The sequence below is a fragment of the Rhinolophus ferrumequinum genome, chromosome 4, assembly GCF_004115265.2.
Source record: "Rhinolophus ferrumequinum isolate MPI-CBG mRhiFer1 chromosome 4, mRhiFer1_v1.p, whole genome shotgun sequence".
Lineage (NCBI taxonomy): Eukaryota > Metazoa > Chordata > Mammalia > Chiroptera > Rhinolophidae > Rhinolophus > Rhinolophus ferrumequinum.
The window spans coordinates 83,340,822-83,485,000 of NC_046287.1; the positions used below are offsets into that span (position 1 = coordinate 83,340,822).

General features: G+C 35.5%; 1 protein-coding gene across 3 annotated transcripts; it reads left to right on the forward strand.

Annotated features, from left to right (window-relative positions):
• Positions 1 to 2,592: 2,592 nt before the first annotated feature.
• Positions 2,593 to 111,166, forward strand: VEGFC (vascular endothelial growth factor C). Of its 3 annotated transcripts, none has more exons than XM_033103842.1 (7): positions 2,593 to 3,142; positions 69,431 to 69,644; positions 71,077 to 71,267; positions 96,863 to 97,014; positions 106,396 to 106,502; positions 106,814 to 107,147; positions 110,651 to 111,166. In XM_033103842.1, the coding sequence occupies exons 1-7, from the start codon at positions 2,999 to 3,001 to the stop codon at positions 110,757 to 110,759; spliced, it is 1,251 nt and encodes a 416-aa protein (XP_032959733.1). In that variant the 5' UTR covers positions 2,593 to 2,998; the 3' UTR covers positions 110,760 to 111,166. The 3 variants fall into 3 exon arrangements, with proteins under 3 accessions (XP_032959733.1, XP_032959735.1, XP_032959736.1); XM_033103844.1 differs by lacking the exon at positions 2,593 to 3,142 and adding an exon at positions 59,453 to 59,473 and having other exon boundaries at positions 110,651 to 111,026; XM_033103845.1 differs by lacking the exon at positions 2,593 to 3,142 and adding an exon at positions 63,361 to 63,380 and having other exon boundaries at positions 110,651 to 111,026.
• The last annotated feature ends 33,013 nt before the right edge of the window (positions 111,167 to 144,179 follow it).

Consider the following 144,179-nt stretch of genomic DNA (forward strand, 5'->3'; position numbering starts at 1 on the left):
AATCTTATCTTTCCTAGGGTAAAGTTTCCTAGAAGGAACAACTAAATCACACTGACATAAGTAGTCTATCTTTTATCTAAGTCATGATCACTTTTTGCCAGCATTTCCTCTACTTAAAATAATAACAATGGTAGAAAGATAACATTTTGAGAGGAAAAAAAAAGAAAGTCCATCCACGTGCTTACTGCTGTAATTCAAATAAAACAAATAGCACAGTTAATGCTACATTTTGATCTGGATGGTTTCTCAGTCTTTACACTACGCTAGGCCCCACGAGTGTTGAAAATGCCTGAAATTCTCCACTTGGTTGCCCATTATGATCATGAAGTCCATGTCTTACCCCAGACCAATTAAACCAGAATCTCTGATGGTGCACTTGTGTGTGTGTGTGTGTGTGTGTGTGTGTGTATGTGTGTGTGTGTGTGTGTGTGTAATTACAGTTGACGTTCAATATTATATTAGTCTCAGGTGTACAGCCTGGTGGTTAGACATTTATGTAACTTACAAAGTGATCCACCTATAAGTCTAGAACCTCCTTGACACCATTCATAATTATTACAATATTATTGACTATATTCCCTATGCTGTACTTCACATCCCCATGACTAGTTTGAAAATGCCAATTTGTACTACTTAATCCCTTGAAATCTTCTTTTGGTGTTCCAAATGCAGTCAAAGTAGAGAAACACTAAAACGGAATGGTTAAAAAGAAGTTCCAGCTTCTACTTATCTCCTACTCTAGTCTGTCCTTAGCTCTAGCCTTTTCACAGCTTTTCACAGTATCCGAAGACAAATATGGCAAACTGGTCAAATATGCATATAGCAGGAAGACAGCAAGAAGATGATACACTGACAGCATCAGCATCCCAAAACATTTCAGCAAGCTTGGATCGTGGACTGACTCTGAGAGGACATATTTAATAAAGATAAATGTCAAAGCTCAAATCTTGGGCACAGTGAATCAACTTCACAAATTCAGGGTAATATAGACGTGACTAAACAGCAGTACACATGAAGAGTTCTTGAGGAATTTAGTTGAATTTAAGTGTAATGTGAGTCAACACTCTGATTTGGCTGCCAGAAAATAAACTCGATCGGAGGCTGCATCAACAAATGCATAATGTCTGGACAAGGAAGATCCTTTCTTCATGCTTGTTGGAACACTTTAAGTACTGAGTCATGTTGTGAGCAGTATGCTAAATGAAGAACATGGAAAAATTAGATTATGGTTCATGAGGGAACTTGGAGCTGTCATTTTTTTTAAAAAAAAAAAAGGATATTTCTCTGGAAGGAAAGCCAGCATAGGGAGACTATAACGGATATTTTCAAAACATTTGAAGAACTCACACACGGAAGTTAGATTAGATTTATCCTGTAAAGTCCAGAAGTCAAAAGCAATGTTGGCCATCAAAAAGGGAATGGGCAGCCATGCAGAACACACAGCTTCCCGTCCCTGGAGTTATTTAAACCTTCAAGTAAATGATGGGTAAGGGGAATTTCAGAACTTGTAGAGAGTTGACTCAGAAAAGAAAATATTTTCTCCATCTAAGATTTGATGATTTGCATATCTAAAAGTAGCTTGTGACTAAAAGGGAGACTTTTCGTATCTGTACACTGCTGAGAACCTGTAGCCTGGTCAGCAACCTGCCCACTCTGCCCCCAGGAGGGAGACCGACAGGTCAGCCCTGCGCACAGCCCCTGGGTGATTTTCCCACGGGGAAATGCACTCACTTTTCTGCAGATGTCACTTCCTACAATATGTTGAACACATGTCTCTCTCAGCCCCTTTCTCATTTAAACCCAACTTCTTGCAAACGGACACCATGTCTCTTTGGAGTCCATGAAGATTCTGGCCCTTCTTTTCCATGGGCCAGAAGTTTGGGAGCCGCATGGGATCATACGTAGCATCCATCCCAGTAGCCCCCACTACACTCTGAGGAACCCTGTAGTTCTTGCTTCACCTGGCAACTCTGAGTTACCAGACCAAGGGAAAGAGGGGCCGCTACTGGTTCCAAGGTCCCTACGGGGTCTTCTCCATTGTGATGACTTTCTCTTGGATCATCTTGCACTCCGGGGCGATTTCCAAACCTTGAGCAGGGCACTGAGCGCCAGGCACGCGGGAGTCGGACAGGCACCCGGGACTGCCAAGGACAAAGGGTGGCTCTCTTCTCCCCAATAAGCCTACTGCGCCCGCAGCCACTCTGACCAGCGTGGTCATGCCGCCTCAAAGCTGGGCCCGTAGACCGCCAGCCCCGGGACTGAACTTGCTCCTCCGGCCGCGGGCCCCGGGACGGGAGGGAGGGATGGAAGGGACAGGAGGGGGGAGAAGGTGGGGCCGCGGAGGCGGCGAAGGCGCCGGGAGCTCGAGGGAGCGCGCTTCCGAGGGAAAGCGAAGGGGAGGGCAGCCGGGCCCGGCACGCTCCCTCCCTCGGCCCTTTCTCTCACATAAGCGCAGGCAGAGGGCGCATCAGCCATGCCCTGCCCTGCGCCCGCCGCGCCGCCGCCGCGCTCCCGGCCTCGCCGCCCCGCGCCCCGCCGCCCGTTGCCCGCCGCCGCGGCCGCCCCGCTCGCTCTACTTCGGGGAAGGACTGGGAGGAGGGGACGCGGGCCCTGGGGGGTTGGAGGGGCCGAACATCGCGGGGTGTTTCGGCTTTGCCCCCCTCTTTCCAAAAAGCAAAAGCAGAAACGCGGACCGAGGAGCCGTCCGCCCTCGCCCCGGCCTCACCTCGCTGGCCCCGAGTGCGGGGAGCTCGGATGTCCGGTTTCCTGTGAGGCTTGTACCTGACCCCGTCGCCTCTGGCCAGCACTGGCTGGGACGGCGACGAGCGACTTTGGGAACGCCGAGTGCCGGCCGCGCTCCCGCCGCCTGCGGCTCGCCCTCGGGGGGCAGCGCGGGGCTGTCCGAGGAGAGGGCGAGGAGGGAGCCGCCGCGCCGGGCGCCCGCGCGCCCAGCCCCGCCGCGCCGCGGACCGGCCGCCGCGCTCCGGGTCCTTCCACCATGCGCTGGCTGCGCGGCTTCTCTCTGGCGTGTTCCCTGCTCGCCGCCGCTCTGCTCCCGGGTCCGCGCCAGGCGCCCGCCGCCGCCTTCGAGTCGGGACTCGGCTTCTCCTCCGACGCGGAGCCGGACGCGGGCGAGGCCAAGGTGGGTGCGGGTCGCGCTCTCCGGGCCGGGCTGCTGGGGGACCGCGGGGTTCGGGCCGCTGAGGACCCAGAACCTGCGGTGATCCGTGTGTGTTTGTGTCACCGTGTGTACGCTGAATCCAAAATTTCTCAGTGGAGTGCACACTTCCCAGGACAAAAGTTTCCTTCCCTCCCGCCAACCCCAGAAAGTTGTTACTAAATAGAAAAGCAAGTTACAGGAGTGAAGGGCCCAGAAAGGTGGCTGGTGTCAGAGATCTCGTAACCTGTGTAGGAGCAGTCCCGGCGGGTGCACGGAGCGGGACTTGAACCTGTGCAGGGAGCGCGGCCCCAGAGAGCCGGGGTTCATTCACTCCGGTCCCGAGGCCCTTTTCTTCCCTGGCAGATTAGTGGGAGGCAGACAGCTCTGGGGTTAGTGCGACCAGCCAGCCGAGGCATATTTTCCTGGGGTGTTCCATTACGCGGAGCGCTAGGCGCTGCGCGCGACTTTAGAAAAACGTAAAGGAATTTTAATAACCTAGCTGGAAGGTTTAAGACTTCAGAGTCCCTTGGAGAAGATGGTCAGTGCCACAGGATCTCATGTAGATCGCAATCAGGCATGACTTGTCAATTTCATAAAACTCCGCATTTCTGAAATCTGGTCGTAAGATACTGAAAGTAGGGTGGGTTTATTTATTTTTTAAATGAATGATGTTTAACTCTGCCTAAAACGTTGCCAAGAGACTTTTAAGAAACTAGGAATTATGTATTAAAAAGGAGTTATGTATTTGTGCCTGCTTCTCACATGCTTCTCTAAGAGTATATGTGTATTGACCTGAAAAGTTCAGATACGACATACGGGTGGATAGTAATGCTTACTAGATAGAGTTCTTGAACTCCTGAAGAAGTTTCATATTCGACATACTATGCGAAGTCTGCGTGGAACTGGACTGCGGTGCTTTATTTGAACGGATGGCAAGAGGAGAAATTGTCAACTTGTAGTTGACTTTGTTAACATATACTGGATGTGTAGGAGTTAAATTGTCTTTTCAGTTATATTTTGAAGGACGTTTAAGATCCAGAAGACTACCTTAAAACCAAACTACGTTTGTCTTTAAATTTGGGAAAACAATTTAAAGGTACCAGAACATGTAATTCAATAGAGGGGTCAAGGAAAAACCTTTTGAGTAAAAAACAATGTGCATTAAATTGAAGAACAAAGTGTATTATGTGAATTGTAAAATAATTTTTATGCAAATATTTACATAGGTATAACTCTTATAAGAATGTCTTCCTGTCCTTATAAATGCCACAAAAATGTAGCATGAAACCCACTGACACTTCCTGTAATTTGAATGCCTTGGGTTTCACCATATCTATTTACTTTCTGTTACTGTAAAGTCAAACTATTAATAGTATTGATTATGATAACTCACTTTGATTTACAGGAAGAACGTGGGAAGTAGGAGGTAAAACGAGAAGCCTTTCCTGATAAGCTAAGAGCATGTATGAGTGTCACTCACTGCTGGGAACTGTCCTGTATGAAAGTGCCTGTGTGTGCACATGTGCGTGTGAGTGAGTGTATATGTGTGTTATGTATAGGTGTGCGGTTGGAGGGTGAAAGGTAATGTATTTTTAATTTTCAAAATTGCCTTCATTGGTGATGTAATCAAAGTTTCCTTTTGCCATGAAAATCTTTGGGCCATTTTTGTTTGCTTTTCATATTTAACCATCTTTTATATTCTATATGGTGAATATGAGTTGATATTCTGTATGTGATACCGTGTTTCCCCAAAAAGAAGACCTAGCCAGACCATCAGTTCTAATGCGTCTTTTGGACCAAAAATTAATATAAGACCCAGTCTTACATATTGTAGTAAAATAAGACCGGGTCTTTTTATTAATTTTTGTCCAAAGACGCATTAGAGCTGATTGTCCGGTTAGGTCCGGCTAGGTCCGGCTAGGTCTTATTTTCGGGGAAGCACGGTATGTGGATTTTTTCATATGCTGAGACATCACTTTAAGTCTCTGAGTTCCATGGACCACAAGGCAGTGTTATTCCTGCACTAAAGTGTTTTCAGGTCGTTGAGTAGAGGCTGGGCAGGGCATATGTCCTTAAAGCCCTCGGTGAAGCTGCTATGTCTTTGCCACAGGACTGTCAAGAGACCTGGTCCACACACTCCACGGCTCTCCCTACCGGCCTAAACAAGGGCCTGCTTTAGATGTAAGCCCTAGAGAGGAGCTGGTGGTTAATTTTCTATGAACTACATAAGCCCCAAGAAGAAATTTCAGAAGACTCTAAATATACATAGTCCCCAATAGATGCAAATTTTTGATAATTTACCCTTAGAAAGCTTTTTTAAAATTTAAAAACTACAAAACAGTTCACCTGCTATGAACCAAAGTTAGCCATCCAATCCTTCACCCCATCCCCAAAGCCATACAAAAATGGCAGGTAAAATCACAAAGGGAAACAAGATCTCCTTGTTCCCTCAACTTATATTTGAATTTATTAGATTCCTCTTTCTAATTATGTATGGTTTAGTATGACTTACTGAAAAATCCTGGAAGTGTTTCTCTGAAGAATGTGAACGTGCAAGCAAGTCAACATCAGAAAAGTAAGGCGAGCAAAGTATTGCCTATTATATAACTAAAATTAACTGGGCATGATGGGAAAAAAAAGAGGAAATATTTGAGTTATTAAACTAAAAGAAAACTACAAAACCTAGGAAAAAGCACTAGACTCTTAACTACAATATTTTTTCAACATAAAATTAAGGAGAGTTCACTTTGGTTGATTGGAGTTGGTTGGAGTTGAGGACTTTGATTTGAAGAAAAAAGTTGGTTTACTACAGCAACAACAACAAAAGGAAGAATTACTTCCTATCATGAAATATACTTACAGAACTTTTATTCCATAAAGTGGGTTGGAGTAGAAGTATACATACCTACATACTTAGGTTTTTAGAGTAATAAATGCAAGCAGAGAATATCTTACATGGGAATGCCTTTGTTAAAGATCGAAATCAATAAAAGAAAGCTTAAAGATTACAACTTTGTGTCAATTAAATGAGTAATCTAGGTCAAATATTGAATAAATACGTATAACTTATCTTATTTTCTGTTTTACACAGATAACTTCAAATATCCTTACATTTACAGTTTAAATGCAAAAGAAGTAGATTAGCTTACTATTAACATTAGTTGTCTTAATGAGAATATATTTTAATTAACATAATAAAAGCACACATGGTTTATTATAGTGACTCTCACAAAAAGCTTCCTGATAATGGCAACTAGTTTGCAACATACCAGATTTTCTTTCTCCATGCCTTATAATTTGGCATACTTTTGTACTTGTTCGATTTTTTAATTTACTGTTTCAATTAATCAGTGGCGATGTTTTCTAAAATACCATCTGTGTATTAACTGTGGCACAATACCCTAGAGGTTTTTATTTTTAGTTTTTCCTTATCTGGCATCGACCAAATCTCTATACTTGGTTGGAGGAATGTACATTTCTAACTAGCATCCTAAGTCATTCTCACGCACAGTGAGTGTGTTAGACTCACTGATCAATGGTGTATAATAATGACTCACTTCATTGGTTTATCATATTCATTCTATAATTGTTGAGTTTGCAAGGTAATCTGTTAGGTATGGGGCATCTTAAGAGACATAAACGATTTTTCCTCTCTTCAAGGAGCTTACAACTTAGGTAGAAGAAAGAAAGGCTTAAACACAAAAATTCTATGAGATATTATGGGAATGGTACCAAAGCATTGTCTGTGTTCTGAAATTTGGGGAAGAGAATCATCTGTGAGGCCTAGTTGGTCTGGGTGCCTTGACATATGGCAGAACTTGAGTTGTAACTTGGATGAGAATTTCCAGCACGTGAGTCCCATCAAGCACAGGGAATCCTTGTGTGTCTTGGATGGGGGAAAAAGGCGAGCAGGTAAGTAGAACTGTTTGACTGGAGATGAGGGACTCTATAGGGTAACGGCTATGGCTCTTAACTAAGAATAAATTTGTAGAGATGGATGGAGTCACACTGTATATGGCCTGAGCCAGTTTAAGGAATTTGACCATTACGATATGGGTCATGGAGGGTTATTCATACTCTGAGCACCTGGGAGACATAGTTAGTGAGAAGATTATTGAAATCACTTGTGGGGTTGCTTGGAGGTGAGAAGGATTTTGCTGGGGGAATAGTCTAGTTAAGAAGCCACAATAATAATCTGGAAGGGAAGTGATGAATAGAGCAGAGTGAGGACAGGAGGAACAGAAGAAAAAGGTGGTAGAGGAAGAAGCCATAGACCTGGTGACTGATAGTATAAAAAGTAAGGGAGACTATTCCTTATCATCAGTATTTTAATCATAGGATAATGTTGGTCTTACTTGTCGGATTAGGGAATTTCAGAAAAGAGGCTGGTTTTTGTGCATGAATGATGGGTGATTAAGGCATTATTCCATAAATCACTTAATTTGGTGATTTGGTGATTTATGGAATAATCACCATTATTCCAAATTAAGCTTTAGAAATTCACATCCCTTTAAAGGAAATAATTGTCTAGGATCAGCAGGACTTAAGCTGTGTAATATACTGAAAATACTTACGTGTTTGACGAGTATTATTACAATCCCTAAAGGAAAATTAACAGTATGCATATCCCATTAGCCTGAATTAGAAATTAGAAGGTAAATTTTATACAAGTGAAATAGGTCATAAATGTGTAATATTTAGCCATTTAGTCACAGCCTCCTCTGTGCTTTTTGCTGCAGTACCGGGACATTTCTCTGATGTCCTTCAAATTCCCATACTTTCAGGCAGCAATCAAACACCAAGCTTTAGATAGGAGGTTCACCATTAGGGAAATGTGAAATATTGGTGAAAGGTGGAAACCTTCCTCTCTTTACATCACTCTGCATCAACTCATGTTAGAGACTCAGGGTTTGACTCCTTAAGAGCCCGTTCTGAGGAGGGCAAACATTTCCTAACTGAGGGATGGAATTCTTGTCTCCTTTTCCTGGGTATCTAACCTCCTGTCTTTTAAGAGATTTCTCACACCACTCTGAATGATGCTGGGGATTTATGGCTTTGGGCCATAAAGAGCTCAATTCATTGTTCATTTTGGTTTCACTTCGTTATATTCTTTCCTATGAACTGTGAACACCTGCTTGGCAGCCATTTGTTCACGAGACAGTTATCAAAATTGCTTTATTACTGAAACCAGTGGCATATCACTGGGTGTCTATTCATGCCCTTCCAAGTTGATCGGAGGAGATGGATTTGGGAGATTTCTTTCTGGCCTTAAGAATCTGGAGAGGGGTCTCATGACCTCCTTGTTCTCAGCATGCATCCAACCTGGCATGCTGTTTCCTAGTTCTCACCTGGATGTTTGGAGACACAGGAATTGGTATGAGAGGAATGAGGGTTTCCTGTGCCCCCAGCACTGTCATCTCTGGCAGCTATAGGGGTCTTCACAAGTTCATATAACCCTTTATATCCCATGCACACCTCTGTATATGGAGGGAAGGTATTTACATAATAATTAGGTTATATCTGCAACATCCTGTGCACCTATGTGTGCCATGCACTGCGTGAAGACTTTACAAGTTTACTTTCTTTTTCATGACACCTCCATGAGATGGGTGGTACTATATTTCGTTAAAGATAGTGAACCTAAGACTCAAATGACTTAACCAGGAGCAAGAATACAGCTTTTTTTTTCTTTTTAAAAAATCTTTGGCAGCATACGTTTTAGAAAAGTGTGATAATGGGTTAGGGCCTTTAGCGTTTGCTAAAGATCCCAAATCCATACTCCTGTCCTCCTGCAAATGGTAGCAGTGTGCCAGAAGGCAGAGAAGTATTACTCTCTGGGTAATAGTGAGGGCCCCCTCGTGACATTTACTCATGTCCCAATTCCCCACAATGGAACAATCTGAAATAAACTTGGACTTTCTTCCAGGGTTACCACACGGTGCCCCTCTGACTAAAGATAGATCATAAATGGTCTAATCCATAAGGATGGCTGTATCCCTGGAGGCCTAACAGGAATTCCTGACAATAATTAAACATTCTTCTGAGTTGCAGTAATATAACTTCAGTGAAAGACTGTGATCGTACCTATGCCAAATGACCTTTCACAAATAATTGGATTTGGAAAGGACAGACTTTAGCTGGCAGAGGCATCACACCTCCACCAGCTTCCAAGCCCATGTTGTTTCACCTTTCACCAGTTACAGTAATCCTGGTATATGCACTTTATAAATACCACGGAGGCCTACATTTTATTGCAAAACACATATTTGTAACTTCAACTATGTGTAAATTGTGAAGTAAGGTATCACTGATTTTTCATAGTAGAAAAAAAAAGATGTAGCAGAAACCTTTAAACAAGAGATGACCATTTGATTTGTAATGTAATTCTAAAATTTACTGTAGGTATTTTATATTTGTCTGTGCAATTGTTTTTTTCTAAACCTTACTTGCAGAAATTATTTGGGCGGTTCCTATGCTTGATTTACTGTTTTTCAGAGTTTGTAGTTTAACTATGAGAGAGAAAAGAGATCATTATTCAGTTTATTGTGCATCCATCACAGAATACCTGCCTTTAAATACCTTTCCATCGTAGATTCTTACTGTTTTCTTGTGCTGATAGCACTCTAGTGGCTTTCCAGTGTTGCAAGGGATCCGCGATTTCTTTTCTGCAATCCTGAATCCAAGAGCTCAATTTCATAAATTATTTGGTGCTATAACCCTGATCTGATCTGACATAGAGCTATTTATAGCCTTAATGTACCCTCTAAGTTTGAATATTGCTAAACTTTGCTAAAGAAATAGTAATGTATTTACTTACAAGATGCTGCCACAGACCCTGCTGGGGACAGGGTGGGTGGTGAGTATTAAAGTGTATACCCACTGGATTTCCTGAAAACTTCTGGGATCTGAAGTCCATTCAGTCCCAAGGACTATGGTAAGAGACTTGACTATAGAGCTGTTCTTTTCCAACTGAGCCGTCCTCAGTTACTTGATAGGCCATCTGAAGTTGCCTGATGGCCTCAGTGACTGCCTGGAAGGAAAATTTAGGGACTCGTGAAGGAGCCGTGTGGACACTGCTAACTTCATCTTACCCATTAGTACCAAAGTTTATATGCTTTTGCTCCAAATTCTCATATTTAAATCGACTTCCATTCAGGGGCATTTTAATTAATTCTCAGTAGCAGTAGCTTCAATTCTAGGCAGGAAATTACAACGCAGTGAGTGATGAAAACATGTAGAGTGAGTGATTCCTGTCTATAACAAGCATGTAATCTGTTTTGAGAAACGAGAAACTTTTTTAAAATGCCAGAAATGAGTTAATCTATAAATGCCAACAGAATAAAAGGTTTTGTAAGAGAGTCTCCTGATTTAACAGGCATTGTTGGCTAGCCTTCTGGGGATTGCACTGGCAGGCATGGGAAAGGTGGAATGATGGTAGGTCAGCTGTGTAAAACGAGTAGCTGCTGTCACAGAAACAAGGGAAGGAAGACTGGTTCAGAGGTGCAAGTGTGAGAGCGAAGACCAGAGGTAGTCATGTCAGTGCAGTCAGGGTGTTTGGGGAACTGGGTGCAGAGCTGTGCAGGAAACAGAAGGGGATGTTGTAGAGAGTGTAAGAAACCAAAGAGCACGGCCTAAATTTGAGTTTGGGTTGAAAGCAGCAGGAGTCACTAACAATTCTTTCATCATATGCTGAAAGCGGTATTTGAAAGAGTTTAATCTGGCATCATCCTGCAGATGCGTCTTACAAAAAGCGGGTTAGAAGCTGGTCAGAAACTTGCCTAAAGCCATTTTCAGCCGCAGGCTTCCTTGGAGAGTCTGGCAGTGACTGCATTCCGTTGGCCACCCATATATGGTTATTGAACTCCTCTATATGCTCCTGATTTCTGATGATGACAGTGATGGCCACTTCTGACTTACGTAAACACCCATCACTGTACTATCTGAAAACATTTATAACATATTAATAACAGACATCTTTGCTATTAGAGTGCACATTCCACACAGAGCAAGCAGTGTAAACAGTGGCCATGCTCAGATACACACACACACACACCACTCACCTCTTAATGGTTCTTCAAGCAGCTAACCATGGTTTATTTATTTGCCTAGCTAAATATTTTTAGACAATCCATTAAAAGAGAGTATAAAAAAAATCAGTGTGTATGAGATTAGATTCTTTGTAGTTCATACACTTAAGTGTAAGTCCGCTGGCAATTAAGTAAAAACAGAGCTAACCATAAAGTGTCCTAGCAATCACTTCTTTTAAAAATGTACTTCCAGGCATTCTTGCTAATAGTTAAGACTAGAAGGGAGGAGCAGAAATGAGTGATGAAATAAATGTATAATTACTTTGTAGCTCCTGTGTTTTTTTTTTGTTGTTGTTTGTTGTTCTTGTTGTTTTTTTAATGTGGCAGAAAAATTTACTCAAACTCAAAAGACACCTATTAGAAAATGGGCATACTGAAAGAAGAAATACCCAGATGTGCAGTGTTGAGTAAATAACAACACTTGAGAGTTTAAAAGGCCAACTTCTCAACAAGTTCAGCTTTAACACTGTCCTTGTTTGGACAGGTGGGCAGTAGACAAATATTTTGGATGAGATCGAAAAGATGTGGTTTGCAATTTCTATGCTTGTGAAGGTTTTAATTAGTCATTTATATTGTCATTTATTTTACTTTAAGACTTGGTCCCCAAATTACCATTTTCTCCACCTTTTATGCAACAATAACGCATGCACTTATAAGTGGTGAAGGCTGCAAACAAAGCTAGCTCTTTTTCTGACTGCACTTTGCTTTACACTTCCTCTGATAGTGCCTAGGAGAACTCACTGTCAATATTTCTGTTTGTTTCCATCACATAACTGTCTCTTGCTTCAGTGACATTAACTGTTTCAATGTAGTGGATAAGAGCACAGGCTCTGGAATATGACTTTCACTATTCACCTCCTGGCTGTGTGATTTCACATCCTGCCTCTGCTACTTACTACCACCTGTGTGACCTTGGGCTACAGAGAAGTTAGTAACTTCTCTGTGCTTTCTTATGTAAAATGAAGACACTCATTACCTCATAAGGTTATTTTGAGGAATAAACAACATATATATCCCTTAGAACCATGACTGGCACACAGTAAGCATAATGTACATTTTTGTTAAATAGATAGGCTTCAGCATCTGAAAAAATACCGTAAACGTAAATACGGTGTCCCGGACATAGGAGGTAACTGTGATATTCTTCAGAGTGATTTTCCAGCACCTTCTACCTCATTTATTACATTTTTTATTATAAGCTTCCTGACAGTTTTCCTGATTTCTAAAATGTGAAAGTAGGATGTTATGTTGATGTTTGATTTTGAGACCATTGGAAGCAACCCCGTGTGTTTAATAACTCGGTGTAGGGAGGCTGTGTATTGTAGGTCTGCTTATAACGTGTTTTCGCTCTCCTGTGTGCCTGGGTTTGTGTCTGTCCTTGAGGGTAACAACCCTGGCCGTATACCCCTGAGACAAAGAACAGGGGTTATGGCCCGCCTTGAGCTCCATACGTAAGTCACTGGCGAAAAGACTTTGGTCCACACAGGATTTTCATAATGCCATGTAATTTCATGGGAACTCATCCTGAATACTTCAAAGTCTACATACTTTCTGATTTAAATCTCTATTAAAGAAGCAGGTTAATTAATGCTGCTACTATAAGGTGTAAACATTTCAAGTCTTTATGTTATTAGTTGGCACAGGAGAAATACAAATATGCATTCTAAATTTACAGTGAAATCATCCCAGAATATCTAAAAGATGAAAACGTACTTTCCCTGGATACAATAGGAAGAAAATGTAATGGTAGGATGTTGTATACAAGAGTTAAGCTTGTGTAAATTTGTTTAGAAAAATGTGATTGCACTGCTTTGTTGGGCGGCTCTTCCAGAATGGCCACCAGCGAAGTCTGTGCTGTCAGCGAGACAAATCATGGAGTAGATACTTTCCTTCTCATAGAGTAAGTCTGGTTTGAGTGCCCTAATTTGCTCCCAGTGGTTGATTTTGTGTGACGTGTTCTGTGATGTGTTCTATCTGCTGGTTTACCAGGCAGTCAGTAATCGCTATGAAGTTCCTGGTGCTGAACACTAGCGGTGAGCCTGGCGGGGCACAGCGGTGGGGTGAGGTGGGGTGGGGTGAAGTGGGGTGTTGCATTGGAGGTGTGTGAGCAGAAAGGAAGGGGAAATTCAACATGAGTGGTAAACACAGTTCCCTGCTCTTCAAGAGCTAACTATATGTTTTTTATTCAATAACATCTTGGAAGTATTCACTTCCGTAGGATTCCAATATATATGTTAGTTGGAGTATTTCAGGAACTTTTATCATATACTGTATTTCTAAAGAGAGAAATTTTTTCCTGGCTGAATCTGGAATAAAGGATGAAGCACTAAATAGATAAGTAGTGGGCCCATGTGTAAATGAATAAAGAATTAGATAATACACTCTCGATACAAATCTATACATGCTCATGTACATTATCCATACAAATCTCTATGCAGATACTGGTATGATCTTTTTTTAAAGTGATTTTCATATTTGTTATTTCAGGATTAAAACTATATGTAATTATATAAAATGAAGCTTTATATTTAAGCACTGTTTATTTCCCAGTTTACATTTTAGTGTAAAGTGATTCTCTTCACAGTAATTTCTCATTCTCATACTAATTTCTCTTTCTAAGTAAAAGTTCTGTGCCTATTTTGGGGGGTCAGAAACAGGATTAAAATAAGATTGCTTAATATTCTTTTATGTGTAGAGGAAGTGTTCATGAATTTAATAATACTTCTGCTTCCAACTTGGTGAAATACTTGGATAGGATGAAAAATGCCACCCACTCCCTCCCCCAAAAAAGCAAACTTTGATATTGTGTTTGTTGGGGAAGATTCTTGCATATACGAGTGGGTGCTGCTTGGAGACTGGCCCCCCCTTCCTCCCTCCTGGGAACTCTCTGGGAATATAGGAAGCTGATTGCTTATCTCCTCCTCAGCCAACTAGTGTTCAAAGCTTCTGTGCCTTTTTCTTAAATGGAGAAACATAATTACCTTGTGTTGGTAATGCCCTATAACTCTTCCTCAAAAATGTAATATATTTCTCTTTTCTTTGTTTATGCTTAACTAGGGTCTTTTCTTCCCCCCAATATCCACCATCCCTGCCACCAAACAAAGAGTGGGTAAATTTGGCAAATTGAGTTACACTGAAATCTTTAAGAAAATGGTCTTGCCTTTCTTTGAACTGGAATGACCACAGAGCAGCCATGAGTCCTACAGTCCATAAAGGGACTGTTAGTATTTCCTCTCACTCCAAGTTCCTTGGAAGTAGCCAGTTAATATCAAATACCAGCTGTGAGACTCCTTTAAACCACTACGGTTTACTTTACAACAATATCGTTGCCTACACGGAATATTTTTAATTCTTTCTTTTTTGTTTGTGTCTGTTGTGTATAGTTACTTTATCCTTTTCAAGTTCTCTTCCAAGTTTATGTTTTGAAAAATGGAACACTTATTTAGATTCATGTTTGCTTATGGGTCGTGATATTTATGACTTCCCTAAAAAACAAACTAATTCTTTTGTCTGAGAGCCAGATTTTAGTTTTGGGATGATAGTGATTCATTGTTTGTTCTCTTTGAATCCTTGGTATTTCTTTTAATTTTGGTGTCCATCCATGCCAAATTAGAATTTTATGAAGGCCAAAATATTCATGAGTCATGACCATCACACTTAAAACTGGGTAATTTGAAGCTGCCTAAAATACACAGAGTAAGCAAATAATGATGTCATAAATTTTAGTACAGATGATATTTCTTCCCTCCTAAACACTGGCAGCAATGAGGCCTTCTCTGTTGGAGACCCATACTGTTCTACGTTAGAAAATGTACCTTTGTGTCATGGCCACATGAGTCCAGCATAGTTATATAACTGTAGTATAGCATGACATGACATGTAAGTTAGTGAGTTTAAAATGAAAATATTTAAAATCAGCATTACTTTTTTGTGTCACACTTACTTGACAGTGCAGGCTCTTCTGCAATCTTAACTGGGGACAATGTTACGTGATGGACTCAAGTCACACTAAGGACCCTCAAGCTTCCTCTAGCAGAAAACACCTGAAATTCCAATTTTTGCCTTCGTATGCCAATTTTAATATTAAAGTTGCCCTTGACATTGATTTTAACTGGTCACACCTCTGTAAAGTGCCTACAGTATGGTAGGAGGGAGGAGAATACATCTGATTTGTCTCAGATATTTGTTCTACACTCTTAAGGCTAGTTGTGGGTTTCCTCCTCCCAAGGCTGACTTAGACTAATATAAATTCGACATCCTGTTCAAAAATTGAAATGGTAACTTGTAAACTAAGACACTTATGTGCTAAAATTGAATCTGCCATATTCAGATGAACTGTATGCTGTGCCATATGTACTGTGTGTTGTACACAAGTATTAAACATTTGCATAGTGAGTGGATTATAAATGAGTTTTAATAGATATCTCTGTAAAATGCCAAGCAGTCAGTTGCCATTAGTCTGAACTTTGAAGAGTTCCCATGTGAAACTTTTCAGTTTTTAATGCAGTGTCACCAAGATATCCTAAACATTATTTCAATACGTGTTACTATGGGTTTCATTCGGACCTAATGGTATACGAGTGTTTGAAGCACGATTTCACTGGTAGTATTTTGGAACATTGCTTTCTATCCATATTTAAGTTCAGACTTTTCCAGCACAGTTTCTGGTTCTCTGAGGCTAAAATATTATAATTTTAGTTAATTAAATCCAAAGGGACCATTTAGTTTTTGTTCTATGTGGGTGCTTGGCTCTCTCATTACCTGAGCTGGTCCTGTCCTGTGTGCAGTCGGGAAGATGTGCAGGAATTCCAGGATAACGGTCTCCCTTGAAGGTTAAAAGGATTCCTGATTTAGGGAATAATGTCTTACTCCAAAGCAAAGTATCCCACCGATGACCATGCTCCTGGGTGCTGATAGGTATGGTAGCAATCTTTATAAACCAAAATTTCAGTCACATTACATATAGTACTTCTTTATAAATTACACGTTCTTTTCTTTCCCTTTATGCCATCTTTTTTACTCAAGTGTAATATTTTGCAGTTAAATATTTCTAAACACAGTTCAAACAACTTTTGCTCATTACAAAATACCTATGTCCACACTGCCAGGAATTATTCATTGTTTATACCACTCTGTATTGTAATATATAAATGTCATCCTACAAAGAATGTTAACATTCACATTGAGATTCAATTTTCTTATAGTGCATTTACATTTGAACTTCAATTCTTTTGGAATATCAGGTCCCACAAGCTCTGTTGTTTTTTCACCTCGATACCGTGTTTCCCCAAAAATAAGACCTAGCCAAACCATCAGCTCTAATGCGTCTTTTGGAGCAAAAATTAATGTAAGACCCGGTCTTATTTTAGTATAATATAAGACTGGATCTTATATAACATGATATGATATAATATATTAATTAATATAATATGTCAATATTAATATTAATTAAATTAATACTATTAATTAATATTAATATTAATATCATAGCATATCTTATAATACGAGATCTTATATTAATTTTTGTTCCAAAAGATGCATTAGAGCTGATGGTCTAGCTAGGTCTTATCTTCGGGGAAGCACAGTATATTTTCCCACTATTTTGCTGCATAAATGATGCTTTAAATTACAGTGGCTTCAATTTCATTGTAATATTACCTGGTTTATGGCTTGAAAAACTTAGTACACATACTGCATCTGTAAATACACACTATATGTATATGGTATATGCACTTAGTGTGAAGAACTAGAATTTTTTCTGAAATCTCTTAAGTTCCCTTCCTCCCTTCCTCCCTTCCTTCCTTCCTTCCTTCCTTCCTTCCTTCCTTCCTTCCTTCCTTTTTTCCTTCCTTACTTCCTTCCTTTTTTTGGTGGTGGAGAAGTCATTCTTTGGCAACATGCATAAATTTATAATAATTTTGTCAGATTGATTTATTCCATTGGTACAATTTGAATTCAGACATTTTAAGAGGTTTATGAGGACAGAATATTTGAAAATGAGACACTCAGGAAATTGAGACAATAAGTTCCTATGAGTGTAGAACAGAGAGTGTTTTGAGTCAGAGCAAATGTTTTGCAGCAGGGGGTTGAAGCATGGTTAAAATATATCTGGGTCATGTTTAGTTATCAAAACTTGACTTCTATTCAATGAGATTGGTAATTAAGAGATGAGTATAGTATACAGTAGCCCTTATAAGTCTTCATTTGTCCAATGTCTCAGGGCCAGACGATTTAGTCAAAATTGTTTACTTAGGTAATTCCTACTTGAATCACCATTTGATTAGAATAGATGTCATTGTGCTAAATAATTTGGGATTGCTGTCTTTGATTCCTGGAGAAAGAATATTTTTTTAGGGCATCTTAAGGAACAATTTTCCCTCTAGTAGAATTATTTGCTAGAAGAAGGTCCTATTTATTTATTTGCTTTTTTCCTAAATATATATTTTCCTTAGCTTTTGGCATTGTCTTTCTTGCTACCAATCATAAAAGTGAGCAAATATCGGTAGAAATTCTTTGTAACTTCCAGCCTATTTTAGTTATCAGTGCTCACCAGAAAAAATACAAGTACGTCCACCATGAGAAAACTGAGTTGGCCACTACTAGACCATCTGTTTGGGAAGTTATGTGGTCCTCTTTTCCCCAATTGTTTTTTATGTAGTGTTCTGATTAAAGTTCAGTATTTTGGTGATTATAATTGTGGGCAAAATAAAAGTCTATTTTATTTTGAACTATGAACAGAAAATACATCATGTTCTTATATTTGAAAAATTACTTAGAATTTGATTATAACTTCAAGCAGAATAAGCAGAAGAACTAGATTTTGAGGCACATTGTAACTATAAAATAGATACCTTACATATACCAAGATTTTTGTATCTGTATGTATCTGTCACACTTTATAACATTTATTAATTTGTTCACCAAGTAGTTATTGCCTTCTGTGTGCCAGTGTTTAAGGTATTAAATAAAATCTGAGGAAAACAATTCTATAAAATTCCAAGATGTAAACTGTTTTATATATTTTAAAGTTTCATATATACATAATAGTAATTAATTTTTTAATGGGACATAAATATAGACAAGAAGTTAGACTTCAGAAAAAAGTAGCAACTAGTTGTCCAGACCAATGAAAAAGCTATTACAAAACCCATGCAGCAGTTTTTAAAATTCAGCGAATTTACAGTAATGCCATATAATAAGAATCAGTATAAAATATTTTTAATGAAATGAACAACACTACCTGTGTTATACATAATTTAAAACATTGATTAAAGATAAATAATCTAACAACTAGAAAAAGTAATACTTTACAAAACTTTCATAACTTAACAAATCCCAGTTGTTCATTTTGATATATACAAAAAGACAAAACCAAACAAAATAAAACAAAACCCAAACTTGTATGAATGTTAATGGTTTTCTATTTTTGCCATGATCATTGGGTAATAGCCTCACATTTTGCTTAATAAAAGACAGCCCTGGAGCTAGGGTTTGGTCCGCTGGGGGTAAGGATCAGGCAGAGATGATTCTTCTCTGTTTCCCTGTTCCCCTATCCTTCTTGCTGCAACTCTTGTAAGGTTAGTCTGTAGGTGGCCTTGGCAACAACTGTGAAAGATCCCAGGGCACAGAAGTACTGCTTTTTTTCTGGTCACAGACTTGATCATGTGTTGTGTCTTGTGCCTTGTGATTGTGCCTGTGTTCTGCTGATTCTTATTCATTTCCTTAGTGTAATTCAAGGGGTTAAGTGGACATTTTGAATATAGTTAAGGCCAAATGTGTTCGAGTTCTTGTGTGGTCAGTTAGAAAAAAACTAATTTCCCAGCTTGCATTGAAGCTGGTGTTGCCATAGGATAGTTCTGACCAATAAGACCAAATGTAGTACGGATTTATGGGAAAACTTGTTTTTCTGATAAGGCACTACCTTTCTTCCTGTTTTATTGTCTTCCCTGGAAATCAGAAAGTCCCCTATAATTAAAAAATTACTTTATGCTTATCAAAAGAACATGTTTAGACTTATGTGAACTAAATTTTTTATAATTATTAGTGTCAGCCAGTGAGTATGGAGTGACTTTATAAATTTTTGCCATGTCCTTTATCTGTTGCCCCTAGAGTTAAAATAATTTAATATCCAAGTTGGATATAATCTTTAAAGCCAACAATCTTTCTTTGGCTAATGGATTCTTTTAAAATGTTATGTTTATAGTTTGTAAATACTTTAAGAAGTAGCTACATTTCAAATAAATAAAAGTTCTGTTTGTTAGGAAGGCTATACTTTTTGTCCCTTCTTGCTGTTCAAAGTGTTAATAGCTTGGGAGTGACCTCTGACCAACTCTTAATTGTTTTGAAAATGGTAACTAGAGAGAACAGAGAGAGAGAAGCTCACAATATTTAGAGAGAATTAGAAGTCTCAGAACGGACAGGAAAAAAATGTTCAAACAAGAGAATATTTTCGTATTTTCATTCAGGTTAATGAATAATTAAGCACCTGGACTATTAAAAATGTGCTTGATTCTAGGCTTTCGAAGCCTGATGTTGTCATCGTAGCGTCAGCGTGGGAAATTAGAAAAGCATGCTAATTTAAACTTAAAGCAGCTGTAAATACATGGCTGCACTTATCTTCTCATCTGTCAACAACTGCTTACAGATGCTGCATGAACTGTTTTAATTGCAATTCTAAAACTCAATGGAATGTTTAGAGGTGATTCTAAAAGTCTGATTGTCTAACATACAGCGTAGTCATTCTTAAGAAATGCTGTGCCCAACAGAAAATGTAAATGTAATACAAGCCCTTCTCTATTCTGATGCACAGTTTCAGGCAAACATTTGGGGGGAGAATTCACCATCAGAGAATAAATAAAAGGTGTATAACCTTAGTTTAAGTTACTTTTTTAAAATAATAGTTTATTTATAAACACATTTCCCTTTCAGTTAGATTTTATTTTTTCCTGAGCTATAAAATTTTGGAACTGGAGTCCACAGGCCAAGCTGCAGTAACCTGGAATGATTAAAGATTTTATGCTTGAGAAGCCTTTTCCCCCAAGGTTACTTGCTTCTCTTTGGAGCTGTGGATTTATTTCCTCCCCTCCAGGGTAAATGCCTTAAGTTCAGTTCTGCCATGTTAGTCTCCATCTGGTGGATCGTTAGACTATCTGTGAGGCAGCAGTATTTGTGCTATGCTCTCCCCACGCTCAAGACACTTTGTGTCACTTATTAAAATCTGATCAATCTTGGCTCTAGTCTGAGGATGGACCAATTGATTTCTAGTAAACTATTCATCCATGACTGTCTAGAGAATACAAATCAGGGCGTGTCACGTGCAGGAAGCAACATTAAATAAAGCATATGTTCTAATGTATTCCTTCAAGACAAAATCTGGACCATGAAGTGTAGTTTATATGGAGAGATCATTTTCATTTCTAGACTTGGTCATATTTTTCCATTTCTTGATTCTTTGGTATTTAAAGTTTCAGTTTTATATTCTGTTTTACATGCTGTAGCCATTTTATATATGAAAAGATTTTTTTCCCCCACAAGCATAAACATCGGACAAGCTCAGCATATGTAGGCTACTTGGCATAACTAAACACAGTTGTTCATTCCCAACAGAAACACCAGGTGACAGGAGGAGGCTAGGCTTCAGGTGGTGAGTACACAATAGAGTGTACAGATGTCATGGCATAAAGTTGTACACCTGAAATTTATATGATGTTATTAACCAATGTTACCCAAATACATTTAATAAAAAAAGAGAAAGGATTCTTTGATTCTGGCTTCTGAAGTTATTAACTACATATTACTTTATCTCATATTTAAAACCTAACACTCATAAAGTTAATTTTCACAGTTATTGTTGAGTTTAATAATTCAATGATATCAACCAGAATTTTTATTTAACGTACAGTTTCATTCTATTAACAATAATGTGCTAAATTATATATCGAGCAGTCCTATGACATATATTATTCAAGAATTGCAAATAATGACATGACATAAATCAATTGTATACCGGTAGTCTTTATCACCAATTTTATTTGATTTTCTTTTTCCTTGCAGTATGCTGGGAACAAGTGAATTCCACAAGTAAAGTATACACACTTGTCATTTATTCAGTGTTCTAAAGAAATGAGATTGTCTAAACAAAGGTTTCTGGATCCTGAAAATTAACATTTTTAAATGTAATAATTCAGATTTTATTGTGTTCAGTAAAGTATATGAAACATAACCTCATCTTAATGACTAACTGTAATTTAAACAAGGATTACTGCTATTACCTACTGCTTTTTCTACCTTCATTATTTACCAATGCCCCAATTTGCAGTTGTCTTTGCCCTTTTTTAAAATTTGCTGTTATTCTCCCATTTGCTTCCTTTCCCTAAAGCTTCTCCTATACTTTTGTTCTTTGATACGAGGGAGGCATTTTGTTGTTTTTTGTTTTTTTGTAGCTATTGCCACACCATAAAATAATTTTATTTCAGCCTCTGGTGATCTTACCAGCTACTTTGAGAGCATCAGTCAAAATCTAGCTGCAGTGGCTTAAGCAAATTTGACTTTGCTTTTCTCCCTAGTGGACAGTTAAGGGTTGGTGCAACCTAGAACTCCAATCTGCTATCAATGCCCCAGACTCCTGTGATTTTCTCCCCTCATAGTTGTCACAAGGCTGATTCCTTCCTAGAATTGTGTCTTGATTTCAAGAAAGGAAGAATAAGAAGACAGGAAGCTGGTGCCTTAACAGGAAAGCAACTGCTTTCTCAGAAATCCCTAGTGGATTGCACTAACACTTAATGCACAGAACTGTCTTTGACCATCTAGCTGCAAGAGAAGCTGAGCAATGAAGTGCATGCAACTTCAAACAATATTGGAACTCTCTTTGTACTGAAGAAAAGGAGAATGGATTTTGAGTAGCAGTGTTTGTAACGTTGTGTCAATGATTTCTAGATTTCCTCCTCCTAAATTTCTCATCTTTTTCTCTCAGATTTGCAGCAGTGGTATGTTCCTTGTACACTCATCTGAAATATTAATGTTTTTAATCCAAAAGATTTAAAATCTAGTTTGCAGAGATAGTTCTTATATGAAACATTTACAGAACATGAGAATTAAACTTGCTAATTTTATTGTCTGAAAAATAAGTGCAGTAACAGAGAAGGGAAAAACTTAGAAAAGTTAGTGCTCTTGAAAAGTATTCGAGTAATTTCAGTAGAAGACAAATAATACCAAATAAAATAAATATAACATTTTTAAAAACTTTAATTTTTTAAAATATATTGATGCTGATTTTCCTTTTACTCTATATTTTCTGTATGGTTGGAAACAAAATTTTCAATTTTTACCTGACATCTTTCTGATAAATTCATCTCCATTACTTAATGTATAAACTGTAATAGGGCTTTCTTCGGCCATTATGTGTGGCCATTTTCCTCACACAAGTGTCTGTATGGAAAATGTGGAACAGCTATTGTCAGATCACAGGCTACTCTGATAACAGAATACCATTATAATCCTCACCTTAGTGTGTTGATTTACAGATCACACATCATGTGATAATGACAAAAACTAATCATAAGAGGGAGATGGATGAGTGAAATTTCTTCACACTACCATTAAAATACATGGTACAAATTCAGCCATGTTGTTTTCAAAAAGGAAAAATAGCAGTCACTTCTCTCAGATGGAATGTCCACTGTCTTTCTACCTTATAAGAGCATCTTCATGTGTGCCTGGCCTTCCTTATATGTCTTCACATTTACTCATTAAGAAAGAAAAATGGAAAACATAAGCTCATAAAAATGTATTTAGTGCATTTCTGATGCTAATGGAAATATTTCTCTGTTATTGCCTCATCATCCTTAAGATTTTATTATTCAAGTTGTAATCAGATATATTCACCCTGATTTTATTATTCAAATTGTAATCAGATATATGTTAAACACATTTTTGTCTGTAAGTTGACCATGTATCAAACATCGTGGAAATTTGACATTGAAAGATGTTTTAAAGAAGGAGAAAACAGCTATTAAGAGTATTTGAACTTCAAGTATTACCTTGTTTAATTTCCATAGATCATCATTTTATACACTGATAACATTTGACCAGTTTCTGTTATTTTTTAAAAATTCCTTTGCAACTGAATTATTTGTCCTTAATGTTTTGAATTATTATTCTTAATGTGCAGTATGGGCAATTGTTAACATATGCTGATGTTTCAAAGTAGTTCACAATTAGAATATAATTTGATTTTAAGCATTAGATTCCTTTTTTTAAAGTAAATTTTCTTGAAAGGAGTACATTTAGCATGTTTATTGGTTATTTGCACTATCATTTGAATGAAAGATGAGAGTACACGTATTGTATTAGGGCAGAGGGAGAGAAGCAATGGATAGTCCCATGGGTACCTCAGAAATGAAATCAGAATCAGGTGCTGTATGGACGGTAGAGGAGCAGTGGAGAAGGTGCTCATCATCTGGAAAAGCATGATTATATAACAGGTCCTAATGTGTGCCCACTGCAGTGAAATTCTCATAGCTTTTATTGAACTCATCATCACTTTAAACCAACTCAAGAGAGTGTCTGTTGCTAAAATAGGAGCTCAGTTATTTTTCAGGAGCAGTGGTCCAGAGGACACTATGATAGAAACAGATAATTTCAAAGTTGGAAGTATATTAGATACTACTTTTATTCTTTTTGGAAATTCTGCATTGAGACTTTATTCCATTTGGCTTTCTCAGGGAAGTACGCTGCGCAGGTCACTGGAAATAACATGTCAAGTTTGAAAAGAGACTTAATATGTAGCCAGTAAACCTGCTAAATATATTTTAAAAATCATTCTAGTGACTAATATCTTAAATAGTTTCCACAACAATAATGTTGTAATATTAAGTTTTACCCTTTTGCTTTGGAAATGACTTGTCAAGTCTGAAAAGAGATGTAATGGATAGCCGAATACACTTACTAAGTGTGTTTAGAAAAGATTTTTACTAATAAAAAGTTTATTTAAATAGTTACTAATTTAAGCAATACCGTGTTTCCCTGAAGACTAGATCTTATACCGTATTTCCCGAAAAATAAGACCTGGTCTTATATTAATTTTTGCTCCAAAAGGCGCATTAGGACATATTTTCAGGGGATGTCTTCGGTTTTCATGTACAACAATCTACATTATTCAAATGCAGTCATGTCATCTTCTTCTGGAACGTTGCCATAACATACTAAATGCGTCCGTCTGGCTGATGATCTTAACTGGGGCTTATTTTGGGGGTAGTACTTATTTTCGGGGAAACACAGTAGTACTGATTGAAGTCATTAGGTAGGTGGGGAGAGAAGTTAACTTGCTTTTTGTCAGTTTAACTTTTCTAAATATTTTCAGTTTAATGAGAAAAAAGGAGTAGGATCCAGCTACAATTGCAAGTTTGAATAGTAACCTAGTTGAATTTTGTTTTTCAGAATTACTGTTTTCAAGAGCGTATATAACTAACTATCAGATATTTTTTAAATTGTCCAAAACTTATTTCTAATAGACATTTCTTCCCAAGATTTGTAGGAATATGTTTTATTGATATGTTTTTAGCATGGATTATCAGGAAATAGGATTGTCAGGGAATACAGGGGCCCAGATTTGATTCCCAGATAGTTAAGTAAATTAATGAAGTACGCCTGCTTTAATTACTCTATTTTATTTTATCGTTAGATAGCACAGGGTGGTTGAAACAACATGGAATTTGGGTCAGAACTGGATTTGAATTTAGCACTTCACCTTAGGAACTGTATGATCTGTATGCTTCTGAGTCAGTTTATTAAGTAAATTGGGGAAAATAGTGTTTACCTCACAGCATTGTAAGAGATCTCATCTAAAGCACTGCCTCTTGTTAGCTACTGATAAAGCATCATTTCCCTCTCCAGGGCCTGTCAAAATCATTAACTCTGTCACTGTGGTTCACACACTTTCCTTCAGAGACCTTAATTAAGGTTTTGTGATTAAATGCCCGCAGTTGGAATAAAGTTCATCTGCACACCCGTTGGTTAACGTAACAACTGCTAGCAGTGACCCCCGTGTTGCTAAAGCCAGTGTACAATTATCAGAACTCCTTGTTCTGTGTTCTTTTATGTGGTGGTCAGTCGGGTGTGACCATATGAAGAGACACAAGAGAGGAACAAGAAAACAAACTCTCTTATGCTCACAGAAAGGGGTCACCACATGCCACGCAGGGTCGGTCACAGGAGAAGGTTTTGGTGAGGAGGCAGAAAGCGGGAGCAAGGGGAAAGCTGAGGCTATAGCCCTTTTGGGGTTTCTGAGGGAAAGACAAAGCACAGCAGGGTGAACAGTTGAGAATTGGGAGTGAGAACAATTTCTATGGGTTCTAAACTATAGGAGTGGTCTCTAGTTGCCTGGTACCTGGCCTTAGGTGACTAAGGCCGAGGAATATTGCTGCCTGGAATGTATGGGCCAGATAAAGAAGGTCTGTGTACATATCAAAGGCTGCTCCCAGCTCTTCCCTATCTCTTAAGAGTTGGCCAGCCTCAGAGGGGCAGTATCTTCCTGGCCAGAAAGGTTTTTTAACTTTAAGATGTCAAAACATCATAATATGCAGAAAATAAAAATTATATGCAATACAGCTTATTACTTGACTTAGCAACATCTATAACCTTTGGTCATTCCTTCTCCTTGATACACTGACTTCATTGGTTTTCTTTACCTCACAGGTTGCTCTTTCTTGTTCTCCACCCTGGTTATTCTTCCTGAGTTTGCAATATTGAAATGCCAAGAGCTCCACCCACTGTCCTCTATTCTTCTAATATCCACTCATATTCTTGGTTCTAAAGGTCCTCAAATTTATGTCTTTAATCCAGATCTCTCTTCCGAACTTTAGAATTTAACCTACTCTCTTTTCAGTTCCCTATTTGACATTTCTACTCAAATGGCTAATAGACATTTCATACTTAAAAAAATTGAACTTCTGATCTCTTCTGCCCCTGATCAAATCTACTCTGTCCAAAGCCTTCCCTAAGTCCGTCAATGGCAACAAGTTTCTTTAAGTTGGTCAAGTCAAAATCCATGGGGCCATCCTTGACTTACCTTCTTTCGTACCCCATATCCAAATTCATCAGGGAACCCAGTTTTTTTTTGGTAAACCTTCAAAGTTTAATCAGAATCTAACAACATCTACTGCCACTGCTCTAATCTGAGCCACCATAGTCTCTCACAGTAGTGGTCTGTTCGCTGGTCTCACTGGTTCCAGCTTTAACCATCTCATAGAGCATTATCCACAGAGCCCACAGAATAATACTTTCAGAATGTAAATCACGGTACAGCCCTCTCCTATTTAAGGCCTTAGGATCGCTCACTATTTCACAAAAACTAAAAGCCAAAATCTCTACAAGTAATACCAATCAGGCTCCTGGAAATGTTTTTGTTGAAAAATATTTAATGACTGATATATTTTACATAGGTGTTGGTGTTCATGAAACCCCTCGGGACTAGCAACATAGAAGTCATAACACCCTAGTACTGAGGAACTTTTTGGCCATATATATATATATATATATATATATATATATATATATATGCTTTTAAAATTGATTTTAACAATTTCTTTACATGATTTGGATGCCATACTTTTGTAAGATATATACATTGCAAATATCTTCTTCCATCTATTACGGGCCTTGTTTCTTCTGTTTTTTAATGGCTGGAATTTTAAAAATTTAATGTAGAGTGATTTTTCTTATTTTTCCTTATGGTTAATACTTTTTGTATCTTGTTTAAGAAATCTTTGTCAATCAAATGTCAAGGTGATAGTTTTCTAGATGCTTTATTGTTTTATCTTTCACTTTAGATTTATAATTAACCTGGAATTGATATTTACATAGGGATGAGAGTATAAATGAGGATTTTTTTTTTCCATTTGGATATCTAACTCAGCATCTTTTTCCAATGCTCTGCAGTGTTACCCTTGTAATAAATGATCTCTCTTTACATATACAGGTCCTTTCTACATTGTCTGTTTTACTATTTTACTCGATTTATCTTGTGTTAGTATCACACTGCCATAAATTCTATAGTTTCACTGAACGGTTTGATACAGACACACATACTCCCAGCTTGTTTGTTTTTAATATTGCCTTGGCTATGTATGTTGGGATTGCATTGAATCTAAAGATTGATTTGGGTAAAACTCACACATTAACAACATCAAGCCTTCTATTTAGATCTTTTAGATTTTCTCTCCATTACATAAAAAGTTGTAAGTTTTTTGTTTTGTGCAGAAGCCTTGTATATCTTTCTTACTGATACCCAGGTATTTGACATTTTTAAAGATATTGCAAAGGATATTTGTTTTTTTCATTTAATTGTTTGTTTTCTGGGTGCAGCATTCTAGATTGGCATTTATTTTCTTTCCATATTTTAAAATTTTCTTCAGGATCTTCTGATTTTCATTGTTTCCACTGTCAATATTTTGAACAAGAAATGATTTTTATTGTTGACTTTTAAGAATTTCTGTCTTTGGGTTTTAGTAGTTCTATAATATTTTTAGGTGTAGCTTCCTTAGTATTTAATCTGCTTTGCGTTCATAGCAATTCTTAAGTCTATAGCTTAAGGTTTTTTATTATTTTGAAAATTTCTAGACTATTATTTCTTCAGGCATTTCTTCTGCCCTGTAATCTCTATCCTCCAATTGATCGTATGTTAGACATCTTCACTGTCTCGTCTGTGTCACTTTGTCACTATTTTGTATTGTCTATGTCTGTTATGCTGGTTTTCTCTGGATGTGTTCTACTGACTAAGCTTCCAGTTCACTAATCCTCTCTTTTTCTGTGTCTAATACTATTTATCCAATCTATTGAGATCTATTTTCCGTTACTATATTTTGCAGTTCTCAAATTTCAATTTGTTTAATAAATCCCATTTCTTTGATAACATTCTTCATCTTACCTTCTGTTTTCTTAAACATGCTAATCACATTATTTTGCAATACCTGTTTCAATACCTGTCTCATCTTTTTCTTTTCTTTATTGTCAATGTTTTCTGTGTGTGTGTGTGTGTGTGTGTGTGTGTGCATGTTGTTTCCTTAGTCTTATTTGTAAGAATGGCTGAAAATTTTGGATTGAGTGCCTGATGTTGTATATGAAAATTTATAACTGAATTATGCTATTTTCTTCTATAGAGAATTTACTGTATCCTCTGGTAGTCAACTAAAATGGGGATAGATCACCTAGTTAAATCAAAATATGGTAGGGCCCGAGGCTTGTCTGCCATCTTTGTATGGGCACTTTGCTCTGGTTCACCCACATTTCTAGGGAGATGTGATTCAGATCCATCTGAGGGCCTATGGATTTTTGTCATCTTTTCCTCTCTGTGAGTTCTGAACTCCAATTTTTGTTCCCTCAGCACTATGATACTGCTGAAAACATCCTTGTACTTATCAGATTTTTGCTTGGCTATTGTGTTTCTAACCCTCAACAATTTCAAAATTTAGCCACTGCCTCGAGAGGAAAGTTGTGTCAACCTTGCTTCTTTTGTCTTACCTTATGTCCAGGACGTGAGCCCCTCAAATCCTGACTGCCTCTGCAGCCCCAAATTGCAATGCTTTGTCTTTCCAGCCTGATAGAATGCCAGAAGTATTGCTTTAAAAAACCAAAACCAAACAAAACAAAGCTCTTTGTTGTTCTTTGCCTGCATGCTGGCCTCTCACCCACCCATGTGCGGACTGGCATATTACCCAAGGAAAAAAAAAGTAGCTCTCAAAATGTCAGCTTGCCTTTCTGAGATTTTTTTTTTTTTTTTTTTTTATTTTCTACCCAAGATCTTGGCCACTAAAGCCTTGGCTGCCTCTACAGTTATATTATCAAATAAGTGTTTGTTGTTTTTTAATTTTATCTCATATTTTCTAGCTCTCGGCAGGAGCATTGTTTTGTCACAAGCTGCTCCCCAATGGTTAGAAGTGGAATTCACTAAATAAACCATCTTAATATTCATCGTGGGTTTAGTATGGCTTAGTGACTGAGTGAACAAAATTTTTGGATAGGCCCATGGTTTAAATTTCACTTACTGTGTTTGAGATACTTATCTACTGAAAGTTTAGTTTTGTTATCTATAATCAGAAAATCAGACCTTTTGCATAAGATTTTTGTGAAATTATTAGGAAAAAAATGTACAAATTTATTACAGTAACCATCACATAATAATTTAACAAATGTGCTAAAATAATACAGAAACCATATAAAATCTATAAAGTAAATCATGCATTTCTGAAATTAGAAATACATTTAATTTACTCCCAATGGATTAATATTGAAAAACTCATTAGAAGATGTTTCTATTAAATATTGATTACATTTGAAAGGCTATTTATAATGTACATTTAAGATTTATAACAATAACACGAATTCAAGTTAGAATGTGAGGTATTATCACAAAATGCAGTGAATGTTTAAATAAAAAAATGTATCAGTAAAAGACACATTGCTATCAATCCCCCTCAAAATGCTCCCCCTTTCTTCAAATACAGTTATCCCATTGTTCTTTCACTTTCTGAAGCAGTTCTGGAAGTCCTCTTTCGTGAGTGTCTTCACTTCATCCTCCATCATGACAATGCTCTGTGTCACACATCGCTTCTGTTATGGCAATTTCTGTGAAATAAAAGCATTACAGTGCATCCTCATACACCTTGTTCACCAGATTCAGTACCGTGTGACTTCTGGCTCTTCCCAAAATCAAAATGAGCATGAAAGGAAAACCTTTTAAATTGATTCAGGACATCAAGGCAGCCATGACAGCACAACTAAAGACGCTCATGAAAGAGGACTTCCAGAACTGCTTCAGAAAGTGGCAAGAGCTATGGGATAAGTGTATTTGAAGCGAGGGGTAGTATTTTGAGGGGGAATTAATGGCAGTGTGTCTTTTACTGTAATAATTATTTTTAAATTTGAGTATTCACCGTATTTATAGATCAAATCTCATATAACTAGCTCCTTTGAATGTTGAATATGTGTCCTCCTTATAAATATTTTGTTGAATTTTGCTTGCTTCTGAACTTCATATAATTGGAATGATGTTTATGCATTCCTTTGCAATTTGCTTTGTTCACTTAAAATCATCTCTGTGATTCATCCATGTTGATATTTTGTAGCGGTAGCTCTTTCATTTTCCCTCACTTTCCAAAGTAGTGAGATTATATAGTAAATATATTATCCCAAATACATATTTTCCTATGAATCAAAATTATCTGTTGTTTGATATTTCACCTTGGGCTCTTTTCCCCTGGAACTGTATTTGAGTGGATTGAAGATGAATTTCTCTTGAGCACTTTTGTATTGTTGTGTTAGACACCTGTGGACACGATAAATACAGACCACTTTCAAAGGTATTTTTGGATTACACCTGCTTCAACCACACAGGTAATTCTTTCATTGCATGTTTCACAGAGCAGCTTTAGATTGTAGGAAAAAGTTGAGGAGTGTGAGGAGTGTTTTATAAGAAAAGGAAACAGTAAAAGCTTCTGGAGTGGAATTCTTGTTACGTTTCCTTCTTACCTGCTACTCGGGGGAATCTTTAGTCAGTTTATTTAGAGGTGTAAATGTCTAATCAGTGTGTTGTTTTGTACACCTAAAACTAAAATGATGAAAAAATTGTATAGATATAGATATTGATATAGATATACAGATATATAGATAGCATAGTCTAAAAACATCTGAAGACATTTTACCTAATCTTAATTGGGTCAGATTAAATGCTCCAACCACTAAAAAGTGTTTTTGCTTGGAGAAATTGTTTATTTTTGGGGGGTGGCTATTAGAGAAAAGTTTATTGGTTAGTAACCTAGCTGAAATGTATGCATAAAATCCAATTAAAAATAGCCTTTAAAATAATTCAGTTTTTGTAAATATAGAAAATTTATAAGATCTTTGTAGGTAATTTTTAAAAACCAGAAATATATTAAAATAATTATCTGCAGCATTACTATCAGAGCTTTCCATTCTTTGATCTATATTTTCCCAAGCTATATTCAGAGAAAATAAAATCATGCTTAAAATATCATTTTATAGCTCACATATAAAATGTAGTACACTGTTTTTTATATCCTGAACTATTCTTAAGAATGTGAATTTAATGACTGCATTATCTCATTTATATTTATTTGTTTGTGTCCTCCTTGCTGTTATCTGTCTTCATTTTTCTGTGTGATACTTATTTCTTTACACATTTTCTCTAATGATTTGGAAGGTATGCCTTCTTCAGTGATATTAATATTTACCTTTTAAGTTTTAAAAACTATCCTACCCTAGTTCATTCTAACAATCCTAGTAATTATATTTATCTCACTGGCAAATAAGATACAATATTTGGTGCATCTCTCCACTCCAAAAAGCATGTCCGGTTTTGGTGATATAATTGGAGAGTCAAGTCTTGGATTATTTTAATTATTATATTTTCCAGTTTATAACTTCTTCATGAAAAATTGAAAAAAGTTTTGCAACCACATTGTATATGTATTTTCATGCACATGTAATTTACATTACAGGTAATTCACATGCAATTTACATGTAAATGCACTTAACAAACACATTGTAAATGTATTTACAACCAGATTGACATGTATTTAGACTCAGTTCCCTGTGAAATGATTTCTGAGCTCACTATCAATTATTTTATAAAATAAGTTCTTTATCTTACTCATTTTTGAGTTATCAGAATGACGTCATTGTTAAAAAAATAGGAATAGATGGATTACATTTTTGAATCCTTATACATATGAGGATATTATTCTGTTCTTTATTCACACATTAACGGCAAAGTAACTTGCAGTAGAATTCATAGCACAGAATATCCCTCACTTTACCCTGTCTGCCAACAACAACAGCAAAAAGGTCTATGAACATTTTTCAGTTGCTCTTTGGCAGTTATGTTACCGAACAGAAATCTAAAAATAGAACTTTATCAGTGGAATTATGCTATTTCCAGTTTTTGGATGTTTTCATTTTTATTTCTTTATGTATTATGGAAAACTCTTAGCCTTGAAGTTTAAATATTTCATTGGGACATATCTATTTATTATTCAGCTCTCATAAATTTTGACTGGTCCTCAGACTGATAAAAAGTGAACATTCAGCCTCAAAGCTTGGAATTTTGTTATTAGTGTTATTATCTGTAGTATTAGTTCCTTAAGTGATGCTTCTTTCCTAGCTCCTCTTACTTCCATGGAATTCTTATCATATGTATTGAATCTCCTGAGATTATTTTTAATATTTCTATGTTTTTCTTATTACTTTTATCTTTTTTCTTCTGAATTCTGAAAGAGTTTGCAAAGCTTATTTTTTACTGATTTTTTTCACAGTGTGCCTCTTTAAGCAATTTTGAATTAAGCAGTCTGATACTTATCTAAATTTCAACTTTTCTCATTTATATTTTTTTTCTGACTTCTTTTAATAAAAATTTTAAATACTCTTCTCTGTCATGCAGTAGTTTTATAAAAAGTCATATATTCTAATTTTCAAAGTGAATTTTTTGGTACTGTTGTTTTATGTCACAGCTAATAATTTTTCTCTGATCCCCATTCTTATAAATGAATGAAAAGTATTCCATAGCACAAGTTGAGGTGGATTTTGTTAGGGGATATATGAGTACCTGTAAGATAGAACATTTTAGGCCCAAAATATAGCTAAAAGAGTTTTGAATTCTTTCAGCTTTCTGTCCCTTGTTTTATGCAATTATAACTCCCTCTAGATTTATATCAAAGAGAAAATTAGAGGAATGGACTCAGAAATATGCACTTACGTCACCATTTATATGTGTTATGTATAACGTTGTAAAGCAAAAATAAAACAAAAAAACCGATACCGACATAATGAACTGTTTCAATATGCTACTCATTTTTAAATAGTGTTCAAAATATCCTAATGGTTAGGTTTTTCTACAACCACATCTTTTTCCTCATTCTCATAAACGAATTGGCTGAACCCCCCAAATATCAGTACTAAGAAATCTTTCCAAAGCCTATTAAATTTAATTTCTAAACATAAATTGTGGAAAATTTATCTCAACAATTCTAAATTTCAACAAACAGTATAACATTGTTATTGAGTTCTTACCTTGGTGAGATGTTATTTTAGCTTTTTGTGTATTATAAATTTTTACAATTCAGATGTGACTTTTTACTCTTTCCTTTTGGAATGAAAATTGTCCTTCTGGAGGGAGTTTCTCCTCATTTCAGAAAAGCTCCAAGTCATTTCAAAGGGAAACTCTCCTAGTGCATTTAAAATATAATTCAATAAAATAGACTTGAAGATGACTGATCTTGGCTCTGCAGTCACTAGACTTGGATGGTAGTGGGGTGAGCTCATAAAAGCTGGGGTATCACTTAGCAAGTTCCCATCAAGACTAAATTCATGAAGAAACCAGGGGTCTGTTCTCGGAATGTCCATGTAATCATATGAGCTCAGAGGAGGTCAGAACTTGAAAATCTAAGGAGAAAAGAAATTGACAGCTTGGATAGAAATATAGTATAGTATTTGAATGCAATATGGGGCAAGAAGTGGACATCGTGGGAAGGTTTCCAACTTTGGCTCTAAGTCATAAACTATGGCCTCTAATAACTAGTATTGGAAGAGGAACCCATTTTCTGGGGACAAGTTACCCACAGCAAGAAAAAGAAGCAAGTCCAGAATGGTGTCTATTTGGGAAGCTACTAAGTCACGTACATTATATCCTCCCTGACATGGATCAAGATTGATAACCACATTTAATTCAACTTTAGTCAGTGAGAAGGAGGTTGTCTAAGACCAGCTGCCAAGAATAAAAGGACGTGCATATCCTAACGCTAGAAAGTGTCTGGTAGTGATTGATGCTTTGTATTTGTTCATCTAAAGATATATTGCTACTGGGAAGAAATTTAACTGTGTGATCTTTATTTAGTATTTATGATCCACATGATAACTAAAGTGTGGCATCTCAGAACGATGAGGAATAAACCTTGATAAGAAATGCTTAGGCAGTTAAGCTCATTTGTCCTCAAATCCACAAGCCTCAAATATATGATAGTGTATCGTTTCCTACTGGTAACAGATCGTTCCTTCCTTCTAATAGCCATTACTAGAGAATATATTTTCATTTCTTGCTCTGATGGGACCATGTCTAAATCTTTTACCTCCCTCCTAGTAGTTAGAAACAGTTTTTACTCGTAATCAGATGATCAACAAACGTATGTTATTAAACGAATGATTAATTTACAAAAGATAGTGCCAAGACATAGAATACATAATTTCAGATTTATGAGCTACTGAAAATGTCCAATAAATTATGCTTTCAGTTTCATGGAAACTAAAGAAAAGACAATGTATTAAATATAATGAAATAATGTTTCCTATAAAGATACTGAATTTATAATTAGGTTAATTATCAGGTAGATTAAAGAGGACTGTTGCTTGTTAAACATAGAAATAATTATATTAGAATGAAATGTATGAAAAAAAAACAATTGAACCCTGATGAAAATAATGATGAAAACTAGCAGAAGGTATATTTAACTAGAAGAAATAATTTAAAAATCAAACTCAAAAATGATGAATAATCACAAGAAATGTTCATAAGGAGCATAAAATATAAAGTAATAGTTTGATAAAATTTTGTTTGTTTGATACTCTTTTAAGTCTTTAGCCTTGGTGAGGCATGCTTTAGAATTTTCATTAAAATTTAATTATCTGTGATTTCACTGATGTTATTATGTTAGTGGTGTGAGTCTTTCTTTCTAACATTGTCTATTTAAATAGTTGTTAACAAACTGAACTATCCATTAGAGTTGAATGTCCTGTACATACTATGGCATGACTTACATTAGAAGTGGATAATGTTATTTCTATACTAAGATTGTAAGTTTATATCACAGATCCAGAGACCTTCTGTCTTTTGATCTCCTGTGTGGCCATTATTGCCTATTCCATTCATTTGGCATTTAATGTATGTTACCTTCAAGACTGATACCATATGTATGACCCTTTATGACTCTTGACATTCACTCCCTAGTTATGTAGGTATGGATTATAAATGGTGCTCAGAAAAAAAAAAAAGTATTGTTAGTGAATAATTGTTCTATCTATGTCCTTATTTTCAATGCCTATTAACATACTTTCCATTTATTCCTCATTTTACTAGTGTACCTGTAAATTCTCTTGTCTATCCACCAAGGCTTATCATCTAGCTACCATTTGCTGAGTGCTTAATATGTGCTAGGTGTTGCATGAGGCACTTAATGTGCAATTTATATGATGAATTGAAGAAACATCCTTGCTTTTTCATTTCACCTCATTGTCTAAACTCTCCAGCAGTCTGTCAGCAAGTCAATCAATCTGCAAGTCCGCTTGTCTTCCTCTGAAATGTATCCTAAATCCATCTACTTCACTAAATTTCAACTGCTACCCTTCTAACTTAAACCATCATCATCCCTTGTTTTGATGATTGTAATAGAACCTAATTGTCCTCTTTCCGCTGGTTATACCCTTTGAATCTAATCTACCCTTGGAAGCCAGGATGTTTTCAAAATTGTAAATGAGATAATATCATCCCTCAGTCTCAACCCACCAATGGCTTCTTCCCATATAACATTTAGACTAAAATCCCAACTCCCCCGCATAAACTATAAATAAGACCTCTCATGATCTGGCCCTACTGCCTCTGGCTTCATCCCCACTACACTGTGCTACACGCTCTCTTTTTTTTTCTTTTTCTGCCGTGTAAGCACATTATTTCCACAGAGCCTGGAATGTTCGTCTCTAGGCGAGCATGGCTGGCTCCCTTTTTCTGTTGGAAGTCCCCCAGCTTCAATACCAATTTTTCAGGGATCGCCGTTCCTTAACTATCTCTTCCAAAGTAGCCACTTATTTTCTACCATGACCCTCAGTTTATTGTCATCACTATTTAATTTTCTTTTGTATTTATTGTTTTATTTTGTAATTGATTCTATCTTGTTAGTTGAAACTCTAGGGGCTTTAGAGAGGTCATCTGAACTGCCAGAACCTAGAATAATATCTGGCATTAAAAAAATGTTTATAAGCACTTAGTACATTTTATTAAATAAGAAAATATTATGTAATTCTCAGAATATCATTGTAAGTTTAAATCTGTTACTGCCATTTCATAGATTTTTTTTAGATCAAGGAATTTGGAGGTAAGTACCTTGCCCAGGATTATCCAATGAGTTCAGTGGCAAAGTCAGAATTTGAACTCAGCTGCCAGACATTAGAATTTTACCTATGGTCTTTAACCTCTGTACTACATTATATCCCAGTGTGCTTAATTATTCCAGTAAGTTAAAATATCAAAGAATGTATCTACACAATAATCTTTGGCACAGGAATATAGCATTTTTACAATAAATCATGCACAAGTTAACTGGATACATAATGCATCCATTTAGTTGAATAAGCAATCTAACAATATTGGACTGTCCATACAATAAGGTAGTAACACATTCATCATAGAGCTATGAACTTGTGCGTCGGGTGTTCATGGTTATATGACTACACATATGTGTCTATCGATGGAGTCATGCTATTTCTGTCTCTCTTAATTTGGATTTCCCTAGAAGTAGACTGTGAGATGGGGATTTGAGGCGAAGAATTTATTTGGGAGGTGATCGCAGAGTACACTGGCGAGGAAATGATACAATATAGGAGAGGACTCAATAAATGCTTTATTATCAAGCAAGATACCACCATGAATATCTGGAATTTAATTCCACCAGCAAACTCGGAATCAGCGTAGAACATGCACCTCAGATACCCCAAGCGAGGGGCGAGGGAGCTGGGCTGTTTATTTGTGCATACCCCATCTTATTCCTTTTAGGACAACGGCTTCTCAGGTGAGCAGATTCCCAGCACGGCCTTCCATAGGTGGGCAGAATGGGTTCTGGCTGGCAGAGAAAGAGGCCAGCAGCAAAATACAGATGCAGGTGGAAGTTGGACTATATTTACTGAAATAGTGAGGACATGAACATATAGGTGGGGTATTAGGATCTCCTAAGCCACTCATATGCGTATGGTAATTTATATGCCTTTGTGAATGTATACATCTATATGAATTGGGACCAACAGATGAAAAGTAGCTACGAGAAAACTGCAAAATACAGGAATTACTTAGATGTGATAATAGAAATAGACTAATTTCGATTTAGATAATTTTCTAAATCGGTTTCTCTCTGAATGCATATGTTGGTATAGACCTTGTGAAAGTCTGTATTTTAGGATTTGTAGGTGTATTTGATAGAGTTATTTATATAACAGTTCTCGTTAGTACAAGATATCCATAGATAACCTAACAAACATTTCTATATTTCCCTATATGTTTATCCACCCTCATGCCCTACTGATACAAATGCGTAGTTATTTTGATAATTTAAATTTTCCTGTGTGGTAGGCAGAATAATGACTCTCAAAGATGTCCACATCCTGATCCCTGGAATTTGGGAATATTTCTTATGTGGCAAAGGGGACTTTGCAGATGTGGTTAAGGATCTGGAGATGGAAGGATTATTATCCTGGATTACCTGAGTGGGCCCAAAGTAATCACAAGTGCCATGGTAAGCAAAAGAAGGAGGAAGTAGAAGCAGATTCAGAGTGACATGGTGAGAAAAAGACTCAACTGGCCATTGCTGGCTTGGAGATGGAATAGGGACATGAGCCATGGAATGTGGGCAGCTTCTAGAAGCTGGAAAAGGTCTATGGATTCTCTTTTAAAGTCTCCCAGAAGGAAGACAGCCCTGCCAATATCTTGATTTTAGCCCAGTGAGAACACTTTGAACTTCTTACCTCCAGAATTATAAGATAATACATTTACATTGTTTTAAGCAACTAAGTTTGTGGTAATTTACTCCAGCAGCAATAGGAAACTAATACGCTACCTAATCAAACACATAGATGTAAGGTCTCCCCAAGTATTAATAAAAACATGTTGACCTGTATTTTTAAAATCATAGCCATTGTTTCCATACAAAGTTATTATACTATTTGCTACATTCTCTGTGCTATATATTACATCCGTTGACATTTATTTTATAACTAAGTTTGTATGTCTGGTTCCTCTTTACCTTTTCACCCAACCGCACTTCCCTGTCCCCTCAGGCAACCATCAGTTTGTTCTCTGTATCTATGAGACTGTTTCTGTTTTGTTTCGTTTGTCCGTTTGTTTTGTTATTTTAGATTCTACATCTAAGTGAGATCATATCGTATTTGTCATTCTGTCTTACTTATTTCACTTAGCGTAACGCCCTCTAGTTTCTTCCATGTTGTCACAAATGGCTAGAATCACAATGTTGTACACCTGAAACTAATACAATATGGTATGTTACTATACTTTTTTTTTAAAAAAAGGGTAAAACAAAATCATAGCAGTTTTCATACACACACACGCACACACTTGTATATATACATATATACGCATTGATGAACTTTGGAAAGAATTTGGAATTTGAGAAAGCAGAACTGGTTTGGAACTCTGCCTAATTGCTCTGTATTTGATCTCAGTTAGCGTTTAATTTCTCTTAGCTATAAGTTCATCGTCTGGAATGTAATGGCAATAATATATTCTTGCTTCTCTCAGGAGCTTATTGTAAGTGTCATTTAAATAATCCATGTGAAAGTACATTGTAGACTACAAAATGGTACATGAAGTCTTATTTGGCTTTGTTAGCAAATAGTAGTGCCAAGGAGTTAATCTCAGAAATAAAAGATTCAAAAGATGTAAATTAAGCCACATAATTGTACTTAATTTATAGATTCCTTATTTTCTGAATCAAATTAGCAACTATACATTATATTGACAACAAAAGGAGCCATAACTCTGTGGTAAAAGATTGACTGTTTACTGAGAGTGAAATATGTCTTTGTTCTTTTTCTACCATACATTTTTAAATTCCATTTTTCTATCCCTTAGTTAGAAATGTTTTAAAACATCTCCTTTCTGTGGGAAAGAGACATGTCAGTGGATTATTCGATATTGAACTCTGTATCATGTGCTTTGGAGAAGTTATAAAACTGTCCTGATTCCAGCTTTTTTAAAACTTTGGCAAAATAGTGTTCTGAGTCTCCCTTTGCATTTGTCTTATTATTAGCAAAGATGCTTTGGGGGCACGGAAAACAACAGACCACGTCTGTCGGACGAGAGGGTGATCCTAGTCACCGAAAGAGCTGCGGCTGAGCAGCTTTGTAGCAGTCCTCGGGCTGCCGTGGACTCACGGGTGAGGAATCCACACAGCTAAATGAATTCCAGAAGGCGTGGTTGCTGGCTTCTCTCTTCTTAAGCCCTAAAGATAAAGCACTGGTGCTCAGGTTTTTTATCCCGTAGGTTATACATCATTCGTTGACAACCCCTGCTATTACCTGTCCCTACCAAAAATAAGCCCCAAATAAGACAATAATAAACAATTGGCTCTACCATCAAACAGGCCTTAAGAAAGCCACAGCTGTCATCTGTCACTGTTTCAGCAGGATCAGGCCAGACGTGGAAGAAAGGCAGGGAAAGGCCAGGGTATTTCAGAATTTCTCCTCTTACAGATTTTAGCTCATTGCTGGCAGTGCCAGCTAGCTGTTTTAATCCTGTCTCCAGGCATTTAGTTCTGCCCTCCATCGGTATATTGTAATGTAACTCATTCCTTGAACAAACTGTGCCGTGCACTTTAGTTTCGGTCCTTAAAGTAATAGCAGACTCTAGGTGTAATTATTTTCATTTTATAAATGAGGAATCCCAGACTTCTAAGTCACCAACGTATCTAGCAAGTGGCGTGGCTGATGGACTTGGAAGTCGGAGCTCTTTTGCTATACCTCCTCTCTTTCTATTAGCCAAGTCCCAGTTCTTCTGTGAGGAAGTCATGTTTCTTAGTTCTGTGTGAGAAGCACCCTCTGGGTTATATAAAATGGGCACATTTATATCTCACATGGAAAATTTTTGTTAGAGGATGTCCTCATCTTCACAAGACTCTTGAAGTGACTAAAGATCCAGAAGAAATTTCCATTTTAAGAGTGAGTAGAAGGAATGATTCCCTTTGCACATCATGCCTTCCTATCTAAATGACTTTAAGCTGTCGTAAAGTGTCAGAGTGAAGGGAAAGATGATTTTTTGTTGGCAGGGTCAGTAGTATCTTTAGAGCCAGAAGATCTTGTCTCCATTACTCTTTGAGGAGGAAAAGTCAGGAGTTCACTACAAGTGCCAGTGGGCGCTATGTGAAAGCCATAAGACCATGAGTGGAGTATTTTCCCTTCAGGCCTTTTTTTTTTTTTTCCTATAAATTGTTCCCTGTATTTCCTGGCACATCAGGAGTCTGGACAGTCTGTCTGATTTTTTCCGCTTGTTTAATGCTTTAAAATTCGAAGAACTTCTCCATTAATTGTGTGGAGGTCTCCAATTTAATATTGAGAATAGTGAAGTATCCATCCCACGAAAGATCCAGTTCAAAAGTTTTAATGTGATTTAATGGAAATTTTCCAAAAATAACTATTATATGTAATCATAATATCAGACTTTACAGAATATAAATTAAATAAATCTTATCTTGTTAATCTTATTTTATAGGTGAGACAACTGAAGTAGAAAGACATAAATGAAATGTTAAATTTATTCAGCTAATTGCTGTTTGTCTCTTTCTCTCCTTTTCTCTCTTTCTCTTTTTCTCTCTCCTTTTCTCTTTTCCCTTCTTTTCTTCCTTTCTTTCCCTTCCTCCTTCCCTTCTGCTTCTCTATCTCTCTCTCTCCCTCTCCTTTTCTTCTTTCAATGAATACTTATGCCATTTATCTAGTACCTAAATATCCAGACACTGTACTAATTGCTTTTTTATATTTAATTCACAAACCACTCAAATGTATGGATATTATTGTCTTTATGATTGAAGAAACTGAGATTTAATAAAGTTAGGTAACACCCCCAAGTATAGGAGATTATCTAACATGTAACCTTGTAAAGCTATAATTTGGATTCAGGTCTTTGTTTATTCAAGAACCATGCTCTACCTACAATGTCTATTTGCTTTGTTATTTATTACAGTCAAGTAATTATTTGCCACCTCAACAATTATCTAAGAGCTGTTTTTAAAACACAGGAAGCATTCTCTTATTTTAAAACAAATTACACATATGTCATCATGGTGTAATGTAACCCATCACATAATAATGGGATCCATACAAAACCAATCTGGGGCAGCCTTCGTCTAGTCTAAAATGTCCAGGATTTTTGGTTTACATATTTAATGCCTCAGTGCATATATAAAAAGCTTTTGCCAATCCCAAAATTGTTTTACTATTTAAAAAATATTAGGTTAAACTCAAGATATATTTAAGCAATGTAAATATTGTTTGGTCTAAGCCAGCTTCTCCCCACCTCCTGACCCTCATTTTATCCTCCTCCTTTGTAAGCTGAGTAATGAAGCAGAACGTGATCCTTATTTGCATGGTGTACTTAACAAGCCCAATCTTTGCTTCTATGTAGAGTTTGCAATCACATTCTTTATAGTTTTTGAATGAACAGTATTTGTGATGTTTCTTTTTTAGAAAATAGCAGGTTTGTTTTTATTATTTATTTTTAGTGTTATTAATTATCCATAAGATTGGCATTATCATTTATGTACAAATAATTCAAAACTTTTTTTTTTCTTCTTCTTTTAAGTGTGTTTTTTCAGGACCCATCAGCTCCAAGTCAAGTAGTTGTTTCAATCTAGTTGTGGAGAGTACTCACAGTGGCCTGTGTGGGGATCGAACCGGCAACCTTGTTGTTAAGAGCACCGCGCTCCAACCAACTGAGCTAACCGGCCGCCCCTCAAATCAGTTTATTTTAATACAATGCCCTAGTGAAGAAGAACATATTTAGTTCATAACTTCAATTAGCGTCCATCTTGATTAGTTTTTACATGCATCTCATTTCCTTATGCTTCCATTTTCAAAGCTTATATCACCATGCTGTTAAATTTTATATACGATATCACAGGATACAATCCCATGATACATTTTCATGATATCAAAGCTTTGAATTATGAAGGGGGAACCATGGACCAAAAGCCACTTATTCAGCATGCATTTTCATGCAGCATGATACACAGTCAAGTGATGCTGTTTATCTGCCTAGCTACACATTTTTAAGTACATGTCTCAGTGGTATCAGCTTTCGAGCAATAAGTTTTTGCATCTGGTTAATAAACTAAGCAAACAAGGGTTGATCAACACCTGGCATCTACCTGACTTTTGTGGTTTTGTATGAATAACTGATGCATGTTGACCATTGATAATTTTTGTGGTTGCTTGGAATTTCAATAGTGGTTTACTATTGTTTGTGAGAATCTCACTGAGGAGTTGAGTATTGTAACCAACCTCCTCTTGCTTGCTTTACTCATACTAGAAGTCACAGCATTGACTAACCAAAGTCTATGTAACTTGAACATCTTTAAGCACCAAGCAAGACAATAAGTCAATACAAGAATTATGAAAAGGATTGGGAGGTTTTCAAAAGTATATTATTCAGCAAGTAAAAGAAACTGAGTCTTAGTAACTGTTAAGTTAAAAGGGATTTTTTTGTTTTCCCTTAAAAAGAATTGATACTGGTATAGTCCAGAGAATCAAGTAAAAACTGCATAACCAAGAATATGGAAGGTTCCTGGCTGGTCCTGGATCTTTGCAGTAAAATTTCACATCTTTGTCTCTGACATATTTACATTTAGGGTGTTCGATTCCAAAGACCACTACCCTCTGTATTTTCTTTATAAATTTAGAATTTCCATAGGTTGAACTTACTGGTCTAGCATTGGATTTTCTCTTGGTACAGAGCAGAAAGGTAGCAGAGACTTGGTTTGGGGAGGGACATTGCTTTTGTGAACCAAAGAAAGACGCTGCCTGTCTCATTTACATACATGGTGAAAAAATAAAAAAGTAGTTACTCATAAATAGAAAATTCCCTATGATGTCATCTTCTGGTATTATTTTCAGCACCATCTCTGGCAAGGTATCTTCCCTACCATTTCCACTTTTATCACAAGTTACTTCACTTCTGTATGATGTTGACCTCATTATTTACTTTGCATTATTGGAAAGCCCTAGACATTAGAAAATTATTTTTTAGAATGAACCAAAAATTGGCCTTCGTACACTGGTTCTAGCTTTGTTCCCCAACTAATAGAACACAATTCTTTCGCGTGTCAATATTATAACTATTTGCAAAAAGCTATTGTATCTTCCTTTGAATTTATGTTTCCCGTGCTACCATGTCTAGTCCTCTAACAATACTTTCTGTGGCCTGATTTTCGGTATTCTTGCTGTCACTGTTGTCCTCATCTGGATGATTCCTGTCTATCTTAAAATGTGATGCCTACAATTGAACAGTGATCTCTGATGTGCCCAGGACAGACTCAAGAGGGCCCCAGTTTAGCGTTAGCAGGATATCACATTTTAGGCTTGTGATGAACTTGAAAGTACCTAAAATATCCAGACATTTCAAGTCCGTGATGAACTTATAAATACCTAAAACCCAGACCTTTCCACATGAGCTGCATTATTTGAGGCCATCCTGTACCATGGCGGTTTCTGGACGTAGATTTGGCTATTTCTATAGGCAGGCAACAGAGAGAACAGAAAACCCCACAGTTCCCGCAGGCTCAGGCTGAATACACGGTATGGGGGTGCTATTGAAAGGGTGGTCCAGATATACGAGTTACAGGCTGTGCTTCTCCAGTGATGAAGAACTAATAAATCATTCTCTATAGGAGGTGGCCCCAGGAATTCATATTTTTAACAAAAAGGAAATATATATGTATAATTTTAACAAATGCTTTAGAATCACTGATATAACGAAGGCGAAAGCAGTGGCTATTCATGCTAGTGATGCACAACGGGGTGACTCAAAGGAATTGATAAAGGGACTCAAGGAAAAGGTGACATTCAGAACACTCAAGGATAAGTGGCTGGGGTTTGAATCAAGGCTATTTGTCTGTAAGACCTTGGTCCTGCTTACTAGCGCTTATCAGAGTCTATGTATCTCCCACTAGCTGAACTGGGAGAAAAGCTGATTGTTAGGGAAAGGATTCACAGAGAAAGGGAAAGACTGGTATCCAGTAATCAGGACTAGGATACGACTGGAGATTATAAAATTATAAACTTTGGGAATTTCTAGAATTATATAGAAAAAATCAAATATAGTGCAAATAGCACACAGGCTATGAAGTCATAGAAATATGGATTTGAATCTTGTCTTTCCTACCCCCTGGATGTATACGCTTTGTATGTTATTTAACGTCTCCAAGCCCCAGTTTCCTCATCTGTAAAATAAGGTTAATATTATTGATCTTGAAATACTAATATAGGAGAAATGATATATGTTTTTCAAAGTTAGCACAAACTCTGAACTTCAACAATAGCAAGATTAATTATTACTATTATAAGCTTATGCTTCTTGATTATCCTCCTCTTCGTTTGCAACTTGATCATCATTATGTGAGTGTTACCAAAATATTGGGATAGAAATGCTGAAATCTCTCCTGCTGAACATCATATGTGATTCGAAGGCCTTAAACAAAGAGATGTCTTATTAAACTTCATACCTGTAGGCCAGTTACACCGCCTCACCCTTGGATCCTAAGATTTATAGGGAATAGAGAGTTATTTTTTCATTCAGAAAAGGACCTTGATATTTCATGAGGAAATATTAGCCCTATGCACTTTAAGAAAGTAGGGAATTCCTTTCTCTTTTAATCAAGGATATGCTGCCCTGGATTTTCTACATGTTCTGATCATTTTCTGTGTTCACGTTCAGAGCTTCACTCATCACAGATTCACTCATTCACAGTAAAATATGTTTATAAAGTACAGGTGGGTATTGTATAATTTTGTTCACTAAAATAGTCATATAGCCAGTGACTTTATGGCCAGAGTCAGTGAATTCACAGCAATGAAAACCCAGGATTAATCACTGTCAATAGTTTCCAACGTAAAGTGAGTTTTCTTTCTTAAGGTGAGATTTTTATTACATTCAAATTCTATTAATGCTCTAAGCATGAAAAGTTTTGAGTCAGATAGTAACTTTGAAAATGGATAACTAATCTTTTAATATAGAGTAACACATTTTTCTTGAAACTGTGGCTGTTGTTTTCCTTTCTGGAGTGTGACCAGCAGTTTTGGAAATCAAAATTTTTATAAATTTGTGTAGATTTTAATATAAGGTACAGCTTTGGGGGTGGTCACAGGTCAGAAACAGTATTTATTCCACGTTTATACTGATGTGGTCTGATGGAGAGTTCAGAAGGGTGATACTTAGCTTGCAGAACAAATGTTTTAAAATCACTGAATAACATAGACTATTAAATGCTTACACACATTTGTCATTCATATGAATAAAACAATAGACAAATATAAAATAATATTCCATTGCTACTGGAAAGATTCTCAACCCTGGAGTATTTCATATGCATAATATTTATCTCAATTGTAGTACATAACGCTTTATATATTATATATTACTTTATACATGTATTACTTATGTAGAATTTATAATTACATCACTGCGTGATACATCCTATTTGTAGTCTATTGTCATTATAAGGCTTTTAATCATTTATACTTATTTTATGATTCTATTTAATTTTTTTATTGGTATCATTTCAATGTTTTAAATAAGCAGGGTGTATCAATACTACATGTACACTTTATTACAGATTTTCTTTTCTCAAATATTTTTCAACATTTGTATTTTATTAAATGCAAATAAATACTTTGAAAACAAACTCTTACTGTCTGCTCTGCCCTCAGTCCTTTGACTTCAGATGGGTTTCGCTGGGACAGGAAGGGGAGCATGTGCAATGACAACGGGCAGCTGTGCTCATGAGGGGTTTTGCCCAGGGCCCATGTCCACCTTTTGACTTCCCTCTTGATCTGCTCTTACTCTTCTCCTTTACTTGGGTTGCCAGTCTTTTGTTGAGTAAATCTGGCCTTCAGTATCTGATTCTTACCCTTCCCTCCATCCGACACTCACATCGGCTCCCTTCTATGGTTAGCTGACCCCGGTTGCTTTGACATCAGCATCATTCTTGTCTCAAATTAGGAGACATTATCCACCTGCCATCTCCAGCACCTGGCCCAGTTCTGGCCAAATAAATGTTTGTTGGAATAAATTTAATTTGTGGCATTACACATTATCATGGGCAAGAGTAACTCCACCAATCATGGAAGGATTTGAACAGAACCGATTAAGATTAGAGTTGTTTTTAAAACTTGACAACCTAAAAATTAGTGTCAACAAAATACATGAAGATGGAGCTATGTAGCTATGGAACACATTGAGCATATTAATCTTCAGAACAACCCTGAAGATAGTTATTGTGAAGCACATTTAAACATAGTAACTGAGACTCTGAATGATTATTCATAATTATTTAAAGATAAATAAAAAAATAAGTACAACAAAGATTTGAACCAAGGTATATCTGGTCCCCAACTCATGACATTCCCTTAAAGTATATGGAGAAATAAAAGAAGAAAAAGAAAACACTGAACTAAATAAGGGAATTAATTTGAAGCTGCAACATTTTTAGCTTTTCTTCCTAATTATGGTTATATGCCATAGAAAGGAAAAGTATGCTGATCACTCTAGTTCACCTTTCTTTTCCTTATGTAGATAGTGAGTATAGTTCAGAATTATTTTTCTCATGTACAGGATGATCAGTAACAGTTGCACCAAACATTTTTGTTTAAAGCATACATTACATGATTTTCAAGTAAAGGTTATACTTTATCTTATTTATTACTCAGAACATAATGTATTTTAGGATGTATGGGACTGCATGCTCTGTTAGCTTAAAATTAGGAACTAGAGGTCTAAGGCATCACATGTACAGTGTAATTCAGTTGCAATTTGGCAGTGTCTCAATGGCTATGACACTAAAGATAACCATACCAGATAAATCAAGCCCCAAAGTAGACTCTGGCCTGGATTTCTCATGTTCAATGTGCCTACAGAGTGTCTCCACACAGTCTTCATTAACTTTGATTGTCCAGCTGGCATAGCTCTGGGCACTAAAGTCATGTATATAAACTAAGTTGTTAGCAATTAAGTCAACTGGAATTAGCATAAGCTTTTTTTTTTTGTTTTTGTTTTTGTTTTTTTTGTTGTTGTTTGTGAGTGTGTGTGTGTGTGTGTGTGTGTGTGTGTGTGTGTGTGTTTTAATAAGACTGTTTCTATGCTACAATGTTAGGATTTAAGTCAAATAAACACAACCTTTCCTGTGTTTTGTAACTTTCCAACTGCTATAAGGCAATGATTTTACATAAAGACATACCACCCAAATTGAGCTTTGGGTTTAAAAATGAGTATTTAAACTCTTCCATGGGGCAAAAACAAGCTAACTCATGAAAGATATTGAACAGTGACATTGATAAATTAAGAATGTAAAGCTAAATATTTATTCATTAGCTTGCTTTTTTCTGGTTTCTCAAATTCTGGGAATTCTCATTGACCTCTTTAAGTATTATTTGAGGTCCTACTACATGTAAATAATTGTTTAAAGTACAATAATAAAAAAGAAAAATTACCTGAACTTGGAACCAGTAAGAAGTTTGCTTTTGCTTAAGACATTTTTGGAATATTTATTTTTGAAAATGTCTCCATTATCTGTAACAGTTTCTTCCTCTGGATAATCTAAATGATGCCAAATATAATGACAGCCAAAGTCGTTTGGAGCCAAGTCTGATGAATATTGTGAGTATTCCAGTTATTAGGGAAGGCTGGTTTTGATCAAAGTGTCTATGTAGCTGTAAAATAATTTTTTGTATGTCCTGAAATCAATTTCAGACCTATGGTTTTGGCATGTTCCTAGCTCCTTTCACAGCCTCTGATGGCATCCTACCCTCCCCCCGCAACAATGTATAAGCAAAGAAACACTAATCCTGGCTTCAGGCTGACTTGCTTTTCCTGCCCGAGATTAAGGAGCCTTGAGGTCCAGCCTCACCGTGATCAAACTATGAACACATGGTTACTGCCACAAATCTGTGTGGAAACTGCCAAGCCACCACATAATTTAAATGTGGTATTTACCAAAATTCCCATGGCTGATGCGTTTTGTTCCACAAAGTGATTTTAAACTCTTCAAAATTTGATATCAGCTACATACAGAGGCACTTTGGCCCAGAGCCGAATTTGTGCATAATTTCTCTTTGGTTACCTGTCTATCCAAGTTACTAAAATCACAAAACATAATCTCACATTAGCCTGGCATCTAGATTCAAAAGCTTCAACCCATTACTTGTTTTATTTTATTTCTTAAAACATTTCAAAACCTTCTCATGATTTCAAGCTTAGTGTATTCACCATTTGCTTGGGTTTAGCATTATAGTCTGTCAAGTGGACATTAGAGAGACTTTTGTTCAATTTTTTATCATCCTCATAACCAACATACTTTTATTTATCAGCTAAAGAATGTGACACATTATCTCTCAAAGTTCGCAAAACATACTTGTATTCTGCTCATTTTCTGCTTTCTTCATCTGCAGCTTCTAAAGGTGGTATACACATATATATTTAAATTAAATTTGGTAATTACGTGTAATGCAAATCATGGATTATTTTTAAATTGTCACTAAGGAATAAAATATTACAAAATAAATTATGAAGCATTGCTGTGATGTTCCAGTTTTAGTGGGAAAAAGACAGTTATGTAAAAGTTTTCTAACTAGACTCTTTTTGTGATTGTTCTGTTCAGAACACTAATTTATATTGTTATTTGGGGCCTTTATTTATTAAGTGAAGAAAGGTATTTCTTCTTTCTAAAGTATTTTTTAATTATAAGCATTACATAAACCATATAAACACTAAAAGACAAATTATTTTTCAGAAACAGTAAATAAATTCTGGATTAATTTATATGTTAATGACCTGAAGACATTTCAAATTTAACATTTCTTTGTTAAATGAACAATTATAGAATATTTTTAGAATATTTTCAAACAAACTTCTTTTATTATAATAATTCCCTCCTCCTTTAACAAAACATATTTTTGAATTTTCATGGTAATAAATTTACATTTATTTTTCAATGTTGGTTTACATTTTGTTTTATGACATTTATTAGTTAATGTGACAAAATGGGTGGTCTTTTAACTGATATTACAACTCAGGTTTGTAAATAATGCATGTTTTATATAATCATTTAAAATTTATACACTGATATATTAGATATGTTGTTTAAGGATAGTGTTTAAAAAACAATTGTCACCATTTGTTGAACTAGAAAGATCATCATTTGAAAATGCATCTTTAAAAATAAAATGAGTTATACTCCACTGTGTAGCTCATTGATAAATATTTAGTCTATAGTTCCTTTCTATCTCTGTTTGTTTAGCTAAGAATTGTTTCTAATTTTATGAACAGTACCCTACTTATAAATATGAAAAACATTGAAGCAATTATGAAATGTTTAACTTTCGAAAGAAGAAACATTTTAAAAATCACAAGAGATATTCTCATTGAAATGAATATATATATATCAAAGATAGAATCTTTCCTTCCTTATATGTCTATAAATTTAACTTTAAACTGCATACTTCTTTTGGAGCCTCAGAGAAAATAATTTCACACTTATATAGTGTTCATTCTGTATACTAATAATTAGACCAAATTCTGTATACCATCTCTTTTAATCATCACAAGAAGTCATAAGGCAGATGTGTTTATTATATCCTCTTTACAGTAGACTTAATTGAGGCACAGAAACTAAATAATGTACATGCAGCAGATGTTTTACCTCTGAGGCTAGATCTAAAAACTAAGCTCTTCTATATTAAGTGAACAGACAGACTAATAGTTATTTAAAAATTACTCAAGAGAAAACACCATAAAATATAACTACAGGATAATTATACAAACTATGGTCACCTCATTTGAAATAGTGAACTTCAACTAATAGTGAAATTCAAAGCTATTATTGTCCAAAAGCATGCAGCCTTTTATTTTTTTATTAGTGAATTAAGTGCAAATTATTCCCATATTTTCCTTCTTATTCAAGATATAATGTTGAAGCTTAGAGAGAGCCCTTACAGAATTCTCTGTCAACAAAAATTAAGGCATGAGTCTCCAAGAGGGAGATAAGGCCTTTATTCCAGCAGGAAACAGTGGATGTAAACCCAATTTTGAATGAATAGGTACATGTATTTAAACTAAGGCCAATTCCAAAGCCTTTTGCTATTTCAAATATTATATAAAGCTGTTTATATGTGCCAGTTTACTTAAGATAGATTTCAAAAGATTATGGGAAAGAATTTTACATACCTCATTGAAACAATTCCCTAGTCCTTTCAAATAGTATTCTGAAAATGATGCAAATGGCGGCACCTCTCTGAAAGAGTAGGCTTGATGCTAATTGTCCCAATGCCCTCACACTTGCAGGTCATTGTTAGGTCCTCGAAGATTAAACCTTACACTGTTCTGTTCAAAGTGTCACCATCCAGCAGCCTGCATTTGAAAGTTCTTAAATGTGATGTTTCACAATCTCTTCCTCTTTTGATCTCTTCCTATGCATGGAAATAGGCAAAGTTATAGGCAAAGATAATATAATTTCTGGGAAGATTTGCTCTAAGTGACTCTGTCCAAAACATCTGGTGCTGAAAAAAGAAAAGGTAATGGTGGTATATATCTACTGAGATTTTGTGTGTTTTTTTTTCCTGTTTTATAATCTGTAAACAATAGAACTGAATAAAGGAACTAAGAGTCAGAATCCTATCTTTTTACATCCCAAAATGGACAAATTTGCATTGTTCTGAATGATAAGAGTTATTTTATACTGTCAAATAAATTGTTAAAATAAAAACACATGCAATCACTAATCTTACCATGGTAATCTTATATGTAACATAAGTATAGGATGGTATACATTATATACCATTTTAAAAGCATAAGTACAAGGGCTGGATAACAAGTTCTGGAGATCTAATGTATAGTATTGTGATTATAATCACCAATATTATATTCACTTGAAAGTGGCTACGAGAGTGATTCTTACCACACACACACACAAATTGTAATTATGTGAGGTGATAGACATGTTAACTAACCTTATTGTGGTAATCGTTTTGCATTATATATATGTATCAAATCATGTTGTGCACTTTAACTTGCACAATGTTATATGTAAATTATATCTCAATAAATCTGGAAAAGAAAATAAGAAATGAGAAAAAAGATTCACTTTAAGCACATTTAAATTTTATTTTAATTAAATAAAATATTTTTAAAAATTTTTTAAAGAAAGAAATTGTCTCTTGTCACTGAAATGGCACCAGAAATAGAAACTTTCTATTGTATATAATCTAATTTCCATTTTTCTCTTCTTACCACCTGCATAGTATTCAATTCCATCAATATTTCTTTTAAGGTTAAATTCACAAGCTTAATACCATTGTTTATAATAATTATGCACATTTAAATAGGGAAGGATATTCTAACCAGTCAAAAGAAAGGATGTGATGAAACAATAGTCATCACTAACAGATCTAATTGTGATAGTGTCTTATAAGCATCCATTCGTAGCTAGTTCAGCTCAACCATTCTAAGAGGTGATTTCTAATTATAGCATTAAGTCCACTGAAAGTCCTGCAACTGTATATGTAATATGCATTTCTGTGTGGATAATTTTACAGACCCCTCTTGTACATCACATTTGATAACATTGGAGCTGTGCATTGCCAAATTCTGAGAATATGGAAAATACAACTGAATGTCATTAAGGCAACTTTAAAGAATTTTGAATATGAAAAACAAAGATAAGTGAGAAAATAAGAAACCAGAATTCAGTAAAGACCATTATTTGCAAGTTTAGGATACATAGATATTGATGTAGTGAAATCAAATACTGAATTATAAAATTTTAACTCCTAACTTGTGAAAGTTAACATTTTATCTGAAAAGTATGGACTTTGAATCCTCAGGTAGCAAAGTGAATATGAAAAATGGGTCGGTGTATCCTCTTTGGTAGAAGAGAAATCACTCCATACATTTGCAACCCCTCCCTTCCAATATCCAACCACACCACTGGCTGTTAAGTAACCCCAGCTTTTTGAGATGGTAACCAACACACCTGCGCTGATTAAAGTGTTTCCTTATTGGATAAGTGTCTTCCAATATGGTAAGGTTAGAATTGAAAATAGAAATGAGAAACAAATCAAACCTAAGTTAGTCACACGTTGGTGTTAGGGATAGGGGTAATATATGTAATTGACATTTTAAATGTTTGTAATATTTAAGAGAATTTGGTATATTAGACTATCTGAGATTTTATTAGATTAAAATTTACATTTTAAATGCACAATTGATTTTAGACTTTTGATTTCAAGGTTAAAAATATAAAGGAATTTGCCAGTACCCTAAACTATAGTATATAGAGGTAATCAAAATAATTTGACTATCTGTATTTGTAAGTTTTAATTTACTAGATTCTCAAAAGTTATTTTTGGTAGTTGGGAAGATGTGGCTTGTTAAGTCATATATTTGAAGACCGTAAAAATAGTTATTAAACTTTTAGGTGGATTTAAATGTGAATAATAATAGGGTTGTAAAAATTTTTGAGAGGGGTTTAGTTTGTTTTGAGTTACCAAAACAAAGGAAAAGTGGGGAAAAAAGTGCTGGATAAAAGAGAATGATGTTTGAAAAATATCTGAAAGAAAATAAAGAATGGAAGATCACTTTTCATTTGTACCCAAAAAACTAATTTTGAGAAATATTAATAGAACTTGGGGATTTAAAAGTTGTACTTGAATCTGTTTACTGTTACTAAGTGATGTAGGAAAAGGAGCTCAAAGAGAAGAGAGACCTGTATACTGCAAGGAAAAAAGATTCCCAGTAGATTGAAAACAAACAGCAAAATGCTGTTACAGGGGAATCCACTGGAAATACTATCTTTCAAAGCAGCGAACGGCTCCTTCAACAGCTATAGATGACATCTTCAGCAAAATCAGAAATAGTTGCCTTGCCAATCATTTGAAGTAAAGAAAAAAATGAAATGTTTTCAAATTATATTTATTAAATTTCTACTTTTATACCAAGTCATAAAATTATCATTGTAATAGTTTCTTAAATTTATTATTATAAAACCACAATCATAGAGATTGGGTGAGTATTTCTCTATAGCCACTTTATAAATGAAATCCTAAACTTTGTATATAAGTATATAATTTATAATGAATATGTACGTATACGTACACACAAAACATATATTCATTCTTAACATTTTCTTTTCAAGTACTTTTACACTCTTTTACATTTATCCCACTGAACTTTTGCAATTTTTATGAGATTCTTAAAGTCTACAGATTCCTTTCGCTCAGTTTTCCCAAAAACAATTACTTAGTGGTGACTTCACATGAGGTTTTGATAACCCCATAAAAGTGAGTATTTTAGTTAAAGATATAAACATTACATTTGTTTTAGAAATTCTCGTGCAAATCCCTCAAATTTGTTTACCATGTCTACAAACAATAGTTTGAAACACACGAGGAAAACTCTGCAAGAATTTGTTGAATAAGGATGACAACAATTGCCACACATTAAAAGAGCAGATAATCAACAGCCAAGATATGAATTTTAAAATACTGCTTAAATGGCTGAATTAAAATTCAAGATGAAATTACTACGTAAACATGGACTTGAATAATGGGTACTATTTTGGTGGATGAGAAGAGGAAAGAAGTAATTTGAGGCGAGACATAGGTTGCAGTAAGAAGCTAGTTACACTTGTGGACAATGAGAATTGTTTGGCACAGATGCATGTTGGGGAACGGGGAGAAACATTGTTTAAAATGTTGGATCTTAATTATGGAGGATATTAAAACTTTGCTGCAGTGCAATTACATATGCTTAAATATTGGGTTATGCATTTCAACCAAATTATTGAATTATTGAAATTTTAATATTTTCTTTATTAAATAATACATGAGAATAGTAAGCCATAAAATAGTATTACAGAGCTACTAATGAAAATCTGTCCCCTGTCACAGCTTTTCCTATCCTCAAGTCCTGTGCTCCAGAGACAACCTTTTTAATTTGTAGTGTGGCAGGACTTCTATTCTGATGAAATGGGGATAGTTGTAAACTATTATTTTTTAGTGGTTGCTTTTGCTAGTCATCTTCATATTATACTTAATTTTTTGCATTTAGATTTTATGTATTGGTTTGTTATTATAGAAGATAAGGATCTGGCGTATCTCTTGTTTTATCCCACCTTTTGTTCCCTGACCCCACATACTCATTCTTCTCTGCCTCTTCCCAGCCCGTATACACACTTCCCATCTGACCATCATTTTAAAAGAGGTATGGTATATCCAAATTTGTGGGTAAACATATGTTTATTATTTGTTTTTATCATGACTCTGTATTATTTACTGTTGACTGTATAACTTTTTCTCATGCAAGTTTTTATGGTCTTTTTGGAACTAATAATTACTTATTTTTATTGCTTGTCCCTACTGCAAATATTCCCAACTTTTCAAAATAATTGTAAAACTCCACAGAAAACTGGTAACAAACACAGCAGTTAATCCATCTATTGCAGTCATTCTTTTCTCTCTCCAGGAGGCCTCTGTCTGCCTCCAGCATCTCGTTAGCTTCAAGCCCAATGTACAGCTCTTCATGTCTTTCCACTATGAGAGCACCAATTTCCTGGATTGTATGCCTTTCTCTTCCTCGGCGTATGCCCCCATTTTTTTTGAAGAATGCCATTTCTTAACAGCCTGATGGCAGTATAATTTGCATACCAAATAATATACTCACGGTACTTGGATAATGACTTATAGATAGACAACAATCACCATGATCCAATTCTCTAATACCATCACTACCCCCCAAAATTCCCTTGTCTTCATATACTCGATCCCTGATCCTACCCTCAGGTTCAGGAAACCACCAATCTGTGTTCATTTTCTATACTTTTGCATTTTCCAGAAATTGGTTATATGAGATTATACAATACACTGTCTTTTGTGTCTGGCTTTTTTCACTTGGGATAATATTTTTGAGGTTCATCCATGTTGTAATGTGTCAGTAGTTTATTTTATAGCATTTTATTTTATGACAGTCCATACCTTTTAATTGCTGAATACGATTCCATTATATCAATCTAACACATTTTACTTAGCCATTTAGCCATTTGGTGGATTTAATATTTTTTTCCCAGTTATGGGTATTATGAATAATGTGACTAAACAATCACATGCAAGTCATTGCATGGACATTTCACTAGCAGTGGAATTCCTGGGCCATATAAGTGTTTGTGTAATTTTCTAAGAAACTATCAAACTAGCTTCCAAATAGTACATATTTTACATTTGTATGAACTACGTGGGAGGATTCCAAGTTCTCCACATCCTCACAAATACTTGATTTGTTATTCTTTTGGATTAAAGCCATTCTGGTAAGTTTGTGTAGTGATTACTCATTGGTTTTAGTGTTGATGCCAGTAAATATTATTAATAAGCTGACAAAATGTGTGTATAAACTTCTGTAATCTAAGAAAAAGTAAAACCAATTAGATGAAAAGTTTTTATTACTTCACTATACATTTGTCATGATCCATGACTGCTATTGCTCATTAACTGATAAAAGAATTGTCACTTTAGAAAAATGTTATGTCAGTGGTGTTTTATCATCACAAAGATGAAGGACATACAAATTAAATATTCAATCCTGATGGGTACTGATCTCATATTTCCTACATCCAAATTTTCTATGGACTGTGTGGTTGGTTGTTGATTGTGCTTTTTCATTTGGTACCTTTTTTCTTTGGATCTTTTGCAACCACGTTCTCTACTATATTCCCTTCACCTTTAATTTGTAGTGTGGCAGGACTTCCATTCTGCTGAAATGGGGATAGGTGTAAACTGTTATTTATTTATTTATTTTTAGCTAATAACAGGTTGGGGTCAGGTAGGGTAAGTGACAATCCAATAAGACTCTGATTGCTGGAGATATGGAGATATAGACATAGACAAAGGAAGATGATTCTCCAAGGTCCTGGACTTTATATTCCAGAGTTTGAGGAAAAGAAAATATTAATGGCAGCCTTATAGAGCTCTGCAATCAATTTGATAGTTTCCCCCCCATGGTATGGGGGGAGGGAAAGCTAGAGGCGAAATATTTCAGTTGCAACATAACTGTCTTTCCCGATCATGCCCTAAACTATTGACTTTCAGAATGCAATTCTGAGGTCATGTGCTTTAATTCAGCTTGCATTATTACATAATGGAAGAAAAATACAAATAAGTGTTTAAAAAATTTCCACTTAAAATACAAAATGAATGGGGTCTTCATTTATACTTGTTAATTATTTTGCATTCTATTTTTAAAAGGTAGGATTTTTAAACTTTTCTTAAGAGCTGACCATCCATATTTTTGAGTGTGAAAATAAAATAGAGAAAGATATTCAGATTAAAGGGATGTGTGTTTCCTATGTTTATTATCTACTATTGACTTAACCTAGTCAAAGAGTTAGAATATTAACATGAAATAACTAGTTAAAATACAAGCATTTTACTGTTCGTTAATCTTATTTTTAAAGAGAAAATTGTGTTTATTTTCTTATATTTTCATTCAGACTAAATAGGGAACAACTTCGTAAATGAAACCTTAGTCACCTTAAGAAAATAAATACATTATTACCCATAGTTAATATTTGGAAATTTTAATCATATTTGAGTTAAATTACCTTTAAATATTTCCTAATGTTTCTCTTTCATTTTAGGAAAGCATTATTTGTGGAATTATTCCATGATACCAAAAAATGACAGGAAACTGCTTCTACCTGTCCTGCTCTTTAATTTATTCCTTTACTCAATACCATATGCCAGATATGCTACAAAGAGAGTATGTAAAACATGCATATAAGAGAATAAATATGATAAAGGGTAAATGAGCTCAGGTTTAGAAACTCTGAGTAATGTGAAAAAAAGCAACTAAAGTGCTAAAATAGATTGTGTGAATTAGGTTATTCAGATACAGTGGGTAGAAAGTTGCAGTGGTTCTGTGGCATTTCAGTTGAAACCTTACGGAAGAGAAAGCACCAGCAATGTATATTGCCAGGACAACATACACCTAGCAATGGAAACAGAGTTTTCTAAGGATTTAAATGAAAAAGAAAAAGCTTGGCATTTTGGAAATGCCAGCAATCTATGAGTGAGGTGGGAATGTTATGAGATTGGAGTGTTAAGAAGAGCAAAATCATCAAGGCCTTAGAGTTGGTAGTTGGACTTAATTTGAAGCCACTGAAGCAGATTAAATGGGCGAGTGGCCTCATTCAGTATGTGTTTATCAAGGATTCTTCTAACCTGTGTGTGGAGAATCAATAGAGAAGCTGAGAAGATCAGTTATGATGATAATTACGCAACAAATCAGGTAAGAGATATCGGTAGCTTAAACTAGGAGGATAACAGTGAATTAGGAGAGAAACTGCTGTGTAAGTAAGATTATTAGCACTTGCTAATAGCTTATATTAGGAGTAAAGAGAAATAATAAATATAATTCCCTGAGACTTGAATGAGCAATAGGTTAGTACAATTTAATGAAGTGGAGAAAACTGGGGAGGAAATTAATTTGGAGAAGAAATTCATAAATTCCTTTTTAGAAATGTAAGAAGGAGTTCTTGAGAAATCTAACAGCAGATACCTTTGAAGAAAAGTTTGGTCTGGATATATGCATTCGAGTTCTCAGACACGGGTCATCTTTGAAGTGTTGGGGATGAATCAGGGTACTCAGAAAGGAGTAAGAGAAACTATTTCTGAGCCCAGAGAACTCAAACATTTGGAATTCTGTGTAAGAGAAGTCATCAAAGGTACTGACAAAAAAATAGTCACTAGGGAGAAGCAGTAGCAGAAGAGTGTGGCCTCAGGGAGACAGCGTGGTTTTGATGCATTAGCAGGAGGGTGATCTGCAGGACAGAGGAGAAGTACGATGGGGCAAAGATCTCATGTGGAAGATTTGTGGGCTGGGTTCCAGCTGAGTAATGAGACAGAAACCAAGTTGGAGAGTGGGCAAGTGACTAGGAAGTGAGGAATAGTGCAGATTTAGACAGAGCTTTCAAAAATTGAAGCTAGGAAAAACAGCAGAAAATGGCAGTAGTTCAATAGCAATGTGACTTAGAGAGGGTTGGTTCTCTTCTGCTTGTTAATGTTTTTCTGATTGTATTTTTGTGTTTATTTTTTAAATTTGGGTGAGCAACAGGTTTGTATGCTGATAGAAACAGAGAGAGAGAGAGAGAGAGAAAGAGAGAGAGAGAGAGAGAGAGGGAGAGAGGGAGACTGAGGTTATTAAAAGGAGTAAAGCATTGCTACCACAGGGACAGGAACCAAGCACCTGTGGAATTACTAGCTTTGGAGAGGCTGAAGAGAAGCATTTCATTAGTTTTTCCTGAAGGAAGAAGGCAGATAGGGAGATCATGTGTATATAAATGGGTTGCTATTTAACATCTATTTTCTTTATGAAGTATGAAGCAAATTTGTCCACGTAATGCAAGAATGAGGGATGGAATTAAGGGAGATGGTTTGAAATTATCATGGAAATGAACTGGCTTAGAATAAATGGACTGACAGCGAGCATTGTTAGAGGAAAAACATCATTCTGATACTTGTTACAATGCTCAAAGGAAGACTGTTCTTCAGGATTTTACCAGGTTAGGCTAAGTTGTTCCTCAAGTAAGCAGTTAGGGGTGTGTAGGAGTACCTGGCTTCATAAGGGAATGTTTGTGCTTTCCCTAAAGCTGAGTAAGGCACTGCCCTCAGAAAATCTTTCTAAATCCTTAATGGTGATCTAAGTATGGCGAGTATCTTTCATCCTGTTTCTAGGTTGCCTATTAACTGAGTGTATATCCTCAGGATACTCCAACCATTCAACACACACACACACACACACACACACACACACACAGAAACACACACACATGCAAAACGATTTATAAATCAATGTATATATAGAATTTATGCTTTTGCCAATTTTGAAATAAATTCTTAAATAAGTTTTAATTATAAAGAGAAATTCAACAGCTCAAAGGTCAGTAAAAATGCAAAATGGAATTTTTGTGTTTTCAGCCACAGAACCTCTGGTTAAATAATTCAGCTTTGTTTTACTCAACATTGTTTCATAGCAACAAATTCCGCTCCCTGCCGCTTTAGTAAATAATCTGGAATCCTTTAGACACAGAAACACACAAGCAACAAGAAGTTCATCTGGAATTAATTTCAATATACAAAACAGGTATACCTTAAAATTAGCAAATTCCATGGAGAGAACAAATTTGAATCTTATAATTTATATTGTCAGGTTCTCAAAATATATATATAATAAATGTATATAATTTTCAGCATGTGAACTCAATGAAAAGAGAGACCTCATTTGCAAGTAGCATGCCTAGAATGGTCTTTGGCACATAGTAGTCATTCAATACAAGTTATAAAATTATAAAATTTTTCCCTCCTTTGCTATTTATTTAATATATCTTATTAGAGACAGGTGACTGTCTAGTGTACCAGACTTCTTCTTACATATTTTACAAATATTATTTGTATACTCAGTAGCTTTATAAGGTACATTTTATTATCAATATTTTATAAATGAAGAACCATAGTTTTGGGGTTTTATTAATATCATCATTACACAGTAAAAATTTACTATGAATAAGTACTGGTTATTTGCATACCTTATTTGAAAGTACCTCATTTAATTGTTACAGCAATGTTCATATTTCATATGGGACATGAACCTCAAAGATCACACACATAGTAAGTGGAGAAACTGAGATTTAACACAGGTCTATCTGTGCCCCAAACACATGCTCTTAGTATTATGTTGTACCACATATGTGTGGCTCTCCAAAACATGATTTCTCCTAGAAAACGCAGAATTCCCTTAAACATTTTATTAAAACATATCTCTGTGTATGCATTATGTGATTTTAAGTAAAATGTATGTACATATATGATAGGGCAAAATGAAATTTCACAGTGAACATAGATTTTAAGTAAGAGTCAATATTGAAGTTTTGAGAATTGAATCTTTTATATAGTTTAATGCATATCTCTTAACACAACTATAGCCCATGTGTTTACTGCTATTACCACACTGCTACTATTACTAACTATAGCTATCCTTGAGTGCCTAATATATGCAAGACACTTGACAATGTATTTGACTTATTTAATGCCAAGTACCTCAAGTTTATTGCAAAAACCATTAGTAAAATTAGTCATAAAAGAGGATGGAAATGAAATTGTAAATAGCATTTGTACATCAATGAAACTAAACTTTGGGGCATCACAGGTATAAACCAAATAGTATACTTAATATCAAGATTAATTATAAAGTTATCATAGTGTGGTACTGGCATAAGCATAGAGAAAAGGACCAATGGATAAATCCAAAAGTCCAGAAGCAGACCAAACATATATAGTCACGTGATTCATAGCAAAGGGATGAATGCAGTGCTATGGAGAAAGTATGAGTTTTTCACTAAATAGTACTGGATCAATTATATATGTGAGAATCTTGACCTCTACCTCACACTATACTCAAAAATCATTTCTAGGTTAATTGTTGGTCCATATATGAAAAGTAAAATAATAAAGATTCTAGAAAATAACAAAGGAAAATATTTTCATGAATTTGTGGTTGGGAAAGTTTTTTGTTTTGTTTTGTTTTGTTTTGTTTTAATACATCAGAAGCACTAACCATAAAGGAAAATTCAGACATCATTAATATTAAGAACTTTAATTCATCAAAAAATACCATTGAGAGAGTGAATATACAAGTTTCATAGTAGAAGATGATTATAATACACATTCTTCTGATATTCAGAATACATTAAGAACTCTTACAAATCAATAATAAGACAGCCAACAGAAGCAAATAAGAAGCTTTTAATTGGTACTTCTTAAAAGAGTGACCAAGTAACATGAAAGTGCTCAGTGTCATCAGTCATCCAGGGACTACATATTAAAACCACAACGAAATATTATCACATACCCATCAGATTAGCTAAAGTTAAAAAATAGATACTACTAGTTGTTGGCAAAGATATGGAACCAAGGGATTTTTATATACAACCCTAAGGAGTGTAAATTGGTAAAATTACTTCAGAAAATGGTTTGGCCATATCTGTAAAGCTAAGTATATGAACATCTCATGAACCATCAATACTGTTTCTATTTATAGACCCCCCAAAACTTATCCTATGTCCTTCAAAAGATGTATACACCCATAGATAAATAAATTGCAGTGGTTCATACAAAGAGAACGAGACAGCAGTAAAACCAATTGCTTCTCACAACAAAGATGAATGTCACAAAGATTAGGTTGATAAAAAGGGCCCTACATGAAATAGTATATGCTGTAGGGTACCATTTATGTAAAATTTGAAAAATAGTAAAAAACTAATTATGTTAATAGAAAATAGAAATATAACAAGGAATGTAACATTTGGTGGAGAGTTATAATTGAGGAGAAGAAAGAAGGGTTCTGGAATGTGGTCAGTGCTCCATATCTTGATCTGGTATAATTACAAGGGTTTATTCACTTTGTAAAAATTCATCATACTGTGTCCTTATAATTTGTTTGCTTTTCCATGTGGATATTATTCATTAATTAAAGATTTTAAGAAGCATTATTAATATTACTTCTAGTATTAAATAGCATTGACATAAATTGATCTTTAGAATATCAAAGAAGAAAAGACATTTTACTAAAAAGAAAGATAATAAGCCATTACATTTTTAATTTCAAAATAATGTTCTGCATAAGCATTTTTTAAAAACATGTGTAACTTGTTTTTATTGTAAAATTAGTTGAATCGTCAGCAAAAAAAATTATAATCCATCAAAGGAAAATAGTTATAAAACATTTTTAATTTACTTACCTAAGAAGGCTGTGTCTAAACTGCTACTACATTCTCTTCTTGTTATGAAAACAAAGGAATGCTGTTGAGAAATGCCTGTGTAAAAAAAAAAAAAAAAAGGAAAATACTAAGTTATCCCGGCCAGTAAATAAATCTCCCTAAGAATTTTACCATTACTAAATCCAGCTGCCGGTGGTACTCTCAATCCATTCATTCACTCACTCTGATGTCTCTATGGTTTTCATTGGTGAAAGTCATGCAAATTTTCAACTTTCTGGAGATTCATAAATGACAGAGCCCACTCTTACTCAGCTGCAGTGTTTCCCCAACAACATCACTATTGACACGTTGGCCTAGTTAATTCTTGTTTGTAGGGGCTGTCCTGTGCATTTGAGAATATTCAGCAGCATTCTTGACCTCTATTTGCTAGTACCAGTAGCATCACCCCCACAGTTCTGAAATCGAAAATGTCTGCACACATTGCCAAATGACTAAGAGGGGAAAAAGTCATCCTGGTCGAGCGCTGCTGCTCCATAATATGTATATAGGAATATTTGAGTAATAAATTTTAGTTCCTTGGCTTTTCCTCAGTAATCAGTAAATGCAGTCGTTAGTTTTGGCTTCACCTACCTGGTGCTGTTTTTGCAATCATATCTGGAAAAATATTGGAATATGTCATATTTTAATATTTCTGAGATCATTTTGCCATTCTGCAAGGAACAGAAGTCAATTCTATTCAAGAATAAGAGGGAAGCAGCTGGTTTTCCATATTGAGTGCAAGAAATCAGTGTGTATAGAATCTTATTTTCCATTGTGTTTATTATGCAGCTATGACTGATTGCCTATTTTGGCATTGTTAGAAAGTTACCTCAACAATAAGATAATTGAAAATTAATATTTAAAATATTTTCTAAGAGTCTACTTAACTTAGATTTTGATTAAATTAATATTTATTTTAAAATTTAATTCATATATGTGGTAAACAAAAAAAGGAACATCGCTCCTTAAAAAATAATTTTTTGCTATCAATAATAGATATAAAAAGTCCATTCTTCATTATGGCATTATTTTCAAAATTTACAATAAAACGTTTCAAAGGATTAGGCAAAATTAAATTAAAATTTCCAGTTTAAAACTTCTTCCAATAATAAACTAAAATTTAAATATCTGCTTCCAGGGTTATCTATCTGTGGCACATGAGGTTGGTGTAGACATGGATGATGGGTGACCTGTGGGTGAAAGAATCCTGATCTGACACCTTCACTGAAACATTAGGTAAAATGATTTGCTAAGGTTATGTAAAAACATTTACAAATATATATTCCTTAGAAGGATCCCATTTGATTTTTCATATTTATTCATGATTCTCTACCAAAGGGTAATTCTAAAAGTGAATTTTGTAACTGTATTGGATGATTTCTCAAATCCAAAACCTTCTCCATTCTGCCACCTAGACCAAATTTTGCTTTAAGGGGGCATTTTTAAATAATTAGAATATACTTTTAAATTTTAAATAATTAGAATATACTTTTAAATTTACAAATTTGCCTACTATGGATAGCTGAAGGAAATAGAAAGGCCCACAAGTTCATCTGTCATACAACTTCCATTGTTAAGAAAGAAGGGATGAATAAACAATTCCTTTGTTATTTAGGGAAAGAATAACCTCAGCAGCCACTTATTCTAATGCTTGGATACGACCCTATTTTTAAAGAAAAAAGAAAACCTAATGGTGGTATACAGTTATTGACTTTGACAACTTCCTTATGATAGATTGATTCTTACTAATGATTTTTTTTTAGGACGAAGAGATGGTATATGTGATGTATTATATGAAAAATATTTCCTTTTAAAACTTTTAGTAAATGTCTTGTTTTTTTAAAGTGATAATTTGATCAACTAGTCTTCCGTCTGCTTCATTTTATGAAATTATCCATGACAAGGTACATCTTTTTCAAATATAAAATATTACCTGAGCCAGACTTTTAACGATAGCATATGGACATTTAAGAAAAATATAAACATCCCTTATCCCTTAGTTTCCTTTTGATTTTTCAAAAGGAAAAAACACTAAGTGATTTTTCCTCTCTCCCCGCAAATGTAGTTATATTGGACATCTAACCAGATTGGCCTGTGGCCCTTTTTGGCCACTTCATGAAAATACTGTAGTGTTATCAAACCTTTCTTTGATGGACTTGTGCTCATTCTTTCAGATCTGGCTATAAGGAGTGATAAGAGTATATGCTTTTAGGTGAAAGGAAATTTTCCATAATTCAACCATATGCATTTCCCCATGAATTTTCAACTTCATAAATGAGTGTCAAATTTATATGCAACATAGCAATTAACTTAAGATTGTTGTTTGAAGGGACTTTGACATTGGACTTTCAAGTTTTTTAGAAGCTCATTTCCATTCATTGGCAAATCCAGGACCACTAATAGCATTAATCCTGGATGACTGCTACAACTCCCTGTTTATCGTTGACTCTCTGGATTATCACAGTTTTCGGGAGGAAGGGCAACCACCATGCACTTGTGCTTCCTCCCTAACAGGCATCTGAACAACCCCTAGTCAAGGCAGAGCAACAAGATGGAAACTAGGTTTTGCTAGCTGTGTGTGTTAAATGTAAAGTCAATTAGGGGCCACTGTCAATCCCACTGCCAGTGCTCACTTCATGTTATGATTCTTCATAACTAAGGAGAATTATAGAGCGCAGTTGAAACCCTAAAGCATTTTCTCATCATGTAACTTCTAGAATCAGAGATCTTGCTTCATCCTTCTCCTGTTAGTGGAAGAAGGGAATGCATTTTAGGTTTATGAATTATCAAGGAAAGAGTTTATTCCTGATTGAGCTCCCCGTCTTCGACATTGCACACTCTGCTTTGACTTCCATAGCATCTTAAACTCCTGCACTGAATGTCACCTAGGTTGCTGTTTGCAAATACATACGTGCTGAAAGTTACATAAGAGAATTTACTGGAACCTCCTAATTGATCCCTTTAAGGTAGAATGCAAAATTAGATTCATTTTTCTATGACTTGAGTCTTTTTATTACAGTTGAATATCCATTTACAAGACACTTTCTATCTTAAGACATACCAAATCTCTTTGGAAAATAAAAGGAATATATCGTCATTCAAGCAAATGACGTCAATATTGCAGAAAACACTGGAGAACATATAGACTTAAAGTATTGAGAAAGAACCTGACTTTCATATAGATAGCACTTCCACTTGAAAGACTTTGGTGTGTCCCTGGTTCAGAACTCATTCTAGTTACTGGGTCTTTTTAAAATTCTTCAAAAGTAGAATTTGAATGTAAATATACCATGGTTAGCTGTCCCTGAGATTTTGGTCTTCTCTGGATTCACAGTATAGCCCTATTTCTTCGCTAATGCTCAATTCCTAAGTTGCTGCTTAATGAGAACAAAAATGCAGAAGACAGATCTGAAGAATACTGCTCCAGAGCTGGTACAGTACTCTAGAGTTACAGTTCAAAATTGTGTAAAAAATTCAGTCTATCTAAAAAACAATCTTTGTACTATGCTTTTGCTCGGTAAAAATGTTATAAAGACAAGTAACCCCACCCCTGACTACAAAAATGATATGCTTCTATCCCAAATGTCTATTTGAATCATCACAAAAACTCTGAGGAAAATATTATTACAGTTCACCCTTGAACAACGTGGATTTGAACTGAGCAGGTCCACATATACGCAGATTTTTTTTCAATAAATGCCAGTACTGTTTTCAATCTGTGGTATACATTGTTCTATGCCATTTTATAGGGAACTGAAGCATCCATAGACTTTGGTATTTGCAGGGGTCCTGGAGCCAATCCCCCATAAAACTGAGTTCAGGGGAGTCAAAAGTTGTACACGGATTTTCAACTACATGGGGGTTGGTGCTCCTAAATCCCGCTCCATGCTGTTCAAGGGTCAACTGTATTTTATAATACAGAGTAAAATGACATTCAAAGAAAGGAAATCTAATGGTGCTTAATTAAATAAGGTCTGTAGTCAAGATGGGAATCTGGATCTTTTGATAACAAAGCTTGTTTTTCTTCCACACAAATATAATAATTAAAGTCTAGTAGGAATAAGTAAATTAATTGCTCAATATCAAGCTATTTTATACCATTTGCGTGTGATAACTTTTGCCAAAGATTGTTATAAGTTAAATAATATATCATAGGCATGACATAAAGTAAATCAAAAGCTGAAATGAACACTATGTATGACCTGCCAGTAAACTTAGAGATGATTACTTTTAAATTTTTATTCAGATAATAAAAAGTGATATATGGTTATTACTTAAAATTTAAAATACAGAAATGTATAAAGAGGAACATAATAATTACCTTAATTCTGCAGTTTAGAGAAGATAACTGTTGTTTTTTGCTGCATGTCTTTTACTCTTAAGACTGCATACACAGATGCATTCAATCTATTCATATATTAATTTTGTTCTGTGAAAAGATTGTACTACACATATGAACATTGTGTGTATGGGTGTATAAATTGTGTACTCTATTTTTTCATAGAATATATTATGAACCTCTTTTCATGTCTAAATTATACATCTGTATCATTTTATAGTGTCATTACATTACTTTCTGTGCTAATTTCTGTTTGTACTGTATATTATTTAATCAATTCTTTATTATTATCTGTATAGATTGTCTTATATTTCACTATTATAAACAACCTCATGATGAATTTGTACATATATCTGCTATAATTATATTATCACTTCTGTTGGATAGGAAATTTAATTCCAAAGTACATTTGCTGTCTAAAGTGGAGCTTGTTTTTAAGGCCATTCAAATTGAAATAGTGCCTTTTCCTTGAATAGCTGTACACATTTATATTCCTTTCAAAGTTGAAAGGAGTTATAGTTTATTCACTGTTGCCATCACTGAATATTATTAATTATATTTATTCTTTGTGATTATTCACTTCAAGTTCTTTGCCCATTTTTTTAAACTGAAGTACCTGTTTATTTTTTTTCATTAACATGTTCATGCAATATTTTAAGAATATTAGTCCTTTTCCATCTGTCATGTATATTGCAAATAGTTTTCCAACTTTGTTGTTTGTCTTTTATTTTGTTTATAGTGTTTTCTAGCATACAGATAGTTTACGTTTTATTTTTATATTCACCTTTAGAAAGGCCTTTTATCAACTTAAGAGTGTAAATATAATAACTTTTATTTTCTACTAGCATGTTTTATTCATTTTTATATTACATTTTCTTTATTGTGAATACATGCTTACATTTTTCTTCTATTGATCTATTGGGTAAACTTAATGTTTGCTCTTACATGATAATTATCATTATAGTTCTTTTCTATTTCTAAATGTTAAAGTACAAAAGTAATTTGCCTTAAAACTTCAAGTAATACTTAACTGAAAGTCCCTCTTCACCGTAATCCTTTCTCTTAGCCATTTGGTACATGTCTTTCGTTGTGTTGTGTCACATTGGTATGCTGTATCGCAGCTCCTCTTGGTAGAGTGAACACACATGCCTGTTTCATGTGAGATTCTCGTGATCAGCTTAGGTCACAACCTGACTTTAATTCTAGCTGAGTTATAAGGGAAAGAACCACAAGGACCCACCATTCACACAGTCCTATGTTGTTGCTTATGTTCAAGAACAAGTCAAGCAACAGGCAAATAGGCAAATAACCATCTATGACATACCCCTTCAGGGAGCAGTGGCCACATATATACACCTCGGCACGTTTATAATTTTTCTCTCTAATAGTTGTCCTTTTAGATTCTGATACATTTTTGACTCTTGAATTTTGTGTCATATGTGAGATTTTCCTGAGACAAATATTTCATAAACATTGATTGGGAAACTGTATGAGGATATTTTGTCATTTTCATTTTAGCTAAGAACTCCTCTTCATGCCACTTTCCATCTATTCAACAGAATTAAATTTTGTCTAGCGGTATGGCATATCAAGAATCATCCTATATATTCCAGAAGGTAATGGGTTAATGTCTATATTTTCATAACATAGACCTAAAGAGATTAGGTGATGTGCTCAATTCACACAATAAGTGAAGAAAGGGGAAAACCCTAAAATTCATAGCCAATTTTATTATCTAGTAGGAAGGAACACATTTCATAATCTACTGCCTACAAGGTTCTGTAATAATGTAAGAAATCTACATTAGAGTATGTTTCTCAACATGTAGCACAAAAATCACCTACCTCAGAACATTTTGAATTATTAAAAGTAGTAGTGAAAAGACTTTCAATTAGTATTTCCATTTGTAAAGCAAATATAAATTAAGTACTTCAAAAATTGGAAAGGGAGAACCATAACTTGTTAGAATGTACTTTCTTTATCTCCATCCACGTCATCTGGTGGGGAGCAGGGCAGTGTGGGGGGCAGTGACCTGCATTGTTAACAGCTCTCTAGTGTCCAATGTCCAAAATATTTACTTATATATTTAGACTTTAAAGCTGGGATAGCCATGAAAGTACAAAATAAACATTTGATGTTGTATTTCCCTTTGCAGATAAAGTTGAACAATGTACTATTTTTCCATAATTTCAAAGTATAATTTAGAAAAAAACTGTATTTTTCTTAGGTATGGTAACTACTTGAATATAATTTGGAAAGTTCCACTTAATTGGATTCACTAATATAGACAGTTAACTATTTGTAAGCAGAATTAATACCCAATGATATATTCCATGTCTTTTTCATACCAGAATAAACCTTAATGATCAGATTTTTTGGAAATACTGGAGGTTCTGCCAATATATAAACCTTACTGTGATGCTGTTGTTGAAATCCCTTTTTTCATGTGATCATAGATTCTAAAATAGTTTTTGTAAGATTCCTAATTACAAGCATCCTGCTTAATTATATTTTATTGATGCTGATAACTAAAAATGAAACAAAGCATGAGAGTGGATTTCAGTTTAATTTTATTTATATTGGACGGTAATACAAGCTTGAATAAATTTTTAAACTGATACATTTGCCCATTTATGTAAAGTAACTCTAAATAAAACAAGCTGCTTCAAAAGTTATTTTTAAAATTGTACCTCACAAAATTTCTGTCTGAAAGACCAAATATATATTTTACATGTTAATGGTGGGGTTTAATGTCATTTTGATTGTGGTATTTACTTAAACTAAAACATGAAAATTTTATCATGAAAAGTTAAATAATTCAGGAATAACGAATAATACTTTTAATAGGTATCCGACATATATAATATTAAACCTAAAGGTTTTTCAGTGTGTCTGTTCCCATGTCCCTTCATCTGATACACACTTGACCTTGCATTTTCTTTGACAGGCTTATGCAGGAACAGATCTGGAAGAACAGTTGCGGTCGGTGTCCAGTGTAGATGAACTCATGACTGTACTCTACCCAGAATATTGGAAAATGTACAAGTGTCAGTTAAGGAGAGGAGGATGGCAACAAAATAAAGAACAGCCCAATGTCAATACAAGAACAGAAGATACTATAAAATTTGCTGCAGCACATTATAATGCAGAGATCTTGAAAAGTAAGTAAGGAAAAGAAAATACATAATAAGCTTAATATATCAGCCCAGTGAAAGTTGTAAGCCCTTCAGTATATGTACTGCTGAATACCTTTAGGGTCGAAAGCATAGAAAATGTTATTTTCAAAATATAGCATTTTATGATTTCACTGTAAGTGGTTAAAATGATTTCTTGAAATAGGAAGAGAGAGAGGTGCATGCATATCAACACACTTTAATTTTTTTAATTGAGGTGATATCCCAGTGCAAAATTTTAAAACATATAGATATATTTTACACACTGTCAGTTTAATCATGGAAACATTCTGTATCTTACAAAATAATTGTACACAAATTTTCTTTCTGATTTGGATTTAGGAATGCTTAATTTCTAAATCATCCAAAATCATCTTTCAAATACTACTTGTTTCCTTGTTGCTTCATGGGTAACTGACTTGAGAGCTGGAATTTGATAAAGCCCGAGAGACCTAGCAGAAAATATTACAAAAAATTGTGATGTTGCATAAAATGGCATAGTATAAATTGGTGGATTACTTTTAAAAAGTAATTCCCTTCAGCTATTAGATGTTAATTTTTATAAAGGTTTGAGATTGCAAAGTATTTTCAGAACAAAACCAACCAAATAAAATGGCTTCATATTTGAATAATCAATAGTTTATGTCCTTTTTTCCCCAAAAAGTTTATTTTAGGGGAAATATAGACTAGAACATTTAAGAAGTACATCATTTGTAATGAAGTATTTAGAGTCAACAGTGCTATAAGTAAACCACTAACTCATTGGAAACGGAATTCCAAAAGAGAGCATGAAAGAAAAAGGAAAATTTGACTTTCCTGAAAATACTTAGTTCAGGATACATGTCGCAGTTGATGGAAATACCCTTGCATTTTAAGTAGCTATCACCATGACATTACCCAAAACTGCCAAATAGCCTGCCTGAAAATGACTTTTGAATTGAGTCCAAAACCATAGCCATCTTCTCATTTCCATCTCAGTTTAGAAAGAAAATCAAATCGTGTTGTTTATATTTGTTTTGAGACCACAAAAATAGTACATCCCATAGCAAGTGACCATGGCTCTATCTCTGCAGGTCTGATAAACATGTATATATTAAATTTTCATTTTCTTAAGTAAAGAAAACCAAACGTAAGTGCTGTATGAAAGCATAATAGGATTTAAGAAAGCATAATCTTCCTTTAGCTTGTTACATGGCTATAGAAATTCGTTTTTTTAAGAAAATATCCTTAGCTGCTCTGTTAAATATGATATATTCCAATTCACAGGCAATTTAGGATCCTGTCAGTTATTTCTTTGATGTTACGTATGATACTTAAATCTTAAAATCTGAAATCAAGTGTGAGTGACTTCCAACTACTGTGGGCTGTTTCCATCTTCGTGGCTTCTGTGTAACTTATGGCCTTCCCTGTGACTCGACAGGTATTGATAATGAGTGGAGAAAGACTCAATGCATGCCACGTGAGGTGTGTATAGATGTGGGGAAGGAGTTTGGAGCAGCTACAAACACCTTCTTTAAACCTCCATGTGTGTCCGTCTACAGATGTGGGGGCTGCTGCAACAGTGAGGGGCAACAGTGCATGAACACCAGCACAGGCTACCTCAGCAAGACGGTAGGTGTTTCAGTTCCCCCAGGCGCCCGCTCACTCAGCACCCTTCCCTCTGGAAGCAGTTTGCGTCAACTCTGTTCCCTTTGAAGTAACTTGCTCCAATTCATCGTTTCTTGTTTTTAATTTAGGAAATGAAGTTTTCAACCTTTTGTGGTATTGCTGGTATACTATCACAAAGAAAATAACTGATGCTGTATGAACTCTGTTCATTCAGCGGTATCAAAACCAAGAGAAGAAAATCATAAATATACACGCGAATGTGTGTGTATATACACGCACGGTCATACACACTTACATACACACACATACACATACATGTTGATCTGTGAGTATAAACATTTTCCTTTGGCAATAAATTACCTTTAAATGGTTAAGTCTTTTGATTATAAAGCTACATATTATATATTCAAAATACAGAGGGTGCCAAAAACATGTATACACATTTTAAGAAAGGAAAACGGTATTGAAATTGCAATACTCAATATATACCGATCACAAAAGATGAATACAAGTCACGTTTGACTTCTGCAATTACAAGACGTGTTCAAAGTGGTTACCATCAGTGTCCAGACACTTATGATTATCCCGAACTACTGCTTGAGCAACACTGACCAAAGTGTCCACTTGTATGCATGTTTTTGGCACCCGCAGTGTATGATTACAAGTATGTGATCTGTGAAACGGTTGTATAGTATTGGTATAATCTATCACACTGAGCATACTTATTGTGTTCATTTAATCAGCAAAGGAAATATTCTGACCCTACATCTCAAGTATTTTGAACAAACTGGGAAGTCCCATCATATTAGATGTTAAGCTTTTAATAAATAACCACTAAACTTCTCTTACGAGTCAGTTCGGATGTGGGATTTTCAGAGCAGACGCACAGACCTGCAGGTCTTAGGTGGAAGAGGAGGCTGGCTATCAAAGGTCATGTTTGGGTGCTGATGACAACCATGGAGTATTGTTTAAAATGGTGGGTGCCATTGGCCTCTGCACATGTATAGAGAAGCCCAGCCCACAGCTCTGGGTTTAGCTGGTGCAAACTTCTTTCTGAAAGACAAAACTGCAGTTGCTCAAAAGGCTTTTCCAATTTATTTTGAAAGTTGGAATAGCATAGGTGACCTGGCTCCATTCAGAATTGTTCTTTGAACTTTAGAATGAAAAATGAAATCATTTCAAAAATGTGTTGTTAGATTTGATTTGTAAAATGTGGAATGAAAGTAAATTGACATTTTTAATTAAATAATGTCTATACTTAGAACACATACAATAAAAGTTGGGGTCTTTCAGCATTTTCATACACACTTTCGCGGAGCTCCATGGTTCCCACTAATAAAATCTACTCTTATTTTAATGATTAAATGGAAATGAGAGTCAAGATTATTACCTCAGTTGCTTCAACTGCATTTCCCATTTGGTTAAAATTCTAAAATTTTTACTGTGATGATCATTTGGTCTCTGAGTTTGGAGATATTGTCCAAATTGCTTTTTTGTTTATATTGCTCACACACTAGATGAAGAAACAAGCTCTTTCAGATACTAAGACTTGCAAGAGGAAACAAAAGATAAATTATACCCTGGATTTTCTATTCTACTTGCCTCTGTCTAAATGCTAAAGACTAAAGAATACTAAAAGATGATGCTGTGGGGTCCTTTAGCATTCCTATTATTATTATAGTTTAAGCATAGCCAGAAATAGTTATTCTTTATTTCTTATAAACATAGCAAAATAATATAGTTTATTCTAGCATGTGTTAGGTAGAAAATCAATATGACTCTAATTATATTCATGCATTTAGAAACTTTATCAGTAGAATGTATACCCGTGGGTAATGTGAAAACATTTCAGTGCTTGATAAAATTCTAACATTTTAATAGAATAGTATGTAATTGTAGTGTTAGAGCAGCAAAACTTCTCCTTTGTTCATCATTCTGCTCTTCCCCTCAAATCTTTATCAAACAGTAATTAAGAATTTGTTAGCTAAGAAATTGTAGATTTATATTATATACTATTCTGAATAAAATAATACTAATTTAACAGGTTTTACTGGATATTATGTGTTTATCTTATCATTATCCTGAAGTAAAACAGGTTTTTTTAAAAAAAATCCTTTAATAAGTATTGGAGCTAAACATCATTTTTTATCAAATAGAAAAATTTATGCCAGGCAGGTATTCGCCAAAAAGTGACATCTATTTTAAAAAGATATTAATATTAAAAATGTTGATGGTCTTATATTCAAGCCAAACTCAATAAAAACATTGTTGGCCTTCTGAGGCTCTTGAAAACAATGTCAGTTTTTAAAAAATTAGACAAAGTAAATATGGGTGATTTAGAAATTACAGTAAGTTTTTGGAATACATTTACTAGTGTATATTTTAAAATAATTCTTCTAAGCAATACAATATGTCTCAGATTATAATTTTTATTAATATGGTTTTTCACTTAACTCAAATATCACTTTTCTTGATTTTTAAAAGGTATAGACATACTAGTTGCATGTTCCAAACACCAAAAGACTGTTTCTTTTAAAACTGGAATAACATGGGATAGACTCAAAAGTTAAATTTTGAAGAAGTATTTCACCAAATAAAACAAAATGTATTAAGAGCTCATTATTTATCATTTTTAAAACGCCTTATTTATTTGGTGAAATTTTATTTTCAAAGTGCTCATGTTGTAAAGATGTAGAGTTGAATAACAATCATTTTAGTATTGGGGTTTTCTTGTTTTGTTTGCTCATTCCTTCAAATTCCAGGGTTGTTTGTTTTTAATATATTTAATTTATTTTTGTGGTGAAAATCAGTTACCAGTTGAAAATATCCAAAGCTATTTTGTATTATTAATTTGTCCTATAAATTCTATTATGTCTTGTTAATACAGATAAAATATTTTAAAATGAGTGAATCTTCTTTTTAAAATGTCTCAAGCTTTATAATGTATTTATTAACTATGACTTTCATATTTAAATGAGGTATTTCAAAATGTATTTTCTTTAGGTACTGATACCCAAACGTTTTGAATACTAGAACAAACTTTATCTCCCCAACACCAAACCCACCCCAAACAACAACACTATGAAAAGCACCTTGGTCTTCTATTTTTACCTCTCTTATTACGTGACTTCACTTCAAATTAGAAACATAAGGTCTTTTTTTTATTACTATTATTAGTTTCAGGTGTACAAAACTATGTAATAGTTAGACATTTCACCCCTCACATGGTGATAACCCGCCTCCACTTCATGGATGGTGTAGATGCCTGACCACTGCGCTGTACACCTAAAGCTGAAGCTGAATAATATTGTATGTCAACTATAATTTTATATATATATATATATATATATATATATATTTATATATATATGTAGTCGTGGGATATGGAGTTCTGCATAGGGTCCTTTTTGATGTTTCCTTTCTCATCACAAATCCATTCTGTCACCAGATAAAATCTTAATTTTATCCGGGTCTCTTGAATCCCCATGTTTACCACCATCACTCTAGTGCAAGATACTTTTGATGCTCTTTCCAACTAATGAAATAACATCCTCTCTGCTCTTCCTGCTTCCATGTCCCCCTTCCAAATCTATTCTCTAAATTGCCTCCAAGTGTGATATACTTTTTTTTTGCCTTCAGCAAAACAATACTTACATGATTTTTTTATTAGTTTCAGGTGCACAAAACAACATAATGATTAGACATTTACACCCCTCACAAAATAAAAACCCCAACAAGTCTATTACCCATCTGACACCATACATAGCTATTACAGTACTATTAACTATATTCCCTACGCTGTACTTTACATCCCGTGACTATACATATATGTATACATACACATATATGTATAGTCACGGGATGTAAATATATATATTTATAGTTGATATTTAATATTATTTTATATTAGTTTTAGGAGTACCGAGCAGTGGTTAGGCATTTATATAATCTATGAAGTGATCCCCCCAATAAATCCAGTAGCCATCTGGCACCCTACATAGACTTGACAATGTTAATTATTGACTATGTTCCCCATACTGTATTTCACATCCTGTGACTATTTTGTGACTATCAATTTGTACCTCCTAATCCCTTCACCTTAAGTATCTCAACTTAAGTATAATGTGGCTTAAAGAATTCTTTGGGGGAGATTTTTCTTACCTCCATGAGATAGGTTAGAAACAGACCCAGTATTTATTTTAAATGTTTTATAATTACTTTCCCATATTTTTTTCATACACTTACAGGTTATAATCCTGTAGTTTACAATCATAGAGTCATCATTATTTGATTAATGTCTATTTGCTCTATAAAGACAAAAACAGGTCCATATTGTTCACTAGTTACCCGAGTACCTACCACAGAATTAGTGCACAGCCCCTTTTAGAAACACATAAAACTGTGGACACTTCGATGGAAAAAAATGAAAATATAGACACATCCACAGCCTTTCCCTCCACCACCACCCCCCAAAATTACAAGGAGTTGGTTCCTGACCCCTAATCGTTGTCTATTGAACCAGATTTTCAAAGTACTACCTTGAAGATTAATAATAAAATAGTTGACTAACTTGCCTGTGTAACTTTTAAATAAACTGATCCACTTGGCAAACTCAAGTGTATCCTCTAGATTTTAGCTAAACCATTTAAAAATATGGGTTTTTCTTAGCAAATAAAAGAAAATTCTCCCTCTTTTCCCATCCATAGTTAATATGAACAAAAGTCAACATTCTATTCCTCTTATTATTGGTTTACTAAATATATGTTTACTTTATATATGCTCCAAATAGATAGCAGAAGTACCTTAGGTAAAATCTAAACTTGGAAAACAGAACATCAGTACATTGTTAGTAAACAAAATGAGTAAACTTAGTCTACAGTTAACCATTAGTGGTTTTTCTGTGACCACTGCATATTTATTCCTTGTGTTGGTCTAATTAGGTCCCATATTCACCTAATGTAAGAGTGAGAATGTTCAGGGATAAGTGTGTATGCACACAGCATGTAAATTGCTTTGTCAAGTTGGAGGCCTTCGAGGGGTTTAGGCTTTAGAGTTATAAGGCATCAGGGCTAAGAAGAACTTTTCGTGCTAAGTTTAAGGTATGTGTAGATGAAATGGAATTTGGTCCAGCATTGTCAGTACTTAAACATCAAATATGATATTTTTCCTATAAGAAAATGGCCTACTTCATACCATAACGAATCAGTTCTCACTATATTTTGTCTTTCACGTCCAGGCTTCACAGAATTTGGGATTACTTTTATAACAGATTTACCATGTTGATAATTTCACCTGCTTCTTATTAATCACCTGCTCATATGAAAAATCAGGATTTACCTATACTATCAAAGTCTATCTGGCGTTCGCTATTGGTTTACGTTGTTTTTCAGTTTTGTTTTGATCCTTTACTTCAAATAATGATTGTAGTTGTATTTTTAAATGTATATATCGTTATCACAGCTGAGTAGTTTTCATTTTAGCATTTCAGTTTTTTAAAGATTTGCAGATTTTTGGAATTAAAAATTTGAAGTTAATTGAAACCAAGGTCCTTAGTTTTCAGGGTTCTGCCCCCTGACACCTTCTTTTCTTACTCCACATACTCCTTAGGTTTCGTCATCTACTCTTTTGTTCTCTGTGGTGATTACTCCCAATCTTTATCCCCAGCTCAGATTTCTCTGATGGTTCCCTTATTACCTACTCAACCTGTGACTTGGCTTTCCCTCAGACAAGTCAAAGTCAATCTGTGTTACACTGGAGTTATGACCATTTTATTCCCCCCACCCGACTCTCAAATAAACAAGCAAGTAAATAAATCTTTTTCTCGTATTCTCTGTTTCAGTAAATGATACCATTCATCTAGTTGGTCAATCCCAGTTATTCTTCCTTTCACTAAAATCCTAATCAATAATTCTCGTTAAATCTACCTTCCACACATCTCTAGAATCCATCCTGTGTCTTCATTCTGCTGATCCACTCTGGGCTAGGCTAAATTTCTCAATCACATATGCCAGCCTAATAACTGGTCTCAAACCTCCACACTTACTGCCCTACAATCCATTTGCCACATTTTAACAGTGATTTTTTTTTTTCTAAATGATAAATCAGATACTACTCAAAACTCTTCAATATCATTGCATCCTTTGGACTGAGCCAGCATTCAACTAATGGATTGATAAACTGGTCTTTTCTAATTTAATTGCTCAGGCTAGCATCAGTTCTCATTCATCGGTGCAAACATTCTAAGTTGTTAAATATCTTGAATGGCACTCTTCTTTAGGTTAAATCCTTCAACGTGGTGAATAGGTGATCTGGCTGCTACCTAAATCTCCAACCTCAATTGTCATTATCCTTACCCTCAAATACCACTTATCAACAGTACCCAAATTCCTTTACTACTTAAATTATGTCAGTATCATATGTCAGTATACTTACAAATCACTGCACTGGATGTGTTTGAAACATCTCCTTACACACTATTCTCATATATCCACTTATCTGGCTAACTTTTACTCATCCATCAGCCTAGACATAAGTGTCATTTCTACACCTGTTGTATGCTCTGATAACCTCTCTCTGGCCCATATTTTAGCATCATTGCCTTATCTGTCTGCCAAATGGTTTTAGTCCCTAGGCTCTAAGCTCCATGAAAGCAAAGCTTGTATTTGGGTATTACCCTGGGCCATAGCACAGTAGTTGGCACATACTAAGTACTTGGCACTAAATAGAATGAATACGCAAATAAAAGAGAACCCATTTGGAATCAAAATTAGAGTCTTTTAAAAATATTTTTTATAAAAAATATAGCTAACATACAATATTATATTAGTTTCAGGTGCACACCATGCATTCCATAGTCATTCAAGATTTATATACTGAAAGAAGTGATCACCTTGATAAATCCAGCAACCATCTGACACTGTACCACACTATCACAGTATTATTGACTATATTCCCCATGCTGTACATTACATCCCCATAACTTATTTGTCTTATACCTAGAAATTTGGACCTCTTATTCTCCTTCACCATTTCTGCCCTTTTTTAATTTTTCAATTACTGTTGATATTCAATATTACTTTATATTAATTTCAAGTGTATAACATAGTGGTTAGACATTTATCTAACATAAGAAATGATCCCTGTGACCAGTCTAGTACCCACCTGGCACTATACACAGTTATCACCGTATCGCTGACTATATGCCCTTTGCTTTACTTTACATCCCCATGACTAGTTTGTAACGACTAGTTTGTACCTCTTAAACCCTTCTCCTTTTCCCCCTGCCCCTATCCCCCCTCCTGTCTATCACCACAACAAATAGAGTATCCATCTGCCACCATATGTAGTGATTATAATATTATTGATTATGTTCGTTGTGCTGTACTCTACCTCTCCATGACGACTTTGTAACAACCAACTTGTACTTCTTAATCCCTTCCCCTTTTGTAAACCCACACCCCCAAACCTCCTCCAACCTGGCAATGATCAAATGTTTTCTGTATCTATGAGTGTGTTTCTGTTTTTGTTGTTTATTTTGTTCTTTAGGTTTCACATATAAGTAAATCCACATTGCATCTGTCTTTGTCTCCTCTGACACTCATTCAGCACAATTACCCTCTGGTCCATCCATGCTGCTACAGATGGCAAGAAACCCATTCGCTGCCAAGGCCAAGCAATGTCCATTGTATATATGTACACCTCCTTTTTATCTATTCTTCTACTGACAGACACCCAAGCTGCCTCTACATTTTGGCCACTGTGAACACATGCGGCAATGAACACATGGATGCACAGTCCCCTTGAAGCAGTGTTTTGGGTTCTTCAGAAGTGGAATTACTGGGTTCTTCTCTGTCTCTTGTTATAGACTTTGTTTTAATGTCTGTTTTGTCTAGTATAAGTATGATTACTGGAGCTTTTTGTTTTCATTGTCATGAAATACCTTTTTCACTGCCTTTACTTTCAGTTTTTGTGTGTCTTTCAAACTGAAGTGAGTCTCTTATAGGCAGCATATGTAAGAGTCTTGTTTTCTTATCCATTCAGCCCTCTATGTTTTTTGATTGGAACATTTAATCCATTTACATTGAAAGTAATTGTTGATAGCTACATAGTTACTGCCATTTTATTATTCATATTTTTTATCTTTTTTTTTTTTTTTCCTGCGTCCTTTTCTTAAAGAACTCCCTCTAACAGTATTTCTTGTAATACTAGTTTGGTGGTGATGAACTCCTTTAGCTTTGCCTTGTCTGGGAAGCTCTTTATCTATCATTCAATTCTAAATGATAACTTTGCTTTGTAGCGTGACCTTGGTTGTAAGTCCTCACTTTCATCACTTTGAGTGTTTCATACCAGTCTCTTCTGGCCTGCAAAGTTTCTGTTGAGAAATCGGCTGGCAGTTTTATGTGAGCTCCCTTGTAGGTAACTAACTGCTTTTCTCTTGCTGCTTTTAAGATTCTCTCTTTTTCTTTAACCTTTGGCATTTTAATTATGGTATGTCTTGCTGTGGGCCTCCTTGAGTTCATCTTCTTTGGGACTCTGCACTTTCTGGACTTTTTATGTCTATGTCTTTCTCCGGGTTAGCGAAGTTTTCAGTCACTATTTTTTAAATGGGTTCTCAATCCCTTGCTTTTTCTTTTCTCTTTCTGGTACCCCTATGATGCAAATGTTGTAATGCTTCATGTTGTCCCTGAGGTCTCTTAAAACTATCCTCATTTTTTTTAGATTGATTTTCTTTTTGCTGTTCCGATTGGGTGTTTTATGTTGCCTTGTCTTTCTAATCACTGATTCGATCCTCTGTTTCATCTAGTCTGCTGGTGATTCCTTCTAGTGCATTCTTCATTTCAGTTATTGTATGCTTCACTTCTGACTGGTTCTTTTTTATGGTTTCTGTGTCCTTTTTTATACTTGCTATCTCTTTGTTGAAGTTCTCACTAAGTCCTCAAGCATCCTTATAACCATTGTATTGAACTCTGTGTCTGGTAAGTTGCTTGCCTCCATTTTGTTTTGTTCTTTTTCTGGAGTTTTCTCCTCTTCTTTTATTTGGGACATATTTCTTTGTTTCCTCATTTTGACTGCCCCTCTGTGTTTGTTTCTGTGTATTAGGTAGATCTGCTATATCTCCCAGTCTTGGCTAGGTGGCCTTATGTAGTAGGTGCCCTGTGGGGCCCTGGCACAGTCTCCCTGGTCACTTGCTCAGTGGGTGGCATTGATCCTCAAGCTGGTGGCTGTGGGTTGGTCATATCCACCGCTTATGGACTGCTGTGTGGGGGACTTATCCCACTGAGTGGTATTCGTCCCAGCAGACTCTGATGCCTATTGAGATTGCCCTTTGTATGTGCTGCTTGTGGGGCTAACTGAGCGGTGCTTTGCTGTGGTCTGAATCCAACTTCCAAGTATGTTGGTTCTGGGCCTCTTGGGAAGGTTTCCAGTGTCACCCATTGCCTATGACTGGCTGCAAACTACCTGGTGGGAGGTGCAAACTGATCTTTGGTGTTTTCTGCTTGTTCAAAGTTGGAGGCATGTGGAGAAGCCACACTGAGAATGAAGGATTGATTCCACCAGTACTAGACCTGGGGTAGCCTCTGCAAAAAAGCAGGGCACCCCTAGACCTGCTGCCACCTGCTGGCTCCCTTAAGGTTCAGCCCCTGATAAAGCTTTGTGCGGTACTCAAGTTGAGTGGGGGTAGAGTCTAAGGGAGTCACTAGAATGGGAAAGAATTGTATTCACCAGGTTAGTATAGACTCTGGTTTGATGCTAGTGCTGAGCCTGGAGCAACTCAGCAAAAATTTTTCAGAGCACACTAAGGCCATCTGCTGCATGCCTGGGGCCCACAAACTCTGATAGTTTTCTAATAAATAGTGCAATCAGGTGGGGCTGACTGCTCACTGAGAAACTGCCTCAGGCATTGGGGGAGTTGGGTGGTACAGGGTCCCAGCAGAGCTCACAAGACCAATTGCTTTCAGATTTGGCCTCTGAGGTAGGGCTCAACAGGAAAGATAATGCCCACCTGTCGGCTACATGGGAGAACAAACCCACACAGGGAAAATGGCAACTGTCCTACCTCTTGTCTTGAACCCACACAACTTAGTCTGCCCGCCCACCTCCCACGTGTCTCTGAGGCCACCCAAGTCACTCTCCTCCTCTGGATCCCCAGGGTGAGTGCCTGCAAGAGAGCCTGTGTACTGGCCGTGAAAAGCATGTCTGGGTTCCTGTAGCCTTCTGTCCCACTCGGAAGGTTAGAATCCCCCTGTTTTCACAGCCAGATGTTGTGGGGTTCCTCCTCCCAGCACTGGTATTCTGGGCTGGTTAGCCCTAGTGTGGCTGGGGTCCCTTGCTCTTCCAGGGGGAACCTCAGAGGCCAAGATATTCTTCCTGATTCTCAACCATCACATGGAAGTTTGGGGCCTGTTGCGCTTCTCTGCCCTCCTACCAGTCTGATGTGGCTTCTTCCTTATATCCTTACTTTTCAAATTTCTGTTCAACTGGACCTCAGGTGGTTCTCCAGGTTGATTGTTCTATAATTTCACTGTAATTTTAATGTATTCATGGAAAGAAGCAGGCATAGTGTTTATTTACTCTGCCATCTTTGATCTTTCCCTGAATACACTCTAAAATTAGACTCTTGAGTATGCTGATTTTGAAGACTCTGAGTGGTACTTAGGTGGAGCTACTAGAAGACTGGGCATATAATTCTAGAATTCTGCAGCGGTGATTGGATCTCTAGCTACATATTTATGAGGAAACATTATATTGATAAATGTTGTTGAAAGCCCTGCTATGGTATGGTTGTTACTAATTAGATAATTCATGGATCAGGAGAGCAGAGGGAAAATCAATGCCAGGGAATGTCAATATTCAATTATTGATAGTCCTACCCATTTCTCCCTTTGATTTTGTAATAATCTGCCCTTCTCCGGAGAATCCACTCAGAATTTTTATTATAGTAAAGGGATAATTTTAATTTAATCAGTTAAGCAGGTGTGATGAAGCAGCTAGGAGGTGGTGCTTCATACTCAGGTGTATTATGTGTATACACTGATGTGTGAACCCTGTAGTAATGGAACTTACAATTTAGCAGGGGAAATCAACATTCATGACATAATTAAAGTTAGTCAAAGTGTTGTGAAAAAAGAAGTGCAAAAGTTTATGGAAATGCGTATCAAGGAGATTATAAACCGAGGGAGAGCAAGGCATGAACTCCTGAAGTCAATATGTTCATTTTTGTTTAACATTTTTACTAATGCTGCAGCTTGTCAAAGCTTGTACTAAAGTAACCTTTTCCTAAGTTTATTTTATGATATTTTCAATGTGGTTTAAATGAGAGCATGTGATGATTTCTTTGAAACATTAAAGGAAGTTTCTTACTGCTATATTTTCTGAAGGAAAAAAAAAAACAACAGTTTTTGTTTTGTTAAAGGAGTTCCAGACACATCTTTTAGCAACAAAAGTCACCAATTCAAATCATAAATTGTAAGGGCAATGTACCTTAAGTAATATAAACGTGTTTTATAGAAACTCCATAGAAATTCTTTTATGGGGCTCAATGAAGGGCATGTTATCAAATGTGTGAGGAAGGCAGCCGTTAGTTGAAAAGTAAAACCATATGCACTAAGCATTCCAAAGTGAACTAATCGATAACAACTGTTTCAAAGTTCTCTCCAGCTAATACCTAAGTGGTTTTGAAAAGTTAGGTTGATTGGATGTCTTTTTGACCTCTTTCATAAACATATCCTTTAAGTATATTTTCTTATGAGAAGTTGTATATTTAAGAGATATAACCAGAAAAGTAGAATGTGAATTTTGCAGAACATCAATTATTTGATGACTAAAGTAGAGGCAGAAGAAAGTCATCGGCTTTTGAGCCAAACATTTGGATTAAAAAGTTATTTAAGTGTTAGTATTTACTTTATATATTTTTACTGAAGGTAGGAATGAAAAAGACTTCTGAATCCATGGAAATCTTGGGGTTAGAGCTCAAGAAACTAGAGCCTTTTGCTGTGTTCATTATTGCCTACTAAGGAAGTCAGCTCAGCCTGGAAGCTCTGTCTCCTCCAACGTATTTTGATACACATGAACATTATATTAGTTTAAATTCCATGCTGCTATCTCCAAAAGAAATAGCTATTCTTTTTTAAAATTATTTTATAAAGAAATAATATAAGCATATATGTTAGCAAAAGCACTCCAGGTTACATTTAATTTAAACGAAGTGTTTTTCATACAATTTTCTTTTACACACAAACTTTTTTAAACCTAAGTAAAATATGCAACTATGGAATGAATCTTCGAGATACTGTTTTGCACTGCAGACTAATTGATGGTTCTTCCATTAATTAAAGAGAACACTGTGGCAATCTGAAAGATTAGTTTATTGCATTCATATGTATTCAACAAGTGGAATGTGATATGTTTTGAATGTTTAACTAATTAATATTTGGTATGTACAGTTGTTGGAAATCAGGTTTTATCCAGATGTGGAAATAGAACTCCACCAATACCAGTTATCAGAAGTTTCTTTAGGAATAACATTTGCCATAAGAAAAAAAAATGAATGCATCTATTAAAAATAACACTTTTTTTTAACTCAAGGTACTTATTATGCTTACAAATTTTATACAATATTTCTAAAATTCCTGAATGAGAGTTTTTATTATAATTGTAGTACTGCATATATACTTTATGTATAACAATATGTTAAAGTTAATTCAATGCCAGTTGTAAATCCGTTAGGATCTGCTATCCCGTGTTCTTCCCAGACCCAATTTAAGTTGCATAGTCCCTACAGAGTTGGCTATGTGGTTGGTATGTTCACTTGAAATGCTAACAATAAACCATCAATTTTCAAATTTTCCAGCTTCTAGGAATTATTTCTTTAAATATTGTATAATGTTTCTATCTGACTTTATAATTTTAGTCATAGTCTCCAAGGGTTACAGATTTCCATACTCATTAGTGAACTCAAGGTTGGAATATTTAAATTAAATATGATAGTGAGATACCATGCTCTAAAGGGAAACTGATTGTATTTTGGGGTGTAAAGATGTTGTAAAGGATGGCATTTTTTTGTTTGTTTACTAATTCTAAATTTCTTTAGAATTTAGTTAATCCAGGATTTTCTCAGTACGGAAGTTCTACTTTTTTCTTGAATAGCCTGCAAGAAAAGTAGAAGGAGCAATTGTTGCTTTACAACTATTGCTATGCTGATGTAAACAACGTATCGTTTCAAAATGTGGTTTTATTTGAAGCCCATTCTTGGTGGTGAGAATTGACTATTAAATATTATTTAAAAATACCAGTTGATAGCAACAGGGAACCTCTCAGTTGGAAATGATTGCTGTTTCCTTTTGTTTATTTCATTTTTATAGAATGCACAATTGGACTTTTTTTCAACTCCCAGCCTTGTTTAAATGCCCTCTTTATATAAGTCCTTGTGATCTTTTTCTAAAACCAGCAACTCTTTTAATAGGCATAAACTGATAGTATAACATCAGTCTCCACAATGAATTTTATTATTACTTAGATCCTAAATTAGATACAAGATAATATTGTCTTATTGTTCCAGAATAATTCACTTTTTAGCATAAAACTATTTTAGGGAAATAATCATGTTCAAATTATCAAATCATAATTATCTCATCAATCAGTATTGATTAAGTACGCATATACATAGAATTTTAGCTAATGCTGAACGTTATACCTAAACTTTCTGCACTCTATACATTTAACAGCTAAAATAGAAAACTACTGCGCGCACAGCAAACACAACAATAGTTGACAACAATATAAGGATTCTTATTTACTAAATATAAAGAATCTTGTCTCACTCACAAATGTGCTTGGATTAGACCTGACTTTTGAGAGAAAATTGTAATACTGTGCTGATTCAGATATATAATGGCAAGCACGGTTTCATAGAGAGTTAGCTGCAGTTCCTGCTCACTGATAGCATTGTGGCAATAGGTTTAATTTAAAAGGTCTAAAATAATTATCATTTATTACTATAGATATAAATCATTATATCATTATATATATATATATCTATATATATATATATAGATATATATTATATATATATTATATAAAGCTTTTTGTAATTCACTCTGATTGTTCGTTTTGCAAAAACTATGAGTTGCATAGAAGCCAGACCATTTATTTGATTGCTATCTTGACAGTGGTAGCAAGGTGCCGGGAACTTGGCACCTTATAAGTTCTCAGTAAAATAGTTATTGAAAACTAAACAAGAAAGATTTTAAAACAGAATAAAAAAATTTGTTATTCTTCTAAAACAATTCAGCTGAATCTTGGAGGAGAAGATGTAGGAAGAGAAGGAGGAAGAGAGGGAGGAGGGAAAATCCAAAAAACACTGCTATGGAATGACCACCATTATTATCCCTATTTTGTAATGAAATGGATGCTAAGGGGGGAATTAGATAATTTATCCAAGGAGTAAGAAATTGCAGGTGCAGGACTCTAATTAATGTCTGTCTGTTTTTGAGATTACTCTCTTGGTTATTCTTATGTCTCTAGTAGCAAGAGGAAATTGCAGTTATTTGAAAAGTATATTTATTTATTTTGGGAGGGGGACATGTGAGTTTATAATGTGATTCTAATTAATATTTTTAAATACAAAAGAGTTACGTTTCTAAGCACATATTATCTGATTAGGAAAAATGCCTATGGACATTCTTAGTAACATAGGGATTAAATATAGCTTATACAAAATTCACAATTTGTTCTGTAAAGAAACAGAATTACTATGCTTACTAAAAATGTAGTAGAAATATAATTTAATCATTTGGAATGAAAAAGTCAATTAATGTTTTTACTTAAGACTAGTACACAAACAATTAGAAAGTGGAAGAGGCCCCCTCAATGTATGACAGGAACCAGCATAGTACAATTATGTCTTAATGGAGACAAATAACACACTCTCTGTAGATGGTCCGAATTTTCGTGAATAGATGAATAAAACTCAATTACTTCTGATAGATGAATAAAACTCAATTATTAAGAATTTTTTTATGATACTAGCTGAGGGTTTGTCATATATGACCTTTATTATGTTGAGGTATTTTCCTTCTATACCTATCTTATTAAGTGTTTTGATCATAAATGGATGTTGTATTTTGTCAACTGCTTTTTCTGCATCAATTGATATAATCATGATTTTTGTCCTTTATTTTGTTATGTGGTGTATCTCATTGATCGATTTGCCTATGTTGAACCATCCTTGTGCCCTGAAATGAGCCCCACTTGGTCGTGAAATATAATCTTTTAATGCATTGTTGCATTCGATTTGCTAGAATTTTGTTTAGGATTTTTGCATCTGTTTTTATCAGAGATACTGGTCTGTAATTTTTTTTGTGTGTATTATCCTTACCAGGTTTTGGTATTAGGGTAATGCTGGCCTCATAAAATGAGTTAGGGAGTATTGTCTCTTCTTCAATATTTTGGAAGAATTTGAGTAGGACAGGTATTAGGTCCTCTTTGAAGGTTTGGTAGAATTCACTAATGCAGCCATCTGGTCTGGGGACTTTTGCTTTTGGGAAGGTTTGGTTGCCAGATTCAATTTCCTTTCGAGTGTCGGTCTATTTAGATTTTCCTGTTCTTCATGATTCAGCCTAGGAAGGTTACATGTTTCTAAGAACTTGTCCATTCCTTCTAGGTTATTGAATTTTGTGGTATATAGTCCTTCATAGTATTCTTGGATGATCCTTTGTATTTCTGTGGCATGCGTGATAACTTCCCCTCTTTCATTTCTGATTTATTAGTGTCTTCTCTCTTTTTATCTTAGTGAGTCTAGCCAAGGGTTTGTCAAATTTATTAATCATTTCAAAGAACCAGCTCTTTGTCACATTAATTTTTCTATTATCTCTATTTCATTTAGTTTTGCTCTGATTTTTATTATTCCTTCTTCTGCTGACCTTGGGTTTCATTCGTTCTTCTTTTCCTAGTCCTTTAAGGTGTAACATGAGGTTATTTATCTGGGAGTTTTCTTATTACTTGAGATAGGCCTGTCATGATATAATTTTCCCTCTTAAAACTGCTTTCGCTGCATCCCAAAAATTTTGGTAGGATGTATTTTCATTCTCATTTGTTTCTATGTATCTTTTGATCACTCCTTTTATTTCTTCTTTGACCCAGTCATTCTTTAAAAAGTATGTTGTTTAATCTCCACGTATTCGTGGTTTTTTCCTGCTTTCTTTTTGCAGTTGATATTCAATTTCAAGGCCTTGTGATCAGAGAATATGCTAGGTATGATTTCAGTCTTCTTAAATTTGCTGAGACTTGTTTTATGTCCGAATATATGGTCTATCCTTGAGAATGTTCCATGTACACTAGAGAAGAATGTATAGTCTGTTGTTCTAGGATGAAGTGCTCTATAAATGTCAATTATGTCCATTTCATCTAATGTGTCATTCAGGGCTGATATTTCTTCGTTTATTTTCTGTTTGGATGATCTATCCATAGCTGACAATGATGTATTTAGGTCCCCTATTATAATTGTGCTTTGGTCAATTTCTCCCTTTAGTTCTGTTAGTAGTTGCTTGGTATATTTTGGTGCTCCCTGATTGGGGGCATAAATATTGATGACTGTTACGTCTTCTTGTTGTATAGTCCCCTTTATCATTAGGAAATGTCCATCTTTGTCTCTTGTTACCTTTTTTATCCTGAAGTCTGTTTCATCTGATATCAGTATGACTACACCTGCTTTTCTCAGGATACCATTTGCTTGGAGTGTCAATTTCCACCCTTTCAGTTTGAGTCTATGTTTGTCCTTCTAGCTGAGATGTGTCTCTTGGAGGCAGTATATGGTTGGGTTTAGTTTTATGATCCAATCTTACTCTGTGCCTTTTTATTGGTGAGTTCAGTCCGTTTACATTTAGGGTGATTATTGATATATGAGGATTTCCTATCCTTCTGTCTTTGGTTTTCTGGTAGGACTGTGTCTCCATTGTTTCTTTGCCATTTGTTGCTGTCTGTTATTTCAATGTGGTGGTATTCTGTGATTTTTCTCTCTGTTTTTTCTTATTATGTCGTATATTTCAGGTCTGGATTTTTTTTTCTTTGAGTGGTTACCATTAGGTTTATATAAAGGAAAGTTCCATATTTAGAGTATTTCATTTTCTTCAGCATGCCTACTTTCTCCATTCCCTTATGCCGGTTCAGACCGTTACTCTCTCCTCTTTTATGTTTTATTGTCACAAATTATCCCTATTTATGCTGGTTAAGTAGCCTCCTTCAGTATTGCTTGAAGTGCAGGTTGTGTGTTAGAAAATTCCCTCAGCTTCTGTATGTCTGGAAATATCTTTATTCCTCCTTCATGTCTAAAGGATATCTTTGCTGAATATATTATTCTTGACTCATAATTTCTCTCTTTCAATAGTTTGAATATTTGAGTCCACTCCCTCCTGGCTTGTAGAGTTTCTACTGAAAAATCTGATGATAACCTAATGGGCTTTCCTTTTGAGGTTACCATCTTCTTTTCCCTGGTTGCCTTGATTCTTTCTTTGTCATTAATTTTTGACAGCTTCAATACAATGTGCCTTGAAGAAGGCCTGTTGGGATTGAGGTAATTAGGTGTTCTATTTGCTTCTTGGATTCAAGTATCTAGTTCTTTCCACAGGTTTTGGAAGTTCTCATCAACTATTTGTTTGAATATACTCTCTGTTCCCTTCTGTCTTTCTTCTTTTTCTGGTATGCCCATTATTCTTACATTGCTCTTTCTGATGGAGTCAGAAAATTCTTGTAGTGTTCTTTCATTTCTTTTAACTCTTAAGTCTCTCTCTTCTTCGATCTATGTCATTTCCAGATTTCTATCTTTGATGTCGCTGATTCTTTCCTCCATCTGGTCAGCTCTATTACCTAAGCTGGCTGTTTCATTATTCATTCTTTTTATTGAGTTCTTAATCTCCAGAAATTGTATTTGGTTCTTTTTAAAATTTCAATCTCTTTGGTAAAATGTTCATTTTATTCTTTGATTGTGTTTTTGAGTTCATTAAACTGCCTGTCTGTGTTTTCTTGCATCTTGCTGAATTTTTTCAGAACTGCAATCTTGAATTCCCTGTCCTTTAAGTCACATATTTCCATGTCTTTAAGTTCATTTCTTGGAGACTTTTCATTTTCATTCTAAGCTGCCTTGTTACCTTGGTTATTCATGGTAATTAGTAAATTATTATTTCTCTTCCTAGTCATCTACAGGAGTGGGTTCTGCAACAGGTTGGTGGGAAGATGTCTTTCCTTTGCTTTCCAGTAGGTGTTGGTAGAATGCTTTATTTTCTTTCCTTCTGCAGCCTTTAATTTTCTCTCATGCTGTAGTATTACATTTTCTCTGCACTGTTCCAATTTCTCACACAATGGGGAGATTCCCTGGAAGATGGGCTTCTCCTTTGTGAGCAGGCTGCATGGGTATCAGTGCACCGCTCCGATGGGGGATATGGAAATCTTCTGAAGTTTCAAAGCTCTTCATGCACGAGATTCAGGGCCTGTGTGTGTCAGTGGCTCTGTTTACCCCTGCAGAGATCCACCCAGATAGGTAGGGGCAAGAGCAGGGGTGGGGGTAAGTGGTGGCTGTGAGCAATGGCTGTGACCACCAGCACAGCCTGTCCTGCACCCAGGGCCCCCTCCTCTTTGCAGGAACTAGTTGGGCTGCAAGTCCATGGCTGCAGGCTGCAGTTCTCAGAACTGCCAATATTCTGTTCTTTTGATCTGACACTTCTACCATTCCACTTCTAGCACTGGGAGGGTGGGGGTGGGGCAAGCCCTGGGAGGGTAAGGAGGGGTCAGCTAGGCTCAGTGCCTAAGCCTTCCATCCTCTGCTTGGCAGAGAGGGCTTAAATCGCTGTTTTCACCCTTCTTCCCTCATTCTTTGCTCCGAGGTCTCTGCTGTGTTTGGTTCAGTCGTATTATATGAGGGATCAGTCGGGACTGTGGGCCATAAGGGGAGCGCTAGCAGTTCGAATTCTTCCCTCTCCTGTGACTGCAGTAGCTCCAGAATGCAGGGAGGTCTGAGCTAGGTCTGTGTCCTGCCAAGAATCTTTCTACTTTTAACATTGGTCAAATATCTTTCTCTGGACCCTTAAATTTTTTCCACACTCACACAGTCAAGTAGAGAGTTAAGGAAATTATCTGAAAAACACATATCAAAATGTAAAGGTGATATATACATACATACATATATATATAATATTATATTATATAATATATAATATAATATATATATTAGTTTTTTAGTCTATTTTTTCCTTTTGATCAAATTAACTGAACTCAGCTGGCCAATTGCCTACTTAAACTCAAAAAAAGGAAATAAAACATCAATAGTTAATTTTTTTCTTTAATTAAACTATAAGTCATTTTTTTCTCCCAAACTACAGTTTTAATGCACATGATATCTTCAACTTATAGGGAAACACACTTCTCTAAACAATGATTTTTTTTTTTAATTCCTCTTTACTTGTCCCTTTATCCTTTTAGAAGTGTATTTACCAGCACAATTCTCTTTTACCCTTTGAAAGTATAGAGCCAGGCTTATTTTTCCAGGAAAATGGTTTCTTAATAGGAATTTAACTCATCTCCACCTCACTAGAACATTCCTCACAGCCGCAGTTCCTGCATACACCCGGGATGATTGTGGGCAGGGCCTGATTGTGGACAATACCCACCCAGGAATGGCTGACGTCTGTCCATGAGCACTGGTGATGCTCACTGTTATCTCGTTCTTCTTTGGAAAGCATGCCGGGGTGGCATCTGGAATGGCAGAAATCATTGAGAGGAGGAATGCTGCTGCTGCTGAGGTTTAGGGTGGGAAAGCATCATTAATGCTTCTATAATAGCCGTCATCTTCAATAGTGCCTTATTCTTCACTCTCGGGCTCTGTTCTGCCTATGTCACTTGAGACAATGACAAATCCTGCAGTGATTACGTGCATTCTACAAACAAAAGTGTTCCTTGTGGCCACAGCCATCTGGGCCCTTTCCCTCTGGTCATATGGAGCCTCTGTTGTTTTTCCATTCCGACCCCTGCACCTATACTTACAGCACCTTAGAGCTGCTACTGATACCCAGTTGTCTCTGCTCAGTCCTTAACATACTTGATTTCCCTGAGACATTTGACCTTGTGACCACACATGACTTTTTGAAGCTCTCCTCTCAATCTGTAGCTTCCCTTGGCTTCCTAATGCCTCCTCCTGGTTTTCTACTTGTCACACTTCTTCCCAGACATATTTACCAGTTCATTTGCCTTTTTCCACCCCTTAAATGTTACTGCTCCCTAGGTTTCTATTATTAGACATTTGCTCTTTTCATTCAGAATGATCTCACCAAGTAATCTCATCAGTGCCTAAGATGTCAATTACAACTTTAATATTGACGACTTTTAAATGGGTCTTCTAAGCTCGAAGCACATATATCTAACTGCCTATTAGACATAAATTGTTAGACTTTTGTGAGCAAACCTATACGTCTTTCTACTATTTCCACTATTGCAGAGCTTAAATAAGTAATTTATAAATTATATAAACATAAAAATTAAGTAAGTGACATATTAAAAATTGCTTATTTTTTAAGCCACTTTATATTTCTTCTGTAATGTTGGTCCACATTTTGTAATGTAGAGTCCACAGATGTCATAAAAAGTAGAAAAACTGCAGTGTTCTTAGACACTGCAGAATTATCTTTCTTTTCTTCATTCATTTTTAAAATATTTTTTCTATTTTTCAATTACACTTGACAGAATATTATATTAGTTTCAGATATACAACATAGTGAGTAGACATCTATATAACTTACTAAGTGATCACTCCAATAAATTCAGTACCCATCTGACACTATACATAGTTATTACAATGCCATTGACTATATTCCTTTTGCTATATTTTACATCCTGATGACTATTTTGTAACTACCAATTTGTACCCCTTTATCTCCCCCTTTTGTTTACCCCCCCAAAATCTCTCCCATATGGCAACCATCAAAATGTTCTGTGTACCTATAGATTTGTTTCTGTTTTGTTTATTCCTTTGTTTCTATATTCCATATATGATTGAAATCATAAGGTATTTGTCTTTGTCTACTTATTTTACTCCACATAATACCCTCTAGGTCCATCCATGTCTTTGCAGATGGCAAGACTTTATTCCTTTATTATGGCTGAGTAACGCTCCATTGTATATATGTACCATTCTTTTCATCCATTTATCTATTGATGGACAATTATATTGTTTCCGTATCTTAGCTATTGTAAATAATCCTGCAATGAACATATGGATGTATATGTTTTTAGAATTACTGTTTTGGGTTTCTTTGGATAAATATCCAGAAGTGGAATTACTGGGTCCTTTTGTTTTCATTTTCATAAAATATTCTTTCCCATCCCTATACTTTCAGTTTTTGTGTGTGTATCTTTCAATCTGAAGTGAGTGAGGCAGCATATGTAAGAGTCTTATTTTCTTATCCATTCAGCCCTCAATTTTTTTTGTTAGAGTATTTAATGCATTTATATTGAAAGTAATTCTTGATAAATATGTAGTTGTTGCCATTTTATTATTCATATTTCTTATCTTTTTTCCCCCCCTTTTTTCTTTTCTTAAACCTCCTATAACAATTCTTGTAATACTGGTTTGGTGGTGATGAACTCCTTTAGCTTTGCCTTGTCTGGGAAGCTCTTTATCTGGCCTTCGATTCTAAATGATAACTTTGCTTTGTAGACTAATCTTGCTTGTAGGTCCTTACTTTTCGTCACTTTGAATATTTCCTGCCAATCCCTTCTGGCCTGCAAAGTTTCTGTTGAGAAATCAGCTGACAGTTTTATGGAAGCTCCCTTGTAGGTAACTAACTGCTTTTCTCTTGCTGATTTTAAGATTCTATCTTCTTCTTTAAAATTTAGCATTTTAATTATGGTGTGTCTTGCTGTGGGTCCCCTTGAGTTCATCTTCTTTGGGACTCTGCACTTTCTAGGCTTCTACGTCCACTTCTTTCTCCAGGTTAGGGCAGTTTTCAGTCATTTTTTTTTTCCCCCAATAGGTTCTCAATTCCTTGCTTTCTCTTTTCTCTTTCTGGTACCCCTATGATGCAAATGTTGTTACGCTTGATGTTGTCCCAGAGGTCTCTTAAACTATCCTCAATTTTTTTAGATTGATTTTTCTTTTTGCTGTTCCAATTGGATGTTTTATGCTGCCTTGTCTTTCTAATCACTGATTCTATCCTCTGCTTCACCTTGTCTGCTGGTAATTCCTTCTAGTGCATTCTTCATTTCAGTTATTATATAATTCACTTCTGACTGGTTCTTTTTTATGGTTTCTGTGTCCTTTTTTATACTTGCTATCTCTTTGTTGAAATTCTCACTAAGTTCCTCAAGCATCCTTATAAGCGTTGTTTTGAACTCTGTATTTGGTATGTTGCTTGCCTTCATTTTGTTTAATTCTTTTTCTGGAGTTTCCTCCTGTTCTTTCATTTGGGACGTATTTCTATATTTTCTCATTTTGACTGTCTCTCTGTGTTTGTTTCTATGTATTAGATAGATCTGTGGTGACTCCCAGTCTTAGTAGAGTGATCTTATGTAGTAGATGTCCTGTGGAGACAGTTTCACAGTCTCCCTGGTCACCTGAGCTGGGTGCTCCAATTGTGTCCCTTGTGTGTGTTGTTTGTGCCTTCCTCTAGTCATAGAGCCTTGGTTGCTGTTTGCACATCAGTGGGAGGGGTTGAACTGCAGGCTACTTGGTTGTGAGGACTGGCTGTGATTACAGTAGAGGAGCTGCTGTGCACAGGCTGACCCTACAAAGCAGATTTATTTTAGCAGAGCTCTGATTCCTGTCCAGTCTTCCCTTTCATTGTGTCACTTGTGGAAGTGGTTGGGTGGTGCTGTGGTGTGGTCTGAAGCTGGCCACTGTATTGTTGGTTCTGGGGCCTCTTTTGAGGACCTCTGTTTCAGGCCAAATACAGCAGCTGCCTGTTTCCTGCCCAGGACCACTTGGTATGAGTTACAAAGTGATCTGCAGATGGTTGTCACTTGTGCTGGATTTGGAGGTGCCTGGTTGAGGCTAAGCTGCAAACCAAGGCCAGGCTTAGCAAGAGGTATGGGGCACACCAAGGACAGATGCTTGTTTGGGGTTTGTGAACCTTGGAGGGATTTAAGGAAAGTCCACAGCATGAGCAAAGACAGGCCATTTGTATGGAAAAGTCACGAGATGTGGCTTGGTGGGCCCACAGTTGGGTGAGTTGGATTCTCAGGGAATCATGAGGGTGTGGCAAACGTGTTAGCCAGGTTGACTGAGACTCAGCTGTGGCTTCTTCCTGTGTCTGAATACTGGGTTGAGTAGGGCTCAACAAAGGAACTATGGCTTCTTCCAGCACTATGTCTACAAAAAAACTGCCTGTCCTTCCTTCCACCAAAACCAGACAATTCAGTTCCTCCCTGTCCCTAGTGCCTTTTGATCTGCTGCCTCAGCTCTGGAGCTCAGAGCCAGTGAATTATCGACAAGTTAATCAGTGTGCGGTCCCTTTAAAAGAAACACCTGGGATTCCAGCCACAATCTTCACTGGTTTGCACAGCCAGAAGTTGTGGGGACTTCTCTTCCTGGTACTGGAATCCTGGACTGGGTAGCCTGGTTTAGGGCTGGGAGCCTTTGCTCCTCAGGGGGTACCTCCACAGCTGAACTATCCCTGCAGGTTTTTTACCACCATATGAGATGTGGGACCAGATGTTTCATGTCTTTGTCTCTCCTACCAGTCTCAAGGTGACTTTTTTTGTATATCATTAGTTATAGGACTTCTTTTCCGCTAGACTTCAGGCGATTCTCCATGGTTGTTCTGTAGTTTAGTTGTAATTTTGATGTGGTCACGAGAGGAGGCAAACACAGTGTTTACCTACTCCACCATCTTGACCAGAGACAGAATTATCTTTCTTAAAATAGTTATACATAGTGTGCAATGGGTTTCTGCTAATGTGACATTTCATCTAATGAAAGGTTTCATCCAAACTAGGTAAATAAATGTCTTTTAGAAAAGAAACTGGTCAAAATATAATGTTCGGATGCATGGAAGTCACATGTGGAGATTATCTATGTGGAATGGGCAGTATTCTGGAGAATATCTAGAATCTTGAGAATATATGCAAATAATAAAACATCTATATAGCAATCAATATACATATCACATTCATACACATTAGCTTGTGTAGTTTTTATAATAATCTTGTGAAGTAGTAAATCAAATCTTATCCTCAGTTTACTAATTTTTAAAGAAATATACAATTTACAAAAGTTATATGACTTTCCCAAGTTCACATAAGTTATTAGTGGGGTTGCTAATAAAAATTTTTGAGCTGGGTGTGATCCTGTACCCATTCTTCCTAAGGCATTTATGGTAAGAAAGTAGCTTAAGTTTTAAATGAATATATAATGAATACATTTCAAATGTTGAAAATGTGCATTTTATAATTTAGATATCTCTGTATTTTATTCTTCAAATTTATTTCAGTAAATCTCCCTGTCGGATGGCCAAAATAACAACTAACTCTACTTTCTAAATACTTTCAATGATCTTTAACTGTTGGTATGAAATTACAGCAAGGGGCCAAAGTATGTCATGGCTCTGGAGTATGTCATTGTTTTTAGCACTGCTCAGATTGTCATAAAAGTACCAAATAACACGTGGTTCAACTGCAGTTAAATACTACAAACTATCTTATCCAGCAGGCAATGGCCAGGATTTCACTTTTATTACTAATAATAATTTAGATTTTAAGTGCCTTAGGGATTTAAATCTACTTTGTTTTAGTTTTACTTAATGACTAATGTATTTACACATTTAATTTAAATTTTCAATTTAAATATTTTAAAACATTATTTTGGGAGAAAGAAGAGGAGAACTGAACTTCTCCACAAATAAGACATCCAGAATGAGACTTGGTTAAACTAAATTATGAGATTCTAATCCACGATTATGTAAAATGCCCTACCTTATTTTAAGATTATTATTTTCCAAATACCTTTGTCAAATTAGCAGAAACAAAGCTTTATCTATCAAATAATGAACACGTTTTTTTTTCTTTTATACATAAACTCACAAGAGGTCTCATAAATGTAAAACTACTTTGAGGTAGAAATTTAATTTGGAATGACAATCACTTTTACATCTATGTATTTTATGTCTATGTCTTCAGTTACATAAAATGGGATTTAACCAAATATTTATAGATTGTACAGCTCATAGCTTTGTTCTTACATCACAAATAAATTTATATCTGTGCCACCTTTTAAACCCCTGGAATAGTTTAGAACTCTGAAACAATTCCGTTTCCTTGAAAACATTGGTTTGTTACATCTCTGCTCTATAATTATTAGTTGATTATCAAAATTCTAATATGCTTTATAATAGTGACATGAGAGAAGCATAAGGACTTTTTATTATTCTGATGAAGGATATTAACTAGAAACAAAACAGTTTTTATGTTGTAAACGTAAAAACTTTATGTCCTGCATACATTATGCAGCACCACCTAATCATAAAGAGTTAGTTTCACTCTTTTTGGACTCCAACATTTACCATAAATATGCTTTATAGCATCTATATAATTTTTTTCTTCTTTTTGTCCCTTCTTTATAGTTGTTTGAAATTACAGTGCCTCTCTCTCAAGGCCCCAAACCAGTAACAATCAGTTTTGCCAATCACACTTCCTGCCGGTGCATGTCTAAACTGGATGTTTACAGACAAGTTCACTCAATTATTAGACGTTCCCTGCCAGCAACACTGCCACAGTGAGTATGAATTAAATATATTTTCTCTGCATCCTCTACTAATATAAAATTATGTTCAGGTAAATACCACTTATTAAAAGAATTTTTGTGAAATTTTCTATAACGTACTTTACATCAAATACAAAAGAAGACAAATTTAATAGTGCACCAGGAAAATAAAAGTAAACTGAAACAGGGAAGTCCACTTCATAGACAAAGTAGTTCACAAAATAAAAGAAGTATTTCTATGGAATAACACACGTACCACCAATATTCATACTATTAATAATTTAGTCCAATTGATACATAATGTTCATGAAATCAGGTATGCAAACTCATAAATGATGTTAAAGCTAAAAACAGTTAAGTCTTGGTAAGATTTTGGACCAACACAAAAAGTAAGTAGAAATAAATTATTTTGTATCTAGTAGCATTCAGTTGCCTTTTTTTCAATCTCAGTTATTTTCTCTATATATCTATCCATATTTTTATTTCAGCAAGGATTAAATATTAATTAATTGCTTGAAAGAATTTTCTCTTATCAGTACTTCAAATTGACATTCAAAGTAACATGTGTTATTCAAATTTCCTTCCCATCCTGTATTTTGGGTTGGTAAATGGAAGCAAATGCTTCATTGATTATATAGAAGGACCTGGATAGAGCATCAAGTATTGACTCTGCCAATACTGTGTAATGAATCGTTTTGCATTGCCATCTGAGATCTGGTAACTCTCTACTTTCTGCTCTGAAATGAGGATTCAACTCTTTGTTCTTTAGGACATCCAGTGTATATGGAATGTGCCTGTGAAAAAAAAAAACTTACTTAACTCCAACATGTGTAACAAGAGGATAGATCAAGTGATGGGCAAACATATATATTACAAATGTTTTTTTAAAAGCCTTGCATCTGAGGGGACTCAACCATAAACATGATATGCTAATAACAGTTTTCCCCCATTGAATCTCTTTTTACTGCTTTACTTAGTGTGGCAAATAGGAGGCCTTATCTTTCCAGGGACACTTGAGGGAAAACTCAAGGGTAGCCTAATTTGAGTGACACAGATCTGCCCTCCTTGATGTGAGAAAGAAAAGATCTTACTGGCATCTGTGAATAAATTCATGCTGATCCAAGCAGAGACAAGTACCACCTGACATTGTTGTATGTGCAATTTCAACCACACAGCTCTGAGAGTTCTACTCACCTGTCTCCCTTAGCAACTCATCCATTCTAAGAGCTTCAGTCACTATCTCTGTGTTGATGGTTTCCAGAAATACAGTTCAAGACCTGATGGTATTACTGACTTATAATATTTTATCTAAATGTATCTTATATTGCTGTGTTTGTAATTATATTAGATATAATAGGTACAAAATTAAAGATTTATTAAATTCCTTTATTTACTTCTACATCATACATCACAATATTCTCTCATGTTCTTTGAGGCCTTGAACTCACTCAGTTGTCTTTAATGACTTCTTTTCCTTATCTCATACCCAAACACTCTTGGTCATTTTGAGGGAGGAGGGGGATATCTGCTCCAACCTACACTTATATGTCATTTTCATCGCTGCCATTCTCATCTACTTCATTCTGCAGATATTCTGATTTAATGCAGTGGTGTCAATACTAGTTTTCTTGTGTCAAATATTTTTGCAAGACCTGTGGAATGTCACAAGTACGCTTAAAAAGGCATCGTTTCATTCATCTTACCAGAAACTGGCAATAACTTTCCACTGCTCAAAGAATTGAGCACAAATTTCTCAACTCCCTATTCTGGTATTGGCCTTCCTTTTTTCTATTATTTCCAAATGTTCAAGTCCATTTTCACAGTCTAATTCCCTGAATGTCAAGCTCATTTCCTGCTCTGTATATTGTTGCTAGTCTGGCCCTTTCTTTTCTGCATTTCCAAAGCCCCATCCACTTCTCAGAGTTCAGGTAAATGTCTTTCTCCTGCATTTGTCTTGTCCAAATACCATAGCCACCTTTGCTTCTTGAATACCCAGAGCAATTATTGTGTTTACTTTGCCCTTGCATGGATTTATAGGGGTCTGTAAATGTGGCATGTGAAACCGAGGAGTTTCACCTTTTCTGTAGAGGTGTTGGGGTAGCACAGGGAGTTTGGGGGTTGAGGAGTGACATGACAATATTTGGCATAGCCAAGGTATCTAGAATTTTTTAATGACTGATAAAGATAGAGGATATGTATCGTTTCATCCCGATAAAGAGTCTGTATCAGTCTTTGGGGGACAGTCATGTTGTGGTGAGAAAGAAGAAAAAGAAGGGATACAAAATGGTGAGAAAATGGATAAGTCTAGCCTCGAGGCTAAAACTATTTTTGTTTACTGTTTTTCATTTCCTTTACATAAAGGTCGACATTGTTTACTGAGAAACGAAATAAAAATATTTGCTTCTAAGAAGCTACAGTTATTTGGGTTTGTTAAGGAAAATTTCATTCTTGTGAGAACTTATCCTTTCTCTAAGACAGAGTGGATTTATAGTCCCAGCAACCTTTGATTTAGAACTTGGCTGTTCAGTGTCTTTGGACTATTAATCTATACCAGATCCTCAGTCTGAATGGTTAGAAGCTTGAATACCCATGAGGTGTTTTTCTTTTCCATTTTAATTTTTCTTTCTTTCCCTTTATTTTTAAAATAATATCAAATATATGCTTTACCAGAAATAGAGATAAACACAATAACATCATAAATTTAACAAACTATATCACAACAGAAATGCAAAGGTAATATATCTTCCAATTAAATTGGGGCATAGTTTTGCACCAGTTGATCAGAAACTACAGTGATACCTCGGTTTTCCAATGTAATGCACAAGTTCTGAAACGTTCGAAAACAGCCGACAGCTAGGCCTCAGGATCTCTCACTCGGCGGAAGCCGCGTGACATGTTCAACTTCTGAGTCGTGTTCAAAAACTGAAGCATTTACTTCTGGGTTTATTGCATTCATAAGCCAAAATGTTTGTCAATGGAGACGTTCGAAAAACAAGGTACCACTGTAGTTGTTTTTTCCAGTATTTGAAAACATGCCTTGAAAATATCCTCTTTGCAAGTTTAAAACCATTATGTTCATATACAGTTTTTGTTGAAATCTTACTTCATATGTCTATTCATCCTCTTTTTTACAAAGTTCTTTAAGTATTGTCTAACAACTTCAAATGAGTACCTATTGATAGGACGCGATTTGTCATCAAATTCAGGTAAGAGATTGCAGACCCTAAAATATATTTTGTCTAAAAGGAAGCTAACTATGGTGTATAGTGTACTTGCCTTTGGACTGTTTCATTTGTGCCTTCTAAAAGATAATAACTGAAAGCACTGCATCCTTTGGCTTGCTGGTTGACTGGTAAAAATTATAGCAAAGTGCATGTGACTGAGAAGTTTCCATCAGTACATTCTCTGCACTGAGGTTATTTCTATAATGTTACTCAGAGGTGGGAACTATTAGATCAAAGATTTTGTGAAGCTTAATGTCAAGTTCAACCAAAACACATTGATGATTATTACTGATAAAGTTCCATATTATTAGACCAAATCTACCATTTTCAAAAAAAAAAAAAATTAGTAGATTTATTTTTTTTTTAGCAGTTTTAGTTTTACAGAAAAACTAAGCAGAAGTACAGAGGTTCCATATATCCCCTCAGCCACCTCCCCTAGTTTCCCTATTATTAATATCTTGCATTAGTATGCTGTATTTTTTATGATTGATGAGCCAATATTGATATATTATTAACTAAAATCTATAGTTTACATTAAGGTCTTTTTGTTGTACATCGCATGGGTTTTGACAAATGTATAAGGAAATGCGTAAGTACAGTATCATACAGAATGTTTCACTGCCCCCAACTCCCCTGCGCTACCGCTGTTCAGCCCTACCTCCCTTTCCCTGAATCCCTGGCATCAAACAGTCATTTTCATGTCATATCAGCTCTCTAATGCTCTTAACACACATTCTTTTCTTGTGTTGTTGTTGTTTTCTTGTTTTGTTTTGTTTTTCTGTTAATAAAGTGTGGCTATTATGATATAATGAAATCAGTGGCTATTGTCAAAGGATATTTTTACTGATATCCTGATTACTTACCTTTGCTGTGTTTCTCCGAAAATAAGCCCTCACTGGAAAATAAGCCCTAGCATGATTTTTCAGGATGACATCCTCTGAACGTAAGCCCCAATGCGCCTTTTGGAGCAAAACTTAATATAAGACCTGGTCTTATTTTCGGGGAAACACGGTATCTATTCTCTGTTCTAATTCTGTTAATTCAAATAAAATATAGAAATAAATTGGACAAGCAGACAAATACAGTAACTACTAGATTTCCATCTTTTTAACCTACCGTACTTCTCTCAACTTTGTGCATCCAAGCAGGCAAGTGCAAAAAATAAACATAAAACAGGAAAACATAGGCTTCCAGACTTATCTGTGCTCCTGTGCCTCTGTTCTGGTGGCATCCGATGCAGACACTAGCAGTCCTGTACTTGCCTAGCCAATGGTTGACCGAAAAGTGTGACACTTGTTTTATATTCAAGTCTCGGAAGGTGACTGAGCTTTCATATATGGCAGGTTCCTGCTTTAAATCAGTCATTCATATTCACACAAAAAGTGAAAGATTAGATTTATAAGCCCACGTTTTAATATGAATGCTATTTTATTGCCCTTCAATTATTAAGTGTCAAATAATTGTGAAAACCATGAAATTTTCATTAATGATTCTAATATCCATTTATTCCTTTTATATCATTAAAAACCCCATCTCCTGTCCATTCTTCTTCCTTTCAGTAGACTAATGGATATAGAAGCGAACAGTAACATACACAGATATAAGCACAAATTAGTGTGAAGTCAATAAAAACCAATAAAAGGAAAGATGAGTATATGCATTTTATTTAGGTATATCTCTGTTGAATGTGTTCCTTTCTGATTTCTATGCATAGTATTAAAGAAGTTACTTAATAATATTGAATATAAAGGCCATTTTTACTTAACCACTCTTGCAAAAATATAAGCATATCAACATCTGTCTAGATAGTCAAGTATATTCATGGGCCACACATGATGAGCTCAGTATGAACAAAATCGTTCAAAGACTCTTAGAATAAAACTTGAAACATTTTTCTCCAGGGCTCTGTGGCTCTGATAATGAAAGCATATAGTTGCCCTTCCAGCTGTTATTCTGACAGCAATCTTGAGCAAAAAATATCTGGATTGATATTCCATAATATAATTACAGGTTTGAGTAATGTTAGCATAGTGGGTGAAGTTCAGATGACATCAACCGTTGGCATTTAGGAAATCAAAATTCTATTTTGATAATTATTCAAAATTGTTAATGTGGTCAGAGTTCTCGTTATTTGTTATATTAATGAAATACAGAGCATCCTATTGGGTGTCCCACTGAATGATGTGAAGATGCTCTGAGGAGCGTATGAGAGCTTGTAGTACAGGCTTTCAAACAAATGTTACTGGATCACAGTCCACATTTAACAAGACTTACAATTGGATAGCTATTTGAGGAACTGAACTGTGGACTATAGGTTCTAAATGGTCAGCAGAATTTTAATCAATTGGGCTGAGTAAAGATACCTTATGAAAAGAGCTGCCAGGAAGGGTAATTGACTAATAGCACACTTCATCTCCAAAGAATGAATTTGTTTTTAAAAAAGTCATTGACTGCTACAAGTTGAATTGCATTCAATTAATGTTAATATTCATCTTCAATGATCTATGAGGTATTTAGCAACGTAGATCAATAGCAGTTTAATATAAATCAAGATGCAGTTAGTATTTTTCAATTAGAAATATGTTACAAAGATTATAGTTCTTTGAAAAAGAATAAGATTTCAGTTCAGTTCTAACTAACGCCAAACAAAAGGTGGTGGTATGTCTTTGTTCCTTAAATATGGATTTGGGGAGTTAGGGAATTTCCAAGTATGTAAAAACTCCAGGGCCAAAAAAGTAGAGAAGATGAAAGAGTCAAAAAAAATGAGTGTGCATGAAAAGCCTACTACAGTGATCAAAGTACAAGACTAGTAATAATTACGTAGTATGTACAATACATTTTTGTCCTCTGATTTTAACTAGCAAAAAGCAAAAATTACCAAACCAGTTGAGTGAAGTTTCAAAATAATTAATGAAATGATTCATAGGAAAGCATCTTTATCCTTCACACAAATTATAAGCAGGATTTGTGGTTGTGTTTGTGTGTATATGGGTGGGAAAGGGAAAGTAGCAAAGTCAATGTATTTACATACCATTCTCAACACAGATCTACTTTACAAATAATTGTACAATCTTCTGCTTTACTTTGCAGACAAAATGTGTCTTTAAACCAATATACTTTATAAATGCAGTATACAAAATAACTAATTTGTAAATATTTTAATATGTTTACACGTTAATATTCAGAACTTGAGAGAAATTTTAATAGGATAAAAATGCTTTGGAGATTAAACTAAGCGGGATAGAATTGTGCTCATTAACACATATTCCTGCAGTTGGATGAAAGGAAAACATTTTCTTTCATTCTAAAATTTTGGAAACTGTGTCTCTCAATTTTTCACATGAGAAACTTTGCATGTTTAGAACGTGCTACTCACTTTTAAAGCAGGGAATTTCATTAGGTAATTATGAAAATGCATTCCATCCAAATATATGCTACTATAATTAAATGACCTCTACCAGGATTTCAAATTTCAACTTTGAAATATGTATTAACATTGATGAGTAAGTAGTTTGTTTTTTTGTTTGTTTTTTTTGGCAAAGCTTCTAGTCATAGTTTCCTAGAAATTAAAATTTTAAGAATATTAGAATTTAAAATATTTAATTCACTTTGAACTAGTCAGTAATATCAAGTTATGAGGGCACAGTGTTTGAAGTATAATATAATGGAGAGTGTTATTCTGAAGATTATATTTTTATTTGATGTGAATGTGTAAAAATTAAAGTTAAGGTAGCCAGATTATATGAAATCATTATTTAATTCTATAAAATTGCTACTTCTTTTTGTATGGTATTTCTGGAAGTATAGTCTTACATTTATTCCTACCTTTGTTTCTACACACAATATGTACTTCTGAATTTTTATTTTTGAAGATATTGAAATATTAGAGAGAAAACTCTAGTCTTTCCTACATGATAGGAAATTATTTTGTTTTCATACCTATTTAAGATGAACAATTTTGTATACATGCTTAATCTTAAGCACAGACACATTAGCACATATTCCTGCAGTTGGTAATGTCATCATTCACCAGTCTCACTTAGGCTAGTGATTGAGATTATTCTTGACATTTCTTTTTGCCACTTGAATAGCTTAGATATGTGTTTTGTCAACTATTCCAACTACAAATAAAGACAAATACATTTGACCTTGCAACCATAGACACACATATACACACATCACACATGGGAGAAGAGGGAGTTTGTGTATGTGTGAGGGGTTGTATATCATATTTACACATACATTGTGTGTTTATATTACTTATATTAAAATATTTATATGCATATATATATATAATGCTTGAAATAAAATTTCAGAAAACAATCTTTATCACATGCATCTAATAGTTTGTATTTCATTATATGCCATTCTTCTACATTAAAAAATACATTTCCCACTCCATATAGTTGAATTCCTGATCCACTAATTTTTTGCAGCTAACAGCTGGAAAAATATTGGCTTAGGTAATGGCAGCATAAATCACATATTGGCAAAATGAAAAAAAAAAAAATGAAAGATGATTTTGTAACAGTGACTGCACCGGCACTGTGTCGACCTGATATCAGCATAGGAACGTGTTACTTAAACCCTGTCAACACTGAGGTGACATAACCACAATGGATTTACTTTCATTTATAGAAAAGTGATCTGAGTTTCATTCAGCCAAGATTAATGGCATTGTTATTATATAACTCAACATAACTTTATATTATTTTTTATTGAATTTATTGGGGTGACATTGGTTAGTAAAATTATATAGGTTTCAAGTGTACATTTCTATAATACATCATCTATGTATTACATTGTACGTGTGAAGGAAAAGGGGGCCAAATATATGGTGATGGAAGGAGAACTGACTCTGGGCGGTGAACACACTTAACTTCATATTATTTGATAGAAGAATACTAAAGTTTTGAATAAGAGGTAAATCTTTAAAAAATGATACTGTTTTGGAAATTTTATAAATACTGTCTAAATTTTATGTGGATTGATGTATGTTCGTGATTAGCCAAGGAAATAATACAAAAATATGTAACGTGTATAGACTTACTCTTAGGAATAACTAAAATTGTTGGGAAGGTATAGTGTCCTCCAGGAAATACTGTCAACTGAAAAAGCAAGATTTAGAACAGCATATAAGGGATGCTATCTTCTGTGTGACAGAATAAGAAAAAATACAGAGAGTGCCAAAAAATGGGTACACATTTTAAGAAAGGAAAAAACTGTATAAAATTGTAACACAATGAATGACGCTAGCCTTCATTTGATTAATGCCATCTTTTGAGTGAACGTCACACTACACATTGCTACTGTAATTCAGTTTGATTTCAAAAATACATAGATAACATCTCTTAAAATGTGTACTTTTTTTGGCACCCCCGGTATATACAATGTAATTTGTTTGCAAAAGGAACCCCTGCAACCATAAACCAAAAGGTAAGAAAAGGAACAGCGTGCTGTTCATTTTTTACTAAAACAAATGAAGCAAGAGAGGAAGGGAGGGAAAAAGGGAGGTAAAACTAGAACTACAACAAGAACAAAACATGGTCTTTGATATCTTGCTGGTGGAATCTAGAATGGGAATTTTGTATTAATGGACACTTGACAGTTATGGGCTTCTGTACCTCAGAAATAAGTCTGTAAAGATACATGTATAAGGGTGTGTCCTGTAGAATTGTTTGAAAAAGCCAAAAGTTGGATAGGTACCAATAGGAGACTAATAAAATAAATAGTACGTCCATTTTTTGGGCGCTACACAACCACTAAAAATAATGGAACAGAACTTTATGAAATGACATGTAAAGACGTTGATAATGTACTATTCAGTGGAAAAGGTGATTTCAGAATTATATAAACGGTTTTACCCCATGTTCGCACAAACTAGAACACTGTGATTCTACTAATGAATGTATTTGCTTTAAAAACATAGAAGCCTGGATTGCTATAAAACCATACTACTAACAGTGATCACCTTTGGGCTTAGAATTTGATACCACAAGTAGGTGGAGGGAGTTTGAGGGGGAGCTTTCACATTTCGTTTAATATATGCATACATCATTTTAGAGATTTTGTTTTACAAGCATGCATTGATGTAATACATAGGTAAGAAAAGAGATGGTCCCTTCTATGTACCAGATACACTAATACTTAACCCATCTGTCTCCCCAAGGTGCCAGGCTGCCAACAAGACTTGCCCCACAAATTACACATGGAATAATCACATCTGCAGATGTCTCGCTCAGCAAGATTTTCTTTTTGCTTCTAGTGCTGGAGACGGTAAGCAGAACGATGTTTTTCATACTAAATGCCAAGGGTGTGTATTTTGATTAACAAATATTTTCATATTAAAATCACATGTACAATATTGAGATCATCATACTTTGAAATAAGTCACTACACAATAGGAACATTTTTGCTTCATATTAATATTGTTTTTAACTTCTTTATAAAGGAACATACCCAAGTTTGTGCACAGCCCTATAATGAAAAACACAAAAATGAAGACCCTTGTCAATGCTTTTAATTGTTTCACACCACACCCAGGACCAAGTAATGTATAGTAAAGATGCCACCCTGTGTTTGTCTAGATTCAGTAGATGGATTCCATGACATCTGTGGACCCAACAAGGAGCTGGATGAAGAGACCTGTCAGTGTGTCTGCAAAGGGGGGCTTCGGCCTTCCAGCTGTGGACCGTATAAAGAACTAGACAGAGACTCATGCCAGTGTGTCTGTAAAAACAAACTTTTCCCCAGCTCATGTGGGGCCAACAGAGAATTTGATGAAAACACATGCCAGTGCATATGTAAAAGAACCTGCCCAAGAAATCAACCCCTCAACCCTGGGAAATGTGCCTGTGAATGTACAGAAAATTCACAAAAGTGCTTATTAAAAGGAAAGAAGTTTCAACAGCACACATGCAGGTAAGAATCTTCATAAATTGTATTTATTTCTCTTACTGGAAATTGTTTTCTCAACGAAATGCCATTTTCTCAACCAAAATAACATGAAACCAGTAAGCTCTGGAAGACAAATTCTGACGTTTTTTAACCAATGCCAACATTTGTGCGGCTGCTCCCCAAAAGGCAAGGAAATAGCCCTGGGAACCAAAACTAGATCCAAGCTCAGAATACACTCTGAGTCTTTTCCCCAGGGGCTAAGGTGGTGGTTGTCAACAGGAGCGGGAGGACACATGCATCAGAAAGTTACCTGTGAAGCATTTTTAAAATACACCCAGATAGGGTACACCTGTCCCCACCAAAATTATGATGCCGTCAGGTGTGTTTTAGGACAACTTTTCAAAGTGTAGATAATGTGCAAAACTTACGAAGGATAGTATCCTACCATTTACTGTAGAACTGGATCTAGTAGTAAAAATATTTTAGCTAACTATTTAATGGAATTAGAGAAATAATAGTTGTTAAAGGTTACTCAAGATCCATTCCTTAAATTTTGACTGTGTTCCCTTCTACACCAAGAAACAAAATGAGTCTACTGGACGCAAACCCTTTCACTGCGAGTCCCTGAACTTCTTATTCTATAATCGAAGAATAAGGTGGTCTACTATTTAAACCAGATAGGACTTTTGACATTTTCTTCCACATTCTTTCAACATGGCTCTACCAGTCATGCCTTCTCTCTTCCATACCTTTAACATCTTAATTCTATTGTCCTTTCCCCTCAATTCATAAAAGTTCTCAAATTTCTTCTCTTTTATTAGCATCCCCCTGTGATGCTGAGCATACTTTAGCAACCAAACTCGGTCCTTCTCTTCAAAGGTGCTCCAAGGCTAGGTTTTTGGCATTTGTACTCACCTCTTCTTTTTAAAACACTTTTCATTATTAAATTTATTGGGCAACATTGGGTAATAAATTATGTTTCAAGTGCACAATATTATAATACATCTATCACATTGTGTACTCATCACTCAAAGTTTGATGTCCTTCTGTCACCGTATGTTTGACGCCCTTTACCCTCATCAAGCTCTCCCCACCCCCTTCACCTCTAGTAAGTACATATTCACTTCTTTCATCTCTCATTTATTCAACAAACTGTAAAAGGGTTTATGCCCTAGAGTTCCATGATAAACTTCTCTTTAAGGTGTCTGTAGACTATTTCAAAATACGATGGGTAATTTGGTCTTTATGTCAGCTCTCCTTTCTGTAGCTTTTCTTTAAGTTCTCCTCTTTTTTTGGCTGACATAGCATTGTTCTCTTCTGGTGTCCTTTTAGTTTTTATACATTTGTTCTTTATCAGCTTTACAGAGTTCTCTTCTTCTCTTTTTTTTTTTTTTTTAAATTAGTTTTAGGTGTGCAAAACAATGTAATATCTAGACATTTATCCCCCTCACAAAGTGATAACCCTCTCCCCCATCTACTACCCCTCTGACATCATATATAACTGTTACAATATGATCTCACTTATATGTGGAATCTAAAGAATAGAATAAATGAACAAACTACTCAGACACAGTCTCAGAGATACAGAGAAAAACTGAGGGTTGCTAGATGGGAGGAGGGTGGGGATAAGGGAGAAGGTGAGGGGATTGGAAAACATAAATTGGTAACCACAAGATTGCCACAGGGGTACGAAAGACAGTTTGGAGAATATAATCAATAATGTTGTAAAGATTTTGTAGGGTATCTCTTCTTCTCTTTCATCCATTCTTTAAAGATGGTGATAATGCCATTTCAACAGATGACTGTTCACATTACTTAAAACTTACATTTTATTTACTTACAATTTCATATCTGCATTAATGTTTATCATTACTTTTTTTCTCAGTAAGTAAAGTATCCATGTTTTTTTTTTATTCTCAGGAGTTTTGTGCTCTCTTTTTAATTTATGTTTCTGTTGATCCATCCACACTAACATTTTGGCTACTGCAGAAGATTTGAATAAATCTACATATATCATTGATTACATTTTTCCGATTATTGTTTCAGAATACTTCAAAGGAATCTTTTTTTCTCTTTAAAATATAGAGCAATAACTATATTGAAATTTCACTTGCATATTACTACGCTAATTACCAGGATATTTCAAAAATGCAGAATATAGATATTAAATCTTACTAAAAATTATTAAACCACTTTTTATATTGAATTATTCTGAACGATCCTAGTATATATTGAAAAACCTGAAATTTGTGTGCTTACATAGACTAACAAGGCATCATATTTTTCTCCAGAATTCTTATATTAACTTAGTAGAAAACATATCTAATTTACTTTTCCTAATAGTATACATTGTTTCATTAAAACTTGCTATTTGGGGAAACTCTCTGCTTATTTTTCTAAGTGCATAATTTCAGGTTTCATGTACATATTGAAGCAGAAAAAAAGATAATTTATATTTTGAAAATATCTATATTCCTCATTTTCTCTTAATATTTATTCCAAAAGTGTGGTGGAGTATATATTCTTTGGTCCACTCCTTTAATCAGCAAATTTCATTGAGCAGTGAGAATTGTATCGTTTTAGTAAAGGAATACCAGTGACCTTATAATAATGCATTTGTATTTAGAAGTAAAATGATAATAATTTAACTAGGTATGCTTTCTTTTCTAGAGCACAAGAAATGAAATTTCAAAATCACATTTGTAGTTTTTCTGCAGTGCACTTTTGATATCCGCGTAAGGTCATATATTTTTTCCAGAACACCCATTGCCATTCCCACATGTTAAGCATATCCATACTCTAAAAACTTCTTCAAAGGTAGCTCCCATTCACCGGAACAACAGGACTGCAGACGTTATTGGCTGCTTGATCATTTGTCCTTTCATCACTACTAGAAACTGGAAGTCTAGGAGAGGAAGAGAAGGACCCCCAGGGTGATATTATCTCTCTCTCTCCCTTTCCCCAGAGTGAACTGGTTTCATACGGAGCCCAGGTGGAGAAGGGAGCGTGAACCACCATCACGCAGCCAGCTGCCTACCCAGTAGAAACACAGGAGTGAGGGTGGCGCTGCCTGCTGAGGATCTCAAACCCACTAAAACGGCTGGGTTTAATGGCTTCAAATCTGGCTTCCATCCAAATCTCAGACTCTAGTCTGAATTCTGCCATGCTTATGTGATCACACTAAATTAGCAGACCTTAAATAGACACTTCCAAAATTTGTTTTATGTTACTTTCATCTACGAAGCAGAGAGCACTTCAAAAGCACTAATGCTGACAACATTCTCCCATTTGTTAGATCAGCAACCAAGACACTTATTTTTTTAGGTTTTTCCGTTCCTCGTAAATTTTGTAATTGTAAGCACAAACTTTAACAATTTACAAATCTATAAACCTAAGAACAATTTTGTGACGAAATGGGTAACTTTGTTCTAGTTTAAAATTTAGTAAAGCACAAAACATGTCGTAGAATAATGAATTCATCACCTTGGTGTTTATCAAAATATAGTTATTGCTCTTTGTTTTCCTAGTTGTTACAGACGGCCATGTCCAAATCGGCTGAAGCATTGTGAGCAGGGACTTTCATTTAGTGAAGAAGTATGTCGCTGTGTCCCTTCATATTGGAAAAGAACGATATGAACTAAGAGTGTACTATTTTCCAGTTCACCATTTTTCTGCCATGGATAACTGTGTTGCCACTTTAGAACCATGAACAGAGAGATCTTTGTGGGACCATGGTAACAAAGACAAAAGTCACTGTTTCCTGAACCATGTGGATAACTTTACAGAAATGGACGGTAGCTCATCTGCAAAAAGACCTCTTGTAAAGACTCATTTTCTGCCAATGACCAAATAGCTGAGGTTCTTCTGAGGTTGTGATTTAAAAAAAAAAAAAAAAAAAAAAAATGACTATATAATTTATTTCCACTAAAAATATTGTTTCTGCATTCATTTTTATAGCAATAACAATTGGTTAAAGCTCACTGTGATCAATATTTTTATATCATGCAAAATATGTTTAAAATAAAATGAAAGTTGTATTATAAGCTGCTAAATTCACTCCATTACAATGTTAAACTATAACTAAAACTTGATATTATGAAACATTCATCTCCCCCTGCCCTTTTTCTTTTTCTCTAACCGGATGTCAGACCGTGATTGTTATGAAAATGTGTATTCCTATAAAAGAAAATTTCACAGGGATAACAGTTGCTACTACATTTTATTTAAATACATCTCTTAATATATTTAATGATTATAAATACTTTAGCCCATGATACTTTTACATTTAAGACTAAATGAATCAGTATAGAACATACTATCTTATAAGATAGTTTGCTTAGCATGTCCATGTGATCGAAAGTTATTCAAGGCACTGGGGACATTCAGACTTTTAAATGGGTATAATATTCCTCAGTATGTATGAAAATCACTTTAAAATATTTTACTCAAGAAGAATATTTTCCAAGTGTTTAACTTGTTTGACCAGCTGAAATATTTTTGTGTGGGCTGAAGTATAAAATATGAAATATAAAATAAACTGGAAATAACATTTAAATGCTCATATATTTTATAAAAGAAACATTTCAGTCACACAATTAAAGCGCTTGTTTCATTTTTAAACAGGCATGCTGTTCTCTGGGAACAAACATTTTGCCTGAGTAAATACAACCAAATAAATGGTGTGCATGTTGACAAAGAATTGATTGTTTGCGAGTGTGACGTAGCAAACAAAATTATATAACTACCAGCAAATACATAAAAATAATTAGTGCTAAAAGAAGGGAAAAATCCTACAGTTATGTAAAGATAAATCTCTTAAAGCTTGCAAATTTAATATAACAAAAATATTTTTAAATTGTTCGTGACTACTCAGTACAGTAGAAAATATTGGTATCTATATGTTTTGCTATAAAATAACTTATTTTCTTTAAAAATATTTAATTAGAAAGTTGATGCCCCAAAATTATCCTGAGTGTTTTCAATACTGACTTATAACACAATGTCACATGCAACATTTACTGAATTCCAATTACGTGCTCCACACAACTTTAACATTTAGTTCATAAAGTAAGATTTTTTTCACATTTGAGGGGGAAAAAGTAATCTTCTGAAATTCTCTCATTATATATTTATGCACCATCATCCTATTTTTGTTTCAGTAAAGATGACTTAAGACTATAAGCAATAAATGTAAGCATTGTTCATTCTGGGTATCAGTTAAGGTCTAGGTAATTTTCAAACTTGAAAATTTGAAAAATAATAATAATAATGCAAAAGGAAATGTTAAGTCAATGTGACAACAGCTATAGTTTTATCAAAATTTTTACAAGAGAACAAATTCAGGTGTGGTTAGAAAAGGAAAAATGGAGTCAAAATAAATACCATCTTTCCACCTGATTCAGAAGCACAATCTTAGTGTATAATGGTCACCATCTATGAAATTCTGCCACATTCAACTCAATCATTCTTTATCATATTTGAGCCAAGAATGTAAGCAAAAAAACATTATGTAATGTTATGTCAATTTGATCAATCATTTTTAGTTTTGATACATTTAAAACTATTAATTTGTAGCTAATTTAGGGGGGAAAATATGTATGTGTGTGTGTGTATATATATATATATATATATATATATATATATATATATATATATAGTCTAAGTTTCGAATGAGCCCCCTGAGGCCATGTAAAGAATATTAGAACCTGATGCAACAACTGTTACAAGTTATCAGCTTAAAAATAATCTAAACTATGTGTTGACAATTAGTTTCTCAGAATATATGGGTAAGCCAAAAACAACAGTAAGCCAAAAATTAAAGCATGAATGATGCCAGAAAAATAACATTTGCTTTGTCTCTGGAGATCAAATAATTTTGATCAAAAGCAAAACTAACATGGACAAAAACAATACATTGTCAGAGATACTTACAGACAATTTTATGTGGATCATAAAAATGTCACTTTACTCCATTATAATGATTGAGATTTTTGTGATGCCAGTTAAGAAGATGGACTAGAGATAAAGCTAAACAATTATTTAAAGTGTTAGCAAAATTGATTCACCATAAAGCTGAAAAATACAGTGAAAAATGTTCATAAACTCACTAGGAGTCTCAAGATACCAATCCAGTCAATCTAAAGGATAAAGAAGAGAAAACATTGGAAGTTTGCAGCATCAGGTTATATATCAGAATCTTGGAAAGTCAGTAAACAGAATTTTATGTCTAGAAACCTAATGCTGTATATTCAGTTGAAAAGACTCAAGGAAAAATATATTTTGGTAAGCAGTTGTATAAGATCTAACTTGAAGACTATTTTTCTTTGAATGGGGGTTTTGACTGAGTGAAACGCATAGATTCCATTTTTAGAATTTCTAAAAATAACCTTTGCTCTCCATCTCCATACTAACTCAAAACAGAAGTTTGAGTGGTGACCGGAGGACTACATTCCCTGGCGTATCCAGAGTGCACCTCTCTAAGGAAAGGAAAAATGGTCACACGCTCCCTCCATGCACTCTGGTGGGGATTCCCTCCTCTGTAGGAATTTTACTCAGTGGGTGAGAGAAAAGCAGCAGACACAACAGGTGAGAGAGTTCGGACTACAGCAATTGTTTTCACATGTTGCCAAAGTTCATGACACTCCTTATGTGGTTAAGTTCCCATGTTCACCTACATAGGAAGAGCTGAGGCGAAGAGCAGAGCAAAGGTCTATTGGCCCCCACTTTGTCTACATTACTATGCTGTCCCCCAAGAGCTCAGGTTTCATAAGCAGATTTTTCAAAGGATGCTTTTTAGGGACTTTACCTTTTGCACTGAAAATAAGAATGACATAAAAATAGTATTTTATTGTGCTCTGGTAGAAGAGAGAACATTGAAGTGTCTAGTTTTTATATAAATCAATGCTAGAAAGTTCTGAATAAATTCAATTATTGTATTCAAAAAATGTGTACAGTACACCCAGAAAACTGTTTAAGGAAGTCTGTGACACTTTATAAAATAATTACTGGTTTATCTGGTCATGTTTGAATTTTTTGGTATATTGGATATTTTAAATAGGAAATAACTGTGAACTTCTATAAGTGGGGTTTAATGGTTTGTAATTTAAAAAAAAAAAAAAAACAACAACAAAGTTTCACATGCTCTGTTCTCTTCATTCCGTAGCTAACAACTCTGAAATTTAAAAGCACACTATGACGGAAGGAGCACTACATTGGCAATTATAAACCAGGTTCTTCTTAATCCTGACTTTTCTGCTGTGTCTGAACAAATCATCAAAATCCTCTGAGTCTAAATTTCTTCATCTGTGAAAGGAAGAAGTTGAATTAAAATTGTGTATGAAGTTCTCCCTCTGACATGACAAAGTTTGTACTAAACTACATACAGAGGGGAAAAGAAAAAAAAAAAATTTTAAAGAACTTGAGAGAAGGCCCATTGCTGAGATTAATGACCCTATTAAGAGGAAACAGTGATCTTTTAAAAATGTTTCATGTAAGAAATTATAAGTAAAAAAATCTGTGTCCCTGCTGCTATATTTCTAATTCTACTTCTTAAATGCTAACAAATTTAGATAGCTCAAAGCATACAAATCATCTCAAAGGGGGCCGCACATGGAGACTTTGGAAAATTTCTTTCAACTTCAGGAAAAAGTGAATTATCTTGGGGGAAAAAGAAAATCGAAGCAGCTTTCGTAAAAATGTAAGACTTCCATGCTCTGCTTCCAAACCTCGGTCAGATGCACATATACTGTTATACTGTATTTCACCCAGACAAGGCTGTTGAAGCAGAAATTGACTTCTAATGCTGTTACCATCTAGAGTTCTGGTGATTGGATTCGATTAGGTATTGGGCCTCTGTCTATATTACCTGTGAATACAGAGGTCAAAATGCTGGATTCTGCCCATGAACTCACCCGTCAGGGCTGATTGTGTATCAGGCTTGGTGAGATACGACTGCCCACACAGACAGCAGTAACTGTTTTGCTTTGACAGAAATGACCGTGAGACACCATGAAAAACTTCTTTTCAATCTACAAAGTAATGACTGGCTGGATAACACAGAATCTGAAATTGTCTCAATCAGAAATACTTAATTATACAAATGAAATGTAGAAATACTTTTAAAAGGAGAAAAAAATTTCATATAGGTATATTCAACACATTGCTTTATATGACTTTATAACAGTATTGGTAATGTATTGTTAAAGTCGTGGAATTTTTTTTCATCGCTTTAAGGCAGCTGTACATTTTCTAAATTTTTTTTTAAATTTAATATTCCTCAGATTCAAATGTACATACTTAAATTAAGTAGAAATTCTTTTTTGAGAATATCATTATATCTCCACAAATGTAACTATGTAGTTGATATGGTCGTTCAGTTTGGAAAAAAAAACAACAAGGTTTTTGTTCTGTTACAAGTGTCATATCTTTAAATACTTGCTGTGGAGATTTCACAGAATCCTGGCTAATGTGTAACAAATGACTCCTCTAGTATGCCCCATTCTTTATACTTCATATCTCCTTTCTTTGAGAGTCTCTTTTTCAAGGCACGACTTTTTTCTCTTTATCTCTTACTCATCTTGAACAATGACCTTTAACCCCTGATTATTTCTTTCCTTATTCCCACCCTCTGATGTTTCTGCTCCAGAATATTTTTGGCAGTCGGGGCTCAATGATAGGCTCTCACAGGAAGGAGAAGCACACAGGAAGCAGATAGGATTGGGAATGTCAGATCAAACACTCCTTGTCTCCTCTGATTCTGTCCCAGGCTTTGGCCTGACAGACTGATATTCATTTTAAAATAATGTTTCTTGATTTTGATGATATTTTTGAAACTCGTGCTCTTGATAGGGCACACAGTGAATAAAGGATCATAGGCTAGCATTGGGAATTGCTAATTAGAGGGAAGAAAAAGGAAGGGAGGAAGAAAGTGAAGAAAAGGTGAAAACAGGAAGGAAGAACAGAAAAAAAAAAGATGAGAAAATTTCAGAAAGGGAAATAAGAGAGAAAAAGCAGGTACACTAGAATTTTAAGGAAAACAATGAGGACGTGTCCTGACCTGTTGGGACAGGGGTAGGGAAGGTGTGGAAAATTCCAGAAATGCATAGGAACATTTTCTGCCATTTGTGAACAAGAATGGCAAAGGCAAAATTATATTATCTATTGAGCAGTTCTTGAATGGGATTATGGCATGTACTAAGTAAATGAGAATATCATGCTGGCTATTTGAAAATTTCAATGATAAAAGTCTGAAGCGAGACACTAAAAGGTATTTTGACCTGAAATGACTTCAGTCTACCTGTGCATGTGGACACTCTAAATGCCACATCGTTCACCATCATTCACATAATGGTGAATTGCTTTTGAGAAGCTCGTGAGGAAACAAAGAATTTCCTCATCTGTAGATTTAAAGCAGATGTTTTTGCATGTAGTTTCAGATCACGTGAGAATTCCACTGATTTTTTTTCTAGTAAATTATATGACTGGTTTGGCCTGTGTGTGAAAAAATGACAAGCTCTGCTCTCCCTCTCATATTTGGGTGGGCTGCTACAATTGGCCCGACAGGGCACATAGGAAGGAAAAGTCTCCCTTCATCCTGATTGTGTGGGTTCGCCCATTCCTGGTGCTCCCGGGAAGCTAGAGCTTCATAGGCTGAAGAGATAGTGGAGGTTGCAGAGTTTTCTTGAACAATCCAGCCTCTTCTCTGCATCTGAGATAACTCCAGGAATTTCAGTTAGACCTAAAAGGAGATTCTAGCAGTTATGGAAGTTGACCTCTCATTTTTAAAAATAAAGTATCTGTAGCCCTAAACTATTAAAGGTTTCTCCTGAGACAGGCAGTGAGTGGGACACTCCATATGAAAACACAGGACAAGTGATCGTTAGTGGACTATTCTTTCCATTTCTACAATAACAACCAATGTGTGTTCCACAGAGTCCTAGACTGGGCACGAGGCCGTCACTCTCCATTCCACCAGAGCAGCCCTGTTTTTTTCTGTTTTATGTCAAGATATTGGGGAAAAAACAGATTCTATTATTTTAAAAAAGGCCCTCTGCAAATTCTTTTTTCAAAATGCTCTAAAATATGACATTTACTTTACTGAATTACTTGAACATCCTCTTGCTCTCTGCCAAAGGCATCAGCTCCCATAGGTGCAGCTGTGGCTGCAGTTGTGCCAAAATCCTAGAGTTGCACCTCTTCTTGAGCAGGGAACCAACATGTTGCTGACACCAAGCAAGGTCAGTGTCTCTCATCAGAAGACAGAAAGAGTTCTTAACCCTCATGCAAAGTGCCCCAGCCTCAACAACACTTAACAGAATTTATGGGGAATCCCATGTAGGTTTTAATTCAGATTTTTAAAGAATTAGACTTACTTGACAAGCCTTTGACCAAGGAGCAAACATAACAGAAGCTGGGCTGAAGCATCCACTGGGCTGGATTTATAACCAACCCCTCCCCATATGACATGAGGCATTATTCTTGGACCAGATTCACACGCCTTGATTCTCTCTTCCCCTATGAAGAGCTGTTTTTACCAAGGACTTGGAATCTGTAAAGGAACAGAGGCTGCCCTCAGCTAGACAGGACTCATTTTTGTCAGGAGACTGGTATGAACTCAGCTCATTTTAAAACACACTTCGCCCTTTCTTCATCTGGTCAGCTGCCATCACAGAATACCAGAGACTGGAGGGTTTAAACAACAGAAATGTATTTTCTCCCAGTTCTGGAGGCTGGAAGTCTGAGATCAAGGTACCATCTGAGTTAGTTTCTTGTGAAACCTCTGTACTTGGCTTGTAGATAGCGGCCTTATCTCCTTCTCGCTGGTCTTTCCTCTGTGTGCTGTGGAGGGAAGGGGGTCTCTGGTGTCCCTTCCTCTTCATATAAGGACACCAGCCCTATAAGATCAGAGCCCGACACTTATGCCCTCATTTAACCTTAATTACCTCCCTAAATCTATCTCTAAATACAGTAAAATTGGGGGTTAGGGCTTGCTTCAACAAATGAATTTGGAAGGGACACAATTCAGTCCATAGCAGTCCCCTTTTTATATGCAAATAAATACTAATTGTCAAGAAAGAGTTAAATCTGAATCAAATATTTTGAGATCAAAGCACGTATTTATTTCAAGGCAGATAGTGTACCTGAATAGTGTTGGGTGCTGGATTGAGGGAAAAGCAAACAAGATCTGCAGAGAGAATAATTAATTCAAGAACACTCAAATTGTACCTGAAACTCCACTTGAAAGTTGGTTGAAAAATAGCTTAACTGCGCTGTAAGTAAAAATGATAAAATACCTGTATATATAAGCTGGATTTTGCTCCCAACTTGGGTCTTAAATTTATCTGCCTTATAGTTGGTACAACAAGATACTTCATATTGTAATAAGCTTACACTGAACAACTGCCTGATGCTTTCATACGTTACTAGTACAATCATTAAATTGGCAGAAGAAACTCTGGAGATAACTGGAACAATCTTTGATTCTCCAGGCAAAAGATACAAGCTGTACCCCATTCAACATTCTCATTCGATAGGTGACCAAGAATTAAAGCCACAGTTGATTTCAAAGAGAGAGTCTCTAATTCCTTGGTTGCTGATTGCAAAATTAGCAAACAATGATCCACCATAAGCCTTACAGAAGTAATTTCTATAATCTTTGGTAGTTTCAAATGCCAAATCTTCTTTTTAGCCAGAATTAAAGTGTCCAGGAATTCAGTCTGATTCACAAATTGCAACAAAGTTCTGAGAAAACAAACACTTGAGCAAATTTAGCCAAGTATCAAATTGTAGAATCTGAATTTATCACCACTATGGTTATATAAAACAATGTCGTAATGCATATTGGAACTCAATCACACTTTTTGTCAAATTAGGTAATGAAACTGTACTTTAAAGATATTAATTCCTACTCCGTCCTTTCGTATGTAAAAAGGCACACAAAGACTGGAGGCTAGCTCTGAAAGATTAAGGTACATGCTCAGAATCAGGAGCAGTGTTAGCATAATAAATTTTCTTTTTGGAAAAAAAATACAGAAAAAGAAAAAAATGTGAAAAAATTTAAAAGCATCTCAGTATTAATGACATCGAGTTAGAAATAAACTTTGTATTCAAATTTCTACTTGGTTAAGAATTTCTCATATCATTTAGCAAGAATTTCCTAAATTTTCAGTAAAATGAACTTTATTCATACTTCTTAGCAATTCACTTTAAGTCACCACTTTCAAACATTAACTATGAGAGAATTCTTGCTGCATTTTTTAAAGGCAGCATGATCTGGAAAATGTCACCAACCAATGCACAATGTTCCTGTGCTTCCAACTGAACCCGGGAGGCAACAATAGGTCCTTAATATATAACTTGCTTGTAAGATCAGATGTAACTAACTGTTAAATAGCTGGTGGGGAAACAAAATACCATAACTCAGAAATAGCTATGGTGGGATTCTCATCCATTTCTAGCAGATTTGAATTTAATATTTTACTTTTTTTCTCCTCAAAAGAATAAATTTATAGAGATCTTCTGAAATTCAGAATACCTTTTCTAAAAGATGAACCACAGTAAGCTCAGTCAATGTGATTCAAAGCATAGTTTGTGGAAAGAGGTTAAAGGTTAAAGTTTAGAATTATGAGAGTTTGGAGGAGGGGAGGTAATTTTAAAATAAAACTATAAAAGTCTTCAGGCCAAAGAGTGTGTGTGTATATAATTTTTAAATATTAATAGTCAAATTAAAAGTAAAACAGGATTCTACTATAATGTTAATAAAAAATATGGACCATCTTCCATATATTACAAATCCAAAGTAAGCCCAAATGTTATTAATAAAATTCAAATTTCAGGTGATACTTTTATTTTACTCTATCCATATAATACCTTTCTATAATGACTCACTCTGCACACATTAGGGAAATAAGTTGGTCTTGAAATAAAATACTCATCCACACAAATTTCGATTAGACAATCACAAAAATCTTGCAGTGTATTTCAAAGTTCGAAGGTGGCTGGGCATCCAAAATTCTAAGTGATCTTATCATTTGGGAAAATACCTATGTGTAGGGATAACAGTATTTTTAAACTAGGTTTAAATAATTCCCAAACAATCCATTTAAACTGTCTCATTTTGTCAATATGAAATGCATAAAAGAATAGATTGATCAGAATTAACTGTTGTAATTAAGTTTATTTGGTGTAGTAGAAAGTGCACAGTTTAGTTCTGGATTCTCCTCAAAGCTGTTGGACCACTCGACCTCTCTAAGTCTAACTTCCTTCATCCATATTGATTTCATTATTGCCTTACAGATTCAGTACAGCAGTGTATATAAAGGCCACAGAAGAAGACTACACAGTAAAAGATGCTCAGTAAACATTTCTTCAATACTTTATTCATCGTGTAAGCATATGAAGTCAATTAAGTTTGTGAACCCATCCTAGAAAAAGTGCTACATACCTCCTTGTTGAATTTCGAAGTACTCCCCTTGGGAAGCTAAGCAACGATGCCTGCCTAGTCCACCCTTCAAAGCAATTTTGGAACTCTTTTTCTAGAATGGCCAGCAGAGCTGGCATCATATAATCCTGGATGTCCTGAATATCATCAAAATATCTTCCTTTCAATATTTCCTTTATCTTCGGGTAAAGAACGAAGTCACCGGGGGCCAGATCAGGAGAGTAGAGAGGGTGTTCCAAAACAGTTATTTGTTTACTGGCCAAAAACTCTCTCACAGACAGTGCCGTGTGAGCTGGTGCATTGTTGTGATGCAAGAGCCATGAATTGTTGGCAAAAAGTTCAGGTTGTCTAGCTTATTCATGCAGCCCTTCAGCACTTTTCAGTACTACTTTCCAAATAGTACACTTGGTTAACAGTTTGTCCAGTTGGTACAAATTCGTAATGAATGATCCCTCTGATATAAAAGAAAAAAAGTTAGCAACATCGTTGCAACAAGTTCATGAATTTAATTGTCATATGTTTTAAAATTCGGCATATCCTAAAGTGATAATTTATTTCATTTTCCCCCATATTTGCTTACTCCTTTGCAGAAAGAGTAATTCAAGAGTTAGTCAAATTCCACAAGCTCTTTAGTTTCGGAATCAGTTTATACTCACTTTAGTAGGTACAATTTAGGAGGGAAAGGAGCAGGAAGAGAAGAAGAGATAAAATCACAAATTCTAGATTGTGAGGAGCAAATCTCATTTTACAGGATAGAAGGTACAAGCCTACAGATAATATGAAATAAAGAATTCGTTTTTTAAAATCTATAACTATTATTTTTTAATCTATTGTCTCTTTTTAACAGTAATATTTCTGGGGGAAAATACATGTTTATAGTAGAAAATTCAGAAATCTGGATAGATAGATTGGTAGATAGAAAGAGAGAGAGAGAGAGGAGAGAGAGAGAGAGAGAGAGAGAGAGAGATGCATATATAGACAGATGCCTGTAAAGAAGAAAGCTCCCATTTGTAAAATCTATAGGTTATAGTAATTAATGTTTTAGGGAACTTGATACACGGTCCCAATATTGCCCTCTAGAAAGATTGTGGCCCTTGGTACTCTCACTACCATTTTGAGAGAACTTTAAGTTTCATTACAACTTGACTAATATTATCTTTAAAGAAATTCAGCTAATTTGTGCGTGAAAAAGAAATCTATTGTTTTCATTTATAATTATTTTGATCAAGAGTAAGGTAAAATATGCTTTCATATATTAGCAAATTATTTCTGTGACAATCCTGTTCAGTTTTTGTCAGTTTTTATTGTGTTGCTCTACTTACCAATTTTTATGAATTTTTACAAACACATTATTTAAATTTTTATTTTCTACTTGTTCATATATATATATATATGTATATATATATTTCTTTATCTGCTCTTGGCCTGGTAATGTTATTTATTTGGATGTTGTGTCTATGTACAAAAATTTTATGGGTCAAATCATTTTTTTTCTATTTGTTATTTTTCATTTCATTTATGTTTGGCTTCCTTCCCTTTGCTGCAGTCAGAAGATAGTTCATGATTATTGAAATGATGGAGAAAATGGTGCCACTGATCCCAGAGGAACATGTACAAGGCACCAGGAGATTAAGGCTGGGATATGAACCAACGTGTGCTCTCTTCTCAGTGAGGAGAATGCGGTACCGGTAAGTCTTTCATGCCCCTTTTCCTTCCATGGTTTTACAAGAATGACACTTGATTTTCCTGGTGGGCACATTCAGATGCTCCTTTGAACTGTAACACCAATGATAATTTCACTGGGCATTCATTGTTCCTAGAATCTGAAATTCCTAGAGTAGTAGAATATTTAGTATAAGGAAGTAAAAATCTCCAGAGGAGAAAACAAACTTACAAATAAGTTTGCCAGAGAATCTGTGACATCAAATGTCAATTATTTCATCTTAGGAAAAAAATCTTTTTATGAAACAACTAAATGATCCGTTAGTGGTCATATTTACAGAATTTGACTTTATAAACCAATAAAAATTTATTTTAGTGTATGGTTTAATTTAACTTTTGCCCAGATCATTTAGTCAATTGCCCTACTAATATTTTTAAATAATTGTTTCCTCTTGTGGGGTAGTTTGGGTAAATTCCTCCCAGACGCTACCATGTGTCATGTGTCAACTTTTGGTAATATTTATAAATTGAGAGGACTGAGTGATAAAATGCTCGCTGAGCAGGTGGATTGTATCCCCAAGTCCCTGCCTCTTAAGACTGTAATGTTTATGGAACACAGTTATTGAAAAAAGTCACATCTTGCAGTTTGTCTTTCAATATGTGGATAAGCATGAGTTAATGTGGAAATGACCTTTATAGCTTTGTGTATGAGAGGGATGCTCAAACAAGATTATAGGACTGACACCAGCACTTGTCAGTCACCACCCAGGTAACGTTAAGTAGTCCTTGTGAAGATGTTTCTACTAAGAAAAATATAAGATTATTTCTTCCTCTTTAATGGCATTTTGGGTTATTGGTCTGCAGATAAAAATATAAAACTTCTCTGTTAAAGTCAAAAGCAATTTGAGTGGAAGGAGAGATAGAAGGAGTGGGGAAAATGGCGCTCTCTGAATGGCAGTGTTAACTGAGTCTCAGTGGAGATTCTTCGTCAAATGACATATGATCCTTGGCATTAACTTTGGCAATAGGTATGGAATGTGTGCAGTACTTGATTTTCATTGCCCAAAATTAAAGGCATTAAAACAATAAGGGTCTTTAGAGTCTACTTGTGGTACAGTTTGCATCCAAAGGTAGAAATCTATCAGAATAGAAGGGATTTATCACAGATAATCAGATCTCATAGTTGTTGGTTGATTAATCTAAGAAGTTAAAATGTGGATCACCAAGCATAATGTAATCGTGCTTTAAATATAATTTTATTTTTATTTGCATGTCCACTGATTGACTAGGCTTTTGTTGTAGGAACAAGACCTTGTCTTTGGAGATGAATATTGGCTTTCTTGCATATACAATACCTTCAATGCTTTGTCTGTTTTGGAGTTTTTATTTCATTAAAGGGGATTGAGAAATTAAAGTCACCTGCAAAGCAATATGAAAAAAAAATATTTTGTTACATTTGCCCTAAATATCAATAGTTGGCTACCCAGATCTAATTGGACAACCCTTTTTTAAACTGACTCTTCTTGACTGAGCTTTCCCAAAGCATTTAAATCAGTTTTCTTAGAGTTCATATTAATTTTTCCATATTTGATGGCTATTTCTAGTAAAAGACATTGCATAAATATTCATTCGTTCATCTCGTGTAGTAGCTTACAGTGTGAAGAGGACCAAGTTTGAGTCGTATAATTCCATAAGCTTGAAAAAATCAATTTTCTTTTAAACTAAAATGTACATGTTATTGAAAGATTTCAAAAACTCACTTTTCAAGACTTACCTCAAATATATAAAAACAAACAAAAACATCAAGTCAAATGTTTGCAAATAGAGAACATGAAACTGATAGTGTAAGTTTGAGTGTAAGATTAAGTGATAGTGGTCTTTCTGTATTTCTTCATTTTATGTCTTTCCAGTAACTTTGCAGTATGTTCAAGATTAACATGCTTACCTTCTCTGGAACTTTTAATTCCCTAGTCTTTTTTTCCATTTCCTGCACCCACTCTCCCCCCTTACCTCATAAGTAGCAGCTCTAAGCTTATCCCTAGGAAACTTCAAAATAATGTGTCTGGATGGAAGCTGAATGATATCTGTTAAAAGCTTATGCTACTCAGGATAAAAAATAATAAAAGAAGAGGAATGTAACCTCTGACCTCTTTGAATCATGAAATTGCCTTTCTGGTTCTAATGCCATTTACGTTTTCCAAACAGAAGTCAAATAACTTGTAGGTAACAATAAACGTAAAACATTATGCCTGGCAATCTGCCATGTAATTTTTCTTCCCATAATGTTGTTATAAACCATAGTCATATTTGAAAGCAAGGACCGTAGCAAAAATCTCCAATTTTATTTTTCTCTCTTGCCCTGTTGTCTTCCTCCTTTTGTATTTTGACCTTCTGAGAAAACTTCTGAGACATCTGACCTTCAGAATGTGCCCATTTCCTATGGAGCCATTCGCTTAAAATAGTCTTACACTGTGAAGCTTGATTTTAAATACAATTTTTAATAAATATCTAACCATTGTTTTAGTTTTTGTGTCTGTCCCTTAGACAGACTAAAATATTCAAAGGCTCGTCTATCTATTCAATTTAAAAATATTGCATGTAGTCTACCAAAGGAATCGGAATATTTTTCTGCACATAAATTTATTGTGAAGGAAATGTAGCAGTTTCAGCACATTAGATAGCACCTTTCCCATCTTGTATCCTGTCAAGTCCTGCAAGGATATTGCCAGTTTGTCAATCTCATATTCTCATGACTAACTTTGTTCTTTCATATGCACAGCCTGTCAATGCAGTCTGCTTTTCAATAACAAAATAACTTAAAATTCCCCATGGCCTCATGAGCATCTGTGCCACATAGTTCTATTTATATTAAACCCGATATTTCCATGTAATTTCATATTCTCTGCAATGTTTTCTCCATAGCCAAGTACTCAACAATTTAACTTTTGAAAGCATATCTAAAAAGAAACTACCAGCTGCCTCAGACTGAAGGAATAGGTTTCATTTAAATGTTTCCTGTTTTCGATATATTGCCTGATAGAACGACTATATGTAACACAAAGTTTGATTCAATTAGAAACTAAATTGTCACAACTGAATTTCAGCTCAACCCACAGGAAAAAACAATAATAATACACGAAAGTTGAATTACTGGAGAAAGAGGGTGGATACCATTTTCATTTGGGATGTTAAAATGTCTTGTATTGACGTACAGGATCTATGTTATTGGGGTCACAGTTGAAGGCACTGTTCAAAAACCAAACAACTAACAAATGAGGAAATGCACTATAATTTTTATCTTTTACAGTGTGAAATAAATTGAAATATTGGTCATAAGTATCCATCTAGTTCTGTATTGGAAATATACTTAAAACCATCTACCAACTTGAAGAATATGACACCAGAATATCAGAATGCTTAGGATCAGCACTTCTCCAAAATGAATACAATTTGAACAGAAGCATCAGCACCCATTTGTGTACGTGGCCAGCATAGTTTAATGACTCTGATTTTAATTACTTGTTTAATTATGAAGAATATATTTTTACCCATTAGAGTGAGGTACTTTTAAGTCAAACTGGAATGGAAATGTTTTACCCAATATCTCCTTTCTTCTATTCTGCATTTTTTTATTGTAAAGAAATACATTGTCTGATATTAACATCACCAATCTTTTCATTTAGTTTGCAATTGCCTCTTGGTTTTCAATATTTCTTGACGTACTTCTTTTAAGCTTGTTTCTTAAAAACAAGCTTGTTTCTTGAAAATATGGGTTTGTCTTCTAATATGAGTTTGATGTATTCACATTTTGTTTAATATCTCATATAATTTGTTTTATTTTCCTACCTTACTTTATCATTTATTTTATATTGTCATTTCTTTTTTTACTTATTTTTATTGGTATTATCAACAGAATCTATATCAAATGTCCACTCCATTTTTTATTGACTTCACTTTCTATCCTATCACTCACAGATATGTATTCTACTATTAGAAGAAGGCAAGATAAAAACCACCTTCTTTAATAAGACTCATAATCCCACATCAATTAAATGACAACTCTAAAATAAATGTATTTCGGAGGTGGCCGGTTAGCTCAGTTAGTTAGAGCACGGTGCTAATAACACTAAGGTTGCTGGTTTGATCCCCACGTGGGCCAACGTGAGCTGTGCCCTCCTTAAAAAAAAAAAAAAGTAATAATAAAATAAATGTATTTCCATTCTCTTGCCCACCTCCCTGCCTTCCCACCTATAGCAGTATATTTCCCATTTCTTGTGGCTACAGTTGCTAAGATCATTAATAGAGACCTAGATAGCTTTAGTGCTCAGCAATGTAAAGTTCCCCGTGACGTATTTTCTGTATTTCACCTCCTAGCTTCCTTACACTCAGTTGAGGCCATGTAACAGGTTTTGGCCACTGAAATGTAAGTAGCAATCATGTGGATGGTTTTAGGGCTGAGTCAGTGAAAAGTCTTGTGGACTTTTATACCCTCTCTCTTCCTCTCCCAGAAAAATCCGGGAGAAGCACTTGTCTTAAGTTAGTAGAGCCACAAAACTTAAGTGGCTTGACATTTGAAAGACCTGCAAAGGTCAGCTGTCTGGAAGAATAGCTGAAAGGAAAGAGAATTAGTATAAGTAAGTGAGAAGTAGGTTTCTGTTATAGAAAGCCACTCTAATTTGGAGACTGCTTGTTACCAAAATGTAGACTATTCTATGCTTCTCTTTTACAAGTCCTTATATGTCATTTGTATTTTTATTTTCATGAAAAGTTTTTTGTCAGCATTACCAGGCCTAATATGTAAAGGGCAAATCAATTCTTTCATTTTAAATGATGTGGAAACATGCTCAATCCAGGGAACTTTTCATCTCAATAAAATCTTTTTTAGCTATTCTTAAAAACTGAAGTACCTATTTTGTAGTAAGCATTACACTATGTGTGCTTTACACAATTTTTAAAAATTCTTTAAAATTCTAAAATTTTAGTTGTAATTGTTCTCATTTAGATATTTGGAGGAGAAGAAGCTAGTAGTTAAAAACTTATGTTCTGAAGACAAAAATAATTATTTCACCTTCAACATCTCGTTTTTTTCCATCAGTTAGATGGAGATGCCAACTGTGCCTACCTCTAGGATTGTTGTAAAAATTAAAAGTGGAGGCCAAAGAAATCAAAGGTGACCATGGTTATAAAGAGATATTGGAGTACACCAAATATTTTAATAGTTAGGGTTTTGTCAAGGCAGCAAGTCAAATATCCTTTAGAACACTCTCCTTCGAAATCTCAAGAGAAATTAGAGGCACTTTCTAAAAGCTCAGATACATTGACTACAGTGATTTACTCACATACATATTTTAGCTGCTCTGAGTGCAAAAGCACTCTAAAATCAGGATGATGGAGCAGCATTTTGCTCAAGAAGGCCTTTTTTCTTCTAATCAGTTAAAATCCAGTTCAAGAATCTGCCAAATCCTGAATAATTATGTGAGAGATCTAATCTTCCTCCCATGTCATTATAAATCACGGAAAACAATGTTCAGTTTCAGGTCCATAGAGATTTGACTGCAAAGTCACAAAGAGCATTTCAAGGGTCACATACCACCAAACAAAATCATGGTTATAACAATACTCATACATGTCAACAAAAGAAACTAAACTGAGATGTTGGTAGAAAGATATCCTACAAATCAGGAACACACATAGGTGACTGCTTGGGAATTAGCCCACTGCGAAAGCAACTCCAGCTGAAATAAAGGTGGCCAGACTCCTTGTCGCTACAGAACTCCTGCCGTCCTTGACTGGACGAAAATAAAAACAATGATGATGATGATGATGATGATGGTAAGAAGTTTCGAAATTACCTCTGGTCACAAATCTCTTTCTTAACTCTCTCTCTTTGAGAATGGCCGCCATATCTTTACAAGGGTGACAAGGTGACCAATTAGTCCTATGGGATAATTGGAAGACTTCCAAACTAAAAAACACTCACATATTACAGTCAGTGGCAGAGGGAAGATGTGAAAGGGAGAATCATTCCTCCACAAAGGAACATGATGCCATTAACATGTCAGTTTGGAGGTAATGGAGTCTAAGAAAATCCATGCTGCCCCAGGTCAAAAGTCATGAGAAAAGCCAAAAATTATTCACCCCAGTCTTGACAATCCAAAAATACACCCAGGAAAGTTTGGAGCCAACTTCCTATAAAAGGAACAATTTAATCTGAGTGTTTAAAGAGCAAGTCCTTGCACTTAGACGTTCTAGGCCTCACCATTTCCAGTAATTCCCACCCTGCAATTTTTTTCTTCAATTCTATTCATATGATAATATGCCAGTATCATAATTTTTACTCTTCATTTTCTAAATTATTGTAAGTTTTGTTAAAACAGTTGTAGTTTAAGTCAATAAAAATAGAGTTTTTTCAAATTTGCAATAAAAAACAATATGCTGAGAAAATAATTATGTATTTATGATTCTGTCCCCTCTTCTCTCTACTATAAACTCAAAACATATTTCCCTTCGGCACAAACTGGAAAATAACTACATAACTCACTCTTCCAACCCACCTTCAATTCCACAGTTCAAAAACACAAATCTGAGATACTTCTACTAATCAAAGTTATAAAAAAACTCATCTGAGGAACAAATAGTGGGGGTCAGGGAACCTCGTCCAGGTACCTTAGGGAGTTATTTAGCCCTTTCAAAAAATCCAACTTCTAGAGAATTATTAAGACAAAAGAAAAAAAAGAAACAATAATGCAATTCAGATATTTTTAACTATTCCTTTTTCCTCAATGGCTGTTCAAATTTTGTGTCAAGTAATCCTTTTATGAATGCTCAGCCCTTACACATTCATGACAGGACCAAGCTTTTCCTTATCTATTTCACGAGGAACTGTTGGATAGTGATTCAAGGGTTTTATGTTTTGTGTGTCTGTTGGGAGCAGGGTGTCGTGTCTGTGTGTGTGTGTGTGTGTGTGTGTGTGTGTGTGTGTGTGTTTATTCTTAGCCATTTAGTAGAAACGATGAGTATAAAATTGAGTTTATAATATAAACTATGCAGTATTTGCTATTTCTTGTGTTGTTCTGTGTGCTTTGCATATAGATATTAAGTTAATCCACACAACATCATATGAGGTAGGTAATGTTATCTCCATTTTAGAAATGAGGACACTGAGGCCCAGAGGGGTAAATAAATTTCCCTAAACTATTGAGCTAATAAATGATGTCATTGGAAATTAAACCCAAGGCTCCTGGCTTCTGAGTTTAGCTCCCTGGCTATTAAGTGTAAAAGCGCTTCCACTGTGTTTGGACTCCTTAAATGCAGAATCGAGTGGTAGCCCAGGAGCTCTTTGCACATTACATTAATTCGTAGATTTACTACAGAAAATGGAGTGAGCAAAGGGAGTGAGCACTTGCTCTTTGTGAATGCTGAATCTGCTGGGTTCCCTTCTCATCTCACATATGCATTTTGCAGTCGTCCCATCAGCAGTCCCACCCCCTTGAGTCTGGGTGGGCTATGACTGGTTCAACCAGTAAAGCACACTGAAGTCACGTGGCTCTCCATATGCTCTCTCAGGACGCTCTCTTTGAGTTCTGCTTTCACCATGTGACAAGACTAAAGAATAAGGAGGAAAATCATGTGGATGCTCTGCTTGGCAGGCCTTGCAGAATCCAGACTTCCAGTCATCCCCACCCAGGGGCCAGACTTATGTGTGAAGCCTCCACTTGATTCCAAATCGCCACCAGTCAAATCAGCCCCAGCAGAGGCCCCAGATATCACAGAGCCCAGATCAGACATCTTTATGTGCCTCAACCACAAGATCTATGAAGAAAATACAATGCTTGAAAAAAATATGCTTTTTACAAAGTCTGAGATGCTTTGTGTATTCAGTAATAGTGAATGAAACAGATTTGGGTGCGTAGAAATTCAGCACTGCCAAAATGAAACCCAAAACAGGCAGAATTTGTTTTTGAGATTATGTGTTGTGGAAGAGTCTGAAAGGTCTTGTGGAAAATTGAAAAATTGCCCCCAGACGACACCCACATCCACATCCTGGGTATGATAGAAAGTGAGAGCAGAGAGATTAATGGAAAACAAACTATAGTCAGTTATCAAGAGCAAGTATAGAGGGCTTAGGAAAGCAGTTCCAAACAGAAAAGGCTTCTAAAATATGAGAGGATCTTTGGCTCAAATATTAAACCCAGAGTGCTAGCAGGAAAACATTGTCTCAGAGTAAAGATGCCATCTCAGGTTGACTTCATGAAGACCTCAGAAAGTTTTACATTTATAACTTCTAGACCCATTCCAATGGACAAAAGCTTTCTAATGGTCTTCAGAGACTGCCTCTGTTAAGAAAAAAATGAAGAGTTTTTACAAATCTGAAGGATGTTATTCCACAGAAGTCACAAAAGGGGCTCAAAGTAGAAACGGGCTTATGTCTCAGAGATTTGTGAACACAAATTTTACCTAAAGGATTAGGTTCATAAATTAACAAATAAAAGAACCCACAAAGTTTTAAAGAAGTTCTATCCACTAAGACCAAAAGGAACAGAGACAGTACAAAATGAAAAAAAAAGTGTTTGCATCTCTGAACTTCTACAGACAATATATAGGATAAAAACAAAAACAAAGGAACAAACAAAAATCTGCTCGGCTATAAACATGGGCTGCAGCTTATGAAATAGGAAGAATGATTTAGGGAGTGGAACAAATTGCCCAGGATGGATACAAAAGCCATTGTAGGTTGAAGTCTTAATCAAGGATCTGGTAACATGTTCCCTTGCTGGATTTCAGAAGTGCTATGGAACAGTGGATCTATTTTTGACTAGGAGAGTCCATTACGGTTATCCTAAATCTGTTCCACCATTGCATATTTGCTGTTTGGGGGACATATAACCTGTCTCTTTTACTCACAGATCAGATTGGTAGAAACCCTACATGAGGACTTGCATTCAGGTGTCTCATCTACATACCGCTGGGTTTAGATGACAAGATTCTGGACCTTGAGCCTGACATGGAAGCCAAAATGGAATGGGACTTTGGGGATATTGAGAAAAGAGTGACTATTTTGCCAGCTGTAAAATATGTATTGTTGTGACCAGTGGGCAAATTATCACATACTATATTTTCTAAAGATGGCCACCAAATATATCCCATCCAAAATGCTTTTTTAAAATGTGTTTTGCTATTCACCCATCAAGAAGTTTGTCTATTCCCCTCCCTGAAATCTGGCGGGGCCTTGTGGTTGTTTCAACCAGCAGAGTGCAGTGCCAGTGCTGCCATGTGCCTTTTAGACTGGGTCATAACTGTCTTGTTGCTTTTATGGTCCAGGTCATCTGAGATTCTCACTCTTTGGACAGTACCTTTTGGTATGTGCAGAGAAACCAGTCACTGTGCCATGTGTATCATAACATACGTGGGGAGGACACAGGTAGATGTTCAGTCAATACTCCCAGCTGAGTTCAGCCTTTGGGTCAAACCAACCTAGATACCAGCCACGTGAGTGAAGAAGCCTCCAGATGATTCCAGTACTCAGATATTTGAAACTCCCACCGCTGAGGCCCCAGACATTATTGGGTAGATACAAGCTGTCTCTGCTGTGCCATGAATTCTTGTCCCATACAATCAGTGAAGGTAACACAATCACTGCAGTTTTACAGCAATGAATATGGGTAGTCTGTTCCATAACATTAGTAACCAAAACAAGAAAAAAATAAAGAGTACAAAAGTCAAGGAAGAAGTGACTGAAGAAATGTTGGAATGGTGAACAGACATCAATACTATGAATGTTTGTGTTTATGTGCCTCCAGAATGTTAGCAATCCACTTTTCATGGAATATAAAGCTCCTGAAAAGGATAATGAGACTACTTAGTACTACATGTATTACACACAGTTCATGAGTAAGAAGGGAAAAATCAAATATGTGCACAAGAGCAGCATGGAGAAAGCCTACCCATCAACATGTTTTTTATGTGATTGTTAGACAGATGCTTGACAAAATATAAGCCAGTAGTTTGTTTTTAAGTTGGACTGATTTGCCAAAATACCAGTGATGTTTTAAGTATGGGGTTGGAGGTGGGGAAAAAGGAAAATGGAAAGGAATTTTAAATTATCAAAGACAGGTTCAGCCTAAACCATTTTAATGAAAACAAGACTTTATAGAAAGGTTGCCAGATATTCTAGTGGATTCAAAACGTTTTTAATTCTTAACAGTCCACAAAATGCTTTTCCTGTGATCATTGTTTCCTCCACAAATAGACATGTCCATTTTATAGGCAGTACTCTACTACAAGGCAGGTTTTACATTTCTTGTTGAAAACATGGCTCACTATTTGGCATATATGAAATATTAAGTTTTACACCAAACTCCGCCCTCTTTTTCAACAATGTTTAAACCAAGAAAAACTAATAGGTGACAGAATCCATTCATTATTCTGATTTGGCACAAGTCAACCTGCTGGAATAAAGAACAAGACTTTGAGGTGAGGAAGTCTCCTCCTACTAAAGAGCAATAACAAAGTGATGCAATTATCTAAGTAGGAAATCATAGTCATAATGAAGAATTGTGTCGAGAGTAATACTGGCATGTATCACTAAATGCAAACAATGTGAATCTGACCACTCACTCAATGTATTACTTCTCTACTGCTGCATAACAAATTTCCAGAACCCAAGCAGCTTTAAAATAACACCCATTTATGAACTTGCATTCCTATAGGTCAGAAGTGCAGAAGAGCTGACTCTTCTGCTCAAAGGCTCACAAGACTGAATTTATGGTATTGGTTGGGCTGGACTCCACCTGGAGGTTCTGGGGAAGAATCAACTCCATGCTCAATTACACTGTTGGCAGAATTCAGTTCTTCCTAGAGGCCACTCCCAGGTCCTTGCCCCAGGGACCCAGCATCCAGCAGTGGTAAACTTTTCTCACGTGCATCCCTCTCATGCTTAGAATCTCTGTGACTTACTCATCTGCAACCAGTTTGAGAAATTTTTGAAAGGCTCATATGATTAGAGTAGGTCCACCCTGGTAATCTCCCTATTTTAAGGTCAACTGATTAGTAATCCTAACGTCTGCAAAGTCCCTTTGCCACATACTGTCACATCAAGGGACAAACACCAGGGGCAGAAGGTCATGGAAGCTATCTTAGATTTCTGCCACCATATCTAGTAAACATCAATGGAACCACATTGTTAAAACCACAAACAAAATGTATTAATTTACCTTGATCTTCCCTATTTAGATGAGCAACTTCAACTCCTAGGAATTGTGGCCTATCAACGGGATCTGAGTTTCAGAGTCAGAAAATGAACTTTGAGTTCTACTTTTGTCTTTCACTAGCTCTGTGATGATGACATAGATGATGACATATTCGTTGATTACACTGAACCTCGAGTTCTACATTTGTAGAGAGAGGGAGTGAGAGAGAATAATACACATTCCATACTGTTTTTGTAAGAATCAAATGAATTAATAAAGGGGAAAACATGTATAGTGTTCTTTTCTATGCTTTCTACATAGTGGACACTCAAAAGAAATCCCCAAGCTCTGTCTGCCTTTCTATAAAATTGCATGTGAGCTATAAAAACAGTGTTTACTTCAACCCCTATCACCGCAGGCATCAGCCTTATTTATCAGTGTATTCTTATTGAGCCTCCATTATGTGTCACCCTTTTACTTTACAGAGCACTCAAATTAAGGCGCAGCAAAAAGCTACCAGCAGATGAATATTGAAAATTAATTCTGGGTTTACCAATATGTATAAAATTGAACTATACCAGTTAATATCAATGTACATGTAGTAGAAGAATTTAATATGTATAAGAGAAAAAAATAAACATTTTAATAAGCCCTGGGAATGTTCTGTTAATTTTATAACAATCTTGCTTTTTTAGGAGAGTTGACTCTGATAGTAACCATATCTCTTTCTCTATTAATTTATAAAGTAAGTTACTAATACCTGTATTTGCCATGGTTCAGAAAATTTCAATGGCATAGACAAATATACTAACTCCCATTTTACTGATGAAATTTGACAATAATTTAAGTAGCTCCTCCAGGATCATTAAATACGTTAATGGAAGGATCAGGAAAATTCCAGAATAATCATGCCCTATTGCAGAACCAACCCTAAGTCTTATATAAACTCATTCTTCAGTGTTATTCCCACATTTTCCAAATGTTTCTATCCTCAAATACATGGAGACAGTTTGATGAAATGAGATAAGCACAAACCAGATTCAAATAGTAAGTTAACCCAGGTCATAGTTTGGTTTGTTAAGGGCTGAGAACTGCTTGCCAATCGAAAGTGCATATCTTATGGGTTCATAAATACCATATTCCCAAGTTTATTTATTCCTGTTCTGTACAGAGCATCCTAGAAAAATCACACACTTTACAATCAGCTATTGGTAATAAGAATGGACATGGAAAGTCAGAGAGACTTGAAGGAAAACAGATGTTTCTGGGTTTTATTTTGTTTTGTTTTGTTTGTTTGTTTTTTCCCACCAATACTGAAAAAAAAAAAAGAAAGAAAACAGAAAAACATTGTTGCTTGAGTGTATTTTCTCCAAAAAAGCAAAAGTGGAAAAAGATTACATTTCTCCTGTAAATGGATTCAAAACACCAAGTATCAAAAACTACCACCAAAATAATCACACCAGACCAGACCAGAAAGTTGTCATCTAGTCTGAAACTGTGCCAGAAATTTGGAAGTACAGAGCTGGTTTCTGTCACTGGATTTTGGAATTAAAAAAAAAAAAAAAAAAAAGAAGCTGAAAGGATTTTGGAAATATATTACTGAGGAAAGCTCTAAAATTTTATCCCCCAATTAAAGAAGTTTTTAAATTCTTGGATATTTTCTAACTTTTGAAAATGTAAGTTAATTCAAATATTAGAATTATGATCTTAAGTAAATAAATGGCCAGTTTTAGACTGAAGAGTCATGCTTATTAAGATAAGTTTAAAATTAGTAGTCAAGAGGTAAAGGTAAATTGTTTTCCTATTTGGACATTTTGTCCAAGTTTCTTTGATTCTTTGCTCATTCCTTTGACGTGGCCAATGTAATTCCAGTAAAAGAGCTCAAGCTGCATAGCACTTTTTTTGGGCTGAGAGCTATATTTCAATTGCCAGATCACTAGTAATCCAAAGTGCCAGTCACAAAAATATTTTGTCAATTAAAACATTAATATGTAAGTTTTCCTACTTCTTAAAACTAGTTAATATGATAAAGACTTTATTTAAGGAAGACCTAGTATATAGCAAATAACTCCTTTGTAAATAAGGCTGTTTTTATAGGGTCTACAGAGAAATATATAGGTCTTTTACTCAGGAAGACTACAGTACAGCTTGATAATATTTATTATATTATTTTTCTTCTTTATCCTCAGTAAAGCTGGTTTGACTCTCAAATTAGTTCATGTACATGATCAAATATATTTTATTCTTATAAGTAAAGAACAAGTAACTGAACATTCTTTTATCCAGTCTTTTCTCCACCATTTTTCACTATATTTCAAGTTAATCACCAGGAGTACAGTAATTATCCTAAAACACTACTTTGGTTATACGTAATACCTGCCTAAGCATTTACAATGTTTCCTTCCAGATCGTAGCAGAATCCTCCCCCTTAACTTTCAAAGCACTCCACAGAAATCCCAGTAGGAATTTTCCACAACTGTCTGGTTTTTGTAAGTCAGTACTGGACCCTCCGCTTCTGAATATCTCTTCACTTTTTCCAACACCATACTTTTTTGGTTCCATACCCCTTTGGGGTAGCCTATCCCATTCCTGCTCAACTTATTGATATCTTATCTTTACTAGTAATGCAAAATTGTCTCAAAAACTTTTGTTATATCAAACTAGATTATAAAAAGAATATAACTTTATTATAAAACACTCAGAAAATAAATGAACATAAAAATTTTAATTCTATTATCAAGACATACGGTTAACATTTTGATGTAGTATTCTTGGCAGACTTTTTTTATGGTGTTGTGGTATACAGTTTAAAAATGGTATCGTACTGTACATAATATTTCATAAGTTATATTTTCATTAGTGACTGCAATATAGACATGCATATATATATATATATATATATATATATATATATATATATATTCACACTTCATTCCTTGATTGTTTCTCTAAAGGTATATATCACTCATCTTTGTATACCTTGCAGCACCCAGCACAGAGTTTGACACACAATCATCTAGAGCAATGTGTGCGTGTTATGTGCCATTTGATCAACTCCAACTCCTGTTGACCCATGAATGAGTGATATCTATAATGTCTTGTCCTGACAGCCCAGCTTAGCTCCTGTAGACTCACGCCTACGGTTTCTTTTATGGAGTCAGTTCGTCCCATGTTTGGTCTTCCTCTTTTCCTGCTGCCTTCTACTTTTCCCAACATTATTGTTTTCAAAAGAACACTGCGTCTCATGATGTGCCCGAGAGCAATGTACAATCAGTAATAGTTTTTGGTTTTGCAACTTTTGTCTATTAACAATGACCGTAATAAAAACAAATTCACTAATGTTGAGTAATTGTGTATAACATCTTGTTTCATGTCATGAAAAACATAAGAAAATTTGTCGCATACACAATGTATTTAATGATATATATTTATATTATATATAAGTAATAAACATTGTTAAAATAAATGGAATCAGAAAAGACTAAAAAAGGAAGATGGTTCTATCGAGCGATAAGGTTCTCTAAAACAAGTTAGAGTTAAGCTCCTTGTTACTCCTGGATGGAGATGCGAGTCCCGTCTTCCCCCTAGGTCTCCACTGATACAACCTTGGATGGGAGGGGTAGGAATTCCTTCTTTACTGCTTCCCATTTGTCCTCCATTGGTACCATGGAATGAAGGATGTCTCATTGCCCCTGGGCCTTGGGGAAAGTCCTCCACTGACATCACTTCAGCAGGGAGAGGAAGAGATTTCAATTCTGAGTGACAGGGTTGGAAGTCCTGTATCCTCAACCATCTCCACATACACTGCGGGGAGGGGAAGCTGTATTGTTAACCACCTGGCAGAGATGACAGCCCCAGCTTCATACTTTACCTTCTCTGACACCATCCTGGCAGGTCAGTTGGGGTACCTCATTACAGTCTGACTCGAGTGGCAGTTTAGTCTACCCATTTGCCCTTTATTGGCATGAGTGGGAGTGAAGCCACAATTTTTCTGTGGTATGTGGCTGTAGTAGAGTGGTTATTGTCTAAAAGTTTTCCTGCTAGGCTAACCATTTCTTGGTCCTTTGGCTAGAGAGAACAGGCTTTTGTTGGAGTTTTTTCTGTCTACACCCGGATGTAGTGCACCCGGATTGCCAGCTTCTTTGTTTCTAAGTCTGGGATACATGAGGCTAAGAGAAAATCCAGAGAATGCATCTCTGTGTTAAGCATTGAGCCATGGTTTCCTAGCTAGTCTTCCTTCTCTCCACTTCTCAGAGCTTGTTTTGTATTTAATGGGTGTGATTTTTAGTTGTGCTTAGAAGGAGAAATAGGAAAAACTATGTCTATACCTTTTTCTCAGAGCACAGTCCTATGGTGTGATTTTTAAATGGGGCTGTTTCAAAAGCATAAATGGAAAGATTTGCATTATTAGTGATTTTACAACACCCTGTTAACCCCAAGTTAGAACTACTATTGAAGAAGCTTCATGAGAAATAACTATTGGAAACCTATATGCCAAAAATACTATTAAATAGCATTCTTATGATTAAAGTCATGCTAACATATGTAGTAAGCCCATATGTCAGTTTATTTCTAATTACCTCAAATTTATCTGAAGAACAAAACACTGCTGGCAGACTACTCCAAAATGGTCATTCTCTCTCATCTTTTTGATGGGAAAAGAGAAAACCAAATGATGAGAAATGCCTTTGCATCATCGGCCTGAACTAAGTGACTTTTCCCACAGTTTCTTCACTTTCTGATTATCATTATCATCTGACTATGTCAACCTCATTATCAAGGTGGAAATCATCTAGAGGATTGCCTTTGGGGCATTAAGATGCTAAGCAGTACCCTGAGACTCATAAAGAACAACTTGCATTCCAGATGAGAAAATAATTGTAATCCATGTTATTTTCACTTAAGAGGTTATCACATCAAAAAAAAAAAAAAAAAAAAAAAAAAAAGTAGATGTTGAAAACCAAATGAGAATTGTTCACAAGAATAAAAGTGTTCTGAATGGTGAGAAAAGCAGTTCATTGTATAGGTTCTGGTATTTCTTTTAAGAAGTTTGAAAAGGCATAATCTATCTAAAGGGCACATTTGTGTTGTATTTATTTGGGGCCAAGATTCTGAATGAATAATAGCTGTAGTATCAGTTCTACGGTTGATTCTAATTATACGTAAAAATGCACTGACGTGTTAAAGAGGAAACTAAGAACAGAAATGAGAAGGGGTAATATTAAAAGGTCTAATATTTTCTAAAGGTATGACTTAGAATGTAACTTTTGGTGAAATTGTTTATGTTTTGGGGGATATAGAGCTTCAACAATGCATAGGGGCCATTCCCAGGCTTTTTCACTACCTATTTGCAACCACATACCTACTGGTGAGAAAAATTCTGCTTTTATGACATTTTCATATTAATAGATTTGTGTCCCGTTTTGCAGTAGTTTGACATTTCAGGGTCCCTATAAGTGGTAACTTAGACAGAATTAGTTTTTTTTTCATTCTAAATACAAAAAAGTAACAATGATTTTTTTTATGCTTTTTTATTAAAATATAACATACAGTATTATATGTTTCAGGGATGCACCATAGTTACTCAACATGTATATACCTAAAGAAGTGATCACCATGATAAGTCCAGCAACCACCTGACATGGTACCACGCTATCACAATATTATTGACTATATTCCCTATGTTGTACATTACACCTCCATGACTTATTTGTCTTATATCTGGAAATTTGAACCTCTTATCCCCTTCACCTTTTCCCCCCTTTTTTAATTTTTCAATTACCGTTGACATTCAATATTATTTTATATTAATTTCAAGTGTACAGCATAGTGGTTAGACATTTATATAATTTAAGACATTTATATAATTATATAGTAAGTGTCCTATGGGGGCCAGTGACACAGTCTCCATGGTCATCTGAATCCAGTCCTCCAGGTGTGCCCCTTGTGTGGGTTGTATGTGCGCTCCTGTTGTAGTTGAGCCTTGATTGCTGTTTGCACCTAGTGGGAAGGACTGACCCTCAGGCTGATTGGTTGTGAGGACTTGCTGTGACGACAGTGGAGTTGCTGTTGTGCAGGGACTGCCCCTACAGAGCAGAACTAACCTTAGCAGGGCTCTGGTGCCTGCCAGGTCTGCCCTTTGGGTGTGTCATCCTCGGAGGCAACCAGGTGATGCTCTGGCTCAATCCAAAGCTGGCCACTGGGCATGCCAGCCCCAGAACCTCCTAGGAGGGGAACCACTGCAAGCCAAGTTCAACTGTAGCCTGTTCCCTTCCTGGGGCCACCTGGAATGAGCCACAAAGCAATCTGCAGATGCCTACCACCCATGCTGTGCTTGAAGGTGCCTTGAGAGGCCAAACCAAGAACCAAAACCAGCTGTTGCTAGTTTCAGACGTAGGCCTACTCAGCAAAGAGGTATGGGACATGCTGAAGCCAGATGCTGCTTGTTTGGATTCTGTGAACCTTTGATAGATTTTAGGAAAGTCTGCAGCATGAGCCAGCATGGTTTTTGTCTGGAAAAACCATTGGCAGTAGCTTGGGTGTGTCCAAAAGTTGGGTGGGAGGGGTCTCAAAATCACCATGGTAGGAGGAGCAAATGGTGTTATTTAGACTGATGGAGACTCAGATATGGTGGCCACCTGTGCATGCACGCCAGGAAGGAGGAGGGTTCAACAAAGAAACATTGGCTTCCGCCAGCTCCTCCATCCAGGAGAAGGCTGCCCGTCCAGACCTTGGCCTGGTACCAGACAACACAGTTCCTCCCTCTGTGTCCCTGGTGACTTTCAAGCTGCTGCCCCAGCACTAGAGCTCAGAGCAAGTCAATCCATCAATTGGTAAGTCTCTGCGTCGGCCATTTAAGAGGAATGCCTGTGAGTGCAGCCACCCTCCGGCTCACTCAGCCACAAGCACTGCTGGTTTTCAGAACCAGAAGTTATGGGGACTTCTATCCCCAGCAATGAAACCCTGGCCTAGGCAGCCTGGTGTGTGAGTAGGACCTTTTGCAGTAGCAGGGGAAACCTCTGCAGGTGAGATATTCGTCTTGATTTTTAATGGTCTTGAGTGGGAGTGGGACCAGCCCATTCTGGAGTCTCTGCTCCTCCTACAAGCCTCGAGGTGGCATCTTCTTCATGTCCTCAGGTGTAGGGCTTCAGTTCAGCTGGACTTCAGGCGATTGTCCATGATGATTGTCCTGTCGTTTAGTTGTAATTCTGATGTGTTTATGAGAGGAGGCAAGCACAGCATTTACCTATTCCACCATCTTGACCTGCAGTTGTTTTTTAATAATGTCGAAATCCTACAAACCTAAACAAATAGAAAGGTCCTCAGTTTACGTACTAATCCACTGAGAAGGTGTCCCCTCCTAATGACTTCGTCAGCTTAATAAACAGCATTATCAAATTTCTTTTAATAATGCCTCACTGTGAATTCTTTCACCAAATGTCTTGGTTACCTAGAGAGCCCTTAATAACATCAAACTGTCTGGAGCCTTTTCTGATATATTCATATAAAGTTTACTGTTCTGTCCTCAGTACATTCAATACGTGTGATTTCTTACATATATTTAGGTAAATGGTTCTTGGTTGGAGTTGATTTTGTCTTCCAAGAAACCTTTGGAAAATTGTGAAGACATATTGGTTGCCATACTAAGGGGTGTTACTGGAAACTAGTGGGTAGAGACCAGACATGCTGCTAAATGTTTTACAACTCACAGAAAAGTCCAAAAAATACATGCAACCTACAAGACTGAATCATGAAGAAATAGAAAAACAGACCAATAATGAGTAAAGAGATTTAATCGGTAAACATATACTTCCCAATGAAGAAAAGTCCGGCACCAGATGGTTTCACTAGTGAAATCTATTAAACATTTAAAGAATCATCACCAATCTGTCTCAAACTCTTCCAAAAAATTGAAGAGTAAGGAACACTCCCTAGCTCATTTTTTTTTAATTTATTTTTAATTTATTGGGGTGACAATTGTTAGTAGAATTACATAGATTTCAGGTGTGCAATTCTGTATCACATCATCCATAAGTCACACTGTGTGTTCACCACCCAGAGTCAGCTCCCCTTCCATCACCATACATTGGATCCCCCTCACCCTCATCTCCCACCCGCCAACCCCCTTACCCTCTGGTAACCACCAAGAGAAAGCTTTTAATCAGCATTCTTCAAACAATAAAATTGGAACTCAACCTCACCCTGAAGAGGTGGCTGGGATATAGCATGGGGACAAGTGGACAGTCCCTAGCGCCTCCCCACAAGAGGCAATTTTTCCATTTGTGCTGAGGCAAATCTACAGACCAAAATTCTTGATGAATATGAATGCAAAAAATCTCAACAAAATACTAGCCAACCAAATTCAATAACACATTAAAATGATCATGTACCATGATCAAATGATTCATCCCTGGGATGCAAGAAAGTTTTGACATATGTAAATCAACAAATGTGATATATCACATCAACAGAATGAAAGATACAAATCATATAATGATTTCATCTTTAAAATATCTGATAGTCATCTGTATTAAAGATCATCATTTGAAGGGCATCATGGCTCACTAATTAATTTTAATCATTAAATGTCTCATTGCAATTACCTAGCACATATTCATTTAAAAACTGTATTATAATCAATTTATCAAATTAAACTATAATGAATGTTGTGTTGAATGAATGGGTCCTTAAACTTGATGTAATATCAAGCTCTTTGGAATTATCCTAATTAAGTTTTTGTCTTTACATTATTGTCATTTATCTCCTTGTTTATCTACTATAAACTCATTGAAGGCAAGAATTAGATCTTATTCAGCTTTCTATATCCACTGAGTTATTTAACTATATATCTTCTTGAATATTATTATTATTAATATTTGTGAAATTTAATGTATTGGACTAGGGCTTATTTTCATGATAAAATTAAAGTTTGACAGCAATGGGTTGAATTTCGAGATATGTTACTTTTTTACTTTATCTGTATTTTCTAAATATTCTAGAATAAACTTAATAATTTGTTGATAGTTGAGGAATAAAATAACATTTGGTTTGGAGTGAATAAGGAGAAGATATAGCATTCACCAAGTGAACAAAATTACCTAAAATTTGGGGCAGGAAAGGAATAGAAAGAGCTTTTATTTTCTATCCCATTTTTTTTTTTTGTTTTGTTTTCCCCTCTGTGCCCATCCCCACCCCTACCCAGACCTTCCCTTAGAGAAAAGCTTTAAAAAGCACATTGATTTGGAGCACTTATGAAAATACATATTTCAGAAACGCATATTAATACTTCCAATAATGTTGCCATTTTAGATAGACACACTGACCCCTCAAGATAATTTATATTTAATTTTTTTTTTTTGGTATTACCCTGATCACTTCTTAATTATATGATTAAATCCCTGAAATTACGAGGTTAGGAAGGTTTAGTGAGTTACTAGGACTGATGATTAGGGGTTCACTTATCAAATGAGCAATACATTCTTACTGATAAACAAACATTAATTTGAACGACTGTCAAATTATAGCTCCTTACTCCAGGCCTAGAGGCAACTGAGTTATACACATCCCACACTGTGAGGAATCTTCTTTTGTATAATTGTTTCATCACTTCGGGTGGATGGCAGTACAGCTCTTGCACCTTTGCTCACTGCTTTCTCACATACCCTCAAATCTAGTCGTAATGCATAGCTCTGAAGGGGAGTATCTATCTTTCACAAACCTCCATTATCCTTGCAAGACTTACTTGCTTGTCCTGTGTCAGAAGGACTATCTGTGCTTTGTGTTGGAAGTCATATTGTCCTCATTCTCTTCAGAAGTAACTATACCTTTTGATTCTTCTACAGATGGCATTGTGCAAGCCACACATTCTAAAAGAGAATCTGAACAGGTTTTAAGCCTTTTCAACTGTTTTCTGTGGTGACTCTATTTGGTGATTTTTCAGCTTCAGAGAAAGTTCAGGGTAGACAATCTCAGCCTTGATGTTGATATTGTAAATGACCTTCCCTGGGTTTTCTGTGTGACGGTGCGTGTAACGGAATGATGCAATGGTCATTTTAGTCATTTTAAGAGCCTGGAATATCCCTGGGGAGCTGTCAGAACAATCAGCCTCTCCTTCAGGAAATGAGAGGAAGTGCCAACCCAGTGGAAATATATTTATTACCTGTTTGAAGAATGCTAAAATAACAAAACATCCTTCCTAACAAGGAACCCAGGGCTACACAAAGAAACTTGAGAATATTCTCCCATCGGGCAGTGAATGCCGTTTGGGCAAGTGTGAAGGAATATTTTGTTAACAGCACTCCCCAAAAAGGAAGAAGGCAACGTGCTTGTGTAAAATAAATTAAGCAACAGTGAAAAATGACCCAACTCATTGCAGGAAATCTGCTTGAAGCAGCCCATGGTGCCAACCAGGTCACTGACTCCTGCGTCAAAGCAAAAGCTTTGTCACAATTCCACTGTGCTGGGAAACCCTGTACTCATGGTCAAAGAGTTAAAAATAAAAGACCTGCCATGGGAGCAGCTACTCCCCAAACCAAGGGAAATGGCAAGCTTCGTTTCTCAAGCCTGTGGGAAACCTAAGGATTGAAAATCTTCATCATATTCTCTCTCTGCATTCTAGAGACTCTGGGTGCTGGCTGGGGGGCAGAAAAAGGCCTTCTCTTACCTCAACTGTGCTTTCAGAGGTAGGTCAAGTGTGAGTGCTTGGCTCTTCCTTTGATCTTTCTGAGTTACGTTTTGGGTGTTAACCTCTGAATTGGACATCTCTGT

What these genes read in the sequence shown, in the direction of transcription:
- VEGFC (XM_033103842.1), top strand. Translation starts at nt 2,999, where the DNA reads ATGCGCTGGCTGCGCGGCTTCTCTCTGGCGTGTTCCCTGCTCGCCGCC. An exon ending in CAGGCTACCTCAGCAAGACG is followed by an intron (nt 71,268 to 96,862) that starts GTAGGTGTTTCA and finishes CCTTCTTTATAG; the next exon opens with TTGTTTGAAATTACAGTGCC. An exon ending in TTTCAACAGCACACATGCAG is followed by an intron (nt 107,148 to 110,650) that starts GTAAGAATCTTC and finishes TTGTTTTCCTAG; the next exon opens with TTGTTACAGACGGCCATGTC.